The sequence below is a fragment of the Lampris incognitus genome, chromosome 5 (genome assembly GCF_029633865.1).
Source record: "Lampris incognitus isolate fLamInc1 chromosome 5, fLamInc1.hap2, whole genome shotgun sequence".
NCBI lineage: Eukaryota > Metazoa > Chordata > Actinopteri > Lampriformes > Lampridae > Lampris > Lampris incognitus.
The window spans coordinates 17,005,969-17,148,298 of record NC_079215.1 but is presented as its reverse complement, the minus strand read 5'-3'; the positions used below and the strand labels follow the sequence as shown (position 1 = coordinate 17,148,298).

At 42.9% G+C, this 142,330-nt stretch overlaps 3 protein-coding genes across 4 annotated transcripts; 1 reads left to right on the top strand and 2 right to left on the bottom strand.

Annotated features, from left to right (window-relative positions):
• Nucleotides 1-5,809: 5,809 nt before the first annotated feature.
• LOC130113476 (uncharacterized) lies at nt 5,810-7,587 on the bottom strand. 2 transcript variants are annotated; one of them, XM_056281088.1, is made up of 4 exons: nt 7,455-7,587; nt 6,929-6,986; nt 6,234-6,784; nt 5,810-6,132 (listed from the first exon to the last, which is right to left on the bottom strand). In XM_056281088.1, exons 2-4 carry the CDS (start codon nt 6,965-6,967, stop codon nt 6,060-6,062), a joined length of 663 nt encoding a protein of 220 aa, XP_056137063.1. In that variant the 5' UTR covers nt 6,968-6,986; nt 7,455-7,587; the 3' UTR covers nt 5,810-6,059. The 2 variants fall into 2 exon arrangements, with proteins under 2 accessions (XP_056137063.1, XP_056137065.1); XM_056281090.1 differs by lacking the exon at nt 6,929-6,986 and having other exon boundaries at nt 7,455-7,565.
• A 35,760-nt stretch (nt 7,588-43,347) lies between these two features.
• Nucleotides 43,348-102,585, bottom strand: kif16ba (kinesin family member 16Ba). Its single transcript, XM_056280053.1, has 28 exons — nt 102,212-102,585; nt 100,650-100,719; nt 100,383-100,496; nt 99,778-99,894; nt 98,097-98,194; nt 97,428-97,537; nt 93,316-93,458; nt 90,988-91,156; nt 88,367-88,498; nt 87,058-87,233; nt 85,294-85,359; nt 83,338-83,397; nt 81,856-81,975; nt 76,529-76,580; nt 74,694-74,831; nt 70,339-70,421; nt 68,963-69,051; nt 66,259-66,312; nt 64,185-64,941; nt 61,829-62,442; nt 61,098-61,253; nt 59,215-59,320; nt 58,393-58,440; nt 58,014-58,064; nt 53,988-54,113; nt 47,292-47,381; nt 46,459-46,542; nt 43,348-43,646 (listed from the first exon to the last, which is right to left on the bottom strand). The coding sequence occupies exons 1-28, from the start codon at nt 102,256-102,258 to the stop codon at nt 43,482-43,484; spliced, it is 4,035 nt and encodes a 1,344-aa protein (XP_056136028.1). The 5' UTR covers nt 102,259-102,585; the 3' UTR covers nt 43,348-43,481.
• Nucleotides 102,586-103,520: 935 nt separating this feature from the next.
• On the top strand, nt 103,521-118,622 carry snrpb2 (small nuclear ribonucleoprotein polypeptide B2). The gene is made up of 7 exons (XM_056280621.1): nt 103,521-103,540; nt 105,524-105,595; nt 106,109-106,281; nt 110,433-110,570; nt 112,596-112,631; nt 113,417-113,505; nt 117,513-118,622. Exons 2-7 carry the CDS (start codon nt 105,532-105,534, stop codon nt 117,670-117,672), a joined length of 660 nt encoding a protein of 219 aa, XP_056136596.1. The 5' UTR covers nt 103,521-103,540; nt 105,524-105,531; the 3' UTR covers nt 117,673-118,622.
• The last annotated feature ends 23,708 nt before the right edge of the window (nt 118,623-142,330 follow it).

Here is a 142,330-nt window from a genome sequence, read left to right as displayed (position 1 = left end):
CCCCCACCAGACCGGCTGTCCAATGCTGTATCTGCCGAGCGTTGAAGGAGGGCAGGGCCTGATCCACCTGAGCAGCAGGGGGGGTACCTTCCATTTCCAGTTCCTACAAAGGTTTCTGTACGGTCCTCCTGAGATACTGTGGAGGTCGCTGGCTTGCACCATTCTCAGTCAGCTACGTGGACTGGGAATATACAGATCTTTGGTTTTGATGGACTTAAAGCAGCTTAACATTAAGGAACTGCCTGAATTCTACTGTGGGCTGTTCCAGGTGTGAAATTTGTAAAAAAAAAAAAAAAAAAGAGAGACTGAGACAACACAGCTCTTGGTTTTGGCTGCTCCAGGAACCAACCAGTCATACATGGCACCCATTTCAGTGCAGTCTGTCAAGTAGGCCCAACTCTGCTCAGGTGGTTCTGTGTGTCTATCGTGGTGACTCTGGGATATGTAGTTCAGCTTTCAGGTCGAAACATGGACAATGCAGCTCCTCTTTCCTTCCGCTTACAGTTGAGATTGACTCGTGTCCTCACTCTGTTGCTTAACAAATGGAGGGAAACTCTCACAAATGGTGAGCAAACGCTGTTGATTTAGTATATAATAGCTCCGTTAGACCTGATGAGAATGACGTTTTCCCTTCAATGGTCATTTCCCCAGATTTTAAGGACTGTACAGGACCTCTTAAAAAGTGAGAATTCCTTTGTGATTTCTTTTAAGGGTCCAAACAGAAAGTCAGTGTATAAAATGTTTGTTAGAGTTCTGCCCAGGGACAAATTAAATGGTAAACCTGACCCGTTTATAAAAATGTTAAAAGCACATTTAAAAGTAGATTTTTGCTACTTCAGAATGATGAAAAATCTGGAAAGTTTTCGCAGTGTGTGGTGTTACAAAAATGTGCTTTGCTGTGTTGTGGATGACAAGCTGATCTTTGGGAGTGTACTGAGATAATTTAGAGTCTGTGAATCTTGTGTTACTTACAATGTTGGTTTTTATCCTGTTCATTGTTTGGTAACTTTTTTTGTAATTTTTATTAAAGTATTGTTGAAAATCAAAAATCTCTCTCTCACTCTCTCTCTCTCTTTTGGTTAAAATCCTTAAATAAGGTCTGCAATCAACACAAATTTGAGAGATTTTGATGTTTTACACCATGAGATAATTTCCACAAACGAACACCACATTTGCAGGTTTCGAAGCATAACTGCAGTTTTCATAAATTAAAGGCTATCGTCAGGATAAAAAAAAAAAAAAAACGCAACAGTAGAGCAAATTTCTCTCGTATCATAACCCCTCATAGTCTGGTCAGTTAAGGGCAAATATGGGGTCAAGGCTGCAAAAAGTCATTCACATTTGAGCCAATGTTTTTCTGTTAATTTAGGGTCCAATAAAGAAAAAAATGCAAGGAGCCCAAAATTTTAGGTGGGGGAAGTCTCTGAAATGGCCACGCCCACTTTTTAGGCGTGGAAATCAGTATCTCGGCTCCTGAATGTCGCAGAGAGCTGATCATGGGCTCAAAAGAAGCAGAAGCACCACATTTATATAAGCATTATGAACAAACATATACCCCAAAACCTTTACTTTTTCAGGTATTTACAAAAAACTAATTTTCACTGGTCACATACATGGCCACGCCCACTTTTTAGCCCTGGGACTATATCTCAGGCTCAGCTCTCGGAGGTTGCCCCGAGTTGATATTGGGCTCAAAAGATGTGGAAATAACTATTTATATTAGTGCTCTGAACAAATATACTGTATGCCCTAAAACCTTCACGTTTTGAGCTATTCATGAACATGTTCTTTTTTCCATTGAATTGATCAGCAGCATGCAATCAACTTTAGCCAAATCTGTGCAAGAAGGCTATACAGTTTGTTTGAGTAAAAGTGTTACATCTACTCATGGAGTGCTAGTATTCAAGTTGACTCTTTGTTATAAGAGGAGGAACCCAGTAACCACCAAAGAAACAAAGCAAACCATGTGAGGTCCAAAAAAATCTTTATTTTAACCTCACACATCCCATCAGACTGGATTCAAACACTTGCTGAGGCACTTGCAATAAATGAGACATTTCATCCCTCTGCCAGCACAAGAACATGAGGTACACTTATTAGATCTGCAACTACACACCCCTGTTACTTGAGACAATGTATCTCTTGTGGAAACTGTGCTCCACTTGACGAAGAGTTCCTCTCCTTCGGTAGTCCAACCCCATTCAATGACAGGGGGACAAGGGAGTTGTAGCAGGCTGTTTCCCCACAGCCATCCTGCCTGGAATGTAGCTCTCAACAGATGCTGTAGAAGCGCATCCTGACTTGGGGGTAGGTCTCTCAGCTCATCATTAACTGAGTGCTTGAACAGCTGGAATCTGAGCTCATCTATACTGACACAGTTGTACAGTCCAGTCTTGTTGTACCAGCTCATTACCCAGGGCTCAATAACTTCCATGCTTTCCTTAACTGTCTCGATACTAGGGCAGCAACTTAGTCCTCTCAAAGCAGCAGTGAGTTCTGTGGACTTACTGTGGTTTATCCAGGCTTTGTATTGAGCAGTCTTTGAGTGGCCAAAGAAGGCGCTCACAGAATCACAGCCACTAAAAGAATGGAACACAGGCATGGCATCGGCCACATCTCCACCAAGCTTCTTGTGTGCTTCTGTGATTGAGTAGAATTGGCGTTTGCCAGGAACTGCAAAGTCAACTATAAGTTGCAAGTCATTACATACTGATAGGAACTGTGTAGTGAACCCTAGTAGGATGACTACCACATCGGAGTCGACTGTTCTAACTGTAACTGACTTGATCCCCTTGTTTAGCATGTGCATCACATGGCAAACGATGCGGTTGTCAGCCTCCTCAAGCATATCTATGCTGTCATAAAGCTGGATCTCGAAGCTTTCGCCGAAGTTTGCAAGCACCTTTCTGCCGTAGGTGATGCTGAACTCCTTGTCCCAGTTCCACGCTTGTGCCTTAGCAATCCTGGCGAACATTAGATTCAGGGCTACTTTGTTGTCTACATTAGACAGAAAAGCTTCAAAGAATTGCTTAGATTCTGGCATGGTGTCATTCTCACTGAAAGCCATCTGTGAACTACCTGCTGATCCCCGGTTCTTCCTACTCGCAGTCTTGATACTCATATTCTGGTAGAGGTCAGCCACAATGTCAATACGATTGGCTTTCTTCTCATGACCGATCCTGGCAATGCTGTTCAACACTTTGATTACAAAGTCTTGGAATGTCATGCCTTTGGTGAGAGACTTTGCCATGATTCGTACTTGCACAGACAAATCTATCACAAGTCCTTCTGAGGATGTAGATTGAACTTGTACACCGATGTCCTTTAGAATTTGAGACTTTTGGCTATGATAAATATCTCCATCCTTTGTTGACAAGGCGTCGGGTAAACCTGAAATTGAAATGAATAGTTAAGCTAAGTGTAACTCTTGGGCTTACGGTCAAATCAATTAACTTGAATGTGAAATTGAATCAATGAATATCACTGTATTAAAAATCTGGTAAGACTTAAGTAACATCTAAAATATTTGAATAACTGACTTTATATCAATTAGTTTCACCTGTGAATTCACCACCAAATAACTTCCTTGTCTCTTCTTCTCTTGATCTGCAGGCCTCCTTCAGCTTTGCAAAGGTTCCTTTGGGTGGCTTGATTGCAGGGCTAGCGAGTTGGACTTTTGCACATGAACTTGGGAGTTTCAGGGCATTTCGTGAGATGGTTGCATTGACATCCTTCTTACTTAATACAATTCGCTCCTGCACAAACTGGTCATGCTGAGTTTTGCCGACTGTAAAGACAAAACTGGAGTCTTTACTTATGACATCTGGGAAGGGAATGGATGAGTTCAACCTCATGAACTGAGCTTCATCGAACGGGTTGGTAAGGATACCCTGGTACACCTTGAGTGTGTGGCTTGAAAATGTTTCCTTGAAGGAATCCAGCATTTCTTTGTGCCCGTGTGATGGATCTTGACCTTCGACCTCATCTAGGTAGCGCTGGATTTCGGGTAGCGCAAGTTCGAGTTTCCTGAAGAACTCTTGATCTTCCCGATTGATGATATCGACATATCCAGTGTCAGACTTGATGACCTTTATGTTATGTTCCTGCTTTTGATCACATGCAATCTTTGAGAATGGGTTGTCTCTGGTGTTTACTGTGAAAGAGCCTGAAAGAAATTCCTTGAACAAGTATGGGTGTCTCCATTTGAGCTCTTTGAGATCCTGAAGAAACACTGATGCCCATCTGGCATAGTGTGTATGATCAAGTGCAAAGAAAAGAGGAATGAGCTGCTCAAGTGCACTGATCATCATGATGAAGTTTGCCTCTCGAAAGGATCTTATGAAGATAAGAACCTTCTTGATTGTGTCAACAACATTGTTCCAGTAGTGAAACATGGGGCTGTTTTCATTGGCCACCCGGTTACTCCAAGTCAAACTGTTGTCCTCTAGACGTTTTGCCTGAAATGCTTCATCTCTCTTCTTGGCCAGCACCACAGCCAGGAGTTGAATACAGTATCTAGCCTTCTTTATGGAATTCACATCGCAGACAGCAGTTGTCAGACCTGTGATATTCAGATTAGCTGAGGTTAAGATGGTATCAAGGCCAGTTCCTTTTATCAACTGCCCAACACAGACAAGAGAAACCTTCTCAAGGTGCAGCCCACCCATGAACGCGAAGTATGAATGAGAAAACTCTTCCCCCATGGCCCACTGTATCATCTTCTTGATGGCATAAAGGGGCTGATCGGATCCACCCACTGCAACCTGGCCTGGGTTAAGATATCTTGTGTATGATACTGCTATTCTCATGACATGGAGCTGAAGGTGTTCAGTGTTGCTAGCATGGTCAATCACTGGCAGGATGCAGTTGATTGTTTTGGGAACATCTGTCTGGTCACGTTCCTTTGAAGCATGGTGACAGGTCCAAGTAACAGGCTGTAATGCATCAGATCCAATGTTCTTCATAGCCACCATCAAAAACTCTTCTTCCTCTTCCATGCTTTTCTGAAACACGACTTTTAGCTCTGCGTCAACTTCTTCAACATTGATGGTCTGTAGAGGGCGACGAGACTCCTTAAAGACCTTCTGCTCCATTACGCTCAGATATTCCTCCAACACTGTTTCCAAGCCCGGTGTGTTAGGGTTAATGTCCCTGGAAAATCTTCTCTCCCTTGAGAGGCCTTCCCCTGCTACACGGGGAAACTGTAGACAAGTCATTGCCGTAGCATTGCAGTTCTTAGATGCTGTAGGCGATGAACTCTGCTCATTTATGTTGTCATCTGTAAATGTGGTAAATAACCCTTGTCTCAAGGCGTGGGGTAGCACCTTTCCCTGTGATCTTAGGAAGAGCTCTCTCATTGACAGGGAGATTTCGTCAATGCAGATAAGGGTGGAACAGTAGGAATGTGTCAGACCTAGTTCAAATGTTGTCTGTAACACATTCTTGCTTCTCGTCATTGCATAGAGCTTCAGGGTCAGATATCGATTCACAGGCTCTTCCACTGACCTGTGCCTCTTTTGGATGACAGAGCTTGACTGCTGTGAATCTTTCTTTGTATTTGGTCTGATCCTGGTGTTGAAACTTACGGTCTGGCACAGTTGTTCGAGATGCATCGGAAGATCTTCATATCGTGCGGTTCCATCACAAAGCAGTGACATCAGCATCTTCAGTTTGAAATTGCTCTTCATCCGTAGTCCTTCTGTAGACAAGTCTGAAAGTCGGGTGCTTTCACTGTCTCTTCGATTCTTTATTACTTCAGCCCGAACAGGTTTTGTGACTTTGCAAAGTGAATCTAAAAAGTCACTGTCACTGATTACATTGTCCAAACTACCCTTCTTAATAACCCTGTAATGTGCCCCTGTCTCTTTCTGCACTACATTTATGTCCAGACAGCTGTTCGAGAGTTTCTCAGCAAATCGTGTAGAGTGAGATTTGGGCCGGTCGAAGCCCAAATCTTCAACTTTCTGCAGATAAATATTCTCGAGTTTGTGAAGATCAAAAACATTTTCTGAGCTGTCATCAATGAAGTTCCCTACTTCCTCCATGGCGATATATTCAGCTTACTGGATCATGTCTGGGGAGTTCTGTGATGAAGTTCTTTCTTGCTTTATCCTGCAGCTCGCTGAACTGTATCTAGTAAGAAGAAATAATCAAATTATTAAAATATATATATATGGCCCGACTATAGCTCAACTTAAGAATTGAACTTAAAAGGGTATGTTGTGCTGGCTCACCTGTTACGGTATCTTGAGTGGCACTTCCTGTGATAGAATAACTCCCGTGATCTAACATCAGTTTCAAGTAATCTGAGTATTTTGCCATCATTCAGGACTTTGGCCATCATCTCTAGATTGTCTGTGAAATCCTTCACATGTTTTGCTGACTTTTCTTTTCCCGCAGCAGCTAACAATGGTTCTGATTTGTCCTTCTTCCGAGGGTTCTCAATGGCTGGCTCTTCACAATAGAAGCAAAGTTCGGCTCCAAACGCAAGACTAGGCCCAGCCTTTGCTCGTGTGTTTGCCCCAATAGTCTGGTGATCTGCAAGGTCCAGTTCTCTTTTCCGTTTACGATCCTTCGCACAATTGAAATGGCTGTTATTATAGCGATCATAGCAACTCTTGTGGATTTTATATCCATCCTGTAAAGTTTCTGCATTGACAGCTGACAGTCTCTGTGAAAGATTGATATCCGCATCATTGGTGATCAGTCCGGATTCCTCAAACAGTTTTACTTGGTGAAGCAGCTTAGGAGCTGTGACAGCAGTTATGTCCCTTCCACCAGATTCCTGTCATGAATTTAGAAATGAAATGTTGGACTCATTGCTGTCATAAACATTACATTACTGAAGGAATACGCATGAAAACTAACACTGTTGGACTCATTGATGTCATAAACATTATACTACTGAAGCACACACGTGAAAACTAACCTTGCAGACAATGCACAGGGTCTTGTTCCCTAGTTCCATAGTTAGGATGGGGGATCATCTGATCATGGAAAATCAGAACTAATTTAAACTTGATTTTTCTGTACACAAGTTTGTAACAGAGTGATGTTTCACTGGTATGGCACAATACATCCACCCTCCCACAAAAATAGCATGCAATAAACAATGTTATTTATTCTTCTGCATAGATACAAAATATAGTCCAATAAAAGTGTGTCCAAATATAGCATAATAAAAGTGTTGTTACTACAAATACTTTCACCCTTTCATACCAGCCAACTAAAAATGCCCAAAATTAACCAACATGTGTAGAGCAAGCAGACACACAAACACCAACTGTCCAAAAGTAGGTAATGCCTTAGCCAAATACTACAACTGTGCAACTGTGCTGTCGAGTGTATCGAGCAAGTCATGCTTGCAAGGCTAGTTAGGCCTACACATATGAGCTAAGGTGAAAATAATGTTTTACAAGGTAAACATACAAAAATAAAACAACACTGTTCCTTACCATCCATCCACGAGGTCAGGAACAAATTAACTCACTGATATGAAGGCCAGATGAGGCATGCATGTCATATTTTGGCAAATGTTTACAGTAAACTAGCTTTACTGAAACATGTGCACTTCTGCTTCCTTTCCTGTAGAATCAACCACTTGATAAACAAACAGCGCCAATTTGTAATTGTGGTCAGAGGCGGCATTACATCCCAAGTGATAAGAAGAACCACAGACAACTAAGATATTTTCTAAACTCATGATTCGTGTGTGTATTGTGCTTCATGCTTTATAACATAGGTATGAGATTCATGTCAAATATAGCTTTTTACAACCTTCAGGAGCTGATACGTGAAACGTGACCAGTAAAAATTAGTTTTCTTAAAATATCTGAAAAAGTAAAGGTTTTGGGGTATATGTTTGTTCATAATGCTTATATAAATGTGGTGCTTCTGCTTCTTTTGAGCCCATGATCAGCTCTCTGCGACATTCAGGAGCCGAGATACTGATTTCCAGGCCTAAAAAGTGGGCGTGGCCATTTCAGAGACTTCCCCCACCTAAAATTTTGGGCTCCTTGCATTTTTTTCTTTATTGGACTCTAAATTAACAGAAAAACATAGGCTCAAATGTGAATGACTTTTTGCAGCCATTTTGCCTTAACTGACTAGACTATCAACGCTTCCGCAGCACACAGCGAGCTGAACCATGAAGCTTAAATGTGCCACACAAAACTCTTAATTTAAAAAAGATTACAAATGAAAGAAACTCTAAATTGATAGTTCATTAATGGCAATGCCACTAACGAGTACCAAGACAACTAGTTGAGGCTTCCGGTGGACACTGTGTTGGCAAAATACTTCTCCTTTCTGTGTAAATGTTTCAATATTCCTCTCATGTGAAAGAACATCTATTTGTCATGCTTGTGGTTGACCATTTTACAAAAACCCAAATCCATCTATCTATCCAATTTATTTATTTCAGATCCCCATTAATCACTGCCTCAGCAGCAACTATTCTTCATGGGGTCAAACAATCCAACAGTTACAATTTTAAAAAAGTCAACAAGCAAAACCAGAATATATGTCAATATAACAGCAATAACCAGAAACATCACACAAAATTAAACTTATCAAACAGCTTTGAGCATTACACGAAATTCTATATACCCAACATACCCAATTAGCCAAAAACAATTACCATAAATGAGAAAAAATATTAATTACTTAAAATGAAGACGGCATGACTCATAACAACAGAATACAGTAAACAGACAAAAAAAATTAGACCTAATCTAAAGCAATCCCTTTCTGCATTACATATTCTCTCAGCCTCTTCTTGAATTTTTAGGGAGTTGTTCCTTATAAAATGAGAGGGTCTAAGGATAGGATGTTGTGTTGCTGTTAAGCCCACTGAGGTAAATTTGTAATTTGTGATATTGGGCTATACAAATAAAATTGATTTGATTCCAACTCAAATGGTAATTGAAACCAAATGTTGTGGAAGTCCGTTCCAGTAGGTAATTGCCATGTGAATTATTATTTTTTAAGGCATCAGTTCTGGGTTTAGGCAAGGCGAAATGACCCCTCGAGGCATGCGTAGTGCCATAGTCATGACCATCACTAGTAAGCAACATCTGAGAGGAGAGGCAAGTAGGTTTACGTAGCGTGTAAATGTTTTTCATAAACAGAATCAGGCTACAAGCTAATCTCTCATTGACTCTCATTTATGACAATTCATTATGGATTCTTTCAACACTTTCTAATTGAGCAATGCAGAGTGAGTCTCGCAGCTGTATTTTAGGTAAGCTGGATTTTATTTAGTTCTTATTTAGATGCATTTGATGAGGTTGCTGGGCAGTAGTAAAGATGTGACAAGACCAGGGATTGTTATGACTTGCTTCTAGTTGTGTTAATTAGAAAGTAGGCACGCCTTCTAATGATTGAAATACTTCTGCTCATTTTTGTTACAATATTATTAATGTAACTAGCCCAAGTGAGTGTTTCATCTATTGTAACCCACAGCAATCTGGCCTCCTTAATTTGTTCAATATCAGCACATTGCAAAGAAATACATAGTCTGTGTCCCTTTCTTTGAGCATGCTTTGAGCAAATAATGAGACATTTCGTTGTGGATATATTCCGTTTCACCTTGTTTTCAGTAACCCATTCAGAAATCTGCATTCACTCATCTTGAGGTAGACTGCTCAGGTCTGTGGCATTCCTTGCGGAAACATATATTGTAGTGTCATCTGCGTAAATTGCAGTGCGAGCATTTTTTAAAATATATGGCATATTGTTTACAAATATTGAGTATAACAGAGGTCCAAAACAACTTCCTTGAGGAACACCGCATTGTTGTGTCTTAATACTTGGTAAAGTTCCATTAAACATGACACATTGTTGTCTGTTGAATAGGTAGCATGTCATCCAGTCAAGAGTTTGAAGCCGTAAGCAGCTGGTTTTATAAGTAGCAGTTCATAGTTGATGATACCACAACCTGTGCTACAATCCTACAGCACTGTTCCGACTAATAATATACTGTCAATTTGTTTTAGCCAATCATCTGTCAATTGTGTAAGAGCTGTGCATGTTGAATAGCCAGTTTTATAAGAATGTTGATGGTCAGAATTAATGCTATTAATAGAGAAGTAATTTTGAATTTGCTTGAATATAATTGTTTCCATAAATTTCCCCAAGACAGGTAGAATATTGATTGGCCTACTGTTTGGTCCAGTGAATGATTCTTTTCCATTTTTCAGTAGAGGAGTGACCTTTGCGACCTTCCGTACTTGAGGATAACTTAGTGTTGTTGTGTTCAGCACTCAGGCCCAACGAGAAGAACACAAACACCTGAGGGGAGCTTTAAAAACCTGCGGCTACCCCAGTTGGACCTTTGTGAAAACTGCAACACGTTCCAAAAAGACCAACCAGGTGAGCGACGAGGAGAAAAGGAACAGAAGGAATAGCAGAGTCATCCCGTATGTTTCTGGGGTCTCCAAGAAACTCAGGAGAATTTTCAAGAAACACCGCATCCCGGTATACTTCAAACCCAGCAACACACTCCGACAAAGACTGGTTCATCCCAAAGACCGTGTACCACACACCCGGAAAAGCAATCTGGTGTATGCCCTACAATGCAATGAGGATTGCACTGAACTATACATAGGAGAAACCAAACAACCACTACACAAACGGATGGCCCAACACAGAAGGCCAAACTCCTCAGGACAAGACTCAGCAGTCTATCTACACCTAAAGGAGAAGACACTCCTTCGAGGACAGCAACGTACACATTTTGGACAGAGAAGATAGATGGTTTGAAAGAGGGGCGAAGGAAGCAATCTATGCGAAACTGGAAAAACCATCCCTCAACAGAGGAGGAGGTCTGCGTCACCACCTATCTCCCACTTACAATGCCGTCCTTTCATCTCTACCCAGGAGACTCAAGAAGCCTAGCCTCCAAGAACAACAGTCGGTCACTAACGGCTCCAACGACTCTCATGACCACTGAATAATGAAGTCGAAACCAACACCCCAAACGACCGTCGCTGCTAAACAAATGCAAATCAATAGCTCCGATGGCGACGGCTGGACATCGGAGCACAGGAGAGCCACGCATATCAATAGCTCCGATAACGACGGGCGCGGCCAATCATCGGTACACAAAACAGCCACTCATATCTATGGCTCTGTTAGCGACGGGCGTTGGTTAACATCGGATCACAAAGAGCCACGCATATCAATTGCTAAGACAACGACTCCTAGAGGATAAATTCTGAGTCTCATCACCAGCTGGTCAGACTAGCTTGGTCTGGTCAGAAAGGCACAAACAGAGGAAGCCTCTTTGATGAGAGGCGAAACGTCTTCACGGATATATACCAAGTCCAGTTGCACTTGATTCTACTCCTTTGGATAACCATGACTTGGATGAATGAGAACATTCACAGACATACCATTGTCATGGCTTACTACGGTGCTGGAAAGTCTTAAAATAAACCAGCAGACCATGCATTTACTGAACAAGTTAACTATTTTAATTGCATTTGAACTGTGCAAAAGTGCAGAACAGTAACAAAAAAATAAATTATTTTTACATAAAATGCAAATGCAAAAAGAGACAATATTAAATAGAAACTTAAATAATGACATACAATGAACAGAGGAATTTCTAACATCCAACTGTAATGACCTCTAAAACCTAGGCCCCTATGATGTAAATAGAGGCCTAGTATAATACTGTTTATTGTAATGCATATGTTATGACATTGTACTGTTTAGCATACTGCTTACTGTACATACTTTGTGGTACTTCATTTACCAGCATGCTTTTTGTCTTAAGCAATTCCTATGTTCTTATAAGTTTCTAAACATGTAAACAGATGAAATGTATTTGCACTTTGTATTTGAATTTTGTTATCATCCAATGATATTGTGTAAAGTTATTATGCCCACGAAATCGCAAGGATGTCAACATTCATTCTCCTCACGGAGAGAGAGGAGGGTTATTATTTTATTTTTTTATAATTATTTTTACATAAAATGCAAATGCAAAAACAGACAATATTAAATAAATTAAATAGAAACTTAAATGATGACATACAATGAACAGAGGGATTTCTAACATCTAACAATTTTACAATAAAGATTAAAGAATATGTAGATAAATAAAAACTTTTCAGAAAACTATGGTGTTCAAAGGTGTGCTTATGGTTCAGAAAATATCCCAAAATAAAGTGCTTTAATTTATCATTGTCCTTAAAATCTTTCTTTCCTGCGTTTTCTGAAGGCAAAGTCATTTATGACATCATTGTAGGAGATCTCGCGGCCAGCTGTATTGTTAATGCTTATAAATGACAGTCCACTCAATTTCTCTTGAGCCATGGAAGATCTCAAGTAGGTTTTTATCAATTTCAGCTTGGAATTTCAAGTGCTCTTGGGGGCCCCCTGGGGGGCCCTAAGCAACCGCTTAGTTCGCTTATGCCTTGGGCCGGCTCTGCGACACAGACAAGTCATAGAAAGTAACATCTCAGCCAGACCACAGAATAGCTGTTGTACAATGTAAATAGAGTTTAATATGAAAATCTACCCTATGGCTTGTAGAATGGTTAAACTCTACCAGTGTGGTCTCATACTGTCTGAAATAAATGTGAGCCCCCTCACAGACAGATGGGAACACAGACCTGCTGACAGGCTTCGTTAGATGATGTAGAGACACACATGAACGCAAGTTGACTTAAGATAGTGCAGATTGTGTTTGCAACAACATATTTATCTGTCCATGTTAGGAAAAGCACACCATTCTGTGTTGTAAAACCATGAGGGAGCAGGTCATGGATGGGTGTGTTGAATAAATGAAATGTTTTCAAAGCATCAGTGGTAACTTGAGGTTATAATTTCGAAGATTTACATGCAAGCAAATGTCATTTTTCATTTTAATTTTTTATTTAATTTTACCCCCCCCCTTTTTCTCCCCAGTTGTACCTGGCCAATTGCCCTTCTCTTCCGAGCCGTCCTGGTCGCTGCTCCACCCCCTCTGCCGATCCGGGGAGGGCTGCAGACTACCATATCCTTCCTCCGATACATGTGGAGTTGCCAGTGCCTTCTTTTCACCCAACATTGAGGAGTTTCGCCAGGGGGACGTAGCGCGTGGAAGGATCACGCTATTCCCCCCAGTTCCCCGTCTCCCCCGAACAGGCACCCTGACCGACCAGAGGAGCTGCTAGTACAGTGACCAGAGGAGGCGCTAGTACAGTGACCAGAACACACAACCACATTCGGCTTCCCACCCGCAGACACGGCCAATTGTGTCTGTCGGGACGCCCGACCAAACCGGAGGTAACACGGGGATACGAACTGGCGATCCCCATGTTGGCAGTCGACAGAATAGACCACTATGCCACTGTGATGTCTTGAGTTGATGCAGTTGGAGGACAGTAGGGGGAGCTAGTGGACAAGATAGGATGTGACTGTAAGAGGGGAGAAGGAGGGTGACGTGGGTTGTTCAAGAAAAGAAGCGTATGCTAACAGACGTGTGTCTTCGAGTGGTCCCTTAGCAACGCAACATATTGGCGACGATGGCTGTGAATGTGAACCCAATGCCACCTTTCCTCATGTCTCCAGGTGAGCCTTCGATAAGCTTTTCAAGCTGGCTACATGCTTTTGAAAATTATCTGCTAGCTTCGGCGGAGAAAATGTCGGAAGCTAGAATGCGCGCGCTTTTCATCCATAGCCTGGGTGCTGAGAGGCAGAGACTATTTTATACACTGACTTGCGAAGATGAACCTTGTGATGCAACGGTAGCTGCACTGACGAAGTTTTTCGTTCCTGCAGTTAACGTGGTGGCTGAAACATACAAGTTTAGACAACAGAGTCAGTAGCATGGAGAATCAGTGGCACAGTACGTGTCCGCGCTGAGGGAACTCGCTGCTACGTGCGACTTTAAAACGTTTGAGGATAACATGCTACGGGACCAGTTGGTGGAAAAGACTAACTCCAATCAGATAAGAGAGCGTTGCTGCTGGAGGTGCCCCTAACTCTGGAAAAGGTTGTGACTATTGCTGGTCTAATTGAATCCGTCACATCTAATTCTAAAATCATGGACCGGGGAACTGCGGCTGTGCAGCCAGTGGACACAACCAGGGGACCGCCAGCGTCCATGAGAGACAACGCCAAGAGACAAGGGCTAACATGCTTCAGCTGTGGAGCATGCGACCATAAAGCTTCCTACCCATCTTGCCCCGCCAGGACGGCCCGCTGTAATAACTGCAGCAAACAGGGGCATTTTGCAAAAGTGTGTAGGGGGCCAAAGAGAATAAGTGGAATTACAGATGATGTGGAACAAGTAGAGAGCACTGTGCCTGAAGTGACTATATTAAATGTAGGTACTGTAGCTCGCACTGGGAATAAAATAATGTGCACTGTACAGATGGCCGTTGAGGGGCAGACAACACAAAATGTGGAACTTATGCTGGACACGGGCTCTGCCGTTTCAGTCCTTCCCAGTGCAATGTTAATGCAACTTTTGCCAAACGCTCCACTGAGTACACCGACACTGAAACTTGTCAGTTACGGAGGCAATCCTATTTCTGTGAGTGGAACTCTACATGCCTCTGTGTCATACGCCAGTAAAAGTATGAGGAGTGAGATATATGTTGCACACTTGGGCACGGCCGTTCTAGGCAGAGACTTGTTTGCTGGACTTGATATGCAGTAAGTGAATGGTCAGGTTGCAAGTCCGACCTGCTCCATCACATGTCACCCAGATGCCGTTTCATCCATTTCAGAACAGGGCAATGGGAAGACACTGAGCTATGCAAAAGGATTTGTTCACAAAATCAAAGTGCGCACAGATGTGACCCCAATTCAGCGAAGACTGCGCTGCCTACCTTTTGCTGTGAGAGGTGCAGTTACGCTGGAGCTTGAGAAGCTTCAAAGACAGGACATTATAGAGGGTATTGTAGTGACCGCAAAGAAAGAGGGAGCTATTAGTTTATGTGTGGACTTAAGGGAGCCTAATAAGGCTATAGTGGTGGACAGCTACCCTCTCCCACACATGGAGGATATGTTTTCAGAGCTCAGAGGGGGAACTGTTTTCTCCACACTGGACCTGCAGAGTGCATATCATCAGGTGCTGCTCCATGAGGACAGCAGAAATCTCAAAGCTTTCATCACACACGAGGGTCTCTTCAGGTTTAAACGTGTCCCATATGGACTGGCTTCAGGGCCTAGGATGATGATGACCATACTGAAAGACTTACCCGGGTGCCAATTCTACTTGGATGATGTGATCATCCATGGGAAAACCAGGGAACAACATGATGCCCATCTCTGAGCAGTACTCCATGCCATCAATGCATCAGGACTGAAACTGAACATGGCAAAGTGCAAATTCAGGCAGGAAGAGCTTGGCTCCCTGGGCCACAGGGTGTCAGCCCAGGGGATACAGTCAGACCCCTGTCATGTGGAGGCAGTGTTGCAGGCACCTGCCCCAAGGATGCCTCTGGCCTCCGCTCCTCTCTGGGGCTCACTTCATGGTATGCAAAGTTCATTCCCAACTACTCCTCAGTGGTGGAGCCTATGCGCAGCCTGTTGCGAGGAGATGCTGCATATGTCTGGACCGCAAGTGCACAGCAGAGCTTTGAAACAGTGAAACGGTCGATTGTACACAGTCCCGCACTGACCTTGTTTGACCCTGATCTGCCCACCATCATAACCACCGGCGCTTCAGATTATGGGGTTGGGGCTGTGCCGACTCAAATACACCCAGACAACTCTGAGAGAACAGTGGCGTTCGCATCACGCACGCTTTCATCAGCAGAGCGGAAGTACTCCACGGTGGAGAAAGAAGCTTTGGGGTGTGTCTGGGCTACAGAGAAATGGAGGACCTACCTGTGGGGCAGACGCTTCACGTTACGTACAGACCACAGCCCCCTCACTACACTATTCTCCTCTACGGGGCTGGACAGAGCTAGTATGCATATAGCTGGGTGGTCGGTTAGGTTGCTGTCATTTAGTTATGACATGCAGTACAGACCTGGCACAGAAAATGTCACAGCTGACTGTCTGTCCAGGCTCCCGTTGCCAACTGCTGATCAGGGACAGGAGGACGAACTGGAGGTGGTGGCACTCATCGGCAGCTTCTCAGCTGTGTCTGCAGATGAATTCAAGGAGGCCTGTCAAGCATGCCCTGTTCAGTCACAGCTGCGCAATTTTATCGCCACAAGATGGCCACACTCAGGTCTGGATCCAACACTGACACCCTACTACAGACTTAGAGCAGAACTGTCCACAGTTGACGGATGTGTCCTGCGTGGAGACCACCGTCTACTGGTGCCACAGCAACTGCAGCCACAACTGATATGACTGGCTCACGAGACACATCAGGACATTGTCAGAACGAAACAACGTCTCAGGGACCTCTACTGGTGGCCTGGGATGGATACACAAGTCGAAGCCACTATCAAATCTTGCCTTACATGTCAGCACCATGACAAGACAGCGGTCACACATACTATGCCTATGCAACCGGTTCCATTCCCAGATGCTGCAAGGGAAAAAGTAGCAATAGACATTGTAGGCCCTTTTGAGTCCACAGCCCCCGGTTGCCATTTTGCCATTACCCTCATAGATTACTTTAGCAAGTGGCCTGAGGTTGCATTCATGTCCCAAGTTACTTCTGCATCAGTGATCCACTTCCTGTCTACAGTGTTCAGCAGGAAAGGAAACCCAAAAGAGTTATCTCAGACGATGGTAGTCAACTGATTTCACAGGAAATAGAATCTTTTCTCACGGACAGGGGAATTGCACACAAACGCTCCCCACTCTACTACCCCCAGGCCAATGGGGAAATTGAGAGATTTAATCGATGTCTGAAGGATAGTCTACTGACTACGAAACTAGAAGGAAAGCAGCATCAACCAGAGACTTTCTCCAGGTCTACAGGGCAAACAGGCATGCCACCACTCAATGCTCCTCTGCAGAGCTGTTGCACAGACATCAGACGCACACCAAACTCCATGTGACAGGCCTCCACAGCCTGTCACATCCCTACAAGCACAAAACACAGCACAAACAGTGAAAGAGAAGCAGAGGAAGATGAAGGAGTATGCAGACAAGAAGGGCAAAAGCAGTGCACTTTCCTCCTGGGTCTTGGGTCAGAGTTAGGAGACCAGGTATACTACGCAAGAGACAGTCAAAGTACTCTCACCCTCTTCAGGTACATGAGCAAAGAGGCCAGTACACTTACAGACTGTCTGATGGGCGCACCTGGAATGCCTCCTATCTCATGTCAGCCCTACCCCTTCAGGGTCACGCGGACCCTGGGCAGGCCCTTCCTCCCGAGGGGCCTGACATAGACTGTAGCCGAGTCCAGCCTGACCCACTACATGCTCAGCCCCCTCTGCGAGAGGTCAGGAGGCCGGCCGCTTGGGCACAGGACTATGTTATGTGAGGACGGTAAACTAAAACAAGAGTAGCCTATTGTTGGTATGAAACTGTTATTTCGAGACTGTTATTGTACAGTACTACATCTAGTACTGTCTGTATGAAACTGGTATTTCAAAACTGTTACTTGTTTTATAGTCAAAGTATTCTGTTGTTATTGTAAGACTGTTCATAGCTTATATAGTTCAGCATAAGCACTGCAGTGATTATATAGTTGGTGATGGAAATGTTATCTTTTGCAAAGGGGATATGTGATGTCTTGAGTTGATGCAGTTGGAGGACAGTAGCGGGAGCAAGAAGACAAAATAGGATGTAAGTGACTGTAAGAGGAGAGAAGGAGTGTGACGTGGGTTGTTCAAGAAAAGAAGCGTATGCTAACAGACGCGTGTCTTCGAGCGGTCCCTTAGCAACGCAACAGCCACCCAAACACGCAAATGTCATTTTTTATTCATCCTGTGCCTACCATATGTAAAAGTCATTTCCTCATTTTAATTGATACCATCCTTGGTAAAAATGATATGGCTCATAGCATGGTAACCTCTGCTACCACCGCAGGCAAAAGCAGCCGAATAAGGCAGGTAGCAGGGTGTGAAGACGAGGCAATGTTGTGTCCAACAAGCAGATGTGACGAAATCAGGTCATTGAAGACCCTTACCCTGAGATGGAAGGCATACCCAAAATCCGAACTCGTTAGTGTTACAATTTCATTTAGCAGAAGCTTTTATCCAAAGCAACGCACATCTGAGAGTTAATACAACACAATCAAGGATCTAGTCAGGAGGTGACAACTAAGTAAGTGCCAAAAAAACTAGGTTCAAGTCCAATAGGACGTATAGGTGTCAACAGGCAGTGCACAAAGGTAATGCATAGGGCGCACAGAAGTGATTTTTTTTTCTTTGGTAAAAGTGAAAAAGTCACCCATCAGAATCTTACTTTAGAGTGGTCAAACACCACTACAGATGTAATGTACCACCAAAAAACAATCTCCAGGGTTGTGGTTTTAATGCAGGCCACTCAATGCCTGGCAGCGCTGATGTTTCTGTTTCAGTCAGTGATGTCATCACAGGAAGACATGCAGGATGTCCATGTATGAACAACCAAAAATTATGACTGGACTGAGGACTTTCTGGTTCCTGTGTGTGTGTGCGTGTGTGTGTGTGTGTGTGGGGGGGGGTCTAGGCTTAAATTTTCTGTAAATGCTTTCTTTCAGAGTAAATCTTTCCAAGTGTTAATTTCTTGACAGGATTTGAAGTGTGTGTGTCCCAAGTCAATAAAATGTACGCTGATAATACTGTGGAATAAATACATCGACTAATTGATATCGCTTTGCAGCCAAAAATTGACAACTTGCTGTGAAATATTATTTATTTATGCATCCATTCAGTGATTCAACAAGTGGTTCATACGCAACGTCAGTTCCTCATAGGCACAAGTGTTGCTTCAGTTTTAGTTTAGCTCTGAATGCAACGAAGATGTCTCTTCCTCTGTCCTCCCTAGTTTTTGGAAGTCTTTGTCTTTCAGTCTCTGGTAAGTATGTACCAACACCGTAACTTTTTACATTTATCTTAGGATGCAAAAACATGAATGCTTTGGAAATGGCTTGGGGCCTAAAGTAAACAGGCCATACTAAGGAAGTTAATAGAGATTGTGAAATGCTATTTAAGCCTTTTAGTTGCTCTCAAAAATGTCAAAAAAGGTCTGAAGCCATTCAGCAGGCTACCTGATAGATTTTCTTATTTTGTATTTATTATTTTTGTAAGAATTTCTTTCCATCATCTTCAAACAAAATGGTCTTTATAGACGTGCAAGCAATCACGTATTTGAATTAGAGATCAAATTAAATGCATTGATACCCGATAGGAAATTTGGACATTTACAAAAAAAGACACTATAGACAACATTTAATTTCTGTGATTTCAGTGGAGTTTCTAGCCAACAAATACTCCCAATCACACCGACTTATTGTTTCCGCGGCTACAGATTGTCAGTCCAACGTTAAAACCATAGGCCTATATCCATAGTTGGGGGATATAGTCACAGACTATGTAGAATTAGTTGAATTATTCCACTGTGACAGAATTGCAGATGACGGTTGATTTACTGCAGGTGTGCAAGAAGAACAGTGTAGTGATAATGAAACCTGTCAGGAGTCAGTTTTCAGCTCATGTTCTAGATTGTGTGACAGAAGAACTGACAAAAGGAAGGATCAGTAAACATAGGGTCATAACTGCCATCAGTCATATTCCTTCTCTATAGTCAACCCACTTGAATGTTATGTGTACTATGATGTTTTGTAAGTGTTACTTGGTTTTGGTACCTACTTGGAGAGCCAATTGACAAAACCCCCATGGTTTGTTTTTTTTTCCGGTCCCTCCTACACATTTTTTTCCTCCATGTCTTTTAACTCCCATTTTTGTCCCTTCATCGTCACTGTACTGTTCTCTCCTGTATTTTTATGTGCAACAAATAAACTGTCACTTTTCTTTCCAACAGCCATCCACATGAGGATTACGGTGTCGGAAAATCAAATGGTTGTGCTGAAATGTCCTCATGCTGGGGGAAATGATGTGGTTTGGACCAGATTTATAAATGGCACGAGAATGGTCCTGGTCTCCATTAAGGATGGAAAGGACCTCAGATCTAACAAACGCTTTGGCTCCTTGGCTGACATGTCACTGACAATAACAAGAGTCAAATTGTCTGACTCGTCCATGTACCTCTGCAATGATCGACAAACAGTATATCTAAATGTAACAAAAAAGACCAGCTTGCTAGTGTCAGCTCATCCAGATAACCCCCAAACACCGAAAAGGAATGGACTGACATCAGACCACGGGCTGAACCACAGAGGAACACATGACGTGAAAGATGAGAATGACACCAAGAGACAAACAAACAGCGATTACTGGAAGGCAGTTGTTGTTGCCTTTGTCAAAGTTGGTGTAATGGTAGGCCTCCCTTCTGCCCTCTTAATCCTGAGATATTACGCTAAGAAGAGAGATGCAGTGAGTACAAATGTAGACAAACTCAAGACTGAGGTGATCCATGCAGAGATAAATGACAGTGCGATCTAGCTGAGGGAGGGATGCGTCATTGAAAGTCCATATCTTGGGCCTGCCCGAAAGTAAATACCTTTGGCGTAAGATTCATATAGAATTAGTGACTATATTTGGGACAAAAAATACTTTTACTTTGGATGAAGTCCTCTTCGGTCTATTACATGCAACACCCACAAACATTAATACAAGTTCCTTATTTGGAATATTGAGTGTAGCTGCTAGAAAGGCAATTACAAATAAATGGCTTAAGCCAGACACCCCACCTACAGAGGACTGGTATGATATCATTTATGAAATTTTTGTGATAGAAAGAACCACCTTCTCCATGAGGCTTGAGGAAACTAAATTTGAGGAAATTTGGGAGAAGTGGAAATTGCATATTTCCCCAAAACGCCCTTCTTTTGTTTAAATTTGTTTATGTAAGTACTGTTTTTGTACTTTTTTTCTTTCTTTTATCTCAAATGGAAAAACACCCCATGTTGTGTTTTTGTGTTCTATAATTACTCTGTAAAATGCAGAAAAGATGGATCACTTTGTAAAAGTATCTAACTAAAGATGATTATGTTATATAAAAATATTGTTAATATGTGATTCCAATAAAAAAGAAAGTCCATATCACCTGGTCAGCACCCCAGAATCACTTCCAAAAGACTCTTTTACATCTGCACTCGACCAGCTGTACTCCACCGTCAGCAAGCCAAAAACGGAAGGAGCCGGCAATGAGGAGTGTGTGTATTCTCTCGCTCAGAATCTGCAAACGCCAAGTGATGCTGCTAGGTGTGTAGAGTTAACTGGTAAAATCACATTTGAGTTTGCTTCACTCCACACTGATGTGTGTCCATGCTTTGAACTTCTGACAGAAGAGCTTCCTAAATCTTCAAGAGAGGAGCATTCTAAATTCCAACAGGAAACCGTTCTAAATTCCCATGGGCCCCAGTCCCCTGAAGTCCTTTAAAGGACTCGAAAAAAAAAAAAAAAAAACGTACCTTACCTTGGAACAATGTTGGTTTTCAGTTATTTTATGGCACTAATTAATAGTTATTCAAAAGGAAAATTTTAATTTTGTCAACTTTTTTCTTCTCAGAGAATGTTCTGACCTCAGTTCTACCTGGCTAACGTCGCATAGTGGTGAATGACAGTATCGTTTTAAACTTAGTACACGTTTTTAGAGAGAGTTTCATCAGAAATGAGCAGGTGAGCATTCATTTTATTTATATAATTTCCCCCCCACATTTTTAACACAGTGGATATAAAAAGTCTACACACCCCTGTTAAAACGGCAGATTTGTGTGATGTAAACATGAATCAAAGATAAATCATGTCAAGAATTTCTTCCAACTTTTTTTTTCTTAAATTGCAACATGTAAAAATAAAGTGAAAAACAATCAAACATTTAGGGAAAAAATGCAAACTTACCATAACTCAGTTACATAAGTGGGCACACCCCTAAACTAATACTTTGTTGAAGCACCTTTTCATTTTATTACCGTACTCAGTCTTTTTGGGCAAGAATCTTCCTTGTAAAAACATTCCAGGTCAGACAAATAGCGAGGGCATCTCCTGTGCACAGCCCTCTTCAGGTCACCCCACAGATTTTTCAACTGGGTTCAGGTCTAGGCTCTGGCTGGGCCTTTCCGAAACACTGATCTTCTTTTGGTGAAGCCATTCCTTTGTTGATTTGGATGTATGCTTTGGGTCATTGTCATGTGGAAAGGTGAAATTCCTCTTCATCTTTCTAGCAGATGCCTGAAGGTTTTGTGCCAAAAACCAACTGGTATTCGAAGCCATTCATGATTCCCTCCACCTTGACTAAAAGCAGACCCAAAGCACGATGCTGCCACCACCATGCTTCGCCGTGGATACGGTGTTCTTTTGGTGATGTTCTGTGTTGTTTTTGCACCAAACACATCTTGGAATTATGGCCAAAAATTTCAACTTTGGTCTCATCAGACCAGAACACATTTTTCCACATGGTTTTGGCAGACTGGTTGTATCTTTTTGCAAAATTTAGCCAAGCTTGTATGTTTTCTTCCGTGTGAAAAGGTGTCCGTCTTGACACCCTAACCCATAGCCCACACATATGAAGAATACAGGAGATTGTTGTTACATGTAGCGAGCAACCAGTATTTGCCAGAAATTCCTGCAGCTCCTTTAATGTTGCTGTAGGCTTCTTGGCAGCCTCCCTGGCCAGTTTTCTCCTTGTCTTCTCATCAAGTTTGGAGGGACATCCTGTTCTTGGTGATGTCACTGTTGTGCCATATTGTCACTACTTGATGGTTGTCTTCACTGTGATCCATGTGTAAGGACCTCTAAAATCTACTGTTCATACTTTGTGGTACTTCATTTACCTGCATGCTTTGTGTCTTAAACATTTCCTATGTTCTTATAAGTTTCTAAACATGTAAACCAATGGAATGTATTTGCTCTTTGTATTCTTATTAGCAAATGATATGGTGTAAAGTTATTATGCCTGCGAAATCACGAGGTTGTCAACGTTCAATCTTCTCACGGAGAGGGAGGAGTTTGGAGTCCAAGCCAGTACTCCGAGGAGAGACGTCCATTTTTTTGCTGCTCCGTCTCAAGTACCAGTTTCGCGGAGACTTTATACACAGCCCGTGTACTAGGCCCGCATTTGAGTTCAGGAGTGTTGCGATTGGCCCGCGGTCGTATGCTTGCTGGTGGGGTTTGTTTTAGTATGCCGATTATTTTGTTTATGCCCCATAGCCAGTGCCGCCGCTAGCTAGCTAAGTGGATTTAGCATCCAGTGCTAGTGTGTTAGCCGACTAGAGTTGTGGAGGCTAGCCAGAAGTCATCGGGCTGCGCTGGACGGTGATCTAAATAGGGAAGCCGCTCTGCTCCATTCCTGGGACCTGTCTGCTGTCCAAAGAGGACTCGCTTCATCTGCTCTCCGGCACTGGGCCCACCGGAAGACCATCTTCACCAGGGTTTTCTGAACATTGCAACCTGTGGCCATCTTGCGGGTGGAGGCCGCTACCGGGGAGCCAACACCTGCCAGCTGTTAGGCTAACACTACGCCTTCCATCCTCTGGACTGCACACAGCCTCCCGGTCGAGGGAGCGATAGATTGTGAGTAACCCGAAAATTTCATTTATACTGACACACACACACACACACACACACACACACACACACACACACACACACACACACACACACACACACACACTTGTATCTCGTCGCCTGGGCATCGTAGTGGTGGTGGCTTGCCCTCAGCTCAGAGAGCTGTTTTATGTGCACCAACGGGCCCCACCGGAAAGCGCTGGGTATTTAATCAACAATACTACACTCGTGGGGTACTCTCTCTCTCTCTGTCTCTCATTATTATCAAATAAATCCTATTATTATTAATTATATTTCGGGTGTATTGGCAGCTCATTTTCCGCTTATGCAAAGCCTAGGTTACTTTTAGAGTGCTGGTAATAAGCTTGTACAGTAATTCAGTACACATCAGGGTTATAATATCTGCATTAACCCCGTTTGTTTAATTCTGGGAAGATACACCATTCACTAGCCTTAGGTAAGTGTAGTATTTTCACAGCGGAGGCACCGCGCTACTAAATTGATTATTATCTTGGTTAATTATTTCTATTATCATTTATCACTAATATTGTCATTAGTGGCACTAGCCTACTAGTACACAGGAAGTTCAGCCAGCTCACCATTCCACCGCTGAGAATTCAGGATCCTGTTGCGCCATTGGATTGTATTGTAACACTTTAGTAACTGGTAGCATTAGGCTTTTGTCTTGTTTAAATGTGCTTGGCGTTGCCCGCCAGTGAAAAAGGGGTTACACATGGTATATCAAATGCCTTGGAAATTCTTTTGTACCCCTCTCCTGGTCGATACCTTTCAACAATGAGATCCCATTTATACTTTGTAAGCTCTTTGTGAACCATGGCTTTTGCAGTTGGATGCAACCTAGAAGATGTCAGGAAAATCCCACAGGAACATACTTACTACTATTTAACATGAGTTTGAATGTGATTGGTTTATTCAGAACACAGCCACATCCCCAATTATAAAAGGATGTGCACGCTTACGCAACCAGGTTATTTTAAGTTTTATTGTAACTTTTGTATTTTTCTTTTTATTCCCCTTAAATGTTTCTGATGAGTTTTCACTTTATTTTTATAGGGTGTCAGTTCATATAAAGGGGAAAAAAGTTCTGATATGATTTATCTTGGTTTCATTTTTTTTTCATCATTACAAAAACCTGCTGGTAAGACTTATAATAATAAGTAAAACTTTTGTTTATAAGCCATTCACGAGTAGTTAGTTACTGATGAATTAAACATTACTTATTATACATGTTATAATCTAATTATTATTATTATTTTTCTACATTTTTACTTAGGGATGAGCCCCTCCAGCTGGGGCTGAGTGCTGACCCCTCTAGCCTGGTACTTCAGGTCGCTTCTACATTTCTACCCATTTAGAATCAGATTCTAACATCTATAATATAATAAGTAATTAATGTTTAATTCTTCATTAACTAACTACTTGTGATTGGCTAACAAACAAGTGCTACCAACCTGCCATTTGAACAGGGGTGTGCAGAGTTTTTATATTCACTTCATATTAATTTGCTATCTTAAAATCTATGTGGCCTTAAATAATGGGATGCTGCTGAATAAGCAGTATTTCTGGTTAGCAGTTAAAAAGTGTCCATTGGTAAAAACATATTTTAATCATTTTTTTCCATCAGCAATAAATGAAATTATAATAATAATGTTAATTATATTGATAATGTTAACAGGCAAGACTCAAACACAATGGACTTTTTTTTGTGGATATTCCCCCCTTTTCCCCCCCAGTTGTAGCTGGGCCAATTATCCCACTCTTCTAAACCATCCCGGTCGCTGCTCCACCCCCTCTGCCGATCCGGTGAGGGCTGCAGACTACCACATGCCTCCTCCGATACATTTGGAGTCGCCAGCCGCTTCTTTTCACCTGACAGTGAGGAGTTTCGCCAGGGGGACGTAGCACGTGGGAACATCACGCTATTCCCCCCAGTTCCCCCTCCCCCCTGAACAGCAGCTCCAACCGACCAGAGGAGGCGCTAGTGCAGCGACCAGGTCACATACCCGCATCCGGCTCCTGACCGTCAGACACGGCTAATTGTGTCTGTAGGGGGTCCCGACCAAGCCGGAGGTAACACGGGGGTTCAAACCGGCGATCCCCGTGTTATTAGGCAACGGAATAGCCCGCTACGCTATCCAGATGCCCCACAATAATGGATTTTTTTAACTTTTCTTTATTTTCTCCACTAATGAAACGGGTTGCTTGCAAGCTAACATTAACTACTAAGGCTGCTGTCATTAATTGGGGTTAACCAAGTACGCATGACAATAGATTACCTTTGTCTGCAGTTTCATGCACCAATATAATATTGTATAGTCACTATGTGGACCCCGGGGGTCGCTAGTATTCCAACCACTACTACAGTGACAACACCACTCCCAATTACAGGGTGGGAGACCCGGAGAAAGTGTACAGGTGCGTGTTCAGTTTGAATGAACAGACCAAAGGTTTCAAAATACACACAAAAGTATTTATTCAGTTGGTTGGGAGAACAGATTAAAAAGCCTTTACTGCTGTATCAATATGTCAATAAAGACAACTATACCAAAATGAACGAAGAGATGGCATAGGTCATCCAACCTCAAACAAATTGGGCCACTGTTAGGGACATCGGAACACTCCGAATCTATAGTAGGTTAGCATGCAAATAAAAAAGCAAAAAGTGACACACAGCAATTACTCTATCTACATATAATAATAAAATGAGCCAACTCATGGCTAAGTGCCAATAGGCATAAAAATCACACCAAGAAGCCAACTCAGGGCTAGGAAACTACAAAAATGTACACAGAGCACAAACGGTGAACGCTTCAAACTAACGTCCCAATCAGTGGACCCAGTTACGGTTGACTATGAATGGCCTAATATAAAATACATCCAGACTATGAGAAGTAAAAACAGTTATGGCTAACCAACTTCACCTAGAGGGCTTAACCCTAGTTGTTAATGTAACTGGTTGGCAAAAAATAAAATGACTGGAGTAGGGATATCAAACAAAACCACCACTATCAGCAATAACAAGGCAGATAAAAATTATAAAAGTAAAAAACAATAGAAGAACAGCGGCTGACAGCAATATGCAAAAGCTGTAAAACAAAAGCATACATTTAGTCCACTTATTAACCACATCACCCTTAATGAAATGTTTGGTTATGGTTCAATCACCTACCCTACTGTTAGGCAGAAGTCACTGGGTAGGCTAACAATTCAAACGCTGTAGCCTCCTGTTGCCTGTATTTGTCACACTTCCTTGTATACCGTACACTGGCCGTTTGGAATCAACTTGCACTTTAAGGCTTCTACAAGCAGTGACCAAATGCCTTCAAGTAGCAACCAAACATTCCGTCATGTATCAAACCAGCTAATCGTGGGGGAGGGGACCCAGACCATAGTTGTCCGATGCTATGCCTGAAATTTATACAAACATAAAGGGGCGGTGTTACTACAATTAACCCTGACTGGTCCCACTGCCCACAATTAAATGCTATATCTCAGCATTGTTACTGGGCTCTGCTTATGTGCTTTTCTTTGGTAACATCCTCTGTAGTCACCAACGCAGTGTAAACAAATTCATGGAGACGTTGGCGTCAAGACCTTTTTTGTTGTCCTGAGGAAAAAACTAACCGATTCAGTCTTTTTGCTTGTTTTTCATACTGTCTGAGGCCTTGACATGAAGGGTGATTTAATGTACACTACTGACGTTGACGACGTTAGACAGTGGCCCCCGGTTACTGATGAAGGTACCTTATGGGTGGCGATCCTAACGTTATTCAAATTGTACATATTAGTTAGACATCGGTTATGTCAATCGCCAGATGGAAAGAAAAAACCACTTAACCATGAAGTAACTAACGTTTGTGTAGCTAGCTAATATGCTAACGTGACTGTACTAGATAGCTAGTAAACATTCAAGGGTTGCATTTAATCACAGACCAGTTATATTAGTAAAACGTTTTGAAAATACGAATGTGTTTTTTTGTAGGTATTCAAGATTATTTCATTAATCACCTGGCTTGTGATTAGCAACAAAATGCCAACTACAGGTCCCAAATAGAGGGTCAAAATTACCTGAGCTCCGGATGGGTTGGCCAAATATTGCACAATCTGCCAGATAATGAACACATCATTCTAAAAAGGACCTGTCCGACACTCACAGTCCATTAACAACCATCATAATGTTGAATTAACTCTGCAGAGAAAGGACGGCAAAGTTGTAGGTATGAACTGTGACTGTATGGCCAACAGAGGGACGTGCTGCAGTCATACAGCAGGACTACTTTACAAGGTCAAAGATACTGTGACCCAAGGCTTCACAGGCACAGCCTGCACTGACAAAGTGTGTGCCTGGAACAATGTGGTGCCAGACACAGTTGAGAACATTCAAGGGCCAGATCATTGACATAGGAAAACTATGAAAGTTACAGCTACAGCATTTGAGGCAGATGCAGATGTTATTCAACACTTTTCATCCCCTGAGATGGCTGATTTAGCCATGATACCTAGAACCATTTTACATCATGTGTTGACTGCACAGCCACAGAAGAATGCAAATATTAATGAACTACCCAAAGATCATGCACAATGTGCAGAACACAAATGTAAACTCTGCAATGCAGTTTTTGAAAGATATATCAAATGTGGGAAAGATGAAAGAGAGAAAATAGAAACAAAAACAACGGGCCAGAATTGTCAATTTTGGCTAGACCAGGGAAAAATTAGAATAACCAGTAGCAAGGCATCTGAAGTGCCAAAAAAAGCAGACCCAAGCAACTGTGTGGAAAGAAAATTGAACTGCAAGTTTTTTGGAAACACAGCCACTCGGTACGGTCAAACACAGCCGAGAACTGCACAGCTTCTTTCCGACTTCCTAGACATCAAATGAAACGTTGAATAATGTAAAGGAGCTGGGGCTGGGAGTAGGAATGCTGTGTACGCCGGCCTGATTGAGACGGCCTTAGAGTAGAAACACTATGTACACCAACCTCATTAGGACGGCCTTTAAGCAGGAACGCTATGCACATAAATCTGATTAAGACACGTGCTACACCTGCAAGACAACATGAGGGACCAACAGTGACGAAAGGAAACCAAGAAGAAGATCATGCCTGTGCCCCCGAAAAGCACCACGCCTTGTTGTTTTAGTATATATGATTATGTTCTTCCACTATTTGGCAGACGACTCCCGGTTGCACCGAGGGTACGTCTCCAGCGTTGCTACATTACCTGTGAACTATTTGTTGTGTGCCAATAAAACGACACGAACCAGCAAGAAGTCGTCTGACTTCTTATTTGCCTATGTCGACCTGAATCAAAGAACCGGACGAGCCTTTTGCAAAAGCAAAGACTCAACAAATGTTAAAAAGATAAAAATAGAAAATTGTACACTTCTTAGCACAGCTTGCACTCAAACGCGCGCTTATTGTAGGGGAGTGCCACCGCAGTAATGGCGATTTGTTAACTTCCGGTATTTCACCGGATTATTCGCTACAGTATATACCGTCCTAGGGGCGCAACGACACATATTGTCTAACTGTTTATTCTGTGGTGTTAATAGACAAGTTTTCTTATAACCTAGTTAAAGTTTGATGTCGAACATTGTATTTGGCAAGAGAAATGTGACAAAAAGTGTTGGCTAGCCTGTTGAGCATTAGCATAGCATATAACGCAGGATGCAGTATTATTTGAGCAGATTATCCATGGTTTTTTGTTTAATTTTATGGGTACTAAGTGCCTTATTTAATTTATAATGGATGACATTTGCTTTGGTTTTGCCGTAAGGTAGCATTTTGATATGAGATGTGTTTATTTGCACATTTGCACTTTTTATTTTAATTTTATTTTGAAAGAAAAATGTTTTTTTGTTTGTCTGCCGGAAGCTGTGAGTATGATGAGGCCAGCGGCCAGCTGATTGATGAGAGGTGAAGTGTAAGTGAGTGCCAGTAAAGTGTCCAGGTCTCAGCCACGATCCCAAGCCTCCGCCTCCTTCCTTTTCCACGCAAACATCATACTACAACAAACACAACGCAGAGTCCCAGGGCGTGTAGGGAGACGACGGCCGAACGCAAAGTGCGGGTTACATTTATAAATATTATTACTTAGATGAGAATTTTGGTTCGGAATATATAGTTACACGCAGGCACGTGCCTTGAGCTTTGAGATTGGGTAAGCACAAAATATTTGAATACACTTAATTACACATTGTGCCAAGCAGAAATGTTATCGGTGAGTGCAGTATCAAGGAAATGCCATTCGGGTAAATTGATGCCTTAGAACCCGCTAATAAACAGTAAGCGGAGTGTTACAGTGGCAGACTTTATGATCGAATTACTAAAAACAAAACAAACAAAAAAAAATTGCCAGTCGCGATATCATGTTTCAAATAAAGGGCCATACACGTCGCCCTTAGCTCATCGATTGATTCAGAACCACCGGGATGGAGCGCGACAACTAGCCTAACTCGGAGCCGTTGATAGACAATCTGCTCTGGCCTAACTAATCCCTCTCCAAATACAACGTTCTCAGCATCAATGCACAACGCATAGGCATACATCCAAAAGGTAAAGAAGGCGGTCTTAAATAAAGTATAACCAGTGCAGCACAGCGGTCACCTCAGATCGCCACTTCATAGCACAAAGCAGACATTCACATGTAAATGAGACACGGCGGTCTTAAATCAATAAAGTATCCAGTGCAGCACAGCAGTTAAATCAGATCGCCATCAGGCTAGCGAACAGTATAAACCAGCAGCCATAACATAAAGTTATAGAAATATGTTATCTTACTTTACTTGAACACGAAATCCATGCGTCTCTCCTTGCGAATGAACACCTCCGTGACTTCACTGTAAGAGTCTCCCGCTTGTCGGAGTTTCGAAAGTCTCTCCTCAAATGAAATCAGGGCCAGCGATGAAAGGCGTCCTTGTCTGGTACGATTTCGGCTGAGGGTCTTCACTCTCTTCATCGCTGAAGATGACCTCTCAACAGATACCGTTGTTGCTGGTATAGTTCAGACTAATTTTAGCAACTCTGTTGCCTCGGGAATGGTTTCAACCAAATCATGCTGAATGAGCCATCCACGCATCATACTGTATGAGCCATCCACGCATCATACTGTAAACTACTAATAACACACGTTAGTCCCTGGCTAACGAGTCTGACCCTTTAGCCGAGCGGTTAGTGATGTCGCCTTGTGGAGCAGTACACCCGGTATCGAATCCCGCACCGGGCAAGAAAATAACCGGTTACACTACTTTGCAATGAGATGAATGAGTTCCACGTAGTTGCCACAGTTCAAAGAGTCCTTGCCTTCCTCTTCGCCCCGAAATGCTATTTCTTGCTTAGCTAAATAGCAGGTGGCATCAATTTTTTATTGCAGGTGGCATCAATCAATTTGTTAGAGGGTGAGCGGGTGACGTCACAGGTGCGGAACCCACGGCGGTAACGCGGCACTGAGTGGCAAAACGACTGAGTGGCAGCGTTAACGTCCAGCTTGAATACAGCGAAAACGCATCTAAAATGGGAAAGAGCTGTTGTGCGATAGACTGCACTAACAGATTTCACAAGAAATCGGAGTTATCTTTTTACAGACTACCGAAAGATAAGGTAAAGAGAAACAAATGGATCGCTGCAATTCGCAGAAACAACTGGAATCCAGGCACCGAATCGTGGATTTGCGGTTCCCATTTTGTGTCGGGTAGGCTAACGTTAGGCTATGTTGGATTTCTGGGTAACGTTAAATGGCAAAATCATTAAGTCATATACTGTATTGACTACTCCTCAATTACATATTTAGCATCTTTCATAAGTTTTTGTCAGCATATTTTTTTAAAACGTCCTTGTGTTGTGTTCCACAAACAAAGGGGAGAATGGTTGGCTTAACGTTACAGTTTTCACAGTTGTAACTTAATAAAATAAAATGAATATTTGCACAAACCTGTCCACATACAACCAGAATGTCCATCGATGTCCTCGTCACTGTAATTACGCCAACAAATCCCGCCTTGAAGTAGGACCAAGCCTCAAGACTTTTGTATACCTCCAGGCTTTGCTTTGTGTATTTCCCTGGCGTAGAAATCAAGCACATATAAATATCAGGAAACTCGATCTGTGGCCAAATGTTAATGTCCATGGACCACTGGTTATTTGGTAAACTGTACGGGTCACTGTCAAGTCCAATTTCCTTTAATTTAAGCAGATAATCTTGCGTTGTAATCCCGCTTTCACAGTTTCCCCTACTAGAAGCAGCCATGTTGCGGGATGTTTTGCCGCTCTCCGCGACTGAGGGGGCGTGTTCCAGTGGGGAAAGTGACGTCAATGCATACCCTCGATTCTCTCTCACCTAAAATCGATCGATAATCTCGTTTGCTCATCGAGAGCTAAATCGATACGGCTTGGTGCCAAATGTTTTCAATGCTACTTGGCTTCTGAATGTGTACTGTGGTTTTTTGTGTTTACTGAGCGCGTTTGTCAGATTATTAAGGTCCCCGTAGCCTGCCTGAGTCCACACACTATAATCACCCGCTGAAAACAACGTACAGGAGTAGCAAAAGAGGCGGCTAGTCGCTGCACAGCCCGTAGCCATTCGTTACGTTCGTACCAGGCTTGTTGGAATCCCCCTCACGATCCTTCCCTTTTTAGTGTGAAGGTCTTTCAGCGCTGGTTTCGGGCGGCCTTTACAAAGTAACGCAGTTTTCCCCGTGAAATCCCATTTGCGAAACCCCCAAAGGTCGCTGATGTAACGTTAAAATTAGTCGACAGCGGTTAGCTAGGAGCTAGCGTACAGGTCCGTTGCGTGAACGTGGACGTGATGACGTTGATAACGAAGCGCTACTGATTGGTTTGTAAGCATGCTTATGTTAGTGGTGGGCTGAGGGAACAAGTTCAGCGCCCGTGTGGACAATGCATTCTTCTATTATGAGTGCATTCGAATCGGCGCTAGAGAAAGGAGAGAGAGAGAGAGAGAGAGAGAGAGAGAGAGAGAGAGAGAGAGAGAGAGAGAGAGAGAGAGAGAGAGAGAGAGAGAGAGAGAGAGAGAGAGACAGCGTTTACACCTGCAGGTGGCGCCAAAAAGCTAAGAGAAAATTAATGACTGCTGCTGCACTGGAACCAAAGATGACGACTCTTAATGAAGACAAACAAACGGTTTATATTAGCACTTTTATTTTAATATTTCACAGTGTTATTTTTTCTTTTTTTTCCATTGGGCAAGCACTGCTTACCTTGCTTATATGGACGGCACGTCCCAGGTTACATGTTATATTTTTTAATTATAATTTTTTAAAAATTGCGGTTTTTCGGCGCCCCCGCTAATGCGGCGCCTGTGTGCATTGCACCTTCTGCACCCCCCCCCCCACCATCACCACCTCCGTTGCCCATCCATCCATTATCCAAACCGCTTATCCTGCTGTCACGGTCGCGGGAATGCTGGAGCCTGTTCCAGCAGTCATTGGGCGGCAGGAAGGGAGACACCCTGGACAGGCCGCCAGGCCATCGCAGGGCCCACACACACACACACACACACACACACACACACACACATACACACACACACTAACCACCACGTTATCAAAGTGCATTTTTTTCTGTTAAGTTTTTTTTTTTACAATTCTATGTGGCTTTATCGTGACGCCACAGAATGGGCTGCCGTTTTTGTTCCGTAATCCAGAGTTCCGTGTATCAACAATGTATTTTACTATAAAAGTGTGGTGGACACGTATTGGGGACAGAATTCAACCCAGGAACTAAGGGTTAAGTCATGGTTGCCCTGGCAGGTTAACGCAGGGTTAAGTTATGGTTGTCCAGCCAGTTTTCTGGTTATTCTTGCCACCTCCGCTCAGTCGAGCTGTGGGTTTTGTTTGTCTCGCTGATTTACCGTGGATTAAAGAAAGTTGCCTACACGGCTAAAGTGTGAACCTACGGTCTTCTCCGTTCCTTCGGCTCTACACTGGTGACCCCGACGTCGGTTTTCGGATAAGTTTTCTGAAACCACACACATTATGGCTACGAACGCCGTTGCAATTAAACTGCCGGAGTTTTGGGAGTCTTCCGCGGCTACATGGTTCGCGCAGGCTGAGGCACAGTTCGCGCTCAGAGACATAACAGCAGACGAGACCAGGTACTACTACGTAGTGGCAGCGCTGGGGGGCGCTACGGCTTCCAGGATAAGCGGTTTCATAACCAACCCACCGGCCGATGGTAAATACGCCGCACTTAAAAATCTCCTCCTTGAAACTTTTGAACTGTCAGCAACGGAGAGAGCACGTCGCCTCTTCGCAATTCAGGGCTTGGGAGATGGCAAACCATCGGAGCTAATGAGCAGGATGTTAAACCTACTGGGTCAAGAAAAGCCATGTTTCCTGTTTATGGAGCTGTTTCTGCGCAACATGCCGCCCCACGTCCAGACTGCGCTCGCTAACTCCACCATCACTGATCCCCGTGAGCTGGCAAAGGAGGCTGACCGATTCTTCGTCGCTACACAACGTTCCTCCCATGCCGAGGTGCTGGCTCCTACCTTCACTGGCCCCCCGCCGACATCGCGGGCGTGGCCCGACGGTGGCGCCACAGCATCAGACCGCTACAAGCCCTCTGGACTCTGTATGTACCACGCTCGATTTGGTGCGAAAGCTAAACGGTGCCGTTCCCCCTGCAACTACAGGCCGACGGGAAACGAGAGGGCCAACACTCAGTAGTGGCCATGAGTGTTGGCGATACGAGCAGGCTACTCTTCATCCTCGACACCATCTCCGGTCGGCGATTTCTTTGTGACACGGGCGCACAGAGAAGCGTGCTCCCTGCTACTGACGTCGACATCATGGGCGGGGAGCGGGGCCCCCAGTTGGCGACGGCTGACGGCAGCCCTATCCACACCTACGGCGTGCGGTCTGTAGAACTGTGTTTTGGTGGACAACGTTTCACGTGGGAGTTCGTCATGGCCAATGTAACGCTTCCCCTCCTCGGAGCTGATTTTTTGTGCGCTTACGGTTTGCTAGTGGACATTCAGAACAGCCGTCTGGTCGACGCCTTAACCTTCTCCTCCTTCGCATGTACGCGGAGGGAAGCGGCCTATGCAGGTCTAGCCAACTCTCTCTCAGAGGCAGACAAGTTCACCCGCCTCCTCGCTGAGTTCCCTGACCTCACCCAGCCTACCTTCTCTGCACCCACCGCTAAGCATGGGGTGGAGCATCACATTGCTACGAAGGGGCCCCCGGTCTACGCCAGAGCCAGGCGTCTCGACCCCGCCAAACTCGCCATTGCCAAGTCTGAGTTCGAGCACCTGGAACGCATGGGGATCATCCGCCGCTCTGACAGCCCGTGGGCGTCCCCACTCCACATCGTCGCTAAGCCTGATGGAGGTTGGCGCCCATGCGGGGACTACCGCCGACTAAATGACGCCACCACGCCTGACCGCTATCCTGTCCCGCATATCCAGGACTTTTCTGCAAACCTGTCTGGCAAATGCGTCTTCTCAAAAGTCGACCTGGTCCGTGGTTATCATCAAGTTCCCGTGCACCCCTCAGACATCCCCAAGACAGCGGTGACAACCCCATTCGGCCTATTTGAATTCCTACGAATGCCATTTGGACTCAAAAACGCGGCCCAGTCCTTTCAGCGGCTGATGGATTCAGTGCTCCGTGGCCTTGATTTCATCTTCGTCTATTTGGACGACATACTCATCGCCAGCGCCTCCGAGGAAGAACACCTGTCCCATCTTCATGCCCTCTTCACACGCCTCAGCCAGCATGGGCTGATCGTCAACCCGGCGAAGTGCCGGTTCGGGCTGACAGCCATTGATTTCCTCGGGCACCGCATCACTGGGGACGGGGCAGTCCCCCTGCCCTCAAAGGTGGAAGCGGTGGCGGCCTTTCCGCGCCCCCAAACAGCTCGTGCGCTCAGGGAGTTCATCGGGATGGTGACATTCTACCACCGCTTCATTCCTCGAGCCGCCTTTATCATCCGGCCACTGTACGAGGCGCTGAAAGGCATGTCCCCCAACCAGGCGGTCGACTGGACAGCAGAGCGGGACCGTGCGTTCACCGAGACTAAAGCTGCGCTCTCCCAGGCTACCCTGCTAGCGCATCCTTCACCTACAGCACCTATTTCCATAACCACGGATGCATCGGACTATGCTGTTGGTGCGGTTCACGAACAGTGGGTGGGGGGGGCTTGGCAGCCTTTGGCCTTTTTCAGTCGCCAGCTTACACCCCGAGAGCGCAAGTATAGTACTTTTGACAGGGAACTCCTCGGTCTCTGGCTCGCCGTCCGGCATTTCCGTTTCCTGCTAGAGGGCCGCGAGTTTACTGCATACGTGGACCACAAGCCCCTCACGTTTGCCATGTCCAAGACGGCCGAGCCATGGTCCGCTCGCCAGCAGCGACAACTCTCCTACATTTCGGAATTCACTACCGACATCCAGCACGTCGCTGGTAAGTCTAACCAGGTAGCTGACTGCCTGTCTAGGGCAGTGATTGGAGCGGTCCACCTAGGCCTTGACTATGCACAGATGGCTGCGGACCAGGCCACGGACCCGAGCATCCTCCGTCTCCGGGCCTCCGACACGGGGCTCCGCCTGCAGGACGTTCCTTTCAGCGACACAGGTGTCACCCTCCTGTGTGACGTCTCCACAGGACAGCCCAGGCCCATCGTCCCGCACAACTGGAGACGCCCCGTATTTGAAGCTGTGCACGGCCTCTCTCATCCAGGCGGTAAGCCATCCGTGCGCCTGACCTCTGCTAAGTTTGTGTGGGAGGGACTTAAGAGAGACGTGAAAGCGTGGGCCGACTCGTGTGTTGCCTGTCAGCGGGCTAAGATACACCGCCACATTAAGGCGCCCCTGGAACGCTTCGCAGTGCCGGAGAGACGATTTGACCATGTCCACGTCGACCTGGTTGGTCCCCTACCCCCCTCCCATGGGTTCACCTACCTCTTCACTGTGGTGGACAGGACTACGCGCTGGCCTGAAGCTGTTCCCCTGGCATCCACGACGTCTGCTGATGTGGCCCGGGCTTTTATTGGGTCGTGGGTCTCACGTTTCGGTACGCCTTCCGACCTTTCATCTGACCGTGGGCCACAGTTTACCTCAGAGCTATGGAATGCTGTGGGTGAGGCTCTGGGCGTCAAGCTTCATCGCACTACCGCCTACCACCCTCAGGCGAACGGCCTATGTGAGCGCTTCCACCGGTCCATGAAGGCTGCGCTTCGGGCTACTCTCAAGGACTGCAACTGGGTTGACAAGCTCCCATGGGTCATGCTGGGCCTGCGGACCGCCCCGAAGGAAGACCTACAAGCCTCCTCTGCGGAGCTGGTGTACGGCACGCCGCTGCGAGTCCCAGGCGATTTCATGCCCAATGCAACGCGTCCCTGGTCAGCTGTGGACCAACGAGCCTCCTTGCTGGACGGGGTCAGAGCTTTCACACCCGTCCCTACCGCCCAACACGGCGCTCCGGTGTCCCAGGTGCCCCCAGGTCTGCAGTCAGCGGACTACGTGTTCATCCGTCACGACGCACACCGCCCCCCTCTGCAACCCCCTTATGACGGCCCCTTCCGCGTCCTGGAACGGGGAACTAAGCACCTGGTGGTGGATTTTGGGGGCACGGCCGAGCATGTTTCAGTGGACCGAGTTAAACCCGCACACCTGGACTTGACGCAGCCATTGGAGTTAGCCCAACCTCCTCGTCGCGGTCGTCCCCCGGCTCCGCCTCCTCCCCCCGTGGAGGCCCGAGCTGCCTCTTCTGCTCCTCAGGCCGACCTCCACAGGCCCGCGTCAATGCCTCCCACAGACACTCCGGCCCCTGTTATCCGGAGCCGCCGCGGACGGCCTGTCGTCCACCCGCGCCTGCCTGACTTCGATTACTAGGGCGAATTCTGGGGGGGCTCATGTGGTGGACACGTATTGGGGACAGAATTCAACCCAGGAACTAAGGGTTAAGTCATGGTTGCCCTGGCAGGTTAACGCAGGGTTAAGTTATGGTTGTCCAGCCAGTTTTCTGGTTATTCTTGCCACCTCCGCTCAGTCGAGCTGTGGGTTTTGTTTGTCTCGCTGATTTACCGTGGATTAAAGAAAGTTGCCTACACGGCTAAAGTGTGAACCTACGGTCTTCTCCGTTCCTTCGGCTCTACAAAAGCTTTCATTATAGAATGGTATGCAGTTGATCTACAAACCCCAATTCCAATCAAGTTGGGACGTTGTGTAAAACGTGAAAAAAAAACAGAATACATTTGATTTGCAAATCCTTTTCGACCTATATTCAATTGAATACACTACAAAGACGATATTTAATGTTCAAACTGATAAACTTGATTGTTTTTTTTGCAAATATTCACTCATTTTGAATTTGATGCCTGCAACACGTTTAAAAAAAGCTGGGACAGGGGCATGTTCACCACTGTGTTACGTCCCCTTTCCTTTTAACAACACTCAATAAGCGTTTGGGAACTGAGGACACTAATTGTTGAAGCTTTGTAGGTGGAATTCTTTCCCATTCTTGCTTGATGTACGACTTCAGTTGCTCAACAGTCCGGGGTCTCCATTGTCGTATTTTGCGCTTCATAATGCGCCACACATTTTCAATGGGAGACAGGTCTGGACTGCAGGTAGACCAGTCCAGTACCCGCACTCTTTTACTACGAAGCCCCGCTGTTGTAACACGTGCAGAATGTGGCTTGGCATTGTCTTGCTGAAATAAGCAGGGCCGTCCCTGAAAAAGACGTCGCTTCGGTGGCAGCATATGTTGCGCCAAAACCTGTATGTACCTTTCAGCATTAATGGTGCCTTCACAGATGTGCAAGCTACCCATGATGCCATGGGCACTAACACCCCCCCACACACACCTTCACAGATGCTGGCTTTTGAACTTTGCGCTGATAACAATCTGGATGGTCCTTTTCCTCTTTAGCCCAGAGGACACGACGTCCATGATTTCCAAAAAACTATTTGAAATGTGGACTCGTCAGACCACAGCACACTTTTCTACTTTGCGTCAGTCCATCTCAGATGAGCTCAGGTCTAGAGAAGCTGGTGGCGTTTTGGGTGTTGTTGATATATGGCTTTCACTTTGCATGGTAGAGTTTTAACTTGCACTTGTAGATGTAGCGACGAACTGTGTTAACTGACGATGGTTTTCCCCAGTGTTCCTGAGCCCACGTGGTAATGTCCTTTACAGGATGATGTCGGTTTTTAATGCAGTGCCGCCTGAGGGGTCGAAGGTCACAGGCATTCAGTGTTGGTTTTCGGCCTTGCCGCTTAGGTGCAGAGATTTCTCCGAATTCTCTGAATCTTTTGATGATGTTATGGACTGTAGATGATGAAATCCCTAAATTCCTTGCAATTGTATGTTGAGAAACGTTGTTCTTAAACTGTTGGACTATTTGCTCACGCAGTTGTTCACAAAGTGGTGAACCTCGCCCCATCCTTGCTTGTGAACGACTGAGCCTTTCGGAGATGCTCCTTTTATACCCAATCATGACACTCACCTGTTTCCAATCAGGGGCGGATCTACGGGGTGGCAAGGGGTGGCAGCTGCCACCTCTGGGAAACAGTCTTGCCACCCCATTTATAAATCAGATATGTTTTTAAAGTATATTTTATGTACATGCATGGTGAAGGTCAATGAGACCCGCACCAAACTCATCTCAAACAGAAGTCGCCGATTTAGAACCCCCCCCCTCACAGGCGCGGATCTACAGGGTGGCAAGGGGTGGCAGCTGCCACCTCTGGGACACAGTCTTACCAACCCTTTGCCACCCCAGGAAAAAATCTCTAGATCCACCACTGTTTCCAATTAACCTGTTCACCTGTGGAATGTTCCAAACAGGTGTTTTTTGAGCATTCCTCAACTTTCCCAGTCTTTTGTTGCCCCTGTCCCAGCTTCTTTGGAACGTGTTGCAGGCATCAAATTCAAAATGAGTGAATATTTGCAAAAAACAATAAAGGTTATCAGTTTGAACATTAAATATCTTGTCTTTTTAGTGTATTCAATTGAATATAGGTCGAAAAGGATTTGCAAATCAAATGTATTCTGTTTTTTTTCACGTTTTACACAACATCCCAACTTCATTGGAATTGGGGTTTGTACATGCCAAGGTAAGTATTCACAAAATCAAATGGAGTTCCTGATTTTTTTCAATGGTTGACTTGTAACACTTTAGTATGGGGAACGTAGTCACCATTAATTAGGTGCTTATTAGCATGCAAATTAGCAACGTATTGGCTCTTAATTGGTCATTATTACATACTCCTTAATGCCTTATTCTGCATGGCCTTATTTTACAACCAGTAAGCCATTAACTATGAGTTTTCCTGCTATAACCTCAGAATTATTGCTTATTAGTAGTACCATCTCAATATGCTTTGCTTAGTATGGACTTTATAAGGTGGTAGTACCACAAGAAGAGTTATTCTCCCTTACTAACACTTAATGAATATGGTCTGTTCTTACATAACAAAACACAAAACTACAAAGGTTAATAGTGTTAAATTACTGTAAATTAAGTTTTTGTTACTTAGAATATGTTCCCCATACTAAAGTGACATCTTGATCATTACTAATTCACTAGTAATTAAGCTTTTTTATGTTCCCCATTCTAAAGTGTTACCAAAAACTGTATTCTATTGAAGATAGATGTACTCTTTATTGTGCTGCAGGCCATTTGTTTGGCTCATATCTCAGCTATTTCCCCATACTTTGATCTGCTGGTACAAAACTAAATACAAATGTTCTAAATAGGTCGTCTGATGAACTTGGCAAGTTTTGTAGTGGTCATCTAATCACAAGCTGTTATAGGCTGAAATGTCACAGGCCACGCCCACCAGAAAATTTCACCAAATTTTGGATTTTAAATAATACATGGCCCCATAGTATGTTTAACAAATTTCATAAAATTTGTTCAATCCATTTATGAAATGTATATATTTCTGGCATTTTTAGTGCCCCCTACTGGAATATATTGTAATGCTTTTGCACAGATGCTTAGCCAACATCCCTGATCATCTGTTAACAATCATAACAGTTCCATAACAATCAAGCAAGCTATCACAGTTAGTTTTTTTAGGCCACACTTTTTTTTCTTGTTCACTAATATCTTTAAAGATATCAAATTTTCCTTTGCAGCTCATAGACACAACCAACAATTTCGGAGTTGAAATTGGACCAACTTTCAACTTTGATTTTTTTTTTTAATAAAATAAAAAATGGCAGTAAACCCATTACGATGGACTTTATGGGTTGCACGAGTAAATTTGTTCAGTACGACCTACTGCATATGTGTAAAAAACTTTGAGTGCTTCAGTCACACGGTGGCCTTGAAAGTTTTTTGAGACCATAAAATGTCTTCCCTGTCTAAAGCGCCACTTAAGCTGTCATTGATCCATCTGTAAATGCCCACTATGGTAACCTGGTGAGAACTGAGCTGAAAGTGGAGGAGGAAGAAGAAGATGAAGCACAATAACAATAGCAAAGACAATATGGTGCCTATGGCCCACTAATTATACAGCGTATCAGTGGTAAACAGACTGTATCAGGTTCATACATTTCTGGGTCCACTGATGCTATAAAAAGTAAACAATTTAAGAAAAGCAAAAACTACACAAATGGGAAACCTGCCTCTAACATCTTGTCGGTGGTTTTACAAAAACGAAACACTACAGAAGTTGAATCTTTTATTGAGTCCATAAACGCATCAGTTACAGTAACTTCGACACAACAGTAGACTCTGCAAGTTGGCATTTCTTGTATAGGTAAGTGGTTTGATATGACATGAAAACAGAAAAAGGATGTCTGTGATGAAAAACACTTGTTTCAATGCTTGAATCACCGAGTTCTTGTTTAAGACATTGTTTAATGTTGAAACGGTTCAGTTCTAAAATCTACCGTTTCTTTTTCCGATCTGCTTGAAACTATGTGAAAATACAGAAAACAAGATAGGATGTTCTTCTTTACATAGGGAAAAAAAATCCCACAAATAGGTGATAATCCCCTGGGGGAAAAAAAAAGTCCAGACTAGTCAAAATATACAATCCCTTTATGACATTCAATGTCAATAGTTTATACATTGCATTTATACCAGCATAACGTATAGAAAAGTATGCCCATTAACACTCCAACTTAGAATCTATGTACAGGCCTAGAATCTAGAATATGGCTTCATGAGAGTAGCAATTAGGCGGACAACTGCAGTAATGCCTAAAGGTAAAATGAAACTTGAAACTCGGTCAAAATCAGAATTGCGTTTGCGCGCAGGCAAATTCAAAATTCATTCTCATTCCTGGCACGCTGTCCTACAGCATAATATAAACCTGATTCTCAAGTGCTAGCACTTATTGATAAGCTCTAAAATTAAAGCTCATAACTCATCTGAAGTTGGAAGACCGGAGGTGTAGCTGTTTGATTCAAGAAAATCGGTGACACTACGCGTCACTGCAACGGCTTCTAGTAATTAAACGGCTCTCAAACAGCAAATACAATATTGCAATGAATGCTGCGCTACTGTGAAAACATTGCACCGCCACCCTCTCAGCTACTCCCAGTTTAATGAAGACTGTCCTTGGACTGTAGTGCCAAGCAATAAAACCCATAATGGATAACATATCAGCGAGAATTTTTCAGCAAAGACGCATTTAATGCTAAGTGGACAATTCCATTATAGCTGTGAGCTGTGCGTTAATGTGTGCTAAGCTACTTCACACTGTAACCCTGAAGCTAGTTAACAGTCTTCGTTTTCACAGGGTTTTTCCAGTTTATGCAGGTCCGCTAATCAGGAGAAACTTTTTCAGACAGAAAACATATGTTGGCAGCTGCTTTAACAAAAGCGATATTACACTTAAAACACTTCACTGTGATTATGGGTAGGCCTACTTCAGTGCTGCTGACAGCATTCTGCAGTGCCTTTCGTATCACTGTCGTATCCATAATTAAAATCGATACGCGTATTCTGTAAAGAATGTTCTTAGGGTGTTATTGCTATTTTGACCAAACAGCTAGTGTTGTAGTGTTATCAAAAATAGTAACAATCTAGTGTGCGAAAAAAAGTATAGCTCTCGGACTTTGGCAGAGTCATACAAACACAATGAAATAGTATACTGGGAAATTATTGAGGGTAGGACCCCCAAATCAAAGTGGTCCTGGAAAGTAACTGTTCAAACACTGCCCAACTGAGTAACCCACATCACAGGACATTGGCCATTTAGTGGATGGTATTATCTGGAGTGTTATGTGTGAAGACATTTGAACCCCTAACCATAGAAGCAAGAGCCATGCTTCACCCATCCTATCATCAAAAGCCTTCACCAGACAAAAGTTGCGTTCCAGCTGTTTACCTGCATATCAATGTTTAATGTCGTTGAATTTTCTGCCTTGTCAACAAAGGCGCTTTGATCCTACCAAGACATAACCACTTTTCCAGCAGGAATGAATGTTGTATTAGTTATCCAAAGACTGACTAGTAAAAAGGTTATTCTTTTTTCTTTTTTTTGGGGGGGGGGGTGCAGGCGGGATGTAATTCCGTTTATTAACCATAATTCCCAAGAGAAGAAAACCTCACACACAGCAGTGCTTTACTACCAAGGTTTTATCAGTTATGACCTGCATACCGCCACAAAACACTTTTAACATATGGACTAAGCTTAATAGCGCATGATGGATTAAAATATGAATCCATTCCATCCATTCTTCCAAAACAATCTAGAATGTTGTAGAACATTTTAGGTTTTTTCTTGATTGGTTGTTCAAACTTCTCTTGGACAAGTAAGGTGGAAGAGGAAACTGGCCCATTAATTCCCATCCACCCCCCACCCCCCTTCTTCTGATCTGCTCAGAGGGATCCAACAGGACCCGCCCTTGGTAAGGCATCAAATGTTTGTTTCTAATGACTATGCTCATTAGGGTCGTCAGTGTCTGACACTGGGAGGAGTCAGCCAGTGGTCATCAGTGTCTGGCACTGGGAGGAGTCAGCCAGTGCCATGGCTGCTGTAGTCGAAGACGCCCTTCTTGAAGAAGGGTGAGAACTCACAGATTGCGTGTTTGGAGAGTTGCAGGCCGTCATCGCCGTCTACTTTGAGAGGAGAGGCAGAGCAGGTAGACACCATCACCTTGAAGAAGTTCTTCAGGTACCGCTGAGAGTAGAAGGAATAACAAGCAGTCAGTCTGTTTTCATAAACAAGTGTGATAAGAATGCTGCTGATAAGTATTACCAGTTTTAATCACACAAGGGGGTCACTAGACTTCCTTATTGTGCATTGCAAATCTCCTATCAAGAAGCCTAATGATCAACGTTTCGAGACCACTCCGATCATGTGAGACTATAACTGAACAAAGGTTTTGTTTTAATTTGATACCAATAACCAGCATCACATGGGAGAAAGCGACTGAATTTTATAAGCTGTTATTGATAAGTGACCACCTGCATTCACTGAATTGTTGCATGCATTTGTTCATTTAACCTTGTTGCCAAATGTCAGCTCCGCAGCAACGATACACACTCATTTTTTAAGTACAAAATTACAGCAGTGATGGTCTAAATATAGATGTCACCAGGGAAGTGACTAAAAAAGCAACAGCCAAACCTACCTTTACAGGTGTTGCAGAACAGAAGTGAATGCATCTTTGCTAAGCTCTTGTATTCAGACCAAAATCGACAAAGTGCCACAGAAGCAGAGCAAAATTTGCATCTGGTATAAAATGGAAAAAAAAATCTGTGCTAGTAGCAGAGGTGGTTAGAGCTTGGGTGGCTTCAGTTTGGTTGCCATTACTGTTTAACCCAGGCAAAGGCAAAGACGTGCCATGCTGACAGTCTGAAGGTTTTCTGTAACCAGTAACTAAACTAAATGATTTCACTGATTACCTGGTCCTCTTTGGTTGGAGGTGTATTGATAAGTGATATCAACTGGTGTAGTGACTGTCTTAAAGGAAAACCTGCATACTAAGCACTCCATGGCACATAGTTGGCTTATGTCTGGTTTAGCCTCACTAATTTGACCCATCTTCTTGGTTGAGTACCTTTTCCTATCCCCCTAGAAAGATCAATGTGACTGATAGTCAAAACTGGTGTGAACCACAAGGCACAATTCTCATTTGGTTTTGCCAATGATTTTAGAAGGAATACTATACTTAAACTTTCATCAGTTTGAAACTTGTTGGTGATTAAAGTGGCTGTAGACAACTTTTCAACGTTACCCCCCCTAGTGTTTCCAACTGTTTTTATTGTTTGTGCCACTGTCGGAAAGACAACCGGATCGCTTTCCATTTATTAGCAGCCTGGCTACTGTCCAAAGCAAGAAACAACGGTAAGAATCCCAAATTGAACTAGAAACCCTGATCTCAGTGCTATTATAAAGGCAGAGCAAAACATCCAGTAGTATGAATAAGTTGTTACTTACTGATTCAGTAGAAGGAATGCTAACTGAATGTCGGTTTGGAACCCTCTGAAGACCTGGGTGTTTTATGGAACCGTTTCCCCATCGAGATTAGTTTCCCCCTAGCCAAAGTTCGATACAACACCGGGACACTTGATTACCCTTAACCTAACCTCAGTGTAACCTTAACCTAACTTCAACCAAACCCTAAGCTTAAACGAATGCTTACCTTAACCTAATCGTAACTGATAGCTAACCTGTTTCCATGCAAATGCTTTCGTCTGGCTATAAGGGGAAACATATCTCGATGGGGAAATAGAGTTCGATACAACGCTTGCTAAATGCCCAAATGAATGCCTATCCGAGGTTCACTCTTGTTTGACCTCTGTTCCTATCACTCTCCCTCTTTACCTCCTCCATTAACAGGGTTATTTTTCTCTTGCCGTGTAGAGTTTCCACTGTCACTTTGGTTGTTCCACTGGCTGCCATTTCCACTACTGGGTATAGCTACTGCACTGTAAATTCTAACAAGTAACGTTTACTTAAAAAAAGTTAGGAAACCAATTACCTTGGGAAAAGTAAGTAAATTAACTTAATTGTGTGAAGTTATGTGAAATGATTTTATGTGAAATGAACTTGACACAATTAAGTCCATTTACTTACTTTTCCCAAGGCAATCGATTTCCTATTTTTTTTTTAAAGTAAACTTAACTTGTAAAATTTACAGTGTGATCGCTAACAGGGAAAACAAAAGTACTATCCATTTCCTATTGTGGTTGCACAATAGTTGACGCATTTCCTTAGTGCCATAAACCGAACCTTAATTTCCCCGTGGGATCATACCCAGTGGCAGACAGAATTTGGTTCCTTAAAAGCGGGGCTTATAGGGAACCAATCTAAATGCTGATGGTGTCATTATTATATAGCTACTACACTGTGCAATCAATATTTATATCATAATGATAAGTTAAAGCAAAAAAGTTGCCTACTGAGGTGTTCGGGTAGCGTAGCGGTCTATTCCATTGCCTACCAACACGGGGATTGCCAGTTCGAATCCCCGTGTTACCTCCGGCTTAGTCGGGCATCCCTACAGATACAATTGGCCGTGTCTGCAGGTGGGAAGCCGGATGTGGGTATGTGTCCTAGTCGCTGCACTAGTGCCTCTTCTGGTCAGTCGGGGCGCCTGTTTGGGGGGAAGGGGGAACTGGGGGGAATAGCGTGATCCGCCCACGCACTACGTCCCCCAGCTGAAACTCCTCACTGTCAGGTGAAAAGAAGTGGCTGGCGACTCCACGTGTATCGGAGGAGGCATGCGGTAGTCTGCAGCCCTCCCTGGATCGACAGAGGGGGTGGAGCAGTGACTGGGACAGCTCGAAAGAGTGAGGTAATTGGCCGGGTACAATTGGGGAGAAAAGGGGGGTCCCCCCCCCCAAAAAAGTTGCCTGCTGTTGCATTAATTGCCAATTATTACTGGGAATAAACTTTAAACCCTTGGGGATTTTTTGGTCCCACAGACAAAACGAATATTTCCATTTTGAACTAAACTAAAGCTCGCCATATAAACATGTCTTACCTCCAGGTGATTCCGTCGCTCGGCCACCATCCTCTCATCTCGGTTCCCAAAGAGTTTCTTGGGTGGGAACTCCAGAGCTGCCAGCTGAAATATAGGCAAAGACGACAGTTTCAGCAAGTTATAAACTCATTCCAAATGAGCATGCTCCTAGATGGATCCATTGGAACATTTTAATGTAAGCAATGTTAAATTCTTTCAACAGGTACTTTTCACAATATGAAGAAACCCTTTCTGTATTATCAAAGCTGCATTAGTGAATTTTCATTCAATGGTGGTAGATGAAGTGTATCAGTTGACTGTGATTCCCAAAATTCTGTTTCAATTTGCTTGAATAAGAAAACAATTGTGGATCATGGCTTCTGACGCTGTGACTTCTTATATTTTTGCATTGGTGTATGACAAAATCAAAGTAATCAATTTCAATTCAAATAGCGTAAAGAAAACATACACATTAGATGAACACTAGTCTATCAATATGCCAAATACGTCACTTCATGTGTACTGGTGAAGCGGAAAAGCATGGGATGTGCTCACCAATCAACAAATAGGCAAATCATCAAATTTATGCAACAAAGTTTTGTTTTTTTCATCGGGGCTTGGGGGATATTTTTAACACTAATAGCAATGATAATATTTTACCATTAAAATATTCCGTCACACAGCTTTACATGACTAAAAAAATTGGGAATTGGATTTTTTTTTACATTTTAACCAATAGGTCCCAAAAGCAGCAAGCTACCTCATCTACGCTAGCTAAAATTGCTACCAACCCATTTTTTTAGGGTAACTAGAGGACTACAAATTAACATTCCCCTTGGATTAAGATGTTTCACCTCTGGGTATTTCAACTTAAGGCTCTTGTGCAGTTCCCGAAAGCGGCTATACCGTCTGAACACTGTCCATGTTTCATCACTGACGGTGATCTAGTAAGAGAGAGGACAAAAAGGCCAGTGTTACATAATTATTTGATAATGTCAAAGAATGGGGAGAAGCTCACCTACACCTCGCCCAAGGATACAGAAAAGGACCTGAAAAAGCACCTCCCAAAGTTTTTCTGGCTGACTTGGAGAAGGTTGTTTCCACAGTGTTACAGAGCACCTAACATACTGCCACAGGTTGGATATTGAAAATAACTTTTACTTGTGCCTTTACTTATGCTTGCTCTTCTTTTCTAATTATGTATATAGACTGATTTTCACCGCATCATTGCGGATATGGGAATTTCTATCCCAGTTTTGTTTTTTTTTGTGGCCAGATTAGGCCAGTTGGCTGTTGTGTTTAAGTTTCTGTCTTTCTTTTTCAACTTAGTTTACCCTTTGTGAAATAGTGTTTATCCCTCCCCCCTTCCCTGATGCAAGGGTGACAGTCTCTCCAAGCTCATTCTCATATGCCTACTCCTGCAGCAGGCTCTGGGATGATCATGTGCCCTGGGAGGCGCCTTGTCACCTGTCTCGCATCGGCCTCAGCGATTACTTGTGGGGCTGGTGAGTGCCCTGTGCCGGGGTGCTCCTCAGGGGCTCACTGTACTATCAACATTTAATGTAGGCAATGTTAAATTCTTTTTATGTTAGATGGTAGGCAATGTTAGATCCATAAGATCTGGTTCTTATTGGACGGACACACGATTGAACAGAATTACTTTGGTTAGCCTGAATGTAAATGCCATTCAAAAGCCAATAAAAAGATATACATGATATTTGTGTATTTAAAATATCCTAATTTTGATAATGCCATGTTGCAGGAAACCCATCTGAACTCTACAGAATCATAAAAGCTAAGACAGCTGGGTGGGACAGGTATTCTCCCGTTTATAAGGGAAGCGGAGGTGTTAGTATCCAAATTTCTAAAAAATATGCCTTTTAAACTCTCCAGTGTACACTAGGACCATGATGGAAGATATGCAATTGTTTCAGGCAGGTTACAAAATGAAAAGCTGACACTAGTGAGGTTGTATGCTCCAAATATGCAACAATCTAAGTTCTTTGCCTCTCTGTGCCCAATGATATCTCAGTCCATGGAAGGACTTCTTATTATAGGTGGTGATTTTCAATCTGTATGTGACCCAGCATTGGATCGGTCTAGTCGCCTCCTGGCCTCAAACAAACATATCAGTAGCCTTGAGGGAGTTCCAATATCTCAGCTTGCTGTAACAGATGTGTGGTGCTTAGTCAACCCAGATGCACAAGAGTACTCTTTTTATTCTGGGGTGCACAACTCTTACTCCAGAATAGATTGCATTATGATGTCTTCAAACTTGGTTCAAAATGTTCTCGAGATCAAGATGAATAGCATTCTTGCAAGTGACCATACTGTAGTCTGTCAAATTTTTCTCTTTGGCCAATCCCTGCAAATCTAGGCAGTAGCGACTCAATACATGGCTTCTTAAAAATGAAAAATTTATCTTCCTCATAAGAAATCAAATTTTGGAATTTTTTGGGTTAAATTTAGATTCTGTAATGTGTGTGGCCACAGTATGGGAGGCCTTTGAGGCTACCTGCAGGGGCTGGTTTATCAGCTTCTCTTCAGCAGAGAAAAAAAAAGCGTGGTAAGTTAAAATCACAATTAAACATTAAACTCAAGAGATTAGAGAAGCAGCGCATGCTGGACCCATCCAACTTCGATCTGAGGAACTCACTCCTCACCACTAGGGCACACTTGCAGAGGCTTATACATGAGGAGACAGCATTTGCTCTTTTCCGTTTGCATAGATTGTATTTTGAAACTGGGAACAAGGCAAGTAGGATGCTAACTCATAGATTAAAACAGATAGAAAATAGACAATACCAGGAATTAAAGACAAGAATGGTACGTTACAATGTGATGTGGTTATAATTAATCAATCTTTTTAAAAAATTACAACTCCAAACTATATGGTACAGTAAATAATGCAAATGAAGCTGGATTGGACTGTTTCTGTGAAGGCTTCAGCCTTCCTAGAGTCAGTTCAACAACAGGGATGTGCTTGGTGCCCCTGTTACACAGGCTGAGATTGACATAATTACAGTCATGAAGATGGCTTCAGGGAAAACTCCAGAGGATGATGGCCTGGGAATTAAATTCTACAAGTGTTTTAAAGAGCAGCTTTCTCCATATTTACTGTTGTTATTTAATGAAATATTGGAATCTGAATCCATGCCCCCTCTATGTACAGGGCCATTATATCTTCGTCACCAAAACCAGGTAAAGATCCAGTTCTGATGGGTAATCACCATCCTTTAAGTTTGTTAAATTGTGATTATGAGATCCTGGCTAAGAGCCTGGCACTCCGTTTGGAGAAGATAGTTCCATCTATAGCGAATCTAGACCAAGTAGGCTTCATCCCAGGTCATCTGTCCTCAAATAATATGCGGAGGTTTTTCAGATTATGTTAGAAACTAGTTCCAGTAAGGTTCCAGTCATTGCAGCTTCATAGATGCTGAAAAAGCCTTTAACCAGATGGAATGGCCCTATTTAAATCAAATCAAATGTTTTTTTTGAACATGCAAAATAAATGAAATAATGACCAAGAATAATAATTAAAAAAAAACAAGTGTTAAAAATAAAATGAGAAGAATTCAGCAAGAATTCTCAATAGGGAATCCCAACAAATATATGTTTGAAAAGGAGCAGGAAGAAGTTACTACTTGTAATTTCCTGCTCTCTCTCTAATGCTCAATTAATAAACCTAAATAATAAACTTATTTTTTCACACATCAGAGTAGTATGTCAGTCTCAATATCCATTCTCAGAATGAATCAATAAAAAACAAAACAATAAAAGCAATAAAACAACAAAAACAAAAAACAAAGAAAAGAATAACAATGATTTCCCAAAAACAATAACAGCTCCACCATGAGTATCACAGTCATGAGAGGAGCAAAACCTCCTCATCCTTGTACGGCTTTAAAACAATTTTTTGTACCTCTTTTTGAATTGATTTAAACTTGTGCTTTCCTTGAGTTCTTCATCTATACCATTCTACAAACTTACACCACAATCTGAAATACACATACTTTTGTGAGTGGTACGAACACATTGTTTCTTAAAATTCAATGTTCCTCTTAAATTGAACCCCCCCTCTATCTGCGAACAGTTTGTTGTAGTATGTTGCCAGGAAGTAGATTATATCTTGCTTTGTTCAACATTTGTGCAGTCTTAAATTCTACCAGGTCCATGAACTTCATAGCCTGTGAATTTAAAAACAGATGTGTTCCCTATAGCCTACATTGTTTACTATCCTTATTGCTCTTTTTGTAGTAGGTTGCTTTTTGTAATTGTTCTCTCATACCTCCACACCGTAATTCAAATATGGCAATACAAGTGAACAATACAGAATGTACAATGCTTTATGATCCAGAATGTGCTTTGCCTTTCCCAGAACTCCAATGCTCCTTGCCATTTTTGTTCTCACGAATCTTATATGATGTTTCCAGCAGATTTTATGGTCAAGTATCACATCCAGAAATTTATTTTATTCATTCAAAAAATTTGATCCCAAATTCGCTAACTGGGCAAAAGCTATTTATAGTGCCCTATTTTCCACTGTTAGAACTAATGGATTAGTCTCAAAACCCTTCCCTCTACAATGAGGCATCAGATAGGGTTGTCCAGTCAGCCCCCTAATCTTTACTGTCGCCCTCAAACTATTAGCATGTGCAGCCTGCTCTAGTGTTGACATACATGGTGTCAACTTCCATGGACACAATTTTAAATTGAATATGTATGCTGATTATATTTTGCTCACCTTAAGCAAGCAAGCAAGCATCCTCTATTCCTGCAGTTCTTTATTTGGTTAATTTATTTGGCAGTTTTTCCTGGATACCAGATCAATTGGAACAATAAGGCAATCCTACTTAACTCACACATTCAAATCTGATCTAATGGACACCCCATTCTATTTGGAAACAAATGGAATGAAGTATTTTGGAATAAACATCATATCTCCTATTACTAAAATCTTTAGCCTTAATGGTCCTGGCATCCTCCAGTCCATTAAGGATGACATCAACAGATGGATAGCCTTACCACCGTCTTTATAGGGTAGAGCAGAAATATTGAAAATGAATGTTCTATCAAGATTTACTCATGTCATTGCATCTATTCCTCTTAAATTTCTTCAAAACTGGTTCAGAGACAACAAATCCCTTTTTAATTGATTCCTTTGGAATAAAAAAAGCCCAGAATCACTTACAAGAAATTAATTATACCCAGATCTGGGGGGGGGGTCTAGTACTCCCAGATGTTATTTCAGTATCATCTCTCATACAATGCAAAGTATCTATTAACTTTGACCTACAAACCTGACTCTCCTGTAGGCAGCTGGGAATGGCTGGGAGAAGACAAACATATCTGGAAATAAGAGTATATCCTTGGCATCATTGTAGTACGACCCCAGACCACCACTTCTATTAGATAACACCACTCAAATGTCTAAATATCGTATGTGCAATGAAGTAAAGAATTAGGTGCTAATACAGCCTCGATTTTTTTCTATCAGCCTGATAGTCTGGGTTTGGTCCCCCTCTTCCAGTTTCTGTAGACAGATTCAATAGACAAGTATAGACAGATTGAGAGAGCTTTCAATTAAATGCATGTGCACCTTGTTAAACAGCTGTACTGCTCATTGCCCTCTCCAGCTGTTAACAACATTCAGTCCACATCCTACCACACATGGATTCAAAAAAAGAAAAAGAAAAAAAAGAATAAGGACCCTTTTACACGTGGTATTGAACCAGATAAGTCATCTGGGAAAACACAACCCACAAAGTAATGGGGTCAGAGGCCTCACTCACACTTGACATTTCAACATATTCTCAGGCATTCAATCATGCCACGTTTCATTAACTGACAAGTGTGGTCAACCAGGCCACCTCATGAGGTGGCTCAAATTGTGTTTGAAACTCTGAATAGTCTAGATGCCATCAGACACCTGAAAACGCATGCAACAGAAACACATAACCACATCCATACTCATCCCCCGTTCCACCAAATTTGATGGTTGCCTTTACAGTAAGGAATGCACAGCTTCCAACGTGTCTTGGACAATGATCCCATACGATGCCTTGCTAAATATCCAAATAAATGATCAATATCATGGCTGCAGTATTCCGTTGCAAACAAACAGAGCACAACTGGCAGTCGCTTAGGCATAGGCATGAGGCAGGCATGTAGACAATACAGAGAAGAGCTGTTAACAAATGCAATGTTTTGCATACTAAAGCATCCAGTCTGCATCAGTGAATGTTTGAAGGACTACATACTCCCACCAGTACTAGCTGCATTATTAGATCCAAATCCTTTTAGCGCACACTGCAGTTGTATGGAGTAACAAAACAAAAGCTATGTAAGCTCCCTACCACCATAACTACAATTTTATCAAAGAAAAGGAGTTAAATATCTAATACACCCACCACCATTTTGAAGGCTACTAATATCAGTGTTACATGGGAATAGGGAAGGAATATGAAAACCTACACCCTGTAATGATTGCTTTCCTACCGGAGAAGAGTCTTCATTCATTTCTGCATTGATTGACCAATGACTGACCCAAAAATGACTAGAAATCCATACAGGCAGGGTTTTGAGGATGTATACAGTGATGAACTAGGAAGTACAAAAAAAAATAAAAATCAAATTGTTGTAAAATGTTTATTTTGTCTGTAACTGCACAAATATAATCAGAATCAATAAAAGTTGACTCAAATCATATCTGAGTGGCACTGCAGCCTTAATATTTCGATGTAGCCTAAAATATTTTTTTATAAAACCCTTTGTGGAGATTTGCCATTTAACGCTGAGGTTGGAACACTACCACAAGGGGGCAACCATAACTTTTTCTCCCTATAGGAAATCTAAACAGATCTAACCAAATAGATTGCATTTAACTGTCAAGTGTGGATGCATCAATTTGTGTTTCAATTAGCGCATTTTGATGACAAAAGCCATACTGAAATGACAAAGGTAACAGACCAGTAAGGATGTGACTGAAACTTCTAAACCACCTGGGGGGGGGAGCGCTGACTCACATTATATTGTATTGCTCTAAGGCAAAAATCAGTCAGGTGTCAAAGAGATCCATACAAATTGCACATATTGGTAAGAAGATGCCGTACTCTAGTGAGTAGAAACCTCATCTGAGCAGCCAGCAGTTAAATTGGCCCAAATCTCTCCCATAACAGTAAATGAGTCACTATGGAAATAGTCACAGCTATTGCAAAAACAATTGTGGAAAACAACTCTCCTATAATGAGCCTGTGACAGAAATGTGTTACCATTTCTTTTGACCATTATTTTTGATGACAACAGAGACTTTGTGCATTCCAACCCACTCATTCCTTCTGGATAGTGGGCCTAGAATGAGATCCTGGCGCAATGCAGACAAGGGCACATGAATAGCAGGCATGCAAACAATGTGATATGATTTTTCCTTCTCCAGATAATCTATCAAGATACAGACTACATAAGACCAGGTATGGGGTCAAAGAATACTAGGAGTTTAACCATCAAATCATGAATGACAAACCACACATCCTCAGACTGTGAGAACTCACCTTCACCTCAAACTCAAAGTGCTCGTCCTTCCCCTGGCCTCGGAGAACATAGCGAGGAATGCTTATTTTAACAGGATCCCTCACGTTGTCAGGACTAGTCCCAAGCAGACCAGAAAACAGTCGCTGCTGATTAAATAATCCAGATGAGAAAAACAAAACAAAACAGAAAAATGCAGAGGAGGAAGGAAGGAGAAAGATGTGAAGAAGGAAGCATAAATAATTGTCAAGAATTACTGCTAGTAACTGAATTTAGCAAAATGTTTTGAGTGATTCACTTATTGCTGAATTAAATTGAACAAAGTTCCATTCAAAGCACAATCTTAAATTATTTTTCTGTTTAAATAATTCATGATCAGTTTATCAAGATAATTTGTCATACAACTTATAAAACAATTTATATCCTTTATTCAAACACACTGCATATTTTCTTTGCAATTACACCAAATCTTTCCACAAGAATAACTTATGTTCATTAGTGCACCATCACAAATCAAATTTATTTGATTTTAATCAAGTGCAATTGCAAAACAGAAACAGCCAAACTGCAAATACATGACACTATCACTCTCCCTTTTTTATCAAAAACTGCGCAAGACCATTCACATGAGAACACAAAGGCAAACAGGACAACATGACAAGAGAAAACAGACCAACTGATTCAAAACAGTCTTCACATGAAGAGAAAATGTGATACATTTCATTTAACATCAATATCAGTGGTGACAACTACATGCAGTGATACATAACCCATATTTCCCTTATTTCACTATATATAACTAGTCTATGAGTAGTTTACAAAATTAGGCTCAATTTTTGTGAAGTGCTGAATTATATTCAATAAGTAGTTAAAAGCTACATACTAAAAGAAAGTTTAGCATTTTCTATACACATAACTCCAACGAAATAGAGCCATTGTGGCCTTTTTAATCCACATCACACTTTATATTTATCACATATTATTCACATATTCAGATATAGTGTCACAAAGCACATTTTCCCCATTGCCGTTATTGCCAGCTTGACAACTTGTAAAAAAAGTTTAACAAGTTGCGTACTCGCAAAGTAGCAAATTATTTGGATGAAATCAAGTCCCCGGTCATTAATCAGCTACACAAATGATGCATTAAGAACACCACCTCTGGGGTACAACCAAAAGATAACTTCCAGGAATCACTAAGTTGACTGTTATTGCAGGTGGATGGAACTTCTACGGAACCTCTTCTAGACTCCATCTTCTTTACAAACTGAACTTTGTGAACGGTGAACACAATATCTACCACCAAGCAGTTCTTGCTCTGTCTCATAAGTAAGCAGCGGATGTCTGAACGCTTGCGGAGCTTGACTCTCTGAAATTGGGGATGGGTGGGAATCAGGCTTGAGCCCCGCGGGACAGGGTGGAACACCCCATCTTCCTGTAGGAGAGCAACATGAGTGTCGGTCAGCAGAAACTGGAAGATGGTGCCTTGATCCTTACTGGTGGAGTTCTCCATCTTGACACTGGTGTAAAGAAGTGGGCAAATGTTTGCTAGTGATGGTCTGTCAGGCCCATCCATGTTCCCATGGACAATGTACAGCAGGTCTGCAAGGACCCTCTTAAATCGGGAGGTGAGCCGAAGACCATCATCCAGGACTTTTTCTGGGACATTCGCTGTCCAGTTCAGAGACAGGCTCATAAGGTCTTCACAGAGCAGGGGGTTTTCCCTGCTGCCTTGGGAATTATTATTGGGAGCAATAGCTTTAAGCAAGGCTTTGCAGAACTCCTGGGTGAGCTCTTTGCTATGAGTGAAGACTGCTAGGATTGCATTCTCAGTGGATCCAATGAGCCGGACATGCTGCCCAGCTAAGCTCACTTGGATCTCTCTGACCTCTGACAGACAAATATGGTCAAAAACAGACAAGGTTTGCTTTCCATTCCCTAGATCTAGTGCAGTGGAGACTACGCACAAGTCCATTTCTGATAAAATCAAGCACCCTGGTTGTGGGATGGGCTGCTCCCAATTAGCAATTCTAAGCCAGTAGACACTCAAAAGCTTCTTGCATTGCATTTGCGGCACATTTGTTTCCAAAAAGTCTAGTAATTTCTGGGAAGAGCCAGATTCTAGTTCAGAGAGTGGTTTTGGCAGCTGCACCAGCCTCTGAAAAAATATTTCAAGGTTTCCATTTTTGTAAGAGGACACAGAGCCCTCAGGCAATCCTGAGATACCAGACAGTGCAAACATGCCACTGTTTTGAAGAGGTCTAAAGCAGTGATCCTTGGACAGATCAACTAAACTAACTTTGTTTTCTTGAAGACAAAAGTCTGGAGTTGGCAGAAGCTGCATTCGCTGGAATAAAGGAATCTCTTTGGTCACCATGGTGAAGAAATGAGACAAGGAGACTTTAATTTCACTTGCTCCGAATTTTCCTAGAATATTTTGTGTTCTCTGCAGTTGTCTACCAGCATCTCTGTATGCATCAGTCAGCTTTCCTGTAAAGAATTTACGGACGGAACTCTGTTTGGCTTGCAGTTCATCCATGCATTCATCATTCTTTGGACTGTCGTGGTTTTGATTTATGTGATCATTTATGGATTTGTTGGTCATCTGGTTTATACAACAGCGGCCATTGACAGAAATCTGAGAATGTTTGGATGGTTGATTACTGCAAAGTTCCATATCTTTCATGGCCAAGGGGTCACAAGTATGACCTTTGACCTCTCCCTTGGAATAATGATAAGCCACCAACTTGTTAGGGGTGTATGAAGAACAGTTTTCAACACAATTATTTTCTTCGGAACAACAGAAGCTAAAATCCATTCTTCTTTCACCAGTGACATTATCGTTGATGTCAGATCTGCTCTTGACATTTGGAAATATGGGACCAAACTCTTTACTTCCAATGTGACAATTACCAAGCTCGCTGTGGGCAAAGTCCCCCTCTCCCTGATGCAAACTCATTCCTTCAGGCCACAACGTGGTTTTTTCACTATCAGTGTATATCCCTCTCTGAACTGTAAACAAGTTTTTGCTGTTCATCTCTTGTTTGTCTTGTCCATGCAGGTTGAAGACACTGCTCGCCTCTAGATCTTTGGAAGTGGCTTCCTGTTCATTTGGTGGGGTATGCAGGAAGCCAGGCCACAACTTTGAGGCTTTCTGTGTGCACAAGGTAATGGGGGATTCCATGACTATGACTTCAAGTAAGCGATGAAGACTTTGAATTATAGTTGATAATCGACCCCATTAAGAATTATGTTCCTCCATCACCAGGTGTAGAAATCAGTGATTGAAAGGACGGTTAGCAGTGCAAAGAGATTCCACATGCAAATTAGGATACCTGAGTACAACAATTAATAAATATACAAAGATTATACATAGTCAGTCAAGCTTACTCAAATACTATTTGAGCCAGATCTTAAATGTTGTTTGAAAACAGGATAGTTAGATATTTAAATATTTTTATTATTTCACAGTGCTTTGTGTTTAGTTACCCTGCATGCATCAATTTTCAGTCATGCTGTTGTGCAAGATTTGAGCAGGTTTTCCTCCCTTGGAACTTCCCAATATAAGTCATGAATGCAAAGAAATAATGTCATAAGGGCACAAGGTGCAGTTGTATTAATACTTTGTGGTTCAGGGTTACCACGCTGATAGATTTTAAAGATGCTATCTGAGACTTGCAATCTCAGACTGTGTGCATCTATAATAATAATCATCTAACCACAAGATTTGGTCATTTTAATGATTATGGTCTATATAACACCAAGGGGAAAAGAAAAACAAGTGGCTGAATGTCAATGTATTCCTGTGCTTGTGCACAAAACTTCCAATTTTTAACTCTCAATCTGACAGGTTGACAACCCTGAAGATTCAGGAATTTCCTTCAGTTTTTCTTATCAAACACTTATGACTGGAGCATTCTGATCCATGGAAGCCGTAGCAGTGCCACTGTAAAAGCTGAACGAGACTGATTCCCTTGTGATAGTTCAAAAGATCATAATAATCTAAGTGGTGGTGTCTGTCAAAAAACAACATTAAATTCCAGTCTTACCTCATATTTCAATTTTCTTGGATTAAAGTTGTTTTGCAGTTTCTCTTCATCCTAAAAAGAAAAAAAAAAGTAAATCTTACCATCAGATGACTACAGCATGAACACAGTACATCCCCTCTCACAAACTAAATTTGAAAAATCACAAAGCAAATTTTCCCCTGAAAAACTGGCAGACATTCGGAAGGGGGGGGGGGAAATCAGGATTTGTGTTTTTTATCATACACAAGAACAGATATAGAAAAAAAAAGAGGAAATAGTTCAAGTGATTGGTTGAAATATGATAGTCTCTTATTAAGCATAATCTGGAAAGGCATGCAGATCATAGATCACAGTGAGGGTTCCATTGTATATTTTCCCAACTGTTGCAACCATGGCTTACCTCATCTGTTAATTTAACAGAGTCAGAGTCGCTTACTCCTTCTTCCTCCTGCAGAGTTGAAGAACTAAATATCAATTATCCACAGGAAACAAACTCAGTTTACTTTTACCCACTGGCCACAATGGTGCCCAAGATTATGACATCTCCATTAGCAAAAATCTCACTTTTAAACTGCCATTTCTACAGCCCCTTTCCATGTGCTATGTTTTGGTACTATATTAAAACTAGAATCTTGTTGATTTATGATTTACTTGTAAACAAATGTCCCTTTTGATACTTTAAATCTATCTGGCATATTTAAGACAATTGATATTCTGTGAATATCCAACTCATAAATGCAGGGCTGGCTCAAGCCTTTTTAGGGTCCCGAAAACAATTTGATTTGTGGCTTTAACCACCCTCATCAAAATAGCAGAACGGCCTTCCTGGAGCTGGTAAGGACCAAGAGTCTTGCTCAGTGACGCTTTAGCTGGATGGAAGCTTGTTTTCATCAGGGGTTGAATACAGTTCAGTTTACGGACCCATCATGTAAATCACTGCACCACCCCTTTCACCCCTACATACTACCTTACAAACCTCAAAATATTAAACATGGAATCCCTGTTGACAGACGATGCCTGACAGATTCAAAACAGAGTAATTGAGTGATTAATCTGTGCATCTTTAGATCAAGTGAATAAGTTGCTGAAAGCCACGTTACGTGACACCAGCTGCCTTTTAACCATGTCACAAAACCACAAAATCACAAAAAAACAAAAAAATCTGACATTTTGAACCACCAAGAAACCATTTAAAATTCAACCAGATTTGTCGGGCCCTTACCTTCAAAGATTCAGAAGACAGAGACAACTTGATGTTGTTGCCTCCGTTCAAGAGATTTAGCTTCCGTAACCTTCTCTGTACTTCCTCTTCAATGTAGGCATTTAGCCTGTCACAAAGCAAAAACAATGGCAAAATGTAGGTACTCTGGTAAAATAAACAATCCATGGTTATGTCAGCTCTCAGTGATCAAGTTGATAAGCAAAACTACTTTATAACCTGGGTGGCAGCCTATCAACTGCAGTCTGAACTGTCGCTAAACTTGATTGACATTGCCCCCCCCCCAAAACATATTCTATCCATTTAATATATGCTACAGTAAGGATTCACACATAGATATACATAAGCAATGACAACAGATGCTTGGAAATGTATTATTTGTGGGTGGTGGTATCTGACCGGCTCGTATGTGCTCCTTTCTTGCATGTGCCAGCAGGTAAGTGAATGAGTCAAAACACTGGCCTTTGAAACTTAAAGCTACTGGAAACCCAAATTCACAATAGCCTTCTAACTATGTGATTTAGTGTCTTATGTACATAATAGTAAGCATCTCTCATCATCGGCCACTTCTCCGGGGTCGGGTCGCGATGGCAGCAAGCTAAGTAGGGCACTCCAGGCATCCCTCTCCCCAGCAATGCCCTCCAGCTCTTCCTGGGGGATCCCAAGGTGTTCCCAGCCCAGACTGGACATGTAGTCCATCCAGCAAGTTCTGGGTCTACCTTGGGGTCTCCTCCCTGTTGGATGTGCCTGGAAAACCTCCAAAGGAAGGCACCCAGGGGGCATCTTAATCAGATGCCCGAACCACCTCAATTGACCTTTCGCAAAGTCCCGGCCCCTTGGTTACTGTTGCTATGCCCGTCAAGCATTTCAGAACTATCCAGGAAGTAGTCGGAAAACACCAAAACATGAAGAAAGAAATCAGCGCATTGTGTGGGTAAAAGTAACAGTAATAATACGTTAGCTGTATTAGCTATCAATAATAGCTAGTAGCAAGCTTAGCTTGGAGCAGACAGGTATTTTTGTTGATTTTGGATGGATTAAGCTGGCCATGGGGTCTGCTATACTGTGAAATCTATTGCCGACATTGCGCTTCTTGCGTTCTGGGTTTCGGGAAGGGAAAGAAAATTACACCCCCTCCAAACTTTTCAGATATCTAGTATCCGATTTGCAGATCCCATAGGCACACCGTTTCAGCATTTTGTTGTGTGTTTGAAAGCTTGACGGACCATTGCTATGGTAGGATTGGACAAGCACCGTCCTGGGGCGGTACTTTGCGAAAGGTCAATTGGCTCCCTTCGACATGAAGGAGCAGCGGCTCTACTCAGAGCTCCCTCCAGATGTCCGAGCTCCTCGCCCTAATGTCCGAGCTCCTCGCCTTATCTCTAAGGCTGAGCCCACCCTACAGTAATTATTCAGTTCAGAATTGCAGAACTGCCATATTGTTTATGGGTAATAACTGCAGAGATTTACGTTACTAGATGGGCTTCTGTAAAGCAAGCTTTCTGCAGAATCTGAATTTGCAAAAAAATAAAATAAAAAAACCTTTATGAGAGAAAATTCAAAATATAGCAAATAGATTTTTAAGCTTGAAGTGGAAGGTTGACCTGGCAAGAGAGAGAATAGCAGAAGATTGCAAGTGGGAGCCATCTCACTGTGGACCACAAAACACTGTTTGCAAGCAGTCTCATAACCTCATTGTAGGTCTTCACTTCCTTTGTTTGGGAGAAGAGGGTTGCAGTGCTATACAACCATTTTGCCCTCAGTTAGGCTCTTGTTTTTTAATGTTTTACATGATGTAGGACACACAGGGACTGTCTAGTCACTTAAAACAGCTAAAGAACAGTACTTGATGCATGTTTGACTTTTTTTTGTTTGCTGCTCTGTACCTGTCATCGGAGAGTGGTAGAACAGTGCCAAGGCTCTGGATGGGGCTGACAGGGGTGCTGGTGTGACCATTCTTGTCACTGATGACAGCATGAGTCCTGACATGACCTTCACTTTGGCTGATTCTCTGCCTCAGCTTCTGAATCTCTCGCTCCACGCTTGAGGGGGAAAATAATACAAGAAACTTCCATCAAGTCCACATTAGTATTCTCTTACAAGGGCTGAGCTGAGTTTTCTAAGGTCTGTGAGTTATCTGCATGTCCAAAGGACAGGATTGTGTACTGGTAAGAATCTAGCGTTTTGTGCAGCCCGTTTAAAACAGTGCACCTGCCATCTAGTGGTCGTAGATGTAAACGACGCAATAACAGTGCCATGTCTGTGTGTAATCTTATGAATGGAGGCACTGTTTTTGAAAATCAATACAATATTGTTAAACATAGAAGTGATCCTCAAGTATATCAATATTTTCTTACACCCTTACCAAAGAACAGACATTCTAGGCCAATTCTTACTTGCCCTTAGAAATGTATTGACTAGTAGTTAGGTTAAAGGCTGTACAGTTATTTACTTATATAGCATTTAGATATTGTATTTATATACATTACATATACTAAAATCGCTGTAATCTATTGCTCTAAGTGGGGTGTCATAGTAGAGGGAATGCTGCAAACAGTCGATTGTCAACAGTTATCTTATATTTACAATATATCTCAGTAAGATATAGTGTGCTGACCTCTCCTGGTCTAGGTCAGCTGCAGTCCGAGTGTTCCCAAGAGGAGAATTCCAGCACCTTGGTTCCTCAGAATCGTGCTCCTGGGAGATGCTGCGCCTCAGGGCTGAATGTCTCCTCTCCAGCCTGGCCACGGCCTGCTCCATGGCCTCCCGCTGCTGCTTCTCCTTTGACTCCAGAATCTCCTTCTCTTTCTTCCTCACCTTCTCCTCCTGCCGCGCCACGTTAGCTGTGAACTCATAGCTCTCCTGCAGTTGCTGAAGCTGCTGAGTGCCAAGGCAGTGTAGCTTCAGCCTCTCCTCCTTCTCCTCCAGTTCCTTCTCCACCTGGTACAGCGTGTTGTCCAGCCCTGGCGAGTTGTTGCCACTGCCATTCCTGCCCAGGAGCTCTGCGGCTCTCAGCCTTTCCTCGGCCAGTGCGGGGAGGTGGTTGTCAGTCAGGCTGGACAGCTGTCGCTCCTTAAACTGCAGTCGGTGCTCAGCCTGTCTGACCAGCTGCTCCTCTTGGCAGATGGCTGTGGTGTCCTGCGTCCCTTTCTCCTGTGTCTCCTTAAGCTGCCGTTGCCGCTCTCGGAAGCTGTGGGCGAGGAGGAGCAGTTCCGCATGATCCTCCGCCACCTCAATTCAATAAACAAGATTTTAAATAAAGATACAGTAAACCTTTAATGACATTCTTATGAGCTGAACATTTTTTGGTTATTCCCCAGGGTGGTTAAACTGATTGCCCTGGTGATAGACTCAACAAAAAATAAGACTGCATCACATGACCACTTTGAGGGTGACTATGTCTCTTTCCTCACAGATTATGATAACCCCCCCCCCCGTCTACGTAATAACTTATCAAAGACATCAATACCAAGAAAATATGAAGTCAGTAGTAAGGCAACACACCAGCGTTGGCCAACTAAACTCTCTGGTAAGGCTGTACGATATTTATGACAAAATCAGATATCATGATATTTTTCACTGAAAACCTCAGTATTGATAATATGATTATATTTTAGGGATGACTATTGGCCCTTTCTTAAGACATGCACAGACAAGAAAATTCTGAGAAATGATCATTAGTAATGGATTAGTAATGGATATGATGACTAAGCAGGTAGAGGCAATTATTGTTCATTTCAGTCCATCACAGTTCTGAAAATTGAACAACTTTATTGTAATACTGTCTTTAAGACTGGGTAACGACACAATTTTAAGTTATATCACAATATTACTATAATAAAAATCCAAGATGGTATCTGGTCTCATATCACCATATCAATGTTACATCGATATATTGCCAAGCTCTAATCTCTGGGTGGACTTGAGAGAGGCTGGCATGTGGTGTTCTACTAATAGCACAGCCATCTTGTCTTTAATTGCATTAATGGCATGCTTGTCTTTAATTAATTTAATTAACTTTATCCATTCATTCATCTTCATCTGCTTCTCTGGGGTCGGGCCGCAGTGGCAGCAAGCTAAGTACGGCACTCCAGACGTCCCTCTCCCCAGCAACGCCCTCCAGCTCCTCCTGGGGGATCCCAAGCATTCCCAGGCCAGATTGAACATGTAGTCCCTCCAGCGAGTTCTGGGTCTACCCTGGGGTCTCCTCCCAGTTGCCCGGTAAACCTCTAAAGGAAGGCACCCAGGAGGCATCCGAATCAGATGCCTGAACCATCTCAACTGGCTCCTTTCGATGTGAGGGAGCAGCGGCTCTACTCCAAGCTCCCTCCAGATGTCTGAGCTCCTCACCCCATCTCTAAGGCTGAGCCCAGACACCCTACAAAGGAAAGTTATTTCAGCCGCTTGTACAACGCCCGCATTACTGCTGATGCTGCACCAATCCGCCTGTCAATCTCCCACACCATTAATTTAATTTGATTTAATTTTCCATCCATCCATCCATTATCCAAACTGCTTATCCTGCTCTCAGGGTCGCGGGGATGCTGGAGCCTATCCCAGCAGTCATCGGGCGGCAGGGGGGAGACACCCTGGACAGGCTGCCAGATATATTTTAAATATTATACATTTTAATTGCTTAATTGCACACTTGTCTTTAATTGCTTTAACTACACGCTTATCTTTAATTGGTTTTACTGTTGGTTGTTTATTACTTTTTTTTTAAAATATTGTTCCGACTGTGGAAAGCCATGACATTTTTCTTTCTTAGGGATAAACAGTTTTCTGTACTCTGAAATCTGAATGTGTGTATGCCAGTGTATGATATGTGGTGTTTACATGGGCTATGCATCCAGGCTGCGGCTAGATATGAACTCTGGTTTGAGTAAGGGAGCCGTGAATGTCGTAGTGAGTGTGTACATGTGAATGTCAATGGTTAACTGTGCAGTTTGGGTAAGAGGGGGCTTCTTTCTCACCTCCTTCTCAAGACGTTCCCTCTGCTGCTTAAGTCCCTCCTCCAGGTTGGCCAACTCCTTCACCTGGGCCACCTTGAAATCTGTGTAGCGAGCCTGGGCAGCTTGTGCCTCCTTGCCATCTTCAGCTGCATCTGGACGCTCCCCTGCTTCTTTGGCCCGCAGGAGCACTTCCCGGATCTCTGCAAGGGCCTGGCGCTCCTCATCCAGGCGGCATGCATCTTCTCGAGTCAGCAGGGCGGCAGCCACTTCATGGTGCTCCCTCAGCTGATCCTCAAGCCTCCCTACCAAGCTCAGCTGCTCCCTCTCCTGCTCCTCCAGGCGCCTCCGTTCCGTCTCCAGGCGCACTGTCTGCTCCTCGCGCTCCCTTTTTAAACGCTCCAGCTCACGGTAGATTTCCTTCTCTGCTGCCTCCTGCTGCCGCCGGTGTGCCTCATCCTGCACCTCCTCTACTTCTTGCTCCATCTCTACCGTGTCCTCTCCCTCCTTCTGTTGCCATGGTTTTCTTCGTCTTCGGTGCTGGGGGTCTGTCCACTGAACCTCAGAGCGCCGCTCCTCCTCAAAGCGTTCTTTCTCGGCCAGGAGGTCCCGGAGGCGGCTCTCGATGTCCTGGCTGCGCCGGCGGAGGCTCTCCTCTTGGCAGAGGATTCGCTGCTGCACCTCCTCGGACTCCTTCCTCTGAGACTCCACCTCTTGCTGGAGCCGTTCCAGCTCAGCCTTCTCACTCTGCTGCTTGGCTTCCATCTCCTTGATCAGCCTCCTACCGAAACAATGCACATACATGCATATGCGCGCGCACACACACACACACACACACACACACACACACACACACACACACATATAAGACACTATGGAATACAATATGAAAAAAGAAGTTATTCTTCAATAAAACAGTTGTATGAATTTAATAGCTTGTGGTATAAAATGAACCCAATGAACTTGATTGGCTTCCATAACATGATGCTTAATAGGAAACAACAAATGACCAAACTTTGAGATCTATTCAAATAATATCCTTTGAAATTAATGTATTATGAAACCAAGGGTAATGAGAAGACAAATTGTATGAATTATCAGGGTCCCTGATGCTCCCAGTTACAAGGCTAAACGCATACAACCACCGCAGGTTGTCTTGCTTGTTACAGCCGGCAGTGTCAGCCTTCCCATTAACTTAAGAGTTGTTAATATCAGGAGTGAGGATACACATACTCATGACTGGTACTCTCAGTGGTTGTTGTAGTTTGACAGCCAACTAAGCCATTTAGAACCAGGTTTATGGAAATGTATGACTTTGACTGCAGGGACAAGTGTGTGAATTTGGCAGAATTTTTCTGTATTGGTGTGTTTAATTGGGATTTTCTGTGTAGCCCCCTAAATATCAGCACAAGGGATTTAACATCAGATCCTGTGAATTATTAAATGTCTTAAATGGAGCCATCATTTGGTTTTGATAAAGGGGTTGTGAGTAATATTTTGGCTTTCCTGAAGCATAACATAGCAAATAAATACACCCCCCCTTCCCCAGATTTTTTTCCTTCAAAAAACACAGGAGCTGGGCAGGCTGAGTGTGTTTCATTTTTGTTTCTCCAAAAGATTTTGCCCATACCCGCAGTCCTGAGCAAACTATTCAGCAATTGCAAAAAAAAAACAAAATAATAATAATTTACTGAGCGCATTTGAAAATGGCAGGTGCTGGCAAAGTTGTTTGGGATAGACTACCTTTCATTGCTTACTGGTTATTCACAATACTGAACGACAGAAGTCAGAACTCTGGAGAAATTTCATGCAACTCATCTGAAAGATCCCAGTCTTACTGCTATCAACATTTCTGACCCGATGCCTTCACTAACAAGGCCCTCTTTTGCCTTCTAATAATAGGCAACCAGATCCAAAGGGAATCAAACATTAAATTTTAAGTTTAGGAATACTGTGACATATTTCTTCCAGCACAGCAGGTTACCTTTTAAATCTTTTAAGGTGAGGTATGAAAGAGACAAATGTTAACTTGGTCAGTAGAATACAAAATTCAACGATGGGACTCCGTTTCCATAGCAACTATCTGGTCCACACTCACCTTTTGTGTTCCAGTTTCTCCAGCTCCTCTCGCTGCTGCCTTTCAAATTCCAACCTAGAGGCATAAATGTGACATCAGCACCGTATGCTCGCATCAAAACTGTCCAAACGCTGCCCACCCCCCACCCCCCGACACACATACACACACACACTCAACAACACATCTGGTGAAAAGGCAGTGGTAGACAAAACGAAAAGAACTGACAGTTGAGATTAGATGTCAACAGTAGGCATGACAACAGAGCAAAGCATGGCATGGGGTGCAAAACCAAAAGCAAAACGACAATGAGGGTTGGAGTTGAGAGACGGGACTCCTGCACTGGACTCGGTAACATATGACTCTTTCACAAAAAACAAACGGTGAGACAGGAGGAGGACGGGAAACGCCAAGGGAGGGTCTACCTGAGGAAGATGGGGCCCTTCTCACTGAAGAGACTGCCAGGTGGACCGGGCAAACAGAGCAGAGAATGTGTAAAGATTAAAGGTGGTAATTCTTTCTATAAAAGAGTAGAGTTTTTCTAGTCATTATATACGTGCATAAGGACAACCAATGTTATGTTTGTTCTCTCTAACTGACCACTGAAGGAAGGTTGGACACTACCGCTGTGTATTGGCTAGAATTTGTTGATACGATTCATATCACAATACAAGTGCCGCAATTGAATGTTAATAAACTGCGATATATTGCTATATTCAAATTTTAGATGAATGTCACACAGAACAACCCTCAAGAAAATCACAGTAATCAGAGCCACAGATAGCGAAGCACTGGCAAAGCCTTCTGTTATTGTGCTTCTGTGTCATGCCACCGCCATGTCTCGTTGTGTGTAACCCGTATATATAACAATGTAATCTTTAGAATAAAAAGTGTTTTTCAAAATTGATACAATATTGTGAGAGATGGCATAATGAGTGTATCAATATTTTCTTACATCCCTATTGGACATTTAGTTTTGGACTACGCTCAATTTGCAAATATTTGGCACATAAAAAAAACGGTAACACTTTCTATGAAGCTTGCATCTATAATGCCCTAAGAGCATCTATAATGCCCTATAAGCATCTATAACACCCTACAAGTGTAGCTATAAGTCATTGTAAGATCCATTATAACCATGTATATGCCCTCACAACACCTCATAACCACCTTTATGATAAATCATATCAATTTAAAACGGATTTACGTATGCATTATAAATATGTCATCATTAGCCTGTTTATCTGTCAAATGTCATAATGCATGATAGCCAAATTGTTTTGCTGAAGTTTTGTAGAGATGCATAATGAGACCAGTGCTATTTCACAGTCTTCAACCATAGCTGTTAGTCATTGTAATACACATTATAGGAAAGTATGGGTGTTATAGATGCAATAGATGCTTATAGGGTGTTATAGATGCTTATAGGGCATTATAGACGCAAGCTTCATAAAAAAACAAATGTCTAATTCAAGCAAATCTCATTTCTTAACTTCCATGTAGCGTTTCACTTTACCTGGTTACAATCAGACAGTCTAATACTGATCTATGTACCACTAGAATGTATTCATATTAAAAAGAAACCTTGGTCAATGGGTTTTGTGCGGTCAGTGCTGAAGGATAATGTAGTTGACCGAAGCAACAAAACTCTCATCAAGTGCTAGATTGACGCAGAAATCAACGCTTTTGTCCTGCTCACAGAGCGTTTCCCACAGTGTGGACAGATCTAGATTTAGTTAAGAGGAAGGATTTGATGCAGAGAGGAGAAATGTGCTAAAACAGCTGGTCTGATCATGCATCGGACACACATACAATCATAACGCGCGCACGCACGCACGCGCGCACACACACACACACACACAACATCCAAACCACTTATCCTGCTCTCAGGGTAACGGGGATGCTGGAGGCTATCTCAGCAGCCATTGGGCGGCAGGCGGGGTGATGCCCTGGACCGGCCGCCAGGCCATCACAGGCCTAACACACACACACACACACACACACACACACACAAACACACACACCTAGGGATAATTTAGTATGGCCAATTCACCTGACCTACATGTCTTTGGACTGGGAGGAAACCGGAGCCCCCGGAGGAAACCCACACAGACATGGGGAGAACATGCAATCTCCACACATGCAATCTCCACACAGAGGACAACCCCCAGGGTTGGACTACCCTGGGGCTCGAACCCAGGACCCTCATGCTGTGAGGCGACTGAGCCAACCACTGCGCCACCGTGCCGCCAGAACAAAATATAGTGCAACGAAATTACATACATAACAAAGCAGTAAATACAACTGTTCCAAAAGTTTCCAGGATCTCTTAAGTTTCAGCTTGTCATGACATTCATTTTTGAATATTTCAGTTTTTCTTTTTAAAGAAATAAACGATATTGGACGGTTCCCATGTTCCCTGTATTATATTACCAACAAAATAGTGCTCAATTGAAAATTGTAGGTGACTTCTAATTTTTCACAAATTTTCTTCAGGCCTGAGGGAGATCTGATTGATCACAATGGTGCTGCCAAATAAATTAGTTTTGGGAGCATTTCAGTGTGCAGACCTTATTCCTTTGTTCTAGATACATACATACATACATACATACATTATATATCTATCTATCTATATATAAATGCACACACACACACACACACACACACACACACACACACACACACACACACACACACACACACACACACACACACACACAGTCCTTACCCAGGGTTGTACAGCATGACAGTTGAGAGGTTCTCACATGACCTGGACAGATCGGTCATTGACAGGCTCAAAGTGGTGAGCAAGCCACTCTGGGAAAAACACCAAAGATCAAAAGGTCAACGACCGACGTTGCTGCTCCGGGCTCACACAACGTGGGAAACGAGAGAAGGTCTAAGTGCGACTGGATCAGATATTGTCATTTACTGACCTTTTTGTTCATGGACTACAAACCTGTTTCACGCAACATTACAGAAGTCAAAGACTGGAGCACATTGTTAAATTAAAGCCTGAAATGTGTAAACAGACTAACGTTTCGACAGCATGTGTGAATGCTGTCAAAACGTTAGTCTGTTTAGACATTTATGGCTTTACTTTAACAGTGTGGTCCAGTCTTTTTCCTTTCTCAGTTTTATGTCCTCTGCCTGAGAAGCACCTGTTTTGCCTATTCTTGCAGGATTACACAATAATAATAACAATAATAAGAATAATAACTTTATTACAATGAGAATTCTTATTTTGCTTGAAAAGGTGACTTTCACTTTGTGAATGTCTTGCTTTGATCGATGTCATACAATAATAATATTCTTTAGTAGAAACATGAAATTGACGAGGGTATAGAAAAGGGGCAGAATAAGCAAGTGTTTACTTCGTCTTGCCCCCTTTTGGAAGTGTTTATTCATTTGGTTTTTGTTTACAGGTTATTGTGTGCATTTGTTTTATTTATAAAAGGTTAACAGTTTTGTTTCTTGATTATTATTTCTTGCATGTTTGAAATAAATCATTCAATCATTATCTTTTGAATATGGGATATCCTCACATAAATGACTGATATAGCGTGAAATCTCATGTAACTAGTAAATGAAAAGCAATTCCCATACAAGTAACATGACCTGATGGATTTTTTGCTGACACTTAGATATAACATAAAAGGAGTACTGGATTCTTTGTACATCAAAAAATGAATGTCCATGAATAGAAAAAAGTGATGGTACAGTGGAGTGATGAAACTAATTAAATAGAATTTTTTTTAAAAAAAAGGTACAGTCCATAAATTTGATGCATATAGTGGCTGTCTGACCCACTTCTGTCATTTAATTGGTCAGATGACGTAAACGTTCACTTTATTATTTGCAAATGAGAAAACCAGCCAATGATGTATCGCTTTCAGTTCTTTTCAAGGCTATCAGTTGTCTACATTTGTTGTCAGAGTTCTCATGTCGCAGTACTCCACATAGCTGGGGTGGCGCATGCTATTATGGTGTATACCTTTAAAGTCTGTATATAAAATGCGTTTTAAGATCCAACCTCAAAAATATGATGTTAGCTTAATCCCTAAACAGTGGCCCTGTGTTAGAGAAGGTTAGAGGTGGTCATACCTTGCGTTTTTCCCGTAATTTGGCTGCTTCTTTGGGGTGGTTGAAACGAAACATGTTGGTCCTACCCAGCAGGATTACAGCCCCTAGTGAACACCACAGAACGAATACAGATATTGACAATTTGTTGAAAATATGAAATCCCCTTTTTTTCTGAATGTAGACCATCTCGGGCTCTGCTCTCAGTTGGCCCTCGTCCTATCTGTTCAACAGGAAGTTTCAGGTTGTCATAGACAACTTTGTGTCCTCAACTGCCCATATACTCTGTGGAGTTCTGCAGGGTTCAATCTTTGGTCCCATCCTTTTCTCAATCTACATGTTACCTCTAGACAATCTGGTTAGCCAGATCAAATGCCATCTCTCACCACTTCTACACTGCTGACATGCAGCTGTATTTATCAGTTAAGCCAAATGATATGGGTAGTACCGGTACCCTTCATGACTGTTTGGCTGCTATCAAGGAATGAATGTCACTCAATTTCCTTCAGCTCACTTCAGACAAAATTGAGATTCTCCTTATTGGTCCTAATAAGTTTGTCTCAGAAGTTAAATCTTGTATCAGCCACCAATGTTAAACCCTCCTCAAGAAATCTGGGTGTACTCTTTGACCAAAATCTGAATTTTGACCCATACATAAACAAGCTTGTGCAAACCTGCTTTTTCTAACTCCAGAACATTGCAACAATCAAATCAAGGCTATCAACCAATGCTCTTTTCTCCTGTCTCAGCCAAGCAGCCCTGTCCCGCCTGCAACTTCTGCAAAACGCTGCAGTCAGGATGCTAACCAATACCAATCTTAGATCCAACATTCTTCCACTTTATTGGCTCCCCATAAAGTATAGAATAGACTTCAAGAGCCTGCTGATCACATGTAAGGCCCTACATGGTCTTGCCCCTTTATACATTTCTTAACTTTTGCATCCTTACTCCACCTCTAGGCCACTCAGATCTTCCAACCAGGGTCTCTTATCTATACCCTGCTCCCTCTGCAAATCCAAGGGTGACCGTGCTTTTGCCATAAGGGCCCCGCCCCTCTGGAACAGTCCCCCCTCTGTTAGACCAGCTGAGTAGGTAAACAGCTTTAAAAAAACTTCTCAAAACCCATCTTACAGACTTGCCTTCCCTGTAATGGGGCTGTAATGTATACTTTTCTGTATGTAACTGTATATGTACATTGTTTATTTTTCTTTATCTATATCTTGTGCAGCACTTTGTACTATATAGATAAACTCTTACAAGTGAACACTTATGACTATAAATGTTACACACAGAAGGTTATCTCTGTCAAACACTGTACTGCCTCAACACAGTGGGTTAATGACTTAGTGAGCGATTTTAATGTGAATGTCGGACAATCAAAAAGGCAAGTTTTATAAAAAATAAACTTTCACACACTATCAAAGCAAATGGACTGGCAGTTTCCTAAAGCTACACCTGAAGTCCATTGTTTTCCACAGTTTATGAAATATTTTTGTGCCTTGGCGTGTTAATAGACTCAGCTCTCACGCTCACCAGCCATTTCAAAGCAATCACTAAAACAGCCTTCTATCATCTTAAAAATATAGCCAGAATCAAGGGTTTGGTATCCCAAAATGACCAAGAGAAGCTCATCCATGCTTTTATTTCCAGTAGGATTACTGTAACGGTCTCTTAACTGGTCTGCCCCAAAAGACCATTAAACAGCTGCAGCTTATTCAGAATGCTGCTGCTAGAGTTTTAACCAGGACCAAGAGAACAGAGCACATTACTCCAGACCTGAAATCTTTACACTGGTTTCCAGTTAGTTACAGAAAAGTTTTTTTTTAAACTTTATTTTCCAATTTTCAAGTTTTTTTGGAACAGGTATACAAAGCACACGAACAACAACAACAACAACAACAAAAATAAACATGCAGGAATCCCCCCTCCCCCCCAAGGCTAAAAAAAAAGGACTACGCAGGGATTTCTTATTCCAATTCCACATAATAACCATATATTTGAAGACTATATAAAGTTGTACACATATATCTATAAGTATTTTCGTTACAACCAGGTAAATAAAAAGTACATTCAATAAAAGGGAAACCCTTCAATAAAGTCTATGAAAGGACTCCAGGTCAAAGTAAAGTTTTTGCGGGTTTTACATATTTTATATCGGAGCTTTTCTAAAGGTAGAAAGGACAGCACCTCCCTCAACCACTGCAAAAATGATGGCGCTTTATTTGACTTCCAGTTAAATAGGATAAGTCTGCGTGCTAGTAATGAGGCAAATGCTAGAGCATCCGTTGTGACCTTACAGTTAGGGGGTGGTATGCCAAAGACGGCTGTGTGAAAATCGGGGTTTATGGTCTGTTTACAGATATGTGAGAATACATTAAATATCTGTCCCCAATAACTGTTGAGGGAGGGGCATGCCCAGAACATGTGTCCCACTGAGGCTGGACTATGACTGCACCTCGGACAGCTAGGGTCTGTGGTGGGAAAGATTCTGACAAGCTTGTCCCCCGAGTAGTGAAGACGGTGAAGCACCTTAAACTGAATTAACCCATGTCGTATACACAATGAAGACGTATGAATACGAGTTAAGCTGTCCCGCCATGCCTCTTCAGAAAGCTCTACACCCAAATCTCTCTCCCATGCAGTTTTTGTTTTGTCCCAGGATATCTGTTTCAATCCCTGTATCAGTGTGTAAATTATAGAGACCCGTTTTTTCCCAAAGGGATCCTTCTCTAGAATAACATCTAATTGGCTCCTGGTTGGCAGATACGGAAATGAGGGAAACACTTTCTTGGCAAAACTACGGATTTGAAGGTATCTAAAAACATGGGATCTGGGTATGTTATGGTCTTTGGTAAGTGTTTCAAATGAGGCGAATGTTCCATCTTTAAATAGATCACAGAAAAACACCAGTCCATTTCTATGCCAAAGTTGAAATGTGTTATCTAACACAGATGGCAAGAAGAATTGATTATTTGCTACTGGAAAAAGACCGCTAGCATGCTTTAATCCAAAGTGCCTCCTAAACTGGAGCCATATCCTAAGTGAAGCTTTAACCACTGGGTTTGTTATTTGTATGTTACGATTATGTGGTAGTGGAGAGGTGAATATCGGTAAAGGATTGGATAAGAGTTCCATGTGAACTCAATCTGTACCCTGTTGATTCTCATATGTAAATGCCCAATGTAAAAGTTTTACAATGTTCGCAGCCCAGTAGTAACAAATAAAGTTAGGCAAACCTAATCCCTCTGTCTCCTTAGGGACCTCCAAGTATATTTTCTTCATCCTGGGGTTTGAATTGTTCCAGATGAATGATGAAATTAATCTATCTAATTGTTGAAAAGTTGTCTTAGGTATGAATATGGGAATCATTTGAAAAAGATAGAGAAATCTGGGTAAGACTGTCATTTTAACTATATTAATGCGGCCCGCTAATGAAATTGGTAGCGTTGACCACTTCTTAAAATCTTGTTTTGTTCGTTCTATTAGTGTTTTAAAGTTATGGTTATATAACCTCCCCATTGTACGAGTGACTTTGATTCCTAAATATGTAAATACATTATGTTCAAGTTTGAATGGAAAGCTAGAGCAGTCTCTATCAGTGTGGTTAATCGGAAAAAGCAAGCTCTTTGAATAGTTTATCTTATAACCTGACAGGCGACCAAAGTTATCCAGGGTAAGTAATAGTCTTGGTATAGACAGAAAAGATTTTAAAGTGCTGCTAAGTGTCTACAAATCACTGAATGGTGTAGGCCCAGAATACATCACTGACATGCTTGAAGAGTATAAACCATGGATTCACCGCTAATTCCAAATGCCAACCTTCATTTGACGGACTCAACATAAAGAATCAGTTTTTTTTGTTTTGCTTTTTGAGAAAATTGACATATTTCTGTCAGTTATGGTATGGATACATTGGAATGAAGCTGAATGAAGGACATGTTTAAGCATCATTAAAACATAGCCTACATGGTAGACAATTACTTTGCTGTCTGTGTAAGGTAGGCAACTAGCATTTAAAAAGCATGCTAAAATTCACGATGTGAAATTTCGGTGGATTTTTATCCACAACTTTTTATTATTTTTGTAAAGCACAGCACCAGTAAGGCCTATTGTAGCATTGGCATCAAGCAGTATAATCCACACAAACACAAATGCATTGCAAAGTAAACATGAACAAATATGACAGGTAAAAACTGAATGATGGAATGTTTACAACCTCGTCTGTCACAGTGACTGATCATTACTGAATATAGCGCAAATCCTGGATGTGATATATGGAAACAGCATGACAGCTATGAGGCGCTATCTGCAACTGCTTGGCTGTAATACTATTTCAGCCTGTGGTATTGCTGAACTGAGCTGGAATTCTGCAGGCTTACCTTGGTTCAGTTGAGTCGGTTCAGTCACCTGCCCTCCGTTGACAGAACACTGGGACCCGCTGAGTGGAACCAGAGTGACTCTACCGCTCTGGTTCTCAAATAAACAGTGTTCACTCTCCAAGTCCAGCCCATGGAGAACTATGTGAGAGAATCAATAATACTTTAACTACTACTTCTGCAGCTGATACTGATTTCAACACCAGGAATGAAGCACCTGCTGATAGGTAGAAACAGGGAGTGGTGCGCTCCCATCTAACATATTTTGTCTGTCTTAAATAAGCACAGTATGAAGCCACTTTTCTTTGAATTCTGACAGTTGGCATCAAATAGTAATTTTTGGAAAAAAAATCTAAAATTTATTTTAAATACGCATGCACACTCGCATACACACAAGCAACAAGATGCTATGGAATGCAGTGAGAAAGATTAGTTATTCTCTACTAAGACAGTGACTACTGTAACAAAAGTTTTATAGTTTGAGGAATAAGTCCAGTGTAACATGATATTATCAATTATGTTTAGTTACACTTTGAATAATGATTCATTTGTCACAAGTTAACTGTGTCAGCTTACTGTTTACATTGCCTGCCTGAAACCAGCACAGCGCCAGCTGCCGAAGAGTGCCACCTTGGGCACTCTGATGGTAAGTGCTTTGACCAAGGGCACAACGGCAAACTGGCTGTGTCTGAGATCCTGATATAAGCAATGGTTCCAGTTGTCAGCTCAGGCCTAACAAGGATTACCCAGCCAGTAATGGTATTCCAACACGTGACCCTTCAGTTATTAATTCACTTCTCAGTGTGCATCAGCCTACAAAACTTGATACTAAATGGATGTCATCTTTTACAACACTACTTTTTGAATAAGTAAGTAAGTAAATAAATAAGCAAGCAAACAAACAAATAATAAGTGTGATAATGTTGAGGAAAGTTTTAAATATGTAGGCCCCTGTACCCTTGGTACTTCTCGCTTTACAGAAACAAATTTATGCTTAAACCAGGAAATCACTATAGCAATGGTACTTAGTCATGTGCTTTAGAGAGCCACGTCTATGCAAGTTTTCATTCCAGCTCAACACTACACCAACTGACTTCACTAGTACAACTTTTCCTTTCTGTTTGAGGGTGTGTTAATCAGTGAAATCAGGTGGTATAGTGTTTGGTTGAAAAGAAATAACCTGCATATATATATATATATATACATATAAAGAGATGTAGGAAAAAAAAGGCTTGTACTGCTATGAGTTTAAGTTTTTTTTTCCTACATCTATCTTAATAGTCCGCTCCTCATTGGTTGAGCACTTTTATTAACACCATTGACGGTTTCCGAGGAAAAAAAACACCCCGCTATATATATATATATATATATATATATATATATATATATATATATATATATATATATATATATACGCGCACACACACACACACACACACACACACACACACACACACACACACACACACACACACGACTACAGGGTAGATGGGTTGGGTGCCATTGCATTACAGCCTTAATTAAGTCTTGAGTCTTGTGTACAAAGGCCATTTGAAGGCCAAAGAAACTATTTGTCGGATAAACCCACACAATTCAATACGGTTAATTCTACCTACAGTCTACATCAGACCATTTTTTTGCTTTAAATCATGCATCTCTCAAAGTCTCTTAGGGACCTATTCCATCTTTTCCTGCTTCAAGTCTATTTTTTAAATATATGTAGTAAAACTGTCCCTCATTTAACATGTCTGATTGAATCTGAAGAGCCAACAAACACATCAAGCCCCAATTATGTTGAAGCCAAACTTTATCTAACAAATACTAATATTTTCACTCACTTATGTCCTGTTCTGTAGAGGCATCCTCTCTGCCGACATATGTCCTACCCTCCTAAAAAAAAGCAGAAAAAACACACAAATGTCAAATACACAAACACACAGAAATAAATTCTCTGTGGGAAGTTGCCCACATCATCAAATTTTTAGAGTCATTTAGTAATAAAGCTCCACAAAGTAATTTTAATTTTTTTTACCACGAGACCTACTTTCCCACTTCTTATCCCCTGCCAAGTACCCAGGGATATTCATTAGAGACATAATCCAGTTTTTGGGGCACAGTCATGGCATTTTCAGAGTTATTTTCTCCTCCAAGCCTGTTACATTTCCAATCTTGTATAAAATTCAGCTAAACTAAGAAAATAATAATAATAATAATAATAAAAACCAATATATCACACAAGCATAATAGTATTTTTTCTGCTTGAAATAAAAGGCTGCATTTTGTTTACACATTGATGTGAAGTTGAAATAGGCATGCAGGATTCTCTCTTTTTACATGTTCACAGTTCCTGGTGCAAAGCTGTGAAGGAAAGATGGCATGAAGCATTAGGAGTTACCATTTATTCATTATGTATGTCTCTCTATACCATGTTGGTTAAAAAAAAAAAATGAAAAGAAAAAAGAACCCAGCCACTGAGGATGCACACGCCAGTGCATTCTTAGTGCTGGTCCCAAGCCTGGATAAATGGGGAGGTTTGTGTCAGGAAGGGCATCTGGCGTAAAATCTTTGCCAAATCAAATATGCGGATCATAAATAAGATTTCCATACCGGCTCGGTCAAGGCCCGGGTTACCAACAACCGCCACCAGTACTGTTGGCCAGCAGGGTGCCGGTGGAAACTATGCTACCGTTGGGCGAAGGAGAAGGAGAGGGGGAAGGCATATCCAGAGGTAGCGAGAAAGGAGGAAGGGTAGGAGTGTGGCGGTCAGAGTCAGAACTTTGAATGTTGGCACTATGACTGGTAAAGGGAGAGAGCTGGCTGATATGATGGAGAGAAGAAAGGTAGGTATACTCTGTGTAAGAGACCAGGTGGAAGGGGAATAAGGCCAGGAGCATTGGCGGTAGCTTCAAACTCTTCTACCATGATGTGAATGGGAGGAGTAATGGGGTAGGGGTAAATCTGAAGGAAGAGTATGTCAAGAGTGTGCTGGAGGTGATGAGAGTGTCAGACAGAGTGATGAGTATGAAGCTGGAAATCGAAGGGTGCATTGATGAATGTTATCAGCGCATATGCCCCGCAAGTTGGTGTGAGATGGAAGAGAAAGAAGAATTCTGGAATGAGTTGGATGAAGTGGTGGAGCGTGTACCCAAGGAGGAGAGAGTGGTGATTGGAGTGGACTTCAATGGGCATGTTGGTGAAGGGAACAGAGGTGATGAGTAGGTATGGTGTCAAGGAGAGAAATATGGAAGGACAGATGGTGGTGGATTTTGCGAAAAGGGTGGAAATGGCTCCCGTGAATACATATTTCAAGAAGAGGGAGGAACACAGGGTGACGTACAAGAGTGGAGGACAGTGCACACGGGTGGACTATATCTTTTTTTTTTATCACTTTAGTTTTTATTGATGTTTTTAGGTCAATCATCCGTATTCAGAAGTAAACATTGAATTATCTACATTTACTTGCACACAAGCCCAACAGGGCAACTCAAAACAAACAAACAAAAAAACACACAAAAAAAATGAACTACAAGAGCTTCCTGTGGGTCTAACTTTCCAGTCTTAAGTGTTGTCATGAATTATGTTGTCGCGTGTTTGCTCCTTAAACCATGTCCATTTCTTCCACTGGCCTTCCATCCGAGGTACTGTAAGTCTCAATCGATGAGTCAGTTTTTCCACTGTATGAATGTCCTCCACTATTTCCATCCATTGTCCTTGTGTGGGGGCGTCCACCTGGCACCATTTTCTTGTGATTGCCTTCTTAGCCGCAATCAGCAGTATCTTAACCAAACATCTATCACTTGGCCCTATACCGTCGTTTTTAAAATTACAGAAATAGAGGGTCATATAGCTCTTAGGGAAGTCATATCCAAGTACCTTTTGTATTACATCATGAACCATCTCCCAAAACATTGCTAGCTTATTACATTTCCAAAATATATGCGAGTAGTCTACATCCTCTGTTCCACATTTCCTCCAGCATGACAGTTTGGTGCTGGAGTATCTATTTTTTATTTTTGGTCTAATAAAAAAACGTATCAGATTTTTCCAGGAGAATTCCCTCCATATCCGCGAACTAGTGGAGGATTGATGAACTTTCCACATATTCTGCCAAGGTGGACTATATCTTATGTGGAAGGTGTGATCTGAAAGGGATTGGAGACTGCAAGGTGGTGACAGGGGCAGAATGTAGCTAGGCAGCATCAGATGGTGGTCTGTAGGATGACTTTGGAGACCAAGAAGAGGAAGCAAGTGAAGGCAGAGCCAAAGATCAAATGGTGGAAGTTGAAGTAGGAAGACTGTTGTGTGGAGTTCAGGGACGAGTTAAGACAGGCACTGGGTGGTAGTGAAGAGTTGCCGGATGGCTGGGCAAGCACTGCAGAAATAGTGAGGGAGAAAGCTAGGGAGGTACTTGGTGTGTCATCAGGACAGAGGAAGGAAGACAAGGAGAATTGGTGGTGGAATGAGGAAGTACAGCAAAGTATACAGAGGAAGAGGTTGGCAAAGAAGAAGTGGGATAGTAAGAGAGATGAAGAAAGTAGACAGGAGTACAAGGAGATGCAGCGTAAAGCGAAGAGAGATATGGCAAAGACAAAGGAAAAGGCGTATGGTGAGTTGAATGAGAGGTTAGACGCTAAGGAAGGAGAAAAGGACTTGTACCGATTGGCTAGACAGAGGGACCGAGCTGGGAAGGATGTGCAGCAGGTTAGGACGATCAAGGATAGAGATGGAAATGTGCTGACAAGCGAGGAGAGTGTGTTGAGAAGGTGGAAGGAGTACTTTGAGAAGCTGATGAATGAAGAAAATGAGAGCGAGAGAAGGTTGGATGATGTGGGGATAGTGAATCAGGAAGTGCGATGGATTAGCAAGGAGGAAGTGAGGGCAGCTATGAAGAGGATGAAGAGTAGAAAGGCAGTTGGTCCTGATGACATACCTGTGGAAGCATTGAGATGTTTAGGAGAGATGGCAGTGGAGTTTTTAACTAGATTGTTTAATACAACCTTGGAAAGTGAGAGGATGCTTAAGGAGTGGAGAAGAGGCATACTGGCACCGATTTTCAAGAATAAGGGTGATGTGCCGAACTGTAGCAACTACAGAGGTATAAAGTTGATCAGCCACAGCATGAAGATATGGGAAAGAGTGATAGAAGCTAGGTTAAGAGGAGAGGTGACGATTAGTGAGTAGCAGTATGGTTTCATGCCACAAAAGAGCACTACAGATGCAATGTTTGCTTTGAGAATGTTGATTGAGAAGCATGTGACAGGTGGATTCAAGGTGGAGGTGGGATTACATCAAAGATCAGCTTTGAGCCCTTTCTTGTTTGCAATGGTGATGGACAGGTTGACGGATAAGATCAGGCAGGAGTCTCTGTGGACTATGATGTTTGCAGATGACATTGTGATCTGTAGCGAGAGCAGGGTGCAGGTTGAGGAGAACCTGGAGAGGTGGAGGTATGCACTGGAGAGAAGAGGAATGAAAGTCAGTAGGAGCAAGACAGAATACATATCCGTGAATGAGAGGGAGGACAGTGGAATGGTCAGGATGCAAGGAGTAGAGGTGACGGAGGCATATGAGTTTAAATACTTGGGGTCAACTGTCCAAAGTAACAGAGAGTGCGGAAGAGAGGTGAAAAAGAGAGTGCAGGCAGGGTGGGGTGGGTGTAAAAGAGTGTCAGGAGTGATTTGCGACAGAAGGGTACCAGCAAGAGTTAAAGGGAAGGTTTACAAGATGGTTGCGAGACCAGCTATGTTGTACGGTTGGTAATGAAGGACAAGATTAGGAATGATTATATTAGGGGGACAGCTCAGGTTGGACGGTTTGGAGACAAAGCAAGAGAGGCAAGATTGAGATGGCTTGGACATGTGTGGAGGAGAGATGCTGGGTATATTGGGAAAAGGATGCTGAATATGGAGCTGCCAGAGAAGAGGAAAAGAGGAAGGTCAAAGAGGAGGTTTATGGATGTCGTGAGGGAGGACATGCAGGTGGCTGGTGTGACAGAGGAAGATGGACAGGAAGAAATGGAAACGGATGATCCGCTGTGGCGACCCCGAACGGGAGCAGCCGAAATTAGTAGTGGTAGTATACCATGATGGTAAAATCTGCTCTAAATGAGGTCTGTGTCATCTGGTGCTAGGCTCTGAATCCCCCAGAGTAGAGAGCAGAATAAATGCTAATATTTATTTCAGTATCTCTGATATAGTCTCTGCACCATTGCACTTTATTGCCTCTTATTTCGCTTGTATATAGTCAATCCTTGTGTATATATCTGAAGATTGTTGCGTTGTAGTGTTGTTATTCTATGTTAAGTATGTTGTGAGAGCCACAAAACCGTAGTCAAATTCCATGTGTGTGCAAATGTACATGGCCAATAAACCTGGTTCTGATTCTGAGTAAGGAATGTCCTGTTACTATGGTACTGGGACCTGTTATAGGGTAAATCATATAGAAAGCTCTCTGAAATTCTCTATCTCAATCCATATATGAATGCATTTTGCGACATTTTGTAATCTTATCCAACTGGGGATGACCAGATGTTTAACTAACCTATGATACAGCGAATAGGGAAAATGTATGGTTTAAGTTCTCTGTTGTGCTCTCTGTTGCTCTCCCCGAGGTTTCTTCCTATTTTTCTCCCTGTTAAAGGTTTTTTTTTTTTTAGGGCGTTGTTCCTTATCTGATACGAGGGTCTAAGGACAGGATGTTGTGTTGCTGTAAAGCCCCTTAAGGAACATTTTTAATTTGTGATATTGGGTTAGACAAATAAAATTGACCTGACTTAAGTTGATCAATCAGTAAGTGTTCCATTGTCTACGGAAAAGGGAATATGAAAGGTAGATGACTCCTTTGTTCAGTGAGAATACAGGGACAGGCCCATGGGGTCTGTTTGTATATCGCTGCGTGGTACAATGGGAGAATGCAGGGAGTTGGTCTCCTATTGTATACTATTTGTCTTGTCTTTGTATTGTACAATATTAAGGGTCTTCTATTATCAACCATCATTGTTTTGTGTAATTATTTCCAAGTCCAGAGTGTTTGCATGTAAGTTTCCACAACAAAGTGCAGCTTTTACATTTTGTTAAAAATAAATTTCAAAGTACAGTTTCAAAATTGTTTCAAAGTCTTGAAGCTTATATTTGACCTCAGCTGATATCTACTTGACTCCTCTGACCTTTAGATGGTATAGGATGATGCCGGTGCTGAGCAGATCATCGTCTATGCCAATGAGATGAGGCAGCTCTGAATCCAGGACCACCCCAATCCCTTCTTTCCTCAGAGCAAGTGTCTCCTCCTGCAGTCATAAAATCAATCAGCGATCAACCAAATCCAACAATAAAACTTCATTCATATTGCAAAGCCTGTTCGTCAGAATTCTATATGAAAAATAGCCATGTTTCCTTCAAAGCATTTTTATGCGTGTTATGAAGTATCATATTAGAAAAGCTGGATGGAAACAGATAAATTCAATAAAATTTTAATATTGCAAAAAAGATTTTGTGCTTATTTGAGGTAGTTTTTGTGTTTTCCAAAGATTAAATTATTTTGTCAGTAAAGAATTTATGCACTATACACATTTGCTGAATAAAAAGAGAAAGAAACTTCACAAAAAATGTAACCTGTTTCTTCATCTTATCTGGTCCATCTTTTTCATGGGTGAGAAATTACTGCAATATGATGTAGGACATGCGAAACTACATTCAGATTCTCACATGCTGAAACAGATCTGATTGAAATGCACCTAATTCCATCCATCCATTATCCAAACCCATTATCCTTACTCAGGGTTGCGGGGATGCTGGAGCCTATCCCAGCAGTCATTGGGCAGCAGGTGGGGAGACACCCTGGACAGGCCGCCAGTCCATCACAGGGCCAACACACATTCACACCTATGGATAAATTAGTACGGCCGATTCACCTGAGCTACATGTCTTTGGACTGTGGGAAGAAACCGGAGCACCCGGAGGAAACCCACGCAGACAAGGGGTGAACATGCAAACTCCAAACAGAGGATGACCCGGGATGACCCCCAAGGTTGGACTACCCCGGGGCTCAAACCCAGGATCTTCTTGCTGTGAGGTGACCGCGCTAACCACTGCGCCATCGTGCCCCATTACATACATGATTCCTCAATATTATGAGCTATACACACCACACGTCAAGCTAAATAGTGCATGGCCTGGCAACCTAAAGGCAACTTATAAAAAATGAGTTAGGTGCGTATTCTGAATAGGCACCTAATTCACTTTTTTTTATTTTACTTTAGAAAATTTCGCTTAAAATTTGATTGACAATTGAATGGAAATGGAGCTAATATAATGATAACCATAAAATCACAATAATTAAAGCAATCATTTCACAAAGCTTGAAGATATGTGGTGTGTGCGATGTGTTGTGTGCATGCGCATGTGTGTGTGTGTGTGAATGATCGAGAATGGGTAAAGCAGTAGAAATTCATGAACAAGGGTAAACAGAGCAATAAAAGCGCTGCTAGCTCAGCTTAGTAGTTTTTCCCACTGATTGCTAGGTCTTTTTTGTTATTTCTTTGTAGGCAATATTGCCATAGTTAGATTTTTACTTGATATTATCATTGTTTTTAAAATATCATGTTTATAGTAAAAATAGCCATGACATTCGGGAATATTGCAGCACCTACCTTAAGGATGTTTTGAGTTTCATTCCATTTGTTGGTCCACTCTTTAGTCAGCTCCAACACCTGGGACACAATATAACAAGTTTAAAATAGAGTCCAATGGAACTAAATAATATCTGCTACAAAATGTCAAAGTTCTCACAGTGGAAATAAAAAGCCACATATTAAAATCATGCCAATTTGCCCCCCCCTTTTTTTTAAACTGCAGTCTGGGACTGTCTTTAAAGAGTTGCAAAAGATGTTTTTTGGATGGATTCATACATGTACCCAAAACAGCCAAGATATACTTTATGACTATTAATAAGCTCGTGCCTCTTGGAGAAAGAGTGTTGAAACCTGTAAGACCCATTTTCCCAAGACTCACAACAACAAATCATATTCAAGAATCATTTTTGATAGGGTGTGAAATCATTACCAGCCACATGCTGGTAAATTTTGGCTTGTACTTTTATTAATGTCATCAGCCACTTTGGTAGGTAATAAGCAACCTTTTGGAGGTCCTAGTTTATCAAAATCATCACAGAGTTAGCTGGCTGGTAAAATACCAAAAGTGGATGTTTAATTTGGGGATTCCCAAGCCAGTGTATCTTGTAGACAAAAAAGGACTGAAGGCCTCTGCTGAGACAGCAAGTCAAAGCAGTGTTCTGCCAACAAGTCTTTGCAGATGAGCTTTTACCGACTGTTCTTGATTTACCTGAACATTTTAGAGGCTGTTCAACATTTGATTGGTGCAGTGTTAAAACATTAAAACCACTGACAGGTAAGTGAATAACAGTGATTATCTTATTACAATGGCACCTGTCAAGGGGTGGGATATATTAGGCAGCAAGTGAACAACAGTCAGTTCTTGAAGTTGATGCATTCAAAGCAGGAAAAATAGGCAAGCGTAAGTATTTGAGTGACTTTGACAAGGGCCAAATTGTGATGGCCAGATGACTGGGTCGGAACATCTCCAAAATGACAGGTTTTGTGGGTTGTTCCTGGTACACAGCGGTCAGTACCTACCAAAAGTTGTCCAAATAAGAACCACTGGTGAACTGGCGACAGGGTCATGGGTGCCCAAGGCTCACTGATGTGTGTTGGGAGCGAAGGCTAGCCCGTTTGGTCTGATACCACAGAGGAACTACTGTAGCTCAAACTGCTGAAGAAGTTAATGCTGGCTATGATAGACAGGTGTTAGAACACACAGCTTGCTGCGTATGGGGCTGCATAGCCACAGACCGGTCAGAGTGCCCATGATGACCCCTGTCCACTGCCGAAAGCGCCTACAATAGGGAAGTGAGTATCAGAACTGGACCATGGAGCAGTATAAGATGATGGCCTGGTCTGATGAATCACGTTTTCTTTTACATCATGTGGACGGCCAGGTGTGTGTGCGTCATTTATCTGGGGAAGAGATGACACCAGGATGCACTATGGGAAGAAGGCAAGCCAGCGGAGGCAGTGTGATGCTCTGGGCAATGTTCTGTTGGGAGACCTTGGTTCCTGGCATTCATGTGGATGTTACTTTGACACGTACCACCTTCATAAACATTGTTGCAGACCAGGAACACCCCTTCATGGCAATGGTATTCCCCAATGGCAGTGGCCTCTTTCAGCAGGACAATATGCCCTGCCACACTGAAAAAATGATTCAGGAATGGTTTGGGAACATGACAAAGACTTCAAAGTGTTGGCTTGGCCTCCAAGTTTCCCAGATCTCAAGCCGATTGAGCATCTGTGGGATGTGCTGGAAAAACAAGTGTGATCCATGGAGGCCAAACCTCACAACTTACAGGACTTAAATGATTTGCTGCTAATGTCTTGGTGCCAGATACCAGAGGACACCTTCAAAGGCCTTGTGGAGTCCATGCCTCAACAGGTCAGTGCTGTTTTGGTGGCACAAGGGGGACCTACACAATATTAGGCAGGTGGTTTTAATGTTTTGGCTGATCAGCATAGAATTAATATGAGGCTTACCCTGGCTTCATTCTGGTGAAGTTTCTCCTCCATACTCAGAGCAGTGGGAGAGTCCAAGAGGGCAATCTGACACACACACACACACACAAATTCAGTTTTTGGACCTGAACAGTAAAAATAAGGAAATATATTCCATTTGGTAACATTTGTGCAAGAACTTTCTCGCATGAGTATTCATGCTTTGTAAATAGCCAATACTCTTGCCAAAAAGATCATGGCAAACAGGCACACACACGCTCATACAAACACCCATGCGTGTGTACACACATTCAACAAAAAAAACAGGTAGAGGAGGAAAAATAAATGCTGTCAGTGTAATGCAATGTTGAGTTTCAACACTGTCCCACTGCTGAATTTTTCTTTTTATAAAGTCATGTTTTAAGGAATTTAGCAGACAAAAATATATCATAAATGGACAATTATGCATTTTCTGTTTTGAATTTAAAACAGTTTTTGAACCTCTGTATGAGCCCTGAGTTCATGATGTTCATCAACATCAAACAAACAGCTTGAGAACTATGTCAACAATGTTTAGTCTGTTGTGAAAGACTCAGCTGCTTTGGATTATGCAACTCTTCTTCTCCGAAACAAAGAATGCCGCGACACCAAATGTGCAAAGAAGATACAGTATTGCAGTTCTATGTGGTGAGTTCAATACCACGGTCTTCGACTCTCCACCATTGAGCAGCTCCACAGAAGTGAACAGTTTGATTTACTTACTCAAGGGAATGTGGTAGGTAATGAGAAAGTAAAGATGTTGTTATTCTTTCCCTCACCCTGCCTTGTTCTCTCAGGCCAATTCAGGGATTTGTATTGGCAGTCTTACAGTTAAGACAGCTTCCCTAACCTCCAGCTTTCATTGGTCACCTCACTGTCCCTTAACTGAAATTCAGAAGCAAACCAAAGAGCAGCAATCCATCCAACCATTATCCAACACAGGATCCTAGGGATGCTGGAGCCTATTCCAGCAGTCATTGGGCGGCAAGTGGGGAGACACCCTGGACAGACCACCAGGCTATCATAGGGCCGACACACACAGATTCACACCTAGGGACAATTTAGTACAGCCGATTCACCTGACCTGCATGTCTTTGGGCTGTGGGAGGAAACCCACGCAGACATGGGGAGAACATACAAACTCCACACAGAGGATGACCTGGGATGACCCCCAAGGTTGGATAACCCTGGGGCTCGAACCCAGGACCTTCCTGCTGTGAGGCGGCCGCGCTAACCACTACGCCACCGTGCCACCCTGGCTGAGGGTATGTCAGAGAAATTACACTTCAAGGTCCACACCATACATCCTAACATAAGAGCAGTAATTCATTTGTCAAAATCAGTCACATGTCAGTGATCTTCACAAACATTTTAGAAGAAGAATGTATATGAGATGATGTACATATCACAGATTACATTCTTCCTCTAAAATTATCAGAATCCCAGTCTGACTGTTTTTGGTTATCGGTTAAACACCGATCTTCAACTACTGAACTGTTCTTAGTACAATAATTAATTGTACTAGACATAACCGCTACTATACAACCTTGCTTGAAACAGTTGACTGGTCTTTCCTGGAATTGACCTGTGTACACGGCTAAAGCATAGCCACCCTAAGACTGACATTAAGATCTTCTGTGTGTTTTCTCCGTTGGTCTCCAACTTCATTCATTGATTTATTCAACAACATTAATGATTTTCCAGCTTGTCCTTACACTCCAAAACTCTTGATCAGAATCCAAAAGAATACACAGACTGGCTACCTACCTGGTTACCCTGGACCAGCAAAGCTTTGAGCCTGGCTATCTCAGCCCGCAATTCCCTGATCAGCCTGACGTTGCCGTCCTCGTTGATGGTGGGCTTGTTGATGATGTTCTTGGCTCGGTTGGCATAGCGGAGTGTGCTCAGGGTCTCCCCGTAGTTCACGTCGGCAGGCGAAATGGCTGTTGGGGAGCGGAAATATGTAGTTTGAAGTAGTGAGGTTCAGTAAGTTTGAAAAACAACAGGAATCAAAAAAGATTATCCACGAGCCTTTGTATAGGAATATACAATGGGTAAGGGAGGGGGAAATAACAAGTAACAAGTATCCTTGTACAAACTGCAAAATCAAACTCCTAAAACTAAAAAATTTGCATAATCAGACATCTGCATGGTGAAAAAAATCTGTAGATAATGGGTTTATATTACAAAGTATTACTCACGCATTAAGCACTACACTGCTAAGAATCATATTGCACAGATAAGACAGGTACATTGATAAGTACATCATACAGCAAGGTAAACAAGACACAGTATAAATCCATCCATCCATCCATTATCCAAACCGCTTATCCTGCTCTCAAGGTCACAGGGATGCTGGAGCTTATCCCAGCAGTCGTTGGGCAGCAGGTGGGGAGACAACCTGGACAGGCCACCAGGCCATCACAGAGCTGACACACACATTCATACCTAGGGACAATTTAGTATGGCCGATTCACCTGACCTGCATGTCTTTGGACTGTGGGAGGAAACTGGAGCACCTGGAGGAAACCCACGCAGGCATGGGGAGAACATGCAAACTCCACAGAGGACGATCCGGGACGACCCCCAAGGTTGGAGTACCCCAGGGCTTGAACCCAGGACCTTCTTGCTGTGAGGAAACTGCGCTAACCACTGCACTATCGTGCCACCACAGTATAAATCATACTCATCTATTTTACAATATAATTTAACAGTATTTCCAATATTTGTGTTTTTTTACAGGTTTACTACTTGTAGATAAATCAAATGTTTATACTGATAACTAACAATCTTCCCTACATTAGCTGGTGCCCAGCATGGCAGGTTTGTACCCAAAGTTACACCTAGTTGAAGTTTTATGTAGAGGACTGTGATTTAGTCACCATCACCTTCAGTAGTAGTAGTAGTATGTTGGTCGCATTATATCTTATAACCCTTTTTGCATAGTCTTATTTATAGTTCATAACCCAATTTTTCTTGTGCTTTTATCATAGTATTTCCTGCTGCAATGACCCAGTTTCCCCGTAAGAACCATTAAAGTAAGATATGATGCGATCATGGGTAGTGTGAAACTCACTGGCAATCATGATGGTCTTAGAGTTTCCCCCCAGGCTGTCCTTCAGCAGCCACGTCAGCACAGAGTCTCTGTAGGGAACAAACACAGTCTTCTTCTTCAAGTTAAAGTTCTCCCCATCCTGAGTCATGTCAGCTGCAAGGAAACAGGAACCACAGATACAGAGGTCAGCGGGAGTGATACATGGGAAACTGTAACTGATAACCAGTGCTACTGTATTTTGCCACAAGAGAGGCTTATTGGCTTTACTTGTACATAGATGCCTTGAGGTGTTTGTCAGCAATGCCACGCATGCATGTACACAAAGTGGTGGACACTATCGATTTATGAACACAGCTGGATTGCAATCATAGCTTGACACCACAAGCAGGGGTGGGGCAATGTGAACTAGAATTCATATCACAATATTTACCTCTGTCTAGATGATAACGATGACATCTCAATATATTAGAAACAAAATAAGAGATGACCAAAGTTTATTTTAACATTAAATAAGCAAGAAGTACTTTGTATGCATATGAAAAACTTTTGTGGAATTTTTTTCCCCCACTTCTGAGGTGAAACAGGGCAAAGATACAACATACATAAAGGTGTACGATCTGTGATGATAATGTGGGCATGCCTATTGATGCTTTCGTTAGATATTTATCCAAAAGAAAACTTTGAGGGCATCCGGGTAGCGTAGCGATCTATTCCATGGCCTACCAACACGGGGATCGGCGGTTTGAATCCCTGTGTTACCTCCAGCTTGGTCAGGCGTCCCTACAGACACAATTGGCCGTGTCTGCGGGTGGGAAGCCGGATGTGGATGTGTGTCCTGGCCGCTGCACTAGTGCCTCCTCTGGTCGGTCGGAGCACCTGTTCGGGGGGGAGGGGTAACTGAGGGGAATAGCGTGATCCTCCCACGTGCTACGTCCCCCTGGTGAAACTCCTCACTGTCAGGGGAAAAGAAGCAGCTGGCGACTCCACATGTATCAGAGGAGGCATGTGGTAGTCTGCAGCCCTCCCTGGCTCGGCAGAGGGGGTGGAGCAGTGACCGGGACGGCTCAGAAGAGTGGGGTAATTGGATGGGTACAATTGGGGAGCAGAAGGGGAAAGAAAAAAAAACTGCCGTTTTCAACTCTGGAGAAATGTACAAGCATTTGATAGCAAAAAAAAAAAAAAACCAAAACAAAAAGATCCAACCCTCTCCCTCTCCAGTCCCTCCCTTTCTTGCACGGGGCTATGCTGATCGGTTGTTCAGATTCAGACCTGTGAAAGTATGGCCTATAGCAAATTACCAACAGCCTCTTAAAGAAATATCACAATACCAAGACAGAGAAAGTTACGCAAGGAAACCCACTCTTAGTTCACAATGTTCATTGCTGCTGGTTTATTTTGCCACCACTCCCACAGGTGCCAACTATTCATCACACATGCACCATTCTCTCCAACCTGACTCGAGGTTATGTTGTCAACTGATTACCACCAAGCAACTTCACATGGCTAGATTTTTTACACTGTTGTAGGTCAGCATGTTAGGGCCATTGTTGCACCGTTATTCATTCAATCTACATTTCAAACATAAGTGACGGAGTAATAATATGCACTTTCGTTTTGTAACTATAATAGTGATCAACAATGCCGAGTAAATGCATCTGCTGGCGCTCTTCTACTGTACATCAGCCGAAATACTGCCCACGGTGTCAAGCGTAACTGCCACAAATGATGGACGTAAATTAAAGAAGGTAAGGGAAAGGTCACCGTAAAATGTAATGTTCTCAACAGCCACATGTCAGTAACATACTTTTGTCCATCCATACATCCATTATCTGAGCCGCTTATCCTGCGCTCAGGGTCACAGGGATGCTGGAGCCTATTCCAGCAGTCATTGGGCGGTAGGCGGGGGGACACCATGGACAGGCCGCCAGGCCATCACAGGGCGACACACACACACACACACACACACACACACACACACATTCATACCTAGGGACAATTTAGTATGGCCGAGTCATCTGACCTACATGTCTTTGGACTGTGGGAGGAAACCGGAGCCCCCGGAGGAAACCCACGCAGACACGGGGAGAACATGCAAACTCCACACAGAGGACGCCCACCAAGGTTGGACTACCCCGGGGCTCGAACCCAGGACCTTCTTGCTGTGAAGTGACCGCGCTAACCACTGCGCCATCGTGCCGTCCCACATACTTTTGTCACACATGTATACCTAAGTAATTTTTTTTTTCTGGTAGAAGAAAACCTTTTATCTACAAAATGTCAATTAGCAAATTAAATGTCCCTATTTTTAAATCCACATTCATGATTTGTTTTTTGGTTTTTTTATAACGGGCTCTGAAAAGTTTTCATGGGCCCTAGTTCACACACAAACAATGAGAGGGGCTGAATCAATCACTGAAATCAAATTAGTTGGAATGAAAATCTGCATTCAACGTGTAGGACAGCACTGGTTTAGATGTATGTTTATACAGCACACAACCGATGAATCCTGTATGAATGTAGACCACTTGTTAAGCCTATGTGTGCCGGGCAAGACAAAAATAATTACGGACAATTATAGAGGCACATTTTATCAAGCGGTTTTGATTTAACATTTAACATAACCATCACCGAAGCCAACCCACCGAGAGAAGAAATGACGTTGCCCAGGGTAACCAGGGACTTGTTGATGTTGCCCCCTTCCTTCAGCCGGACCCCCGTGGCACCTGTGGCATCTGCCCGCTCACTACCCGCCAGGTCCACCAGGTGGATCTTACTGACAGTCTCACTGGGCATCTCTGCATCGAACTTAGCCTGCAAGAGAAAGAGAAAGTGAAAGAGAGAGAGACAGAGAGAAAAAATACAGATAGGAAGTTCAATGAGATGCTACATATCAGTGGCATGAATCATTTTCCACGCAGTACAGTTTTCGTATTCTCGGGTGTAGTGCCCAAAGCAAAATTTTTGAGGGTGTATAAAAAACATCTCTACAACACAAAAGAGAAGAGACACTGTCACCCTGTTTTTTTGTTTGTTTTTTTTGTGGATTTTCCCCCCCTTTTCTCCCCAATTGTATCCGGCCAATTACCCTACTCATCGGAGCCGTCCCAGTCGCTGCTCTACCCCCTCTGCCGAGCCGGGAAGGGCTGCAGACTACCACATACCTCCTCTGATACATGTGGAGTCGCCAGCCGCTTCGTTTCACCTGACAGTGAGGAGTTACGCCAGGGGGACGTAGCGCATGGGAGGATCATGCTATTCCCCCCAGTTCCCCCTCAACCAAACAGGCGCCCCGACCAACCAGAGGAGGCACTAGTGCAGCGACCAGGACACATAGCCAAATCCAGCTTCCCACCTGCATACACAGCCAATTGTGTCTGTAGGGATGCCCAACCAAGCTGGAGGTAATAAGAGGATTCGAACCGGTGATCCCCATGTTGGTAGCTAACAGAATAGACCGCTATGCTACCTGGACGCCCCCGTCACCTTGTTGTTGCATTTTTAAATCCAGCTCTGTGTGTGTGGCCCCGAGTGTGGGTATAAAGGGCTTATCAAAATACAAATTTATGTGATCCGAATTATGATTACATACCAGTAGAGAAAGAAACCACACAACTGGTTTAATTAATGTCTGACAATGATGGTAAAGATGGTGCAGTATGAATATACTGTGAGCTTTCAGAACCCAAATCCGAACTGCTTATCCTGCTCTCAGGGTCGCTGGAGCCTATCCCAGCAGTCATTGGGCGGCAGGCGGGGAGACACCCGGGAAAGGCTGCCAGGCCATCACACAGGGCCAACACACACACACACAGACACACAGACACACAGACACACAGACACACACACACACACACACACACACACACACACACACACACACACGGTCATACCTAGGGGCAATTTAGTATGGCCGATTCACCTGACCTACATGTATTTGGACTGTGGGAAGAAACCGGAGCACACGGAGGAAACCCACGCAGACACGGGGAGAGAACATGCAAACTCCACACAGAGGACGACCCCCAAGGTTGGACTACCCCGAGGCTCAAACCCAGGACCTTCTTGCTGTGAGGCGACCGCGCTAACCACTGCACCACCGTGCCGCCCTAAAGCTCAACATAAATACGAAAAATGTATTCGAAGTCTGAATGTTGTCTCTTGATGTGGGTTATATCATTTGAAATGGCCAGTGCTAGGTACTATAATGCAGGAAAACTATTCAGCATTTTAAGCTTGGTTAAAGTTCAAATTTTGGCTTTCATGTTATCTTATTATTTCAAACTTTCATTCTTAATGACTTGGATCCCAAATGAAGTCGTGTCTGCTTTCAGAACAGACTTCAGTATAGGCCAGAAGTCAATGAATAACATTCAGAAATCCCTTAAGCAAGGCACTTTACTGCCCTATGCACCAGTGCAGCTTCTCATTGGCCAACAGTAGAAGACAGACTGATTGCACAATCTTTATATAGTACATTTTGTACATCAAAATGCAATACAACGCACTTTAAATCAACTAGCCAGGTCCCACAGACTTTAATAAACACTTCCCATTGACCTTGTGACTGGGTGGATCGAGATAGGAAAGTAGTGCAAACTTTCTAAACCAGATAAATAAGAACATTAAAAATAAATAATTAAAACAAACCTGTGATCAATTTGTTTCTAAATCATACAGAAAAGTACTTCACTATGTCCCGTCAGATAATTTAAGCTCCTTAGTTTTATTCCACTTTTCAAGAATGTAATGTCTTTGGCAATCTGGTAATTTTAGCAGATGAACATCAACCTTCCCCGGATAGGTAAGGTAAAATAAGAAATTTCAGTAGAAAAGCAAGATAATGGTTTATTTGACTGGGTAATGCTAGTCATTGTTTTGTACAGTGCATTGTATTTCATGTTTACGAACGAGGAGTGTTAAAAAAAGTTCGATTGAATGATTAGACCTAATTATTTTCATTGTTGACAGACCTGGGTGAAGTTGATGGTGAAGATGGCGTGGGAGCGACTGCTGACGTCATTCATACCCGTGCTGGCAGTGGTACGGTTGATATTTCCGGCCTCCATCAGCTCCTCAACATCGCTGTAGTTCTGCACCAGGTGTTTGGACAAGTCTGTCAGAAGGGAGAGTGGAGGTTTAAAGCTGGGATCAAACTGCTGTAAATATCTACTATTTTGTCATTCAAACTACGAGCTAATTTCTCTCTGGATTAAGTCAGAGAAAGGCAGGAATAAGTATGTTAGCATGGTAAGAAATGGTGAAAACCCAGGTAACGTGGTGGTCTATTCCATTGCCTACCAACACGGGAATTGTCGTTCAAATCCCCGTGTAGCCTCCGGCTTGGTCAGGTGTCCTTACAGACACAATTGGCCATGTCTGTGGGCGGGAAGCAGAATGTGGGTATGTGTCCTGGTTGCTGCACTAGTGCCTTCTCTGGTCGGTCAGGGCACCTGTTCAGGGGGGAGGGGGAACCCGGGGGAATAGCGTGATCCTCCCTAGCGCTACGTCCCCCTGGCAAAACTCCTCACTGTCAGGTGAAAATAAGTGGCTGGCGACTCCACATATACCGGAGGAGGCATGTGGTAGTCTGCAGCCCTCCCCGGCTCAGCAGAGGAGGTGGAGCAGCGACTGGGACGGCTCAGAAGAGTGGGGTGATTGGCCGGATACAACTGGGGGGAACAAGCCGGGGAGGGGAACTGCTGACCCCGACTGGGGATGTTGTCGGGCGGTGGAAAGAACACTTTGAGGCACTCCTGAACCTGGCTAACATGTCCTTAGTGGAGGAGGTAGAGTCTGAAGACTCAGGGGAAGCCCCACTCATATCCCTGGCAGAGGTCACTGAGGTAGTTAAGAAGCTCCTCGGTGGCAGGGCACCGGGTGTGGATGAGATTCGCCCTGAGATGTTGAAGGCTCTGGACATTGTTGGGCCGTCTTGGTTGACACGCCTCTTCAGTGTCGTGTGGACAGTACCTGTGGAATGGCAGACAGGGGTGGTGGTTCCCATATTTAAAAAAGGGGACTGGAGGTTGTTCTCCAATTATCGTGGGCATCACATTGCTCAGCCTCCCTGGGACAGTCTACTCTAAGGTGCTGGAAAGGAGGCTCCGACCGATTGTCAAACCTCAGATCCAGGAGGAACAATGAAGATTCCGTCCTGGCTGTGGAAGAATGGACCAACTCTTTACCCTTGCAGAAGTGCTGAAGGAAGCATGGAAGTTTGACCAGCCAGTCTACATGTGTTTTATGGACTTGGAGAAGGCTTATGATTGTCTACCCCAGAGCACTCTGTGGGGGATACTGCGGGAGTATGGGATACTGGGGCAGTTGCTACAAGCCTTCCGGTCCTTGTATAACCAAAGTGAGAGCTGTGTCCGCATCCTCGGCACAAAGTCAAACACATTTTGTCGGACTCTGCCAAGGTTGTCCCTTGTCTCCAATTCTGTTTGTGATGTTCATGGACAGGATCTCAAGGCGCAGCCAAGGTGAGGAGTGTGTCTGTTTTGGGAAACTCAGAATTGCATCTCTGCTCTTTGCAGATGATGTGGTTTATTGGCTTCATCAGAACGCAACCTCCAGCGTGCACTGGGGTGGTTTGCAGCTAAGTGTGAAATGGCCAGGATGAGAGTCAGAACCTTTAAGTCTGAGACCATGGTTCTCTACTGGAAAATGGTGGATTGCTCCCTTCGGATTGGGAATGAGTTGTTGCCTCAAGTGAAGGAGTTCAAGTATCTCAGGGTTGAGTGAGGGTAGGATGGAGTGGGAGATTGACAGGCGGATTGGTGCATCATCAGCAGTAATGCAAACGTTGTACCGGACCGTTGTGGTGAAGAGGGAGCTGAGCCGGTTGGCAAAGCTCTCAATTTACCAGTCAATCTTTGTTCCAACCCTCACCTATGGTCATGAGCTTGGGTAGTGACCGAAAGGGTGAGATCACAGACATAAGCGGCTGAAATTAATTTCCTCTGTAGGGTGTCTGGGCTCAGTCTTGGAGATAGGGTGAGGAGCTCGGACATCCGGAGGGAGTTCGGAGTAGAGCTGCTGCTCCTTCCCATCGAAAGGAGCCAGATGAGGTGGTTTGGGCAACTGATTAGGATGCCTCCTGTGCACCTTCCTTTGGAGATTTACTGGGCACGGCCAACTGGAAGGAGACATCGGGGTAGACCCAGAACTCGCTGGAGAGACTACATGTTCAATCTGGCCTGGGAACGCCTTGGGATCCCCAGGAGGAGCTGGAGGGCGTTGCTGGGGAGAGGGACATCTGGAGTGCCCTACTTCGCTTGCTGCCACTGCAACCCGACCCCAGAGAAGCAGCTGATGATGAGATGACATGACATGAGATGAGACAATTGGGGGGGGGGATCCCCCTCCCAAAAGAAGAAAGAAAGAAATGGTGAAAACAATGGGTGAAAAAAATGCTCAATTGTTTTGGCTGTAGCTGCCAGCTTAAGCAACTCTGTCCCCTACTTTGGCAGTGAAAAAAGCAGCCATTCTTAGAACCCAACTTGGCAGGTACTGCACAATATCTAAAAAGATGAGTAAGTTTTGGTGTCAAAAACTCTCTTGGGCTGAGTTTGTCAAACCGATGTCATGCTATACAAATGACTTAGTGATGCTTATCTACAAAAACTTACAAGGAGCACAAGTGCAAGCTTACTTTCTTAGATCATCAACACTACGCAACCGATGGTAAGGAGGTCAGAGGTTAAAGGCAGCCACAACACCCTGACAACAGATGGGCCAAAACACAGTGCATACTGTCAGTGATGACAATGAAAATGGATATATGATACAAGTTGGAGCAAAGATAAGTAAAATGACTAGATTGTATCTGCTTGGGAAACTAGCATTCCTCTACTTCCCTGAGCTTGCCATGACTGTGAAAAACATCTTTAACCATAATAATGTTTACTTAAAAAAAATTGAAGTACACCAGCAGCAGCATCACATGCTCAAAATCACCTTCTGGCGGGGCATCCAGGTATCGGTCTATTCCAATTGCCTACCAACATGGGGATCACCGATTCGAATTCCCGTGTTACCTCCAGCTTGGTCGGGTGTCCCTTCAGACACAATTGGCCGTGTCTGTGGGTGGGAAGCCGGATGTGGGTGTGTGTCCTGTCACTGCACTAGCACCTCCTCTGGTCAGTCGGGATACCTGTTCAGTGGGGAGGGGTAACTGAGGGGAATAGTGTGATCCTCCCACGTGCTACGTCCCCCTGGTGAAACTCCTCACTGTCAGGTGAAAAGAAGCGACTGGCAACTCCACATGCATCGGAGGAGGCATGTGGTAGTCTGCAGCCCTCCCCGGATCAGCAGATGGGGTGGAGCAGCGACCGGGACGGCTCGGAAGAGTGGGGTAATTGGCTGGGTACAATTGGGCAGAAAAAAGGGGGAAAAATCCAAAAAACAAACAAACAAACAAAAAAAAACTTCTGGTTACACCATGTAGCTAGCTTCTCTGCAATACCCTTCTCCACTCAAAGTTAATAGCAATAGTTTTGTCTTGCATTTGGGCCCCCGCAACCCTCTACCTCCACTTTTCAAATGAATAGTAGGAGGTGGGGCATGACATCAGACATCACACCATTTGTTGTCTAGGCAGGTTGTACTGTACACTAAACAGACTATCAATACATCGTCTTTCAACGCTGCGTCTTTTCAAGTCGTGAATGATGTTTCCATTGTCACTCTCCCTCCTAACCAAAAGATTTATGAATTTAACAAGATTAAACATTTCGGGGCGCCTCCGTAGCCGAATGGTTACAGTGCATACTACATGGCCACATGGCCGCAACCGTTTCCAGTTCAATTCCAGCTGGTGACCTTTTTTGCATGTCATACCCCTCTCTCTCTCACACATATTTCCTGTCTGCCTTCACTGTCACTATCAAAACAAAAAAAACGCCCAAAAAAAATGTAACACCCCTCGACCTGAAAAATAATGATACCTGATACAGAAGTGATGGCCTGGCAGCCTGTCCAGGGTGTCGCCCGAAATGTTTTCTTGCATATGATTGGCCCATTATAAAATGTGATGTTGATGTGATGTGATGTGATGTGATGTGATGCCCTCCACTCTTACCCTCTACGTAGGGTCCATCTTTGGGGTGCTCCCTCACCCTCAGGTTATAGGTTTGATTGGATTTTCTCCTCAGCAGGTCCCTAACACGTTCATTGTAGATCTCCAAGTAGCTGAACAGAAAAGTTAACATGAAGGTCAGCCCCCGGCCTGTAGTGGAACATTTTTCTTTTCAAAAATAGAAAAGCTAGTGCAAATTTGAACCACCAATTAAAGGTGCTTTGTGTATTTCTAACGAAATCCTGACGTCTTCTGTTCAGCAATGTTAACAACAAATTGAAGCATGCAAGAAGAACAAATCTGAATAAAAACGTGGCAGATACAACGCACATTTACTGACATCTGCCATTTTCAACCACCCTCAGCTCATATGTTTGCTGCAGTCACGATATTGTTTGGTGTAGACTGTGAGCTTGAGCCAAATCTCAACCTTTTTTTTTTTGACGACGGGGGCGTCAAACAACGCAAAAGACTCGGCCTCTCGTGTTTTTCGAATGAAGAAATCTGGAGAACGAGGGGACTTGAGTCATCTACTTTGTTTGAATCATTACAGCAACCCCTTCTGATATTTACAAGTCATATTATGCTTCAAGAAAGCAGAAAAATATTAGGCTACAGATAGCCCCTTTAATGCCAACCTAAAACTTAGTTTAACAGATGGAGCAGGATTACCTGACCTCTGTTCGGAAAGAGGCCTCATCCCGTCGCGCTGCCCCTGCAATTCGGCTGAACAGACCCTCACATATCCGTGGAGTGAGCCCAGCATCACCCTAAGTCAAATCACATTGCAGAGATCAGTATCAGCTCTCCATAGGCCACAGAATATCAACAGATAGGAATTCTAACATGCTTATCATCAGGGTTAAGTTACTATATCGATTGCTGGTCGGCAGTGTAGCCTGGTGGTTACAAGGTCTAAAGTTCAGTCACAGCCATGTATCCAATATATGTGCCATTGAGGAAGAACCTAAAACTCAACACGTTAACATATTGGAAGTCAATCAGGATAAGTGCATCATCTTTCATGCACACAGAAGTGCAGTAAGTTACTGGGATTTAGCATATTGCTCAAAGCCACTTCAGCTGGTTCTCTTTGGTTTGAAACCAGAATGATCTAGTTGAACAGTCTCTCAAACTTGAAAGCCCCCGTTTCCACACTGTAAATCTTTTCTGAAAAACCTTATTTGTTTTTCCATATGAAGACTGCATACATGTTGTTGAATGAAGGTGAAGGAGGTACATGTTGTGTTTGTGTGTGTGTGTGTGTGTGTGTGTGTGTTCTACAAACCCTTCCTTGAAAAGTTAGTTTTTTATTAAACTGCCCGGTCCACTTTCCATCTTTCTCCTCATATATATCTAGTGATAGCTGGTAATCTAATTTTTATGAGCTCGTCGGCCTCAGTGATGGTTGAGTGATTCACTGTCAACAGCAGATAAGACTAAGTTTGTCAATAATGGCTCTGAGGCTTAGTCTGACTCCCTATATTTCCAATACTATACACCAAGAACAGACAATAAGTAAACTTTGACCTCCCAGACTACCGGCCATTGACACTTATTTCCAAATGGAACAAGATCAACTGAGTCTTGCTGGAGCCTTCCTTGACGAATTCAATATCAATCAGGTTAGAGTCTGTGTACCTTATACTATGCTCAGAATCCCTGGCAGCGTTTTCATCAAGCTATTTTTATACAAATTTTGAAGTGGTGAAAAATAAAATCTGAACGGAAATAATTTGGAAAAGGTCCTTAATAATACAATTTCACATAAATCCTCAGCTTACTTAGGGCAGAAAAGTTGACATGTCAATGAAGAACTAATCTTCAAATTTATCTACAATGGTAAGTAATTCGTGTTAACTGTTCTTAGTTTTTTGATGACATAATCCTGCGCATAGGAAGATTGTTAAATCACTTAAAAGCATCCAATTGAAACACTATTTATATTTTAATTTTTCTGACTTTTCTAAACTTCACTACAAATTCACGCTTGGATGGCAACATGGCCACAGTAAGTTGCTCTGCATATCGTCACCCTCTTAAAATAATGGCCTAAGTCATATTTTCAAGTTTTTCAAAAAACAGAATAAACTGACAAATTTTGTTTCAGTTTCAGTTTATTCTCGTCACCTTCTTAAAATAATGGCCTAAGTCATATTTTCAAGTTTAAAAAAAAAAAACAAAGAACAGAATAAACTGAAACTGAAACAAAATTTGTCAGTTTATTCTGTTTTTTGAAAAACCTGAAAATATGACTTAGGCCATTATTTTACGAAGGTGACGATATGAGTGTCTGCCAAAGAACTGTGGAGTAAATGTAAACTCTTCAAATGGGAATGAGTTTTAGTCTTACTGGATTGCCCATCATAGTGTAGGACTTCCCTGAACCAGTCTGACCATATGCAAAGATGCAGGCATTGTAGCCTTCAAACGCAGCCTTGAGGACATCAGAGCCCAAGTCTTTGAAAACCTGGACATAAGATGAGATGAGAATTAGCTTGATTACATCCACAACTGAGGAAGAAACATGAAGGCCAGTAAATTTAGCTGGTAGGCATGGCGGGTCGGCACAGACTTAGATGCCAAAGTTTGCAAAACAGTTGGCACAGACGTCCATATCTTACTATTTAGTAGCAGCCCTGTATCAATGTTGTAAAAACATGTAACATAATACAAACAACTTTAATGGTAAAATTTCGCATTGACGTAAAGTCACGTCAGAAACTTGAGTACACACCCAGACTATCAGGAACAAGCTGTGTTGACGAGCAGCAGAACTGGGTTTCTCCTCTACTGACTGGCCAGGAATCCCACCCCCCCTTACAATCCAAAATGACCCCCCCCCCCCGAATGATGATAGTTGGTTAGCATTTAATCTCATTTAGAAATTTAAAATAAATAAATAACACATACACACAAACAAAATTATTTAACCAGGCCAGTCAGCGTCTTGTTTACCTTTTCCTGAGAGACAAAGGTGGTGCTCTTGCAGTCCGTGGAGTCGTAGGAGAAGTCATATGTGAACGTCTTTGCTTTTTCCCTCATCGAGTCCCCGGTTATGCCATCAGAGATCTTTTGAAATCAGGACGAAAAAAAACCTTGAAACAAGGCTACAACATTGCAGCAAAACAGCCAAATGGTTACAGAATTACATGTTAAGACAGTTCTGTAGCATGTGTGGTCTGTAACTTTCCATTCAGGTAAAAAAAAAATATATATATATACCTTCAAGTTGGTAATGGTGGTTTTGGTCCCCTCCATCTCGATGATACGCTTTGCAGTCAAGTCCTTCTCCCTGTATATAGCAAATCAGTCCACATTTATAAACTGCAAATAAGCGTACTCACATACATGGGTATTTACATGCACTTGGCCCTTATTCTAACCAGGAACTGTATTCAACCTAAACATTGACACACTGTATTTGCCTGCCTTATATTTCACTTTCAACTTGTTAGCATGGAAAGCAATTTCCATTGCATTTTATGTAGGAAATGTTCTATACAAATTGGGTTTAAAAAGCGATTCAAAAATATAAATAGACCTAATCTTTGAAAAATACCTATCCCAACTGCAAAGTAATTCTGAATGTGTAATCGTAGAGCAGATCATAATTCATCCACTTCCGTGGATTCAGACGATTGAATATATCAGTGGGTGAATTTGGTCAGGGCCATTAGTACAGCAGGATCCAGGGGAAATCTCCAAGGAATACACATCTGCAGATTTAAGGAATGAGCTGCAAGGTTATGTTTTTTTGCAGGTCCATCAGCTTACCGATTCCCTTCTCAATTTTCAGGGGGAAAAAAATTACATTTTCCATGTTTTCCTAGAACAACTGATATGCCTGACAGTTGTTGAACAATTCCTTAACCTACATCTAAAGTGTTTCCTTGCTACTGTAAAGGAAATAATTTTGATGAAGAAATGATACAACCAGATTTGGTACAACATGCCTTTGCTCAGGGTATTCAACTTGTAAACCAAAGGTATACATACACCCTTTGGTTTGTAAGTTAATGGCTTTTTATTTAACATCATTGCATAATGCCGAATAAATCCCACATAATAAAAACATGAACGTCAACGTTTATCAGGTTGTGCTATCTCCTACTAAAGACACTTACTGCAAAATGTTCTTTAATTATATACTTTTCCCCGTCAGTCTCCTTTCTATGACAGAAAGCCGGTTCCACACCAAGCCTAATTTCAGATAATGAACAACTGCCCGGGGGATCAGGTTATGTCTACAGTTTGGAAAGTGTGGGAAAGGATTTTCTTGAACTGGCCTGTTTTGTAGATGTTCCTCACATTTCCCAAGTTCTTAATTCTATTCAATGGATGAAGGAACATAAAACTGAGCAAAATACCCCTGTTGCACAGATGGTGAATAGTTCTCTAGTTTGGTTATGAGACTGTTTGGCAGGTACAGGGTAAACCAAGACCTTCAATGTGCCAAACTTGACGTGCAGTTTTATTGGCTGATTAATCTACAAACTAAATCTCAAACCCAGAAGTGAGATTACAGGCCACCATTTTAAGAGAACCACAAAATATTTCTTCAACATATAATCATCTTCCAAAACTGGGTTTGCCATTACATGGGTTCAGTCATGTAACTGTATTTATTGCACCTACCAAACTAGGGGGGGTGACACGTTGCTCAGGTAGTTCGCATTGTCATTGCTGGCGCGTTTTTTTTCCCTCCCTCTCTTTCATCTGTAACATTTTGGAAAACCCTGCAATTTTACAGTTAATGTTACCATTTTTTTTCTTTCTCTCATTACCTGCGGTTCATAGGCCTGACCCTGACAGCCACCCGCACTGATGCCATTGCACATCCCGGTTTGGTCCGTGCCGCCGACTGTATCCACTTGGTCTTGAAACGAGCAGGCTTTATTATTGCAATATGGCTAAACAGCAGCAAAAACCCGGTACCATAGATGACGATGAACAACGACGCGATTAAACACAGACGTTAAAGTCCCACACAACCTGCACGTTAGGGCGATAAACTCGTTACGACTGGTCAGGGGAAAAAAGCCTACTATAATGGTAAACTATCAGAGGTTTGCGACGTAGCTCGTCTCTATTGTCCTATCTCATGGTGCCGCCACCAAATAGTGACGGGTCTGTGTCCATGTCCACTGACAAGAATAGCCTATTAACCAGCTAACTCGCTAACTAACTAGTTTATCATGACAGTGAAAAAAATAAACGCCGCCCACTTTTTCAGCGGCCCGGATTTCAGACCGGAAGTAAATATACCAGTCATGTCCCCTGTAAACAACTTTAGAAAATCCCTATGATTATTAAGCCTTGAACCAACCTAACCAGCTACGCGATTATGACAACTGACTGAGAGCAAGACATATTTGAAAAAAAGACGAAGTTACAGGACTGTGTACTTTACGCGATGAACTTCTCATCCCATAACGCATTGCGAATCATGCAGCAATCACTTTCCCCTTGCGTTCAACCGGTTTCACTCAACTTTCCAATCGTGTGCATTTTGTCTTTGACGCTTTCTTGTGTGTATTGTGATTTGTCTCCTCATCATCTCTAAAAAAAAAAACCCCACATCGTGTCTGACAAAGAAAAAAAAGGTGGAGCGGGTCATTTGTCGATTTCGGATTGGTTTACATCTCCATGGTAACAGCAACATCTCTGCTTAGTGAACTCGCTTTAGGATTGTGAGTAGTGTAGTGCTTCAAGAATTCGGGAACGAAACACAATTTCTTAAAAACTAAATAGAGATCAGACAGACTTGTGGCTTCTATATGAGCATATACAATCGTTTCACAACTCTGAAGCTCATCGTAAGTCTATTTCGTACGGTTAATACATTATGGCTAATAATCAAATTCCCTATGACGACGATGAACACGATTGTCGGGCCTTGCCAATATCAAAGACGGGTCTGACACGAGATGTCAGTGTTAATTGGCAAGGCAAATTTTGCGGATTGTGTTCCGAATGTGAAAACCCATTTTCTTAACTAATCCGTTAATGATAGGCTCCGGAACTGTAGGTGGCAACAGAGGGTTTTTCTTCGAGCGCGAACCGGAACAAGGGATCCCACACATCCTGTTCTAAGGCAAGTGTGTGAGTAGTAGGTGAGTCGTTATCTCTGTCCAGTTTTGCTGTTAATTTTATTTTATTTCACCAATTATAGTTCCACTTAATGTCGCATAGATAATGTGAATGAGTAGTGTGTAGTATTCTGAAGCTAACTTAATTAAATCCTAAGGCAACTTTTTGTAGGTATGAGTCGTGCTGCTAGCAGCTAACTTTAGCTTGGCTAATGGTATGAATGAACGCAGCCAGATATTGAACTTAAGCGACCAAACTTGATGTTGTTTTTGAAACAGTGAAACCTTTCACTCGACATACCGATATTTAACACCAAAAGAACAAATTTCCTGTGTGAAGTTCAAGTACTGTTGAGCATTGATTGGATAAAACCGGTATGCAACTAAAATCCATTAAACAGACAACAGTCGAAGATAGACAAATATTTTAAACAGTGTTTTTTTTTCTTTCATATCTGTGGTGTGACAAAATTAGCTTCCATATGTCAAATGAAGATCGTTTAGGTCAGCTTTAGCCTAAATTAATAAAGCATAAATGTTGACTACCATGGAGTCTAGAGCCTTGTCATTTTGCCCCCCCCCCCCCCGCCTGCCTATGGAACTCTCTCCCACAAGAAATTCGCAACATTGACTCTCTTTCAGCCTTAAAATCCCATCTCAAAACGCACCTTTTCAAACTAGCATGTTCAGTATGATCCACGCTTCACTGAGTTTTTTGCAGATGATGATTTTATACTTATCTGTTGTATTTTTATTGTCTACCCTGCTTTGTTTTGATTGTATGCTGTTTGATACAGTGCTGCTTGTTTTTTAACTGTTCTGTAAGGTGTCCTAGAGTGATTTGAAAGGTGCCCACGAATAAAATGTATTATTATTGTTAATATAAAAACTTCATCTTATGGATTAATTTATTCCCAATACAATACAATTTACAGGTTTATAATGATATTCATTTGGGTATGGGAAATAGCAAGAGTAGGGTGCACGTTGAGGAGAGCCTGGAGAGGTGGAGGTATGCACTGGAGAGAAGAGGAATGAAAAGTCAGTAGGAGCAAGATGGAATACATATGTGTAAATGAGAGGGAGTCCAGCGGAATGGTGAGGATGCAAGGAGTAGAGGTGATGAAGGCGTATGAGTTTAAATACTTGGGGTCAACTTTTCAAAGTAACAGGGAGTGCAGAAGAGAGGTGAAGAAGAGAGTGCAGGCAGGGTGTAGTGGGTGGAGAAGAGTGTCAGGAGTGATTTGCGACAGAAGGGTACTGGCAAGATTGAAAAGGAAGGTTTACAAGCTGGTAGTGAGACCAGCTATGTTGTATGGTTTGGAGACAGTGGCACTGACCGAAAAAAAAGAGGCAGAGCTGGAGGTGGCAGAGTTGAAGATAATAAGATGTTCATTAGGAGTGACAAAGAAGGAAGGGATTAGGAACAAAGTATATTAAAGGGACAGCTCAGGTTTAACTGTTTGGAGACAAAGCAAGAGAGGCGAAATTGAGATGGTTTGGACACGTGTGGAGGAGAGATGCTGGGTATGTTGGGGGGAGGATGCTGAATATGGAGCTGCCAGGGAAGAGGATGGCTAAAGAGGAGGTTTATGGATGTGGTGAGGGAGGACATGCAGCTGGCTGGCGTGACAGGAAGATGCAGAGAACAGGAAGAGATGGAAATGGATGATCCGCTGTGGCGACCCCTAACAGAAGCAGCAGAAAGTAGTAGTCATAGATTTGAGTGTGGGAAATGGCACAATTGGTCAACATTTTTAATGTTTTGGGTTTTTTTTGTCCATGCATTCATATGTTGTGTTCTTTTAGCGCTATCTTGGATAACTTGATAATTTCACAAAAAGTTTTGTATGTTGCCATGCTGGTGATGTTGTCTCTCACTGACACCTAGATGAGATGGTGAACCATGAGTTATACTAAAAAATCGGTTTGTCTTCCTAAAAAATATGATGTAAACAATTTATGTTAGCAGATTAAAAAGTCATGTTCCATTGTTTGTTTTCCCAGATTTCATAATGGATATCCGCCCAAACCACACCATATACATAAACAACTTAAACGACAAAATCAAGAAAGAAGGTAAGCATCGGCATTCATTTTACTTGGGTTTGACCAAGCCAATGTGATGTGGTTTATCATGAGGCTCAAATCAATACATGAATTGTGCTGGAAAATCATGCAAATTAACTTTTTTCCCCTTTTTTCTTTCAAATTGGCTTATGACAACACTGCCCGTTGTTAGCTTATTTGTTTCCTTTGTTGCTATCAACTAAGAAAAGTAGTAAAAAGTTGCAATAGGTGATTACCTAAACTGTTTGTTGGCTTATAGTGTAACATTTGTGAGTTGAAGATCAGTTTTATTGGTTAGGTGAGTTTGCACATAGAAGCTTTTATCAGATAGCATCTCAAAGGATTTTGACTTTGTAGTTTGCTCACATAGAGGTTATATTGCCACAACATCAATAAAAGCAACATATAAACATATTAGTGAGCACTTTAGATTGAGTAAAAGATTATGGTAATGAACATGTTCTCAAAGTTTGCTTCCTGACTTTATTCATGTGTATTTGTTTTTTATTCAATCCCCTCCAGAACTGAAGCGTTCGCTCTATGCCCTGTTCTCTCAGTTTGGTCAAGTCGTCGAAATCATCGCCATGAAAACCACCAAGATGAGGGGGCAGGCATTTGTTGTGTTCAAAGAGCTAGCTGCTGCAACTAATGCACTACGACAACTTCAAGGCTTCCCTTTCTACAACAAACCCATGGTAGGCTCCCCCCCTTCTGCCGTTGGTCACATGTAGGGCTGTCACGATATTAGATTTTCACTACACGTTAATCATGGCCAAAAGAATTCACGATAATTATATTATCGTGATATTTATAGAAAATTTGATTTTTTTTTAATCAAAGTCATCTTTGAATTTGTCTTTTGTGTGAATTACATTTAAAACACGAGTGTAGGGTGGTGGAGAGAGAGTCCGTAACCATAACTGTACAAAAGCGTACAAAAAGAGCAGTTACACTTTATGGATATTGAAAAGGCAACCAGATGAACTGATAAAGTAAAGATCCACAAGGCCCAACATTTCCTGTCAATAAAGTGTCAACTGAAACAAAATCACTTGCAGGGAGGAGGGGACACTGTGATTTAATGTCCACTGAACATGTCATAATTTGCGCGTGTCATTTACATAATTTACGCGGCATTAGTAGCCACATGCTGTGGTAGTAGCTAGCTAGTGTAGCGGTTTGACCAAGTTTAAACCAGTCTGAGTCAATGTCAAACCCCCCCCACAAAGGATACAGGATGCATTCAGTATACACGACCCCTGTTGTTTTTTTTAACCGCGAACAGATTTATCACAGAAAGTTGAATCATTTCATGCGGACACAACGTTTTAGAGAAATATTTCATCACTGTGTGTGTGTGTGTGTGTATATTTTAAAACTTTGTTAAAAGAAACACTCAACGGTAGGAAAAGTCCTCAACAAATAAGGAGCAAAATAATCCAGTGATTCAAGTAAATTCTTTATGAGACAATACAAGCCTGTTTCATGTCATAAGCAATCATCAGCTGTCAATAAAGTTACATGGTAAGGAGCATATCATTAACTGCCTCATCATGCACATCACATACACAATGTCCAATGGGGAAGGGAGAGGTGCTTACATTCAGAAATTCAAAAATACGTGATCACTAACGGTCCAGTAGGGGTGGGGGTGGGGGGGTTAGGTTGCATACAAGGTTAATGGTATTTGCCTATTGGCATGATTTATTTATAATTACAAAATAGGTGCTTAGGATAAGCGGTTTGGATAAAGGATAGATGGATATCAATGTCTGCAACTGCTGGCCAGTTCATTCCTGTTATTCACACATTGAATAACAGGAATGAATTGGCCGGCAGTTGCAGACATAGATACAAGCATCTATTTTGTAATTATAAATAAATCATGCCAATAGGCAAATACCATTAATCTTGTATGCAATCACTGGATTTATATATATATATATAAACTTTGTTAAAAGAAACACTCAACGGTAGGGAAAGTGCTCAACAAATAAGGAGCAAAATAATCCAATGAGTCAAGTAAATTCTTTATGAGACAGTACAAGCCTGTTTCATGCCATAAACAATCATCAGCTGTCAATAAAGTTACACAGGAAAGAACATATTAACTGCCTTGTCATGCACATCACATGCACAACGTCCAATCGGGAAGGGAGAGGTGCCTACATTCAAAAATTCAAAAAATAATTTACTTGACTCACTGGATTATATTATATATATAAATGTGTGTGTGTGTGTGTGTGTGTGTGTGTTTGTGTGTGTGTGTGTGTGTGTGTGATTTCCCAGTTATCACTATCAGTTCAATTCAGATCACGCAACAAAAATACTCACCTTTGGGTTTTCCTGGTTGTCCAACAAACAAAACTCAAAACAAGGAAGTATTCCCAACAACAGTTCAGTTTGGTTAACTCACAAACAAAAATCCACAAACCCTCCAAAGCTTTAGTCAAGAGGAAAAATGGCAAAATAGACATATGGTCACCTGGCGTTCGCTGATTCACTGTTAGTATGCTGAGTGATTACTCAGCCATTGGCGAGTCTCCAAAGTTGTTTAGCTATCGAATCCTCGATGGATTCCTTGTGATGATGAGAGGAGATGATTTTTCATGGGGACACATGCGACTATATAACAGATGTGGACTTAACAAGGCGCAAAGGCCTGGGTAGGCTGACAAAGTGGAGGTCTAACTTCTTCCTGCTCTTTACTTGCTGGTGTCAGTCGCCATACTATTTTGTGCAACTCATCATAAAGGAACGTAAGGGGCTGGTCTTTCCAAAAGCGTGTAGAGCAGAGCCATATCACTGGTTGACAGGACTGGTGGGTCTCTGGAGGTGAATAAAAACAGAATGATAGCCAGAAACCTATTTCTTATTTTTTGTAACAACATAATTTGGGGTATCGCCACCAGGGCTTGAAATTAATGATGTCCCGATGTCCCGGGGACCATAAAAAATCCTACTGGGACACAAATATATTTTGTCTGGGACAATTTCGGGACAGTGAAAAAAAATGTCAAAGTAAACTTCGAAATAGGTGTTATTTGCAAAGTCATTAATTATGAGTATCTAGACGTTACTTTGTCGTTTGAATAATTTAATAAAAACGTGTGAACGGCGAAACTACAGAAGGCTTACGTTCTTGCGGCACCTCACGATAGGGCAGTCAATTGCCTGTTCGTGCAAATCATAGAATGCATTCTACGTCATCCACTCTGCCAGTGGCTGCTGCCTGACTCGCGCCAATGCAACATTCATAGAGCCAGAGCGATAGACCATCATCAACGACAGTTAAAAGAAGAAGAAGAAAGAAATGCTGAGGTGGTTGAATAAACAGCCCCCTGATGCAAGCCCCAATACTGCCGACCGAAACGACTACCGACTCCCGAAACTCCCGAAACTAATATTCATATGTTTAATAAAAGAATAAGTATTTTAAACTTATATGGTGGACCAGAGTCCATGGTGTGATGATTAAGTGACAAAAAAGGATCAAATTATATGTATTCTGCATAATTGGGGGGCGACGACAAGAATTAAAATTTGGGACACTGATAGTTATGTCCGGGACAATACAAAGTAGAATTCGGGACAGTTGTGGGACACTGAGGAAAAAAGTTAATTTTGAGCCCTGATCGCCACACTAGATAGTTACTGTGTCATGGCGTCACAGAGGAGGGAGACAAAGTGAGAACAGAAAGAAACAGAAATGATTTAAGAGGCGCTGGATTATTTACATGATATTATTTGTGTATTATTAGCATATCAGTATTTCATTTTTAAAATATCACGGTTATCATCAATACCAGTATATCGTGACACCCCTAGTCACAAGTAATCTGACAAAGTATCATATACACTTTTATGATAGAAAGGGGGTTCTTTTGCTCTTAAGACTCCTGAACTGTACTTTCTGCTGTACGGCTCTCCAGTTTTGTTTTGTTTTTCTATCACAGAGCCCCAGAAACACGCGTGTTAAATCTCCATATGGGAAGATTATTATTGGTGATCTTGTCTTGACACTTATATAGATTTGTGTAATACACAGTAAGATAACAATCGATTGAAACCTGCAATTGGAATAACAATTGTTGATTTCTTTAAAAATTGAGCTTTCTAATATACTATTGAGAAATCAAGAGACCATCTGGGAGCTTTGCAGTTCAGACTCAATAAAGCAAAATTTGCAGTAAGTATGTAGCGTCCTTTGGCCAGTCTCCAAAACTGGGACTACTAAGTGCACTTTTAGGATGGGCTGGCCTTTTCGTAATGACTTTCATTAAGAGAGGCCAGACCTAATCTCATTGAGATTCATTTAAATTGAAATACCATGTAGCCTAGTTTCACCTCAACACGCCTCAAGCGTTTCCCATTGTGACCCTGATTCAAAGGGTTCCATGACTTTCACCCTCAATTCGCATTACTACTAGCTAGCCTCATCAACAAATGTCGCTGCGTTAGCTGTTAGTTGCCACCTTTCCTTTGTCCCCTTTATATTCTCAAGACAATCCATTATCTCTGCCCGTCTAGAAGAAAGCAAAAAGCTTATCCAGAGCTGTACCTATCCGTTTGTTCTTTAAGTGTCTAGAATAGATCAACACTTGGTTTTGGATTGGCACTTAGATCTTAACTCATTTTTATTTCTCTCTGTTTTCAAGTCTGTAGGTCTCCGTTATCTGCCCTTTTCTAATGTGTAGTAATTCCCTTCATTGGTAGTTAGTACTGTATACAGTGGAAATTGTCTATACCTGTGCTGAATGGCCTGAGCAAGTTGAGACACATTACTTTTACCTGGATGACATGGCACCAAACTGTTGGGTTTGAATCTTCTCTTTCCTCCTGGTAGCGGATTCAGTATGCGAAGACAGACTCCGAGGTCATTTCAAAAATGAAAGGCACTTATGGCGACAAGGACAAGAAAAAGGAGAAGAAGAAGAAGGCGGCTCAAGAGGCATTGGCCAACGTTGCCAAGAAACCTGCACAAGTGAGTGGTGCTTCAGAAAGTTATCAATGCCATGTGTAGATTTTATTTTATTAAACCTATTGGGAGTGTATACAGAAAGGCTGGCCCATCCAAAAACTGCTCTGTCCAATTACAGCTTTGTAGACTGACCCAAACAGACTAAAAAGTCAAGAAGTGTTGCAGCTGAATTTTAAACAGCAGCAGTAGTTATTTGCATCATAGAAGCCATATCACAGAACATGTCAAATGTGGTAGACTTTGTTGTGGAAATCAGGAATCCTTTATTTGTTATTTCATTTCATACATGAAATGAAACGAAATATTGTTTCCTAGAAGCCCACAGCAGTGCAACACAAAGACAAACACATATCCAAAAACTGCAAGAACTTCAAGAACATACTTACTAACTAACAAATATATCTAAACCAGCACATAGTATATCCAAACTAAAAAAAATTTTTTAAAAAAAATCACTGTCTAAGGGAACGAACGCCAGCCAGGATGACAGTCGGAACTGCCGGTCTGCATGGGCTAGCCGTTAACTTAGCCTACCCGGCTTCCGTGTCCTGTCAGACCGCCCTCGGTGCTTCCTCCTTGGGTGCAGCTCCAGGCAGGGCGGTGGTCCTTGGGCCCACTGGACGCAGCAGACCAGGCTCCCCCAGCCGATCCTACACCAGCTCTCCCAGCCAGACACCCTCGACACACCGCCCCGCACTCCACACGACAACACCAAAAGCACCACAGTCAACGCCAGGCGAGGCTGGCACCAGACTGCCCTCGGTGTTATTGGAACTACCGGTCTGCATGGGCTAGCAGTTAGCTTAGCCTGCACCAGTTCCGCGTCCTGTCAGAGTGCCCTCGGTGTTACCTCCTCGATCGCAGCTGGGCCCACAAGATGCAGCAGACCAAGCTCTCTCAGCTGATCCGGCGCCAGCTCTCCCAGCCATCAAACGAAGACAAAACTTAAACGCAGACATGGACAAAGACACTGTATGGACAGTACTGGGTGAGGCCGCCGCAAATGTGAATTCATGCTGCCATCTTCACACACCAGCACTGGGTGAGGCCGCTGCAAACGTGGATTCGCGCCACCATCTTCCCACACCGGAAGCAGTGTGGAATCACTTCATTATATGCAATTATACGGAGTCACTTCAATAAATCACTTCATTTAGTAAGACATGATATTTTTATGATAGAACCATGTTTACATGTGCCGTCTCATAGATGAGATTTGTGAGTATGCTGAATCCTGATGGGATTTTCCTGTGCATTTAAATGCAGCCATTCCAGCACACTGCACATACCAAAATATTTGGAGGGATGCTCAACATTAAAAAAATACAATGACAAACATGAAATTTTAAAGTAGAAAAAAACAAGAGTATAACATTTTCTAAATATTTGAAATCTCTAAAAATCTTAAGGTTGCAAGTAAACAGAATTCAGGGATGCAAGGTATTGTATACAGAGGCCAAAAAGCAAGAATTAATAATCACAAGCAAGCTGTTGCTGGTTTAAGAAAAAAAAAGTGCTGGTTTGACACAGCCACAAGCCTCAAATAATTTTCATTGTGATGTTCAGAGATACAGTGTGACATTTTGACCTGAATGCTGTCTCTATTGTTCAATGATGTGAATGACGACTACAAATCAAAACAGATATGCAGCATGGTGCCACCTCAAGCAGGCCTCCAAACACCAATAGTAACACGAAGCCGATAAGGCTCTTGTGGTTTTGAACTTTGAGATCCAGGGAGTGGAGGGAGCATGAGTTTTTTCATTCAATACCACTCTGCAACCCTGCTGATGTTCACTAGTCATTATGCTGCAGGGAAACAGAAATTATACACTTAAAGCCTTTACAATATTTTTGATTGTGTTTTTAGAGAAGTGTACATATGGCAGAATTTAAGCTTTCTATTGCCACTCAGAGTGGATATCTCAGTTTAAAAATGTCACTGAATCCATTTTTTGGTCAAGTCTATTTTATTTGTATAGCCCAATATCACAAATCATTGCTTATCTTTTGTCCTCTTTCTCACAGGGATCAAACGCACAACCTCATATTCCAGCAGTTCAGGTAAGCATGACTGAAACCACCTGGTTAGGGAATGTATTTCTTCTTATTGAATAATTTACTGAAACTGATAATGATTATGTTCTGCTTTGTGGCCTGAGTAGTCTGTGCTCCTATCTTTTAGTAGTCCCAGGGGCCCATTCTTTGTGTTTTTAGTTAGTTTGTTGATTTTACTAAATGCAAAAATTGGCAGTATAGTAGCCAATTATGTAAAGGGGGTAGTAACTGATATGTGACTTTTAAGATAACCGCTGCCATGACGGCATATGAAAAGGCTCCATGTATTGGTGAGTTGTGTCAGCAATAGAACTAAAGGAATAAGAGGCTTTCTAAGAAAACGGTTTCTCTAAGGCCTTAAGGATGTCAAGCTCAGTGACTTAAATTTACAAACTTACTTTTATGTAATAGTAGTTTTGAAAATTATCATGGATCACACTATACTAGGTATAGTTAGTAAAGTAGTTATATTTGATTAAATTTTTCTGTTTGGATTCTTTAAATTCTTGTAGGTGAAGTCAAGTTTATTGTATAGCCCAAAATCACAAGGTAGTCTTGAAGGGCTTTACAGTCTGCATTGTTGTATTGTGTTGGGTCTGCTTACAGTCGTGCAGATCGGTTTCCCACAAGGATACAATAATATCTTGCATATTTTATTCCTTTTTAATGCTTCCATGACTATGCTATTAATGTCTAGATTTTTTTAATGGCCACAATTTAATAATCCTGCCTTAAAATACTGATAAATGTTTTATCTGAGTAAAAAACAAGGATGTTTGTTGTGTTCTCAGGTGCCAGACAATCCCCCCAATTACATCCTGTTCCTTAGCAACCTCCCAGAGGAGACCAATGAGATGATGCTGTCCATGCTGTTCAACCAGTGAGTGAAGACTTAAGCTGCTTAAATTACAAACCAAGAAGTAAAATAAGTGACCAGTGTCTTTCAGGCCATTTTCACATAGAACCCTTCAGGTCACAGGACAGGCATGAATTGGCAAAGGTGGAGTTCACTATCCTGATGGGATGTAGGCGGCCATGTATTAAAGCTAGAATGCGGGACTTTTACATATAAATGAATGTCTGTGACATTCAAGTCCTTGCCAAATGAGTTCACTCAATGATTTAGCCGATCACCACCAGGTAATTCTCAGTATTTCACAGTATACCGGGGTTTTAAATCTGGTGTCTGGAGCAACATTCGCCTGCTAGCACACTGGAAGTGATGCGTTTTATGTCAACCAGACAGAGATGCGCTTCTGTGTGACGAATGCGTTCTTATGCCTCTTATTGGCTTGCCTTCAGGGCTTGCTGCCAGAAAGCTTCCGGGCTTGGATGCTATGGCGGAAAAACCTAAGTAGCATCCAAGAAAGGTTTCTGGTGCACCAGAGAAAAAAGAAACTCGGTGTTCAGTGGAAGGATTCAAGTAATAAAAAAAAAAAGAATAAAGGAAGGGATCGACAGAAAGGACAAACACTGATATCCACTGGCGTCGCTTTTCCTTGTTGGAGAGCGCTGAAACAAAGAGAAGTAATTACTCTCACTGCCAGAAGGGGGAGACAAAACTTCCGCACTGCGGGTTTAAAATTGAGTACCAACCAGCCCAGCTGCTATGTTAATACCTAACTGGGACCCCATAAACAAGTCCAATATAAATGCCAAACCAGAATCCAAAGCATCGTTACATTATTATTACTTCAATTTTTCACAGGGCAGAATTATCCAAAGTTAACAAAAAGTTCATACAAGTCCTAACCAGTTTATGTCGGTGTGAAGCAGACTTAACAATCTTTCACTTTTTTGTGGACAAACATCTATAAGCGTTTATGGAAGATTGTAGTATTACAAAGCCAATATTGGCCAGTAGTGGTACTTGTAATCATCGCCCAGTGCGATTATCATTTGGAAAAACTTGTCCCTGCTTTTAGCGAGAAGAGCGCAAATTAGATAAATAATTCCATGAAGCTTTTAAGAGTTAATTTTACCTGTGTGAGATCCTCAGGACTGAGAAATTGGAGGAGGGGTTGGCGTTAATGTTAGATGCCATCATGCAAAATGAATTTTTTTACAGCTAGGAAAATAGCATTGCAGGGGTCAAATCTAGAATTGACTAAGGGCTCTAGTTTCCGGATGGTGCAAGGCCGGCGGTAGTGGTAACGCAGAAATGGTGACAATTTCGTTGGGTGCAAAGTGGTTTTTCTCTAGCCTGGGCTCATTTTCAGGCTCGCCATGTCATTGTTTGTGCCAAAATGGGCGTGGGGGTGTAGTAGAGGGTGTGTCAGTCAAAATCAGGTGGTGCAGTGCTAGTTGGGTGTCAAATAAAACCAAATAGTACGCCTGTGTCTTCCTTTGGTCAGACCATATCTTAGTGCAGATGCAGGCATTGTGGGATAGTTTCCAGGCTTTAGGCGAAGGTGCACTAAGCATAGACTTATCCAAAATCACACACTCCACTTTTGTATATGCTATGTTGTCTTATTTCGTGAATAATTTAACTAATTAATAGTATCCTAAACCAAAACAAAGTATGTGCATGTGTATCATTGTCTTCCAACATAAAACAGTTGATGTTCGTCATTACGCATTGAAAACAACATGGTGACGGTTATATCAATATTTCAATTAACCTCATTAAACCTGAAAGAACGAACTTATTGCCTAGGCTAATTGATCCGTGATCACAACTATTTACTATTTCCTGCTGTGTTCATAGAATGCGCAGGAAAGAAAGACTGCTGAGAACGAAGACATGTTAAATGGTAGCCTGTCAATTAATCATGTTTGCGTGTTGTCTCATGTCACATTGGAATTGGTGTTAATGTCTGTTGTATGCGTACATGGTGACACTGCACGTCTCGAACAAGGACATCAGTTTCCTCCTGGGAGATTCTGCCTTAGCCGGTCTGGACTTTCGCCGTCCATTACGAAAATAGCAGTTCACCATGACGGAGTACGCTGTTTTTAAAGGGAATGAGAGGAGCTGATTTGATCGGCCGTAATTAATGATGGCCCCCACCACTCCTGCTGATATTTATTCCTTCTAATCCAGCTCTTTTACAACTGCGCCTCCATTGTGCCCAATTACTGCGAACGCAACATGTCCTGAAATTATCAAAAAAGTATTGACCACACCTTAGATTGACTTGCACCATGAACTAGTGCCTTCAGCTGCACTATGACCCAGAAAGTAGAGCCCTTGGTAACATACTGCAGTGTATTTTCATTTTTTCTGCATAGGTCTCAGACACTGAGTCAGATGGTATTTGATTGTTGATGTTTACCGTAAACCAACACATACTGATCAGTACTAAAGCTTTGACTCATCCACTGGAGCACAAACTATGAGTCATCAGGATGCTGTACCACCGAGCTGACAACTTCCCCACCGACACAGCAGCTGGGGAAGGGGAGAAATCCCACATTAAACAGGCCCTGGTTAGGGTGGTTATCCTAACTGGGCATTTGTCAAAAGCCAGGAAGATGCCCAAATAGTGCACCGGCCAATCGAAGAGAAGAGAAGGACAACAGCTGCCTAAGCGTAAACCAGTGGTGATTCCATATGTGGCGGGAGTGTTGGAAAAGTTGAGATGCATATTTTCCAAATACCGCATCTCAGTTGCTTTCAAACCCCAAAACATGGTGGGTGGCATTGAGGCTCAGTGGTTAACATTGTTGCCTCACAGCAAGAAGGTCCTGGGTTCAAACCCCAGGCCATACCAGATCCTTTCTGTGTGGAGTTTGCATGTTCTCCTCGTGTCTGTGTGGGTTTCCTCCAGGTGCTCCAGTTTCCTCCCACCATCAAAAAGACATGCATGTTAGGGTTAATATTCCTGTCTGTGCCCCTGACCAAGGCAATGGGAACAAGAACTGGAGTTGGTCCCTGGGTGCTGCAGCTGCTCACTGCTGCTATACAATAGGATGGGTTAAATGCAGAGAACAAATTCATTGTAAGAATACAATTCACTGTAAGAATCCATCGATTATCCAAACCGCCCATCCTGCTCCAAGGGCCGCGGGGACGCTGGAGCCTATCCCAGCAGTCATTGGGCGGCAGGTGGGGAGACACCCTGGACGCGCCACCAGGACATCTCAGGGCCAGCATTTCTTACCATTGTAAGAATGCAATGACAAAATAAAGTCTCTTTCTTTCTTTCTAAACACGCTGCACCAGAAATTGGTCCACCCCAAGGATTGGGTCCTCCGGCACAAACAGGTAAATATAGTGTACACTGTTAAGTGCCAGGAGGATTACTGACTTGTACATCAGGGAAACTAAACAGACGATGGCCAAGAGGATGGCACAACACAAAAGAGCTAACACGTCGGGTCAGGACTCCACAGTCTACACCCATCTACAGGCCAGTGGCCACTCTTTTAAGGATGAGGATGTGCACATCCTTGATGGGGAGGAATGCTGGTTTGAATGGGGAGTCAAAGAGGCCATAAATGTGAGCAGGGAATGACCATCCCTGAACCGGGGGGGGGGGGGGGGGGGCTAAGCGACATCTGTCACCATCTTACAATGCTGTGATTGCAACCCTTCTGCAATCCTCTGAATAGTAAACATGGCCATTGTAACTCTAGTTAGTGGTCACGGCAGTTTGCATATGAAACCAATAGTTGGTTTCGGTTGTTATGTCGCTGTATTGTTTATAAGGGTGGGGATACCTGCAGTCAGTTTAGACTGAAGAGATCACTTAGATGAGTGATGAAACGTTTCTCTCAATAAACGTTGTGTTCAGATGAACTGATTCAACCTTCTGTGATCAGATGGCATTTAATTTTGAGAACCTGAAACTTCATTTAAATTGAGTAAAACATAATTTAATTGGCTGCCGTACTGAAAAGGAAGATGTTTTACATTGTCTGTCCCTTTTTTGTCCTTTACAGATTCCCTGGTTTCAAAGAGGTGCGACTGGTCCCCGGAAAGCACGATATCGCCTTCGTGGAGTTTGAGAGCGACGCACAGGCAGGCGTGGCCAAAGATGCACTACAAGGCTTCCGAATCACAGCAACTTGCGCCATGAAAATTACCTATGCCAAGAAATAGATCTAGTGTCGGTGCACTGGACAGGGGACTCAGAGAGACTATGGGTTGGAGATGGTTTGGACTGTCAGTGTGTTTCATACTTTTTAGTTTTGTAAATGCTAGACTTTTTTCGAGGAATTTTTGTTGATGTTTCTGTATGAATGGTTGAGAAAAATCTTTGACCTTCATGTTGTTTGTTTTTTTTGGTTTTTTTTTGAGAGAATGATAAAGGACATCCACAAACTCATGGATGTCTGCAGAGATGGTTGAGCTCTGACCACGTGTTCACTTCCACTCTGGAAAAAAACAGGAAGGAAGCATCTACTTGTCACACCATACAGCTCTGTGAAACAAATCTCATGTTATTTGCTCAGATGTTTGTGCAGGTTTTTCAGGTTTAGAGCAAACCTACAGTTGATAAAGTTGATGATGCACCCGCTGAATCTTTTCTCAAAAGTTACCGACTTCTTTTATACCAAAATTCCAACATTGGCCTGATTAAGGTAATATTCAGAATAAGACATTCAAACAGATTGTTGGTTTATCACTGTCAAAGAAGATCCTAGTTAAGTAACCATATTATGATGCAAATGTCAGCTATTTCAAAATTAGTTGGGTTATTTAAAGGCTCTTTCAGACATTGTGGCATGGGGCTTTGTGCGTCTTTCCGAGTACTCTACAACATGGAAGCCACCCTACCCCATTTTAGTGAGTTAGCTGATATCTGCAGGTTAAAGACCATCTAAAGGTTAAAAATATGCCAGGTTAGTCTCAGTACTTTGTGATGTGCGCGGTGTGATTTGTGAACAAGTCAGAGGGGGGGCAGGGTGTTTCTGAAACGTTTTCATCCACGGAAATAAATCACAAACCACAGTGGGCCTGTATAGATTGTGAAGCCTGTTAGGCTATTTCTTGCAGCTGTTAAAGTAACATTTATAGAATAATTGTGTACTTTTAATAAAAAACCATTTCAGAAGTTGAACTGAACCACTACATTTGCATGAATATTTTAATCATTTTTTTTATTTAATTCAAGTAGCGCAATATTTTCACTCATTCCTTGTCCTTTCCCCATGTGGACACATAGGGAATGCGATCATACATGATAAAACAAAAGGTTAAATGCTAATTTAACATGCCAAAATCAAACCCCGCTTTCAGTAACATGGATAGTGCCACTCAGCCAGGCGTGACAAAACATTTATAAACTTAAATATTTAATAGAAAATAATCCCAAAAGGCATTAGCACAATGTGCTGTCAACATAATGAATAAACTACAGTATATTGTATTGGAGTATATATACTTGTCAGACTAAGAAAACAATCTGCTTTGATGACAGACTTGTCTTCTTTTTCTGCTTTCCTGTGGCGGAGTCATCTGCGGCGTGTCGCCCCTCTTTCACCCACATACACCTGTCAGCCAAAACATTAAAACCACCTGAGGCCACTGCCATCAGGGAGTACCATTGCCATGAAGGGGTGTACCTCGTCTGCAACAGTGTTTAGGGAGGTGGTACATGTCAAAGTAGCATCCACATGAATGCCAGGACCCAAGGTTTCCCAGCAGAACCCTGCCCGTTTGCCTTTTTCCTATAGCGCACTCTGGTGCCATCTCTTTCTCAGGTAAACGATGCACATGCACCCGGCTGGCCACATGATGTTAAAGAAAATGTGATTTATCAGACTGGCCCACCTTCTTCCATTGTTCCATGGTCCAGTTCTGATGCTCGCTTCACCATTGTAGGCACTTTCGGCAGTGGACAGGGGTCGTCATGGACACTGACTGGTCTGCAGCTACGTGGCCCCATATACGCGGCAAGCTGTGATGCACTGTGTGTTCTGATACCTGTCTTATCATAGCCAGCGTTAACTTTTTCAACAATTTGAGCTACAGTAGCTCTTCTATGGGGTCGGACCAGACAGGCTAGCCTTCTCTCCCCACATGCATCAATGAGCCTTGGGTGCCAATGACACTGTCGCTGGTTCACTGGTTGTCCTTCCTTGGACCACTTATGGTAGGTAATGACCACTGCATACCGGGATCACCCCACAAGACCTGCCGTTGTGGCGATGCTCTGACCCAGTCGTCCAAAATTTGGCCCTTCTCAAAGTCGCTCAGATCCTTACACTTGCCCATTTTTCCTGCTTCCAATACATCAAATCCAAGAACTGACTTCACTTGCTGCCTAATATATCCCACCCCTTGACAGGTGCCATTGTAATGATATAATTTTATTTACTTACCTGTCGATGGTTTTAATGTTTTGGCTGATCGGTGTAAGCTGCTCTGAATCCTTTTCATTTTTCTTTCATTTGGCTAGCTGTAGTTTTCACGCGGAAATAGACTACTGGTGCTTGGAACAGCCGTGCATGGATCAAGGCCAGCGGAACGAGGGTAATCACTAATCCTAGACATGGTGTCATCTCTTGTCCTACAAGCACGAGCTTTGACAGTGAAAGTCCATTTCTGATTTTATTTTTGTTCGCGCTATAGACACATTGCAGGGCTTTACTTAGATATATTTTAAAAGTATTCTCATTTTAGGTATTTTGTATGGTGTTTTGGTGAAGTAGGTGAAGAAGTATGGGGGGGGGGATACATTTTGGCCCCAAAGGGGATAAAAATAATTCAGCAGAGGCAGGGATATATAGACCGGGGGGGCATAGTGCAACCAGGATGTTAGTATAGCAGGGTTAACACTGCTGCAGATAACATTAATAATGCATCTGTTTGATTTAAGTGTACCAGCTCACCTATCAGAATTAACAGACAGACAGAGCTAGTAATAACAGTGGTTAATAGCATCATCAACGCTGGTTCTCTGGCCCATCTCCAGCCAACAGAACCATTATGTTATTATCTGCAGCTGTGTTTTTCCTGCTATGCTAACATCATTGAGTACCAAGACCAGACTGCCACGTTTTTAACTTTTATATGGTTTTTAAACTGGAGATGTCAGCAAGATCACTAAAATGGTCAAGGGTTTCGTTACTCTTTAACTGAACCGCGTCACCTCTGCCTCCAGCACTATCTTCGACGTGCAAAAACTGCAGTCGATTTCACCCGATGCACCAAACTACATATTAGATGATTTTAACCATGTCTCCCTTAAAAAGGCACTTACAGTCTTTATGCATGTTCAATAATCCAGGTAAGAAAATCACAGAAAGTTGAATCAGTTCATCTGGACACAACGTTTATCGAGAGAAACGTTTCATCACTCATCTATGTGACCTCTTCAGTCTCAACTGACTGCAGGTATCCCCACCCTTATAAACAATACAGTGGCACTTACAAAAATTTACCAATATATCTCCTATCCAACTAGGCGGGATAAGACATTAGATCTTTGGTATGGGTCAGTAAAGGATGCTTATAAATCACTCCCACTACCCCCAATGGGCTCTGCAGACCATAACTGTGTGCATCTACTGCCCTTAAATAAAACGTTTTTTTAAAAGAGAGAGGAGAGAGAAAGCACAGATAAAGGACATGGACAGAAGAATTTGTGGTCTGCCTGCAGGAATGTTATGACTACACTGACTGGACTAAGTTGAAACAGTCTTGTGGTGACAATTTGGACAAATTTGTTGATGCAACATGCTCATATGATGCCTTTAGTAGGGACATAATCATTCCTTGTAAGCAAGTTGAAATTTACTCTAACAACAAACCACGAGTGACCAAATCCATTAAGTCCAGTATACAGAAAAAGAAACTCGTTTTTAAACGGGCTAGCCGCTGGTCTGCATGTAGTCACCAAGGAACTGAAAATAGACATTTTAAAAGCAAAACAGAGATATAAATCTGAATTAGAGAACAAGATGGATGCAAATAACCTGGTTCAGCCTGGTCTAGTGTGAAACTATAGCAGGCCTCCAGAATCCAAAGAACATCACTCGTCACTTTGGATGGCTTCAATTCAAATACTGGTGTAAACTACTTGGGTTTTCTAATTAATGCCCTTAATCATTTATATATTCGTTTTGATACTTTTGATTTTAGTAATGAAATTCAGGAACTGAGTCACAAACTTGAAGAAAATCCGACCAGGGCCGAAAGGATGCTGAAAAGGCCTTCCTCTTGGTAGGAGTAAATAAGGGTCATGGACCTGACAACATCTGTGGTCTTTTACTCGAATCTTGTGCAAAAGAGCAGAGTCCCGTGTTCCACTATATTTTAAAGTCTTTACAGGCACAGCGTGTACCGAAAGTCTGGAGGGATGCTGAGGTGCTCCCTTTTCTTAGATCCAGTTGCCCCAAAACTCTCAGTGATTTTAGACCAGTCCCTCTCACATCAATTTTAATGGAAACCTTTGAAAAACCGGTACGGTCAGAAACCGAGCGTGCAGCTTGCTTCTAGGCCACACAGAGGAGTAGAGGTTGCCACAGTCCTCTGTTTAACTTGCTTTTTAAACACTTGGAGGGAAATGGGTCTCATGCTAGACTTCTATTTGTTGATTTTTCCTCTGATTTTAACACGGTTCAACCCCATATTTTAACCAGCAGGCTTTTAGAACAATTTGACTTAGGCGCCAATCTTGTGGGTTGGTTGGATTCTCGACTTTTTAACTAATGGGACACAAAGAGTGAGTGTGAATGGAATTCAGTCTGACCAAGTTTGCTCCTCCACTGGCTCTCCACAAGGATGTGTGCTTTCGCCCCTATTATTTACTACACAAATATGCGTCAGAGCAGGTGTGAAAATAGGATCATCCGGTGTGGGAAGATGGCGACATGAACTCACGTTTGTAGCGGCCTCACCCAGTACCGACTATACAGTGTCTTTGTCCACGTCTACGTCTGCATCTAAGTTTTTGTCATCGTGTGAAGTTTTTATTTTGATCGTCGATTTTTTTTCATTTAATGGCTGGGAGAGATGGCGTTGGATTGGCTGAGAGAGCTTGGTCTGCTGCGTCCTGTGGGCCCGGGGACCATTGCACAGCTCTAGGCTAGCGTCGGCTGTGCAGTGTTTTTGTCTGCGTCTGCGTTTGTGTCATCGTTTGGAGTGCGGGGGGGGGGGGGTGTCGAAGATGTCTGGCTGGGAGAGCTAGCGTTGGATCGGCTGAGGGAACCTGGTCTGCTGCGTCCGGTGGGCCCAAGGACCACGGCCCTGCCCGGAGCTGTGCCCAAAGAGGAAACACCGAGGGCGGTCTGACAGGACGCGGAAGCGAGGCAGGCTAGGCTAACTGCTAGCCCATGCAGACCGGCAGTTCCGACAGTCATCCTGGCTGGAGTTCGTTCTCTGGACAGCGGACCTTTGGACTGTGTTGCACTGAATGGACTGTGTTGTTAACTGTTTGTGTGTTTGTTTGTTTGGCTTTATGCTCTCTGTTTTTGTATGATTTTGGTGGTGTCATTTTGGGAAACTTTGGATATGTGATTTTATCTTTTGTGTTGCACTGCTGTGGGCTGGGAGAAACGAAATTTCATGTCTTTTGTGTATGCAAGCACCTGATTGAAATGACAATAAATTGTTCCTGATTCCTGATTTTAAAGCATGCCGATAAGTCTATTGTTGTTAGCCGGCTCCGGGACAAAGAGACCAGCCACAGCCTGGTCGTCGACAACTTTGTCAAGTGGTGTGAGAAGTCCTATCTTCAATTAAACATATCTAAAACCAAAGACATGATAACTGATTTTAGAAGGCATGCCCACACACGTGAAGTCATATCCATTAAGGGTCAGGCAGTGGAAAGTGTGCAATCTTATGAATATCTTGTGACAATTATCGACTCGAAACTGAACTTTGAAGCAAATTGTGAAGCCGTGTTTAAAAAGGGGCACCAGCATTTGTTTTGCTTGAGGAAACTGTCCTATCACATTAACAAAACCATGATCATCTCTATTATGCTCTTATTGAATCGGTTTTATCTTTCTCTTTGGTGTCATGGTTTGGAAAGCTATGTTTAAAGAACAGACTCCCTGAATCAGATTGTTAAATGGTCTAGCAGGCTGATGGGTGAGTCACACCTTAACCCAGCATCCCTGTACACCAGACAGTAACCAGCTCGATTTTAAATGATGACCCCCACCCTTTGCACAATGAATTTCAGCTTCTTCCTTCTGGATGGAGGTTTATAGTCCCAAGGTGTAGAATATAGCGGTATAAAAATATTTTTGTTCCAGCGGCCATCACCGTGGTGAACAAGTTGTAGCATGGCACGTCTATTGTCTGTGTGGTTTGTAAAATGTGTGTCAGGATGGATGCCTTGTCTTGCTGCAAACCAAATCCGCCTTAGGGTACGAATAAAGTAACCTAAACCTGAACCTGAACCTAAAAACCACTAAATCAGTCCATTGCCCTCAATCTGTGTGTTGTCAAGACACTTTCAGCATTTGCCCGCCATCTGACCAAAGCGGGATGGATGGCACTCATATTGTTGGCAAAGTTGTTGCTTACATAGAAAAACAAATAAAAATATTTCTCAGCATTTTGGGGGCTAGCCTGAAACTGTCCTACGGCTGCAACAGAAATCTTGGCTTTTAACGACTGAAGGCACACTTGCACATTCGGGCATATAAAAGTCGTGCAGTGGAAGGGGTGTCTAAAATTCATCAGTTATTCAGATGATGCTCATTTTCATGTAAAAAGGATATGAAAAGTCTTTATATGCAATCCCTGTTAACAGCTTGATCAGACTATTTCCTCATTAGGAATGGTTATTTATCTGGGAAAGATAGCATTTGTCTGCTCACTAAAGTATAGAAGGAATAAAAATTGTCGTACATATTTCAGTAATTTGAGACGCTGCTCTGTATTCAGAGCTTCCCAGGTTGAGACTTAAAACGTCTGATTTATTGGATCTGTCCTTGGGTGCGACTAAACATACATCTCCGTTTTTCAATGATGCAGCCCTTCACTCTTACGGTGGTGAAAAGACATATCTCGTCTGAATAACGGCTGTGTTTGCAATCAAAGCGCGCACCAGAACTCTGTCTCGCTGCAGTCGTCGTAATCATTCAACATCTCAAATGACACATATGCCAATGCTGTTTTCAACAAATATATGGCCAGAACACAAGTATTGATTAAAGGGCCGCAGAAAGCAAGCCTAGACAATGCTTCAGCACTTTCTAAACTGTTGGTGATCCATCGGATGATGGACGGTATTGTGGAATGGACCCTATGAGATGCGGTTGGCGTTAATTCAATGTATATGTGTGGAAGTTAAGACGAAGCTGCAGAGGCCCAGAAGTGTTGAGTTAACAGTTCTCGCAATGTCAGAAACGGGATTAGTTTTGTATCGAAACTGCTGCAGTCTGACCTTATCTGGCTGTTGAAATGAACTCAGAGGTATGGTCTAAAATTCTGGCTTTCATTAGATGAGACGGTGGGGTACTTTTAGACAAAACGGGGAAGTTGGAGGTGGTTTTAGTCATAGGCGTAGATTTGGGTAGGTCCCTATCAACTTTCAGGAAACCTGAAATATCCCCACCAACCTTTAGATCTGTAATCGTGGCCAAAACGTAGACTTTTTTGTTGTTGTTGATGAATTCCATTGGGCACTGTCGCGCGCTTCATACTCAGCCAGAGAGGGTTAATGGTCCATGCAATCTGGCTCAATGCACTCTGTAGGGTAGGTTTAGTGCGCGTGACCAGAGATGCTCAACACCACCTCGTCAGACAAATGATGGATGGAGAGTAGTTGGAGAAAGATTTGGTTTGTCTTTTTACATCGTTTCGTTGACTGTAAAAAGGTTAAATAAATAAATAAACAGCAGACAGCTTTCCCTTGCCTTCTCATCCAGAGTAAGCCGGAGGCATGTCCATATGGGCATATGCTTGCTAGGTAGTTAATTCAGCAAACTACCCCATGAGGTTTTTTTATTTTATTTTTTACTTTAATCCCGATTTGTGTGATATGAAAGTTGCAGTGAAGCCAACTAGAAGCAATTTAGAACTCATGCACTAGCTAACGTATAATTTATCTGTAGATATAATCATAACAGTGGCCACTGGATATTTTCTATTTCGTTTTGGCCAAGTCACGGTGATAGCCTATGTCTGATTATTTTTTTTATTTTTTTTGCATTGTCTTTATGTTCACGGCGCTGCACACAACTTCCACCATGGGCTATGCGCCGCCAGTTGAGGTGGTCACTCACTCTGCTGGTAGAGCCATTTAGCAGGATGCGCACGCAGCACAGGTGCACCGTGGGTCAGGATGGTTCGGGCTTGTTTCGTTATCCTCTGTGCTGTCACAGTGATGGTGCAGTCTGAATTTTAGCGGGAGAATGGTTTCGAACATGTGTGGATTCAGTAAAGTGCATGCAGGTATGTCTGTCTGCCTATGTCTCAAGCTGAGTGAGAAGCACAATGTAACCCATTGTAAATAGGACCATTTTGAGCCTGCTTATCTAGTGTTCTTTATTTTTAAGTCAGTTTACTTTTTTGTATATATTTTGATGCATATATTGCTCAATAAACCCATCCTTTTTGACACTGTCAGCCCTGTCCTCTGTCCTTTCATAAACGCCCACTTAGGACCAAAGAAGGTTGAATCAGTTCATCTGGATACAACTTTTATCGTGTCCAGATGAACTGATTCAACCTTCTCTGATTTTCTTACCTGGATTATTGAGCCTGCATCAAGACACCCACTTAAGATGACTGAAGCCATCTACATACCTTTGGTTGATTTTGATGAACTCCCATCTACCTTTGAACACATGATGGCGCTTCACAGCAAGTGGAAGTCATTATCTTATTAACTTATTTTTGTTGTGTTTTTTTTCAAGACATTTATTCAAGATTTTATTCTGTGATTTTTTTTCAGGATATGAGTAAAGATAGTTGTTTAAAATGTTCTTGCGAGGATAGGAAAATGTTTGAAGCACACCAACATTAATGCCCCCAAATCTGTAATTATTGTACACTATTATTGATCTCTACAAGTAAGTAAATCTGATAGATTAGATCCTATGTAATAACACCATTCAGAATAACATATTTATTAACATTTAGGATAGAACCAAGACCCTCTTAAGTATTGCTTTAATTATTGTCCCCTTTAGATCTCTACTGTAGTTTGTTTACAAAATTAACCATATTATAACTTCTGGTTTACCTCCGTCTTAATCATTCCACCCCACCCATGTGTCCCTACCAATTTTCAAGCCAAATTTACAGCCTTGGTTCTAGTTTTTTTTTTTAAAGTCATAGCAGTATTTCCATTATCCAAACCACTTATCCTGCTCTCAAGGTCGCGGGATGCTGGAACCTATCCCAGCAGTCATTGGGCGGCAGGCAGGGAGACACCCTGGACAGGCCGCCAGGCCATCACAGGTCATAGCAGTATCTTCCAGCATTTTCACATGGTCATGTACAGACTTCTTCAAACATCTATCTATCTATCTATCTATCTATCTATCTATCTATCTATCTATCTATCTATCTATCTATCTATCTATCTATCTATCTATCTATCTATCTATCTATCTATCTATCTATCTATCTATCTATCTATCTATCTATCTATCTATCTATCTATCTATCTATCTATCTATCTATCTATCTATCTATCTATCTATCTATCTATCTATCTATCTATCTATCTATCTATCTATCTATCTATCTATCTATCTATCTATATATCTATCTATCTGTCTGTCTGTCTGTCTGTCTGTCTGTCTATCTATCTATCTATCTATCTATCTATCTATCGTGGTATCTCATATAAGTTATTTGAAGATTGATGGTGAACATAGCTCTCAGCATCTACTGACAGCTGTGATGATTCATCCTTTTCAGTCTCCAGACTGATTGACTGACTGACTGTTTGTATGTACTCATACGCTGACAGAAAGTGGGGGGGAATTTATGCCAATTAATCATATTTTGGGTAAAAAAAAGAAAAAAGAATGAAAATAAAGCGTATCAGGTAAATCTTCTGAGACCTCCAGACAGTTCTCTGCCATCTGATTTTTTATTTTCATTTTTTGAAGTATTAAGATGCCGGAATTGTCTAGATTCCCGCCACCTTTTGAATTATGGCTTCATTTAAATTGACAATTCGTAATCGATCAAGTTATCAAGACATTTTTCTCTTATTTTAGGTTTCCTAGTCTCACCCTGCACCAGTAAAAAGCTTGTGACACCAGTGCAAGATGGTACAGATTAGTGCAGCTAAGTGTACAGTCCATTTACCTTCAAACACCCGCGGGCAGTATGACTCAGCGTCACTCAGACAAACAGAACTCAGCTGGATGTCTTAAATCACAGACGGCGTTGGGAGGGGGGGGCTCTGTGGCCAAATGGTTAGCACACGCATACCACATGGTCGCAACTGCCACCGGTTCGATTCCTGCTGGCAACCTTTGATGCCTTACCCCTCCCCCTCTCTCTCCCCATTTCCTCACTATCACTGTCTTAATAAGGGTACAAAAATAAAAATCCACAGACAGCGTGGAAAACATTGCCTGCATCATGTTTAGCTTTTTTACCAACTGAAAGTAGACAAGGGCATTTCTTTTTTTCGATTGAGACCAAAATCTCATAGCAGATCTTGATCTCACCCAATTTGTCTTACCCAGTGGTACGTCCAATCTACCACTGAGTACAAGGCCCTCACATATCACTGTACTCTGCATTCCTTAGCCAACCGGCCTTCTCGCACCATGCGCAGACCCATTCATTGGTCTGCCCATTCATTTATTTTTAAGTCCATCCTTGGTTTGCAGCCTTATGTTTACGTGAGCCCTGTCTCACCAATCTGCGTACAAATAACACGATATTACACTTTCACACTGCGTGCAATGCACACGCCAAAATCCAATTTTGCGCGCAGATGATACGCCAGTCCTTTCCATTAACTTCTGTGGGGTGCGGATGCGTCCAAATAATACCAGCATCACCTTGAACGGTAATGACGTCACCAGCGAGGCTCAGTTCGCCCGCGAGGCTCAGTTTGCCAGGTTCACCTGATGCGCGGACGTCCACAAGCAGGTAAACAAGGGGAAACAATCTTGTTTGTAATTAAATCATGGTATTAAAGGCAGTATTTTAGTTATTTTATTAACCCTAACTGTGGGGGCAATTCATATTTGATGTTTGCTTACTTTTAATCTTTCACCATGTATGACCTATACCATGTTTAACTTTATTTTACATTGCTTAAATAGATGCTTAAAGTCCATGTGTAATAAGAACAAATGTAATCTTATAAGACGTCTTCTCCAGGTGCACAAATAATGGCCTATCGCTAACTGTTGGCCCCGAGACCCTGCTGTGGGCCCCGAGACCCCGAGACCCTGAGGGCAGGATAAGCGGTTTGGATAATGGCCCGGGACAGGCAGTCAGCGACGAGGCTGGTTTTGCCAGCAACATGCTGTACGCCCATGGTGAACTCCGAGATGCAGGAGAGCTGTCGTTGCTGGCGGGCGGACCACGGCTCCGCCGCTTTGGCCATGCAGAACGTCAGTGCTATCAACTCTTGGTTGATAGCAGAGGAATATGTGGGAAACTCACTGAGTGTAGCAAATGTGTACATGGCCTTGGTGGGGTGAGAACTGGAAGACATGACATAAGGAGGGGAAGAACAAACAACTGCCCTGTAAGAGAGACTGTACTGTATTGATCGGCACGTACAAGCTTGTGCGTCTGTTCACTGAACAATTATTAAAATCGTGTGACAATACTGTAAGAGATTTTTGTCTCGCTCCTCATTTAATGTTAGGGCGGAATTAAACTATTGCCATGACACTAACCCAAACCCTAACCCTGACCCTAACCCTAACCCTGACCCTGACCCTGACCCCGACCCTAACCCAAACCATAACCCTGACCCTAACCCTAACCCTGACCCTAACTCTGGTTGTGGATGCCCGTGCTTCTGGTGAACTGGGCGAACTGAGCCTCGCTGGTGACGTCATGACCGTTTAAGGAGGTGTGTGTGGTATTCTGATGCATCAGCTCTCCACAGAAGTTAATGGAAAGGATTGGCAGCAGCAGCAAAACCTGCGCTGGAAGATCTGCACGAGTTACAAGATCAAGACGACTGAGAAGTGGTACGAACATCAGCCAAAACCGGTCACTGAAAACAATGACGTCACCATCCTCTGGGACACGCCCATCCACACTGACAGAGAGATAAAAGCCAACAAGCCCGACATCGTTATCAAGGACAGGAAGCAAAAGAGGTGCATGCTCATCAACATGGCAATACCATCCGAAAAAAACACCTCAGTGAAAGTCACAGAGAAGCTGACCAAGTACAAAGACCTGGAGATTGAAATCAACAGGATGTGGGGAATGAAGACCGAAACAACACCAGTGGTCATTGGAGCTCTAGGACTCATGAAGAAGGGAATTGAAAAGTTCACCAACCGTATCCCAGGAAACATCAACATCAGTGCAGTCCAGAAGATCGCCCCCTACTCGGAACAGCCCACATATTACGACGAGTACTGTCAATCAAGTGACATCTGCCCTATAGTGCCTCAGGTCCATAATTTGGACCCGGCTCTACAGGATGTAAAACAGGAAACGTGAAAGAAATGATAATAATAATAATAATAATAATGGACATCTGTGTGTAGCTGCTGTCTTGATCAGGACTCTCTTGAAAACGAGACTCTTTGTCTCAATGGGACCTCTCTGATTAAATAAACATTAGAAAAACAGATCTGAAGTACGAGTGTGAGTCCAAACCATGACAGACATCAGACAAACAAACCCTATGTCCCCTGTCTATCTGACGTCTTCTTCTGGATTTACTCAGCTTTGACACTGGGAGTCTGCATTTAACATTGGTTGTTGAATGCAGACTATGTTTTTTGTTATTTTTTGGTCACAGAGTCTTGTGGTCTAGAAAGTTCCTGTAAAACCGTTGTAAAAAGGGTCACAGATCAAAGTAAATGACAAGGAGCCAGTGATAATCCATTTTCCTAGAGGGCAAGGTTTGATGTCAACTACAAGTCTCTCTGTACATGTGTGTATGTGCATGTGTGTGTTTGGGTTTGTATGTACATATATTTGTGTTTTCTTATGCATTCATATGTACGTGTACACATGCGCTTGTATGTATGTATGTATGTATGTATGTATGTATGTATGTATGTATGTTTATATGTTACTGTATGTGCTATCTCTCTATCTGTGTCTGTGTTTATGTGTATGTACATGTACCTTCATGTATGTGCACATTTCCAGACTTTAGTGCAACAGTTATTTTTCTGTAATAGCCAAGCTGTTTCTGTTCACTCAGTTTAATCTGATTTGAGCACTCCATAGGTATTGCAACATATTGTCGTTTGTCAGAGGTCTGGTTGTCCCTCTACCATGTGAGACACTGTAGTCCACTGTAAATATACCTCTGCCGTGATGTCGCCAAGAATAATGACTGAATATTCATTACACATGCAGGTTGAGGTGATTCTGATGATGTTCACCACTTGCTTTATTGTGTACCATACTTATTCTCTCACGACCCTCGCTATATACAATGTTCTCATATAAATAACTTTCCACTCCTTCCTCTAGTGGTGAGCAGATTTATTAATGACAGGACTGCAATTGGTAAGAGACTAAATCTTATTCATCCCACAAATCTCCAGTGCGAGTCCATCCGTATGCCGTTATTTCACTGCCAAATAGCGAGAGCATAATCATTTGATTATTATGTGGGCTCACCACCTGCAAAGTAAGGATTAGGCATCCAGTGCAATGCCCATTAGGCAAGGAGCCGAGACAGAGTGGATCAGGATGGCTTGGATCTTGGCAATTGAAACTGGTTTTCAGGATGTGGAACGCAGCCTCGCTGGGGAAAAGGAGTCAGAGCTGGTACAGGAGGCTGAGAGGTACCAACTACAGATAGTTGGGCTCACCTCCATGCTCAGTGTAGTTTGTGGAACCAAAATCCTTTATAGAAGCTGGTCTTTCTCCTACTCAGAACTTGCACAAAGTGAGGGGAGGTGCTGGGTGGGTGCTGGGATACTCATGCGTTCTAGGTTGGGTACCACAGTGTTGGTGTTTGTCTCAGAGGATGAGGTGGTTGCCTCAATATGACTACATGTTACCAAGATGAAAACTCTGACTGTTTCCACATATACATGCCTCACCGTAGTTCAGAGTATCCAGTCTTTTTGGAGAAGGTGGAAGAAGTGCTTTAGAGGGCTTCATCTACTCTATCGACTCCATAGTCCTACTGGGGGACTTCAGCACACAGGTTGGCAATGACTGGGAAACCTGGAGGAGTGTGATCAGAGGGTACAACCTGTCTGATCTTAACCTAAGTGTTGGGATGTTATTGTACTGCTGGTCATGGACTGTCCATATTAAAACATAAGGCTGTTCATAAGGGTGTATTGTACGAGAGCACCTTGGGCCACAGATCAATGATTGACTTCATAGCTTTTTCATTAGATCTGAGGCCATATGCTCTGGACACTCGAGTGAAGAGAGAAACTGAGCTCTCCCACTAACCCCATATGGTGGTGAGCCGAATCAGATGGAGGGTGAAGCTACTGGACACACCTGGTAATTCAAAAGGAGCAGAGCACTTCAACTTGTGTGGAATTGGGGGAGTAATGCCTTTTGAACTGGCAGACAGGGGTGATGGTCCCTAAATCCCTAAAGTGGACTAGGGTGTGTGTTCTGATTAAATCACACTTCTCAGCCCCTCTGGGATAGCCTATGACAAGGTGCTTGGAAGCAAGGCCCCAGCCGATAGTCAAACCTTGGATTCAGGAGGAATAATGTGAATTCCGCCCTGGCAGTGAAGCAGTGGATCATCTTTTTATTCTCTCATTAATGATCAATGGGACAGGGAGTATGCCATTCTGATCTATATGTGTTTTGTGGATCTGGAAATCGCGTATAATCATATGATCGTGTTTCCCACAGTGTTCTCTGGGAGGTGATGCAGGAGTATGATGAGGTACGATGAAGGTATAGAACTACACTGCACTGTTGACTCTTCTGCACAACCGACCTTACCACCAACAAGAATCAGCCCAGTGGACTTGCCAGTCAGTCTATGGAGTTAAAGTGACTAAACAGCTTTTATAGCAAATGGGGTTTCCAGCTTTGAATGAGCAAAGTTTATTGAGGAGCATTCCTCACTTTTTAATGGCATTACTGACTCCTCAGAGGGGTGGAAGCAAGGAATGAATCGTTAGAGCGTTAGGAGCAAGGTGCATGGTCCTCTCAGACCTGTCATCGATGAGTGCATAGCTGTTAAAGAGATTGATGACCATAGTGAAGAAGGACTGAAATAACTTTTACAATTTACTTCTGTTGGTGTGTAAGTGTAAGAGTATCTGTATTGCAGCACTGACCAGACAGCTGCCCTCCTTGCCTGTGTTAATGGCAGCTTTCTTTGATGGCCTTAGGTTTACTTCATTATAACACTGATTGCAGCTATTGCCCAATCCTCTGTGAACATGGGCATTTGCATATGGTCATTATGCCACTGTATTGTTTATAAGGGTGGAGATACCTGCAGTCAGTTGAGACCAAAGAGGTCACTTAGATGAGTGATGAAATGTTTCTCCCACTAACCTTTGTGTCCAGATGAACCATCTGGGAAGAGGTACAGGCACTACTACTACTACTACTACTACTACTACTACTACTACTACTACTTTTGGCTGCTCCTGTTAGGAGTCGCCACAGTGGATCATCTGTTTGGAAGAGGTACAGGAGCATGTGTGCTAAATCCAGCAGAATGCTTAATAGCCTCTACCCACAAGCAGTCAGGATCATTAACAAACTGTGCCCCCCCCCACGGTCATGCACTCCCCCCCGCCACCCTCTAAACACCCCCTCCATCAGTGCTGGTCACTCGTTGACCGACACCAGCTGTCAACATTGAACTGAAATGGCACTTTAATGGACTGTGTTGCACTTGAATGGGCTGTGTTGTTAATTGTTTGAGCTTCTTTGTTTTGTTCTCTCCATTTTTATATGTTTTTAGTGTTATCGCTTTTAGGGAATTTTTAGATTTATGTTTATCTTTTCTGTTGCACTGCCGTGGGCTGGGAGAAACAGCATTTCGTCTGTATTTATGTACGCAGGTACAAATTGAAATGACAATAAACTAAATCTTGACTCTTGAAACTGATCCAACTTTCTGGGATTTCCTTACTTGGAATATTGAGCATGCATCCAGACAGATTGCTAGTACTGCTAATACTGGTCCTACCTCATGCTACCATTACTAGCAGAGCACTAAACAGCTGCCACTGCCCACCATGTTGATGAATTATTCATTTACATTGTGGGCAAGATGCCTCTGTCAATCCTTACATGATTCGACTGTACTTCCACAGTCCTTAACAGGCACAGTAACGCATGGTAGGTCGAGTTTTTGGGTACATTTTGATATAGCTGATGCTTTTTTCATTGAAACTTTGGTAAATGCTTATTCAGTCACACATCTTCAGTGTCATAGACGTTATTAACATTTGACCCAAGTTGTTAGTGGCTTTCAAAATAAAAACACTACATGTCAAATGTAACTGAGATAGAGGACTACTGTGATTCCATGACTTCCTCAGTCCTCCAGAAGGTTATCAGGTCCAACCTTCTCTCTCCACGTTAATATTTATCCATATTTCTGATGATGTGCAGCACTTTGGTCAACTTGTTTGTATTCAAACATGTTTTAAAAATAAGTGTCCCATGACCTATGGAGGGCTAATGAAGGCAGGTTTGTCCTCTTCTGCCTCTTTTACGTGTATGTAAGTGTGCAGTTTGGTGTCCCACTCCTTCTACTATGTAGTGTTTTTTCTTTTTTAAGAAATGCAGCCAAGCTATGATCCAACCGAAGACTGGGTTTCTTCTTTTTATGGATGTTTCTCCCTTTTTCTCCCCAATTTTACCCGGCCAATTACCCCACTCTTCCGAGCTGTCCCGGGGGGACGTAGCGCATGGGAGGATCACGCTACTCCTCTCAGTTCCCCCTATGGGAACAGGTGCCCTGACCGACCAGAGGAGGCGCTAGTGCAGTGACCAGGACACATACCCACATCTGGCTTCCCACCTGCAGACACGGCCAATTGTGTCTGTAGGGACGCCTAACCAAGCCAGAGATAACACGGGGATTCGAACCAGCAATCCCCGTGTTGGTAGGCAACGGAATAGACCACTACACTACCCGGACGCCCCAAAGACTGGATTTCTTGTTGGCAGTTAGACGATGGCGACACCATTCCCCCATATGTATTCTACAAAGAAAAGGCTGAGTTCTTGAGCATGCAACACAACACGGTTGTAATGAAATCACACAGGTTACTGAGGTCATTACATGACAGCCTACTCCAAGCTGGGGAAAAGGACAGCTTTTGCAAAACGTGCCAAGGGCTGTGATGCCATACAGAAAAAGTGGGTAGTTTCTAAAGGAGTACTTGTTTTGTTATCTATTTGCTTAGGGATGCCAATTTAATGAATGTGCATGAAATATGATTTAATTTCATTTTACTGAACAAAAACATCCACAGAGACTGGCTGTTTTTATTTTTGCATATTATTTCTGGGAATTCGGAAACCGCCATTCCAAGTAATCATGTGTGACAAATTGCTAACAACTAAATAGAAGAATAAAACAAAAAGACATGAAGGGCTTAACAAAATACTGTGGGGCTCGGTTAATAGGCCTGCCTGTCTACTCTGACTTAGCACCAGGGGACACTAATAGAAAAAAGACTTAATGACAGCCATAATGGAAAGTACTCCCAAGGCTAACGGGGGGAGGGGGGGTCTATGCTACTCAGGCCAGTTGTAATGTTTGTATGTAAATTGTTAAATCAATCTATTCATTTTATGGTTTACGTCAGGCACATTTATTAATCCCTTAATAAAATTGTCACTATTGCCATGTAACTCTCAAATGGTTAATCCTGTGATGTAAATATAAAGTTAAAAAGGTCTCACGTTTGTTGAGTGTTGTTCCCTCCACTTTTATTATTGACGGATATTCCAGGCTAAGTTTTGTTTTTGCCAGTCATTTTATGTATGTTCTATGAAGTTTTTTCTTCTTCTTTCTATGCACTCATTACCCCCCGCCATTGCCCATCAGTGCTCACACACAAACTGATCCCTTACTTGAACAAGGGTTGCAGCTTGCCAGGGTCAACCCCATCCCCAACCCTGCTCCCCTTTCAGTATCCCGGCTCTGTATCCCCCACTGACTACATTCATTTCCTAGCAGCTAGCACTCCCTTAAAGCTGCGTTAAGCGGCTTTTAGACCACCAGAGGTCAAACGGCAGTGCTACAGAGTTTGCGAAACACACACTCGCAACTAAATCAGTTGTCACACGCAGGGGCTGTTCTAATTTGTATGGCGCCCTGGGCGAACCCCCAACAACAACAACAACAACAACAAAACAACAACAACAACAAAAGCACCATTCTGCGCTAACTGTAATTTTTATTCAGACATTTAGAACAACACAATTAAATAATCATTGTCAGGGCTACCAGGTGTAGAACCCAAAAGCAGAACGAGAGACGGGATGGGGGGGGGGGGGCGCCGGGCAAACCGACCTCAGAGGCGGCGGGACGGCCACGGGACAACAGCACTCGGAGGTGGCCGGCTTGGTAGGCTCGTGGTTCTCGTACAGGCGGTGGTTTTGTCAGGGTCGTGGTTCTCATACAGGCGTGGTCCAAGCAATGGCAGGGAGGTCTAATTGAAGTGGTTCAGCGATCTGGCATAGTCTGGAGAGCAGAGCGGCTTCTTATCCTGGCCGAGATGGGTTTTGATCAGCCTGATTGGAGATGCAGGTCGGGTGTGAGCTCTGGAGAGCTCCAGGTGAGATCGATGAACTGGATGAGCTAGGTAAGGCAGTGGGAGCGGCCTGCCGAGGGCGGGGCTGACGAGGCAGGGACGTGACAGGACCGCCCCCCCCTCTAGGGGGGCCTCCTGGCGACTGACCAGACTGGCCAGGACAGGCACGATGGAAGTCCCGGATAAGGGACGGGTCCAGGATGAGGCTCCAAGGTCGGCTAGGAACAGGCAGGGGGCGTAGGAGGCGGGTAGGTGAGAAGACTTGCTTCGAGCGCACACCGTGCAGGCCTGGACGTAGTCGCGGGTGTCTGTAGATAAGGTCGGCCACGAGAACCGGCGCTTAAGCAGGGTCAGGGTACGGTTGCTTCCAGGGTGACACGCGAACTGAGAGGTGTGAGCCCACTGGAGAAGCTGGGTACGGACCTGGTCAGGCACAAAGAGACAGTTAGAAGTCCATTACCTGGGTCGGGTTGAGTTCCCTGGCCATCCCTCACCAGTCCTTCAACCTCTCAGGTGAGCGTGCCCACCACACACGCAGGAGGGAGTATTGGCGCCGGTTCGGCTGTGTCCTGCTCCGGCGGGGCGAACTGAGCTTGCAGGCGGCGGGACGGCGATGCAAACGGACCTCGAAGGCCGCATGGCAGCCGTGGGGCAGACGAGCCTTAGAGGCGGCGTGGCAGTCGCGGGGCAAACGGGCCTCGGAGGCAGCGTGGCAGCCACGGGGCAGACAGACCTTGGAGGGGATGTGGTAGCCGCTGGGCAACCAGACTTAGGGGGCATCTTGGCCCCGAAGGCATCAAATCAGGGGGTTCGGAGGAAGCAGCAGCGCCCTCAGCTGGCAGCAGAGCCAAAGTGAGGCAGGTTCTGTGACAGTAAGGGCTCCAGGCTGAGATGGTATTAGTCGACCAGTCTATGTGGGGGTTGTGACGTCTCAACCAGGTCTTGCCTAGCACTAGGGGGCTCTGGGGAGAGGAAATTACTAGGAAGGACATGGTTTCTCTGTGGTTACCAGACAGAATAACACTAAGGAGTTCAGTGACATGGGTGACGGTAGCAAATAAACCACCACTAAGGTCATGGACAGCTATGGGTGTGTCTCGGGGTAGAGTGGAGATGCCTGCTTGACCAACTACACTGGCATCAATAAAACAGTCCTCAGCTCTGGAGTCCACCAGGGCTCGTAAGGGGGGAGATGGTTGGTTGTGGATGAGAATTGCTTCTAAATGCATACACTATTGCTCTTCAAACAAGAAACACACAAACTAAATTGCACAACTGCCATCTAAGCCCTGACCTTTCTTGCCTTCCTTGATGCAAAGTTATTAATTACATCATCATAAGAAATCTGCCCAGCAATTGCATGGTTAATACTGATGCACAGACAGCGAGGTCACTAAGGCGTTCCTGTGACATGGTGGACCTCAGGTAGAATTTGATGAGCTTCAGCTTTGAAAAGGTCCTCTCTGCTTTAGCTGCAGTCACCAGAAGGGTAAGACAAATTCTGAGAGCAGTCCACAAATTTGGATAAATTTCGGAGAGCTCCCTTTCATGTACATATATCAGCAGCTTAAGCAGGGTCATGGTTGCGAACAGGACCAGCGCATGCACTTCTGCCACTCTAGGCAAAAAACAATTATGCCGCCCCTCTATTGCAATGTATAATACCAGCAACAACATACGAAGGCCAATAAGCCATACATATAACGCAAATCGTCTAATATAATGCTAACCCAGCCACCGAGGATGCACAAGCCAGTGCATAAATGAGGAGTGTTGCGTCAGGATGGGCATGCAGCGTAAAATCTTTGCCAAATCAAATATGCGGATCATAAATCAGATTTCCATACTGGATCGGTCGAGGCCCAGGTTACCAACAACCACCACCGGTACTGTTGGCCAGCAGGGTGCCGGTGGAAACTATGCTACTGTTGGGTGAAGGAGAAGGAGAGGGGGAAGGCATGTCCAGAGGCAGCGAGAGAGGAGGAAGGGTAGGAGTGTGGGGGTCAGAGTCGGAACTTTGAATGTTGGCACTATGACTGGTAAAGGGAGAGAGCTGACTGATATGATGGAAAGAAGAAAGGTAGGTATACTGTGTGTGCAAGAGACCAGGTGGAAGGGGAGTAAGGCCAGGAGTATCGGAGGTGGGTTCAAACTCTTCTACCATGGTGTGAATGGGAGGAGAAATGGGGTAGGGGTAATTCTGAAGGAAGAGTATGTCAAGAGTGTGCTGGAGGTGATGAGAGTGTCAGACAGAGTGATGAGTATGAAGCTGGAAATCGAAGGTGTATTGGTGAATGTTATCAGCGCATATGCCCCACAAGTTGGGCATGAGATGGAAGAGAAAGAAGAATTCTGGAGTGAGATGGATGAAGTGGTGGAGAGGGTGCCCAAGGAGGAGAGGGTGGTGATTGGAGCGGACTTCAGTGGGCATGTTGGTGAAGGGAACAGAGGTGATGAGGAGGTGATAGGTAGGTATGGTGTCAAGGAGAGAAATATGGAAGGACAGATGGTGGTGGATTTTGTGAAAAGGATGGAAATGGCTGTGGTGAATACATATCTCAAGAAGAGGGAGGAACACAGGGTGACGTACAAGAGTGGATGAAAGTGCACACATAAGATATGGTCCATATCTTATGCAGAAGGTGCGCTCTGAAAGAGATTGGAGACTGCAAGGTGGTGACAGGGGAGAACGTAGCTAGGCAGCATCAGATGGTGGTCTGTAGGATGACGTTGGAGATCAAGAAGAGAAAGAGAGTGAAGGTAGAGCCAAGGATCAAACGGTGAAAGTTGAAGAAGGAAGACTGTTGTGTGGAGTTCAGGGAGGAGTTAAGACAGGCACTGGGTGGTAGTGAGGAGTTGCCATATGGCTGGGCAACCACTGCAGAAATAGTGAGGGGGACAGCTAGGAAGGTACTTAGTGTGTCATCAGGACAGAGGAAGGAAGACAAGGAGACTTGGTGGTGGAATGAGGAAGTACAGCAAAGTATACAGAGGAAGAGGTTGACAAAGAAGCTGTGGGATAGTCAGAGAGATGAAGAAAGTAGTAGGACAGGAGTACAAGGAGATGCAGCGTAAAGCAAAGAGAGAGGTGGCAAAGGCAAAGGCGTATGGTGAGTTGTATGAGAGGTTAGACACTAAGGAAGGAGAAAAGGACTTGTACCAATTGACTAGACAGAGGGACCAAGCTGGGAAGGATGTGCAGCAGGTTAGGGCAATCAAGGATAGAAATGGAAATGTGCTGACAAGCGAGGAGAGTGTGCTAAGAAGGTGGAAGGAGTACTCTGAGGGGCTGATGAATGACGAAAATGAGAGCGTGAGAAGGTTGGATGATGTGGGGATAGTGAATCAGGAAGTGCGATGGATTAGCAAGGAGGAAGTAAGGGCAGCTATGAAAAGGATGAAGAGTGGAAAGACAGTTGGTACTGATGACATACCTGTGGAGGCATGGAGATGTTTAGGAGAGATGGCAATGGCAGTGGAGTTTTTAACTAGCTTGTGTAACACAATCTTGGAAAGTGAGAGGATGCCTGAGGAGTGGAGAAGAAACATACTGGTCCCAGGTTTCAAGAACAAGGGCGATGTGCAGAACTTTAGCAACTACAGAGGTATAAAGTTGATCAGCCACAGCATGAAGATATGAGAAAGAGTAATAGAAGCTAGGTTAAGAGGAGAGGTGATGACTAGCTAGCAGCAGTATGGTTTCATGCCACGAAAGAGCTCCACAGATGTGATGTTTACTTTGAGAATGTTGATTGAGAAGTATAGAGAAGGCCAGAAGGAGTTGCATTGTGTCTTTGTGGATTTAGAGAAAGCATATGACAGGGTGCCGAGAGAGGAGGTGTGGTATTGTATGAGGAAGTCGGGAGTTGCAGAGAAGTATGTAGGAGTGGTGCAGGATATGTATGAGCGCATTGTGACAGTGGTGAGGTGTGCGGTTGGAATGACACATGGGTTCGAGGTGGAGGTGGGATTACATGGAGGATCAGCTCTGAGCCCTTTTTTGTTTGCAATGGTGATGGACAGGTTGACGGACGAGATCAGGCAGGAGTCACCGTGGACTATGATGTTTGCGGATGACATTGTGATCTGTAGCAAGAGTAGGGTTCAAGTTGAGGAGAGCCTGGAGAGGTGGAGGTATGCACTGGGGAGAAGAGGAATGAAAGTCAATAGGAACAAAATGGAGCTTACAGTTTGCCAACATTTCACCACCCTTGCCAATTGCCTAGTTTGCCTACATGGAGGCACTATCCACCAGTGGCCATGAAACCCTTCTGATTTTTATTTTTTTATTTTTTTGTGCTGGCGCCCAGTGCTGCCCCCAGCAAGATGCTGCCCTGGGCAACTGCCCATGTCACCCATACCTAACTCCGCTACTGCTTATCCTTCTCTCTATGGTGGCTGAAATGGAACAAACAATGTGTTTCCCACTGATTTTTTCAGCTGGAAAATGCTCAAAATATTCAAAAGTGACGCTGATATTACTCCATTTCTTCTGGATGTGTAAGTATGCAGTTGTTTGCAAAAATAGTAGCCTAAGAACTTGCTAACTTCATACACATTTCCAAGTTATTAGTTATTAGTTAGTTATTAGTTATTAGCCTCCTCTCCTCTCTGCAAGCACGGATTTATGGCAGAGGGAATAGATGCCATCTTCAGTTCAGATCCTGTTGCTGGCTAAAGAAAACAGGACTGTGGTGTTGATTTTCAATGCGATCTACGGCAGATCTGATCCTTTCACATTGCTTGGAGTCATTTGATAGGCAATTAATATCAAAAATATTGCATAATGCAGCTTTAACTATCAGAACTGCGTGCCCAACCTCAACCATTAATCAAACCTTGATCTAATCCAAGTTTTGACCTTAACCTTAAACCCAAACCCTAATCCTAAAATAGACCCTTGTGCACACACACACACACACACACACACACACATGCCCGCTTATCCATGTGCTGTATGTTATTTCGTTGCACTAATGGTGTTGCTCCTTGGTGTTGGTCTTACAGTGGGTGTAAAGCAACAGCACTAGTTACATGTTTAGGTCATGCGGTGTTGCCAACACTCTCTGCATCATCTTCTTTGGTTGTGTTTCTATACATTGTGTAGATTTACACGAAATAATGCTCCGGGTTTACTCAAGAGAACATGGCAAATAAATAACCAGTTCTATTTCTGATGGCGTTGTGTGTCCCGCAGAATAAATTGTCAATCAGCCTTAATGATGTTCAGACGTCACACTTCTTGAAGCAGCGTTGACGAAACATACGTGTGTGTTTGTTCTCTCTCACCCTGAACAGCTGGATGGATATTTTCCCCTGTAAAGATGTGTTATGTACATCCCTATAAAGACCTTGGTGTTATGCGTGCTCCAGTTGAGGGCGAGTGATTAAGCGAGGGCTGCTGCTCATTTGTCCTCACTGTCAATAAGCCAGGCAGGGGAGTGGTTGGTAGGTGCTATATACCATGTATGACATCCAGACCAGAATCGACAGGTGATTTAATATATTACACTATAACCCACAGAGATGCCCCTTGATTTCTGAACCCAAGGCCAAAAATGACGCACCCAAACTAAAATGGCTGAAGCTCTTGCAACACTGTGGAATATTTGCAAAATCCTGATCTGTCCAGAAAGGTAACCTTTTTGCAGTTTGTGTCAGATTTAACCCAAGTATTACTGAAACGGAGTTGCAGAATCTCAAACCAAAGTATAAACTGGATTCTAGCTTCGCCTAAAAAGGAAATTTTTATTTAAGTTTTTTAGCTTTGTCCCTTCAGCCTATGACCCAGTGGAGCTATTGCCATAAGTTAACCTTGTAGTCAAGTCCAGACCAAGTCCAGATCAAGTCCAGACAAAGACCTTAAGGTGGCAATTCCAACTCAAGACCAATGGGCCCAAGCCTTTGGTACAGACGGACACCAGAGCAACACAAGTCCAACTAAACCT

Bases quoted from the DNA above. Each gene is read 5' to 3' on its own strand.
- LOC130113476 (XM_056281088.1), bottom strand. From the start codon at position 6,967: ATGGAACTAGGGAACAAGACCCTGTGCATTGTCTGCAAG. The intron at 6,785-6,928 runs GTTAGTTTTCAC...AATTCATGACAG, and splicing joins CCCTGTGCATTGTCTGCAAG to GAATCTGGTGGAAGGGACAT. The intron at 6,133-6,233 runs GTGAGCCAGCAC...TCTTCTTACTAG, and splicing joins CACTCAAGATACCGTAACAG to ATACAGTTCAGCGAGCTGCA.
- kif16ba (XM_056280053.1), bottom strand. From the start codon at position 102,258: ATGGCATCAGTGCGGGTGGCTGTCAGGGTCAGGCCTATGAACCGCAG. The intron at 88,499-90,987 runs GTGGGTTGGCTT...GTTTCCTTGCAG, and splicing joins CAACGTCATTTCTTCTCTCG to CTGACATGACTCAGGATGGG. The intron at 76,581-81,855 runs GTCAGAGGAGTC...GCTTTTTTTTAG, and splicing joins TCATCCTATACCATCTAAAG to GAGGGTAGGACATATGTCGG.
- snrpb2 (XM_056280621.1), top strand. From the start codon at position 105,532: ATGGATATCCGCCCAAACCACACCATATACATAAACAACTTAAACGAC. The intron at 105,596-106,108 runs GTAAGCATCGGC...AATCCCCTCCAG, and splicing joins CGACAAAATCAAGAAAGAAG to AACTGAAGCGTTCGCTCTAT. The intron at 112,632-113,416 runs GTAAGCATGACT...TTGTGTTCTCAG, and splicing joins CTCATATTCCAGCAGTTCAG to GTGCCAGACAATCCCCCCAA.